Genomic DNA, 144,179 nt, shown 5'->3' with positions numbered 1-144,179 from the left:
GGGTTTATCCTGTATGGGACTGCACTTCTTGGACTTGATTGACTATTTCCTTTCCCATGTTGGGGAAGTTTTCAGCTATAATCTCCTCAAAAATTTTCTCAGTGCCTTTCTTCTTCTCTTTTCCCTCTAGGACTCCTATAACTCTAATGTTGGTGCATTTAATACTGTCCCAAAAGTCTCTGAAGCTGTCCTCAATACTTTTCATTCTTTTCCCTTTACTCTGCTCTTCAGCAGAATTCACCATTCTATCTTCCAGCTCACCTATCTGTTCTTCTGCCTCAGTTATTCTACTCTTGGTTCCTTCTAAAGTATTTTTAATTTCAGTAATTGTGTTATTCATCTCTGTTTATTCTTTACTTCTCTTATGTCATTGTAATTGTATTAATTGCTTCTTATATTTACTCCATTCTATTTTAGAGGCTTTGGAACATCTTCACTATCATTATTCTGAATTCTTTTTCAGGTAGTTTTCCTATTTCCTCTTTGTTTATTTGATCTTGTGAGTTTCTACTTTGTTTATTCCTTTGTGCTATATTTCTGTCTTTTCATTTTTTGTCCCCAGCTGACTCCATTTGAGATCTCCTTTTCCCAGGCTTTAGGGTCATGTTCCTTCTTCCTTTTGGTTTTTGCCCTCAATGGTTAAGGTTGGTTCATTTGTCTGTGTTGACTTCGTGTTAGGGGGGACTTGTGCCTGCATTCTAGTGGGGGGAGGTGAGTTGGGGTTTTTTTGTTGTTGTTTATTTTTTTTTTTTTCCTTCTGATAGGCAGGACAGTGTGAGGAGGTATATTTTGGTGTGTCTTTGGGAATCTTGTCAGTGATGATTGTTTTTGTGTTTTTGTCTTGCTTGTTGTTTGGGTGAGATGTCCTGCACTGGGTGCCTTGGCAATTGGGTGTGATACAGGCTTTGTGTACAGGTGTAGGACTTCATGGAAGTTCTCAATTATTAATATCTCCTGGGTTTAGGAGTTCTCTGGCAGTCTGGGTTCCTGGGCTGAGGGCTCCCACTTCAATGGTTCAGGCCAAATCCCTGGATAGGAGACTCCATAAGTCATTTTTTTATGGGATTAAAGAGGATTAAAACAAACATACCAAGACAAAAAGCAAAACATAACAAGAGATAAAAGATGAACCTACATAAATGGTAAATACAAGGTCAGGTAGATAATTACAAAAGCAATGGGACATATACACACCCTTCAGTTCGGTTCAGTTTGGTTGCTCAGTCATGTCCGACTCTTTGCAACCCCATGAACTGCAGCACGCCAGGCCTCCCTGTCCATCACCAACTCCCGGAGTTTACCCAAACTCATGCCCATCAAGTCAGTGATGCCATCCAGGCATCTCATCCTCTGTCATCCCCTTCTCCTCCTGCCCCCAATCCCTCCCAGCATCAGAGTCTTTTCCAATGAGTCAACTCTTCGCATGAGGTGGCCAAAGTACTAGACACTCTTACACACACACAAATATAACCAGAATATTCCAAAGAAAAGAAAGTACAAGAGATTGACTTGGTGAGCAAAGGAAACCAAAAATGATATTGACCAATTAAAAACAGGGTTAACTAAAACTCAGACTGGAAAATTGAGTCAGAGTAGAGTGTCAACTGGGGAATATAGCAAAGAAAACATAAATTAACATACCTGGTGAAAAAAGAAAGAGTGAAGGAAAAAAAAGAGAAGAAGGGAAATAAAAGAGAAAAGGTGGGGGCAGAAGAAAAGATAAAAGAAAAATAGAAAATCCAAGATAAAAAGATGTATGTGAAAAAGATTTGTATTTATTAAGGAATAGCTACAGCAGGAAAAACAATAAGAAAAACAGTCAAACAGAACAACAACAAAAAATTCCAAAAGAGGAAGAAACAATCTTTTTAAAAAGATTTTAAAAAGGAAAAGTCCACAGCACTGCAAAAGTCCGATGTAGAAGTAGAGTGTATAGGAAGAATAAAAAGTGTAATTTAAAAGAAGGAAATGAAAAAGTTCTCAAGGTCACAGTTCTTCCTAGTTGTGGACTCTGCTCCCTGTGGGTGTGGTTGGACGAGTGCCCTGTGATGGCTTCCTGGTTGGGGGGACTTGTGCCTGTGTTCTGGTCTGGAGTTATATCTTATCTCTCTGAAGGCAGCACCATGTCCAGTAGTAGGTTTTGAGGTGTCTATGGGTTCAGTATGGCTTTAGGCAGCCTGTCTGCTAATGTGCAGCATTGTGTTCCTGTCTCATTGAAGAATTGGTGTGGAGTATCTGGGTACTGGTGCTTGCTGGCTTTTGGGTGGGCTTGGTTTTGGTGTTGAGATGGAGGCCTTTGGGAAGGCTCTCATCTATTAATGTTCTCTGGGGTCAGGAGTTCTCCGGTGGTTCAAAGTCCTGGGCTTGAGTCTCTCACCTCAGGGGTTCAGGCTCGATGCCTACTGAAGTACCAAGACCTCACAAGCCACACAGCGCAAAAGACAAATTACCAATATTCTTGGTGAAGGCAACACTCAGCAGCCCAGAACATCCAGTGAGGCTTACACCAAAGGCCTCTAATGTTTCTAGAAAGGTCTCTGGACCTGCTGTGGGCCGTGTAGGGTGACTTCAGTGTCAGATCTGGCCTTATTCCAGGTTGTAGTTGCTCCCAATGTTTAGAGTTGCCACTTTGGTCCACTGTTCCTGCCTTGGACATGAGGGGGCAAAGGCCAAATCTCATTGGGGTTCACTTGCTCTCTTGGGCTGGGGAGAAGGGAGGATATGGCCACCACTTATGGGTTGTACCGGGAGTGCCTGTGGCAGTAGTGACCTATTGGAGTTGATACCATCTGAGGTAGGTCGTGAGTTCTCCCAGAGGAAAAGGATTCTTAGAAAGAGCTCAGCTGTTTAAGCTCCCAGCAAGATGCGAGCAGTAACCTGTGCCTGCTCACTGCCTTGTGGTAGCTGTAACCTATGGGATTAGGACCAGATCGGTGCTGTTTTGTCCACTGTCTCTGGCACCCCTCCTGGCTTTGGCAGTAATAGACAAGTCTGTTTCCGCACCACATTGAAGCATCTCAGCACATTCTCACTGCCAACAGCCCACTACCTCTCCCTGGGATCTTTGCCAGAGCTTCTGACCCTGATCCTACTCTTTGTTGCAGGTGGAGCTTGCTAGGGTGAGGCTCATGTGGTGCTTTTCTCAGCTTCTTGCCCCCTCCTTCTGGGCAGGGCTGGGGCTTGTTAGCCACTTCTCTTGGCTCCCCGCCTCCACCCTCTGGTCAGGGCTAAGACTTGTGATCTGCTTATGGGCCGAGAAGTGCAGCTTTCTCTGTATTTTGCCTTCTGGGCTCCCACTTTTGCATGCTCTCTGAGGTTCTGCAGCTCCCTCTTGGTCCCACCTGTGAGGGAGTTTCCCAGTGCATGGAAACTTTTCCTTCTTCATGACTCCCTCCCTCCCTTGGGGCACAGGCTCCTGTCCTGAAGTTCTCTTTCTCTCTCTTTTAATGTCTTTATCTTTAGTCCTACCTCATTCCAGGGAGCTTAGCTTGCCCCTTTGGAGATCTCAGGTCTTCAGCTGTCATTTAGAGGTTGCTTTGTACTTGTTTCATATCTTGATGAGTTTTTGATGTTTCTGGGGAGGCAGGTGATCTCCCCATCTTACTCCTCCATTATCTTTTTCTGCTCTAAACTTTAAATTTCTGAGATAAAATATCCAAGTCCCTTTTCTCCCTCTTACTCAAACCCTCAGGAAGCACCAAATTGAACAAATTAATCTCTTGCAAATTCTTCTAATAAAGTTTCCTAAGAAGCACAAGCTGGAATCAAGATTATTGGGAGAAATATCAGTAACCTCAGATATGCAGATGACACCACCCTTATGGCAGAAAGTGAAGAGGAACTAAAAAGCCTCTTGATGAAAGTAAAAGGGGAGAGTGAAAAAGTTGGCTTAAAGCTCAACATTCAGAAAACGAAGAGCATGGCATCTGGTCCCATCACTTCATGGGAAATAGATGGGGAAACTGTGGAAACAGTGTCAGACTTTATTTTTCTGGGCTCCAAAATCACTGCAGATGGTGACTGCAGCCATGAAATTAAAAGATGCTTACTCCTTGGAAGAAAAGTTATGACAAACCTAGATAGCATACTGAAAAGCAAAGACATTACTTTGCCAACAAAAGTCCGTCTAGTCAAGGCTATGGTTTTTCCAGTGGTCATGTATGGATGTGAGAGTTGGACTGTGAAGAAAGCTGAGCACAGAAGAATTGATGCTTTTGAACTGTGATGTTGGAGAAGACTCTTGAGAGTCCCTTGGACTGAAAGGAGATCCAATCAGTCCATTCTAAGGGAGATCAGCCCTGGGTGTTCTTTGGAAGGAATGATGCTAAAGCTGAAACTCCAGTACTTTGGCCACCTCATGCGAAGAGTTGACTCATTGGAAAAGACTCTGATGCTGGGAGGGATTGGGGGCAGGAGGAGAAGGGGATTACAGAGGATGAGATGCCTGGATGACATCACCGACTCGATGGACGTGAGTTTGAGTGAATTCCGGGAGTTGGTGATGGACAGGGAGGCCTGGCGTGCTGCGATTCATGGCGTCGCAGAGTCGGACACGACTGAGTGACTGAACTGAACTGAACTAAAGCTTTCTCAGCTCATGTGCATACTTAACAGGATATTCTACTTTCTTAGATTGTGTTTTAGATGATGAATGTGAAGATAGTTATAATACACTAGAAATTTGGACAATTATAGAAGATGATGGTGAAATCCTCTTCACAGAGTGTCTAAAGGACCACTGAGGCTCATGCTTCATCCTCATATCCCAAACCAAAAGAGGAGGAATCAATATTTGTTACAGTAAATGTATGAATTGTACTGTTTTATACAGTGTGTGAGTGGCTCCCCAGGTGGCCCAGTGGTAAAAGAATCCACATGCCAATGCAGGAGACACAAGAGACACAGGTTGAATCCCTGAGTCAGGAAGATCCCCTGGAGGAGGAAATGGCAACCCACTCCAGTACTCTTATCTGGGGAATCCCATGGACAGAGGAGCCTAGCAGGCTACAGTCCATAGGATCATAGAATTGGACACAACTGAAATGGCTGAGCATAAGCACAAGAGATTTTAGTAGGGAGAAAAATGGATAGACTGGAACAGCACTTCAACAGAGAAAAAGCAACTAGAGAAGACGTGACTTGTGTTTTGCTCACATACCTGCTCTGGAGGTTACCATGAGCAGCCCCATGGAACCATCGGCTATGCGTGTCTCTCTGCCCTGAAGTCTCATTTCTGCCCGCACTGGCCCACAGTGCAGGTCAGATGTGACTGAGTGTCAGTCCTACCAGAGCAAGTCTTTACCAATGAAAGGAGAGAACTGGCAATAAATACCCTGCATCCTCCTCCTTGGAAAGACAACTTAGTATTGCTCCCAGAAAGCCATCAGCATGACTGAGCTTCTGCTTGCCACAGCAATGGCCTCTTGAGGCAATCCTCCCTTTCACACTTCTTCCACTCAATCACAGCACTTTCTGGGGTGCCTCCCAAGGAAAGTAGTTCCTCACTTGTCTCAGGAGAAACCAAAACAAATACCAATCAAAAGAAATTCTGAGTAAAAGGATCAGACAAATGGCTTTTAAGACCATGAATAGATACCTTCTGTGTCAAGTAGGTAACTACAGCGAATTCAAACTTATTGAAGCTTTAGTGAAAGTCTGTTATACAACATTGTCTCATTGGAGTATGATGAGGGGAATTAAAGAAGCCCCTGTTCCCACATAGAGTTCTGTGTATAAAACAGATGGAATAGCCAAAAAAGCCAAGATATGAGTAACAGAGAGATTTCAGAGGATGCAAGAATTGGAGGAAGTGGTTAATGCAAAGGATAAAAGTCTCCGAACACCCTGAGACATAAAAGTGATTGATATGAGGTTTCTCCTCAGATGGGAAACAATTGCTCAGGCTATTTTTCTTTCTATTAAGGAAAATAAGGACTAAACCAGATCAAGGACTTAGGAGCATAAAGGTGGCTGCAATGTTGGCTTCCACTCGTCAAACTTTCAGAGCTTGTTGCTGAGGATGGAATCAGGAGATGGACACAGACGAGAATCCCCTTCTCATAAGGCAATGCCCCGTGCATTACTGGGGCAGAGGCCAAGTGCATGGCACTTAGAAAAAGGCATGGCTGCTTCAAATGGGCAACAGTGAACAAGGCGTTCGGGGTGTGTTGATGTTTAATCTAAATACTGAGTGCCTAAGTGACCTATATGCAGAACTGTTGAGTAAAGGCAATGCAGAAAAATGTATTGGTGTAAACCCAAGTCCCTATGTCCAGGGTCTCTACAGTAAAATAAATGTATAAACTTTATGCATGGGTTTATTCTCAGACCTCATTTCACAGAGGCCCTAATGACCATGAAAACAAAATACTGTTGGATATGTTAATTTTTAGTGGAAAAAAAATATGTACAATGTAGACAGAAAAGCAAAAACAATGAGTCAGAAAATGATCAACAATTCTACAATCTCAAATAACTAAATGTTAACAAATTATTCTTTCTAGATAACTATTACCACAATTGATGGCATAAAGAGATGGTAAAGGTGATTAACTGAAGTGATCTATTCTGGATTAAAGTCACAAGTCACATTTTTCTCCCTCTCTCTTAAGAGAAATGCTTCTTTCTTTAGTTTATTTGTCTGAAGGATTTCAATCTCCAGGGACAGCTTGTACACTTCCAGGGCCAATTTCACCTCCTCTGGCCTTGAGAGGCACTGCAAGAGTTTCCTTCCTGTGACTACTTGTTCACAGCCTTCAGGATACTCCTAAAGGAGAAACACATGATGAGTATGCTTGAAAGACTTCTCTCCTGATTGTTAGGGGGCACAGTTCATGTAGAAACAGGCAGGGTTACAGATTCAGGACCAAGACACACCCCAGGACTGGTGGGGGAGCAGGAAAACCAGAAACACCTTGCTTCCCACCATCATCTTCCTGAGAGGAATATAACTCTGCTCTGAGACAGCCTCCCAGAAAGCTTCTGTGGGAACAGACACTACTTCTGACCATCCAGAAATGGGAAAAGAGTATATCAAATCCTCTAGAAAAGTTGGGAGTCACTACTACCAGCTCTGAGACCCTCCACTCCAAAGGGGCTCAGTTTTCTCTGATCACAAGTGAGAGCAGGAAAACTTTGCATCTCCTATCGGACCAGAAGGCTCCAAAGCGAAAATGAGAGTTCCTTTGAATGAATGAATCTTGACAAGTCAGGTACCACCTTTGCTGGCAGGACAGTGCTTTGGGGTTTAATAAAACAAAAATTACCTCAAATTGTGTGACTTACCCACTCACACTTGGGCACCTCCGGGTACCAGGTTCTGTCCTCTGAGCAAGTGATATTTTCAGAACCAACCACACTATAGCCAGACTCACACTGGATAGTAATTATTTCAGGTTCAACATATCTAACCTTCTCCACAGATAACCTTCCATATTCTATCTCTGGTTTCAGACACAATGCTGCAATGGAAACATAACTTTAAGCAATACACAGATCTAAGAAAAAACATGCAAGCCTAGGGTATTAAGAATGAACTGTATTTAAGTGTTGCTAATTGTTTTACCTTTTTTTTAATCTTGAGAAGAAAAATAATATTCATTAGCATATTTATTGAGCATTGGGATAGTACTTTATCAGACTTTGGGGTAGATCTTTATGTGATCGTCTTATTTAAGTCTCACTATTTTATCTAAGGTTAAGTGACATACAGAGAGGTTAAGTGACTTGCTGAAGGACATAAAACTATTTTAAATAGCCTAACAATATAAAAAGGGCTGCTGCTGCTAAGTCGCTTCAGTCATGTCCGACTCTGTGCGACCCCATAGACAGCAGCCCACCAGGCTCCCCCGTCCCTGGGATTCTCCAGGCAAGAACACTGGAGTGGGTTGCCATTTCCTTCTCCAATGCATGAAAGTGAAAAGTGAAAGGGAAGTCGCTCAGTCGTGCCCGACTCTTAGCGACCCCATGGACTTCAGCCTACCAGGCTCCTCTGTCCATGGGATTTTCCAGGCAAGAGTACTGGAGTGGGTTGCCATTGCCTTCTCCAATAAAAAGGGCATGTGACCCCAAATCTTCAACTATCAAATCAGCTGTCTCTTGTATCTTGATTCCTGTAAGACAATAGATGAAAATTTTTCCCTCTTGCTTATTATTCTCCTGTGTGCAAAGGAGACGATGGTGGCAAATCATCCCCGAAGTTGTTGATGATGAAATGATATTAAACCTCTGTGCATGCAATAATCAGACCTCATTTTGACCTCATGTCCCCATAACAGCTGGAAAATTAGGAGTCCCTCACCACACAGCTACACTGTGAGCAGCTAGTGCCCTGCACTGGCACTGATAGAAATACTTGTGATTTCACAATGCTTGGCATTAGTCCACTAGGGCTTACATTCTAGACCAACTTTTCATGAAAAATTTCCTGCAAGCCACAGCTACATGCAGATAGAATGTACCATCTGTAGACTATTTCTGGAATTATACAAGAAACTGACAAATGGAGATGCCTCACAAAGGCTGAATTTTGTACCTGGAAAAGAAGGGGAAATTAATGTTCTGTGTGCCCTCTGTACTTTTTGCTTTGGATACCATCAGACCATAGTAATTATTTTCAATAAATCAAATCAAATGGTTTTTTTGCTGCCTCTCACAGGAAAGAAACTGTGCTCTCAATCCTTTGATGATAGTCCCACCCCCGCCCCCTTAAAATGAAGAGGGAGCCAGAGTTACCTTTACACTGAGGGACCGCAGGTGACCAGCCTGAAGATGTGCAGGAGAGTTCTTTTGCTCCAACCAGGATGTACCCTTTATCACATTCATATACAGCTTGGTGATCAAATGTAAAGAATTTAGAGACTACTTTATGTTGTCCATGGGCAATGACAGGAGGGGATTTACAATCTTGAGGTGAGACATAAAAGTAAAAGAAGGTCAGCATGTAGAATGCATATAACACGTCCTAGTATCTGTGTGGTTCAAAGGAGGCTTCCTCCTTCTGTCTTCCCTACCCATCCAATCACTCAGCCAAACGCAGGACTCGAGCTGCCTTCATGAAGGCCTGAGGCTGGGGAACCACAGAAAGGTTACAATGGACTGACAAGCACTTAGGATTGGCTTCATTTTTTTGAAAATTCACTAAACTTGACACTATTTAGGAGCCATTTTGACAGGAAGACGGAATTAAGTCAAAGTCACACTGTGCTGGTGTCACATTCCACTGCTTTTGTGCTAAATGCAGAGATGTATTTCTGGGAGAAACTAAAGATGCAAAATAAATCTGCAATCTCTGACTCATTTCTCCCAATAAGACCAGTCCATCTATCTTCCCAAGAATATACTCACTGTCCTCTAAAATAGTTCAGAAAGAGCTCATAGAAAGAATAAGAATGATGGCTTGCATGTTGGAACAATGGACACGACACAGTGCTGAGCACCTGTGTGAAAGAGAACAGTCAGGACCCACACACACTGCATGAGGAGTTTAAATAAAACAGGTCATTGGAAATGCCTTCTCTGGTGGTTCAGATGGTAAAGAATCTGCCTGCAGTGAGGGAGACCTGGGTTTGATCCCTGGATCAGGAAGATCCTCTGGGGAAGGGAATGGCAACCCACCCCAGTATTCTTGCCTGGAGAATCCATGGATAGAGAAGCCTGGTGGGCTGCCTGGTGGGGTTGCAGAGAGTCAGTCATGACTGAGCAACTAACACTTGACACTTTTGGAAATGTCAGTAAAATGTTAAACTGATGGACAATAGTATCTACAGTACTATCCTAAGATGCCTCCTTGAGGCATGGAAAATGTGATGCCAACAATGAGGTTCAAATGCTGGAGTTGCTGTGGCAAGTGGTAGAGAGAGTGATTAAGTGATTCAGAAGAGTGAGTATGCTGGAGTAGATGTGCCACACACATGCAGGAAACCCCACCAAGTGACCATGTTGTCTGGGAAGACCTGGAGGATACATTTACCAAGGACAGAAGGAATATCATAATGAGAGGAGCACTGTATCAGAGACCAGAGCTGATGATGGGAAGACTGTTAAAGAACAAGGTTCACTCTTAGCAGTCACAATCTGAGTGGTGCTCATAGGCTTTAGAAGCTAAGTAAATGTAATCATCATAAGGAGTGGCAAGTTAGAGATACAACCAGACTGAGATTAGGAAGATGGTTAATAGAACATGACATTCCTTAGGGTGAAAACAGATGAGCAGCCAACTAGATACTACTCAATCTGTACCATGGAAAGAAATAAAGGATGGATGATCAGGAGGCTGATGGCCTTTGGTCCATTAAAAATTACAATCTGTTGCTTAGTTTCTGGACCTGTACTATTAATAATCTCAGGTCTGGAGATCACTAACTGAAGAAAAAAGTTTCCATGACTAAGGAGACTACAACAACTTGAGACATATGCACAGTAATGAGTTCCCCAGTCTTCCAAGAGGACCTGTGTCCATTTACATAAGCAATTATGCACAGATGAGAAGTGCATAATAATCCAAGTATTATTGGACATAGAGTTTGAGTTGACATAGATACCTGGAACCATCAAGGCTCCCTTATTAAACCACTTGGTGGGCATTTCCGTTATCTTTGAAAGTGTGGGCCAGATAGACAAAATTGGTCACTGGCATAATCCCCATATTCATCCTTGGCCTATGGGTTAAGATTGTCCTATCCAAGAAAACCAAGTAGAAGTCATTGATATGACCTATATCTTCCCCTTAGAGGCAAAGAAGATAAGTTCTTTTAAATATCATTTACCAATGTGTAGAGGAAACGGAGAAATATGTGCCAGTCTTAAATAATTGAAGATGCAAGAGTGGTCATCGTATCCCCATGTATTTCATAAGTCTGTCTACTACAAAAAATTCGGATTCTGGAGAATTACAGTAGACTACTAAAAACGCAACAGCATTGCAGCCACTGTACCACATGTGGTATCTTTGCTAGAGCAGATTAACATGTCTTCTGGTAGATGAGGCCACTGATTCAGCAGAGGCCTTCTTTGCCATCCCTGTCAGAAAAGAACATCACAAGAAGTGTGCATACATATGGAAAGGTCAAGATCCTCCATCTGCATTTTTAGTCCTTGGCTGTGATAACACTTCTGTCCTTGTCATAAGAGAGTCTAAAAATATCATGGCCATGCAGGCACCCATAGAACAGCACATTGATACAGAACATCAATGGCATCAAGTTAACTCTACTGAATAAGCAAGACTAGGTGGCATGATGATGTTCCAGAGTAAGGAAGGTAGAGAAGGAAGAAAAGATGTAAACTCTGAAAGGCAGGTTCAAATAGATTTGAGCAGGTTTTATAATGTAGTAGGTAAAGGCACATGGACCAGAAAGAAAGGAAGAAAAAAGAATAAATACCAAGAAACAAAAGGTAATAATTGAAATGTCTAGCTTATCTATTAGATGTGGACCATTTTCATTGATTCAGAAAATGGAGGGAAACCAGCAAAGTCAAAGAATGGGAACAAATAATGGGGGATAAAAAGAAAGTTGGACTAATGAGCAGTATTTTTTAACAAACTTATCCACTTAAAAAACATTCAGTATATACACGTTTTTAACCTAATATGCTTTTTGTTGGTGTGTGTGTGTTTTGTTTCATTTTTCCAACTGAATGATGCTTCAGGAAAGGATTTTCACTGCAAGTTCATTTCCTTTGTTCAAATTGTACAAACGAAGCTAGGTAAAAAAAAATACAACACATAAAAACATCAGATCAGACAAATCACCACCGTTACACATTTCTTAAATTCTAAACTTACATTGTAAAAGCAAATTATGAAAAAGGCGTGCGTGGTAGGGAATGAACAATGGTATAGTTCCTCTCTCTTGATGGAAGTCACAACAGTTACTAATATTTATCCCCCTGTGAAGTTCATTGTTCTAATTTCCATTTTCCAAGGAGGAAATCTGTCCTTGAGGATATCTAAAACCCTATTATGCTATGATATTAGAAGCATCCTTGATATTGGGACAAAAGACAAGCTTGTTCTCTGACCAAGTGATTGATCCATAAGCAGCACAATAATAGGGTCATTTCACTAGTACCAAGTGTCCTGGGAGGGTGCCCAAATGTTTCAACCAGTGCGTCCTGAGATCAACATACTCACAACTGAGCAGTGGATGGGAACTTCTAGGTTAAAAAGTGCCAAAGTATAAGAGAAATTTCTAGTATTGGAAACTTTTCTCAGTTCACACACACTTCAGAAGAACTAAGTAGATTTCCAAGAGGAGAAATCAAAGTTAAATTTAATAATTTCATCTGCCTCTAGATTGTCCTTCTTTAGTAATGTTCCAACACTTAAACTGCAAAAATGTAAGGAGGGGAAAAATGACACTCATCTCAAGATCTGATTTTCTATCCTTTCATTCATTTAGCAGATAGAGACTGAAAGCTGATGGGTGCTGAGCTTTGTACCCCTCCCTATCTTTAAGAAGTCAGCAGTTGGCTTTAGTGAGAAGAAGTCAGGAGCTATAGAATTTGTGCCAGCTTTATTCAACATTTTCTTTTTTAAAGTGTGGATTTGGATCTGACCATATGAATGCACAGTTATAAGCATTTTTTTTCTTCTGCATGAAATTGATCAGGATCCTGTGGGGCTCCTGGGCACAGAAGCCCTTCTATCCCTGGTTTCTTGTAAGGAACACACCTTCAACCTCCATGACATTCCCCTAATTCCAAAGGGCAGATTCTAACAAATATTAATTTAGGAAAGGAAGGGATGAAAAGACAAGGGAGGGGCACCCAAGAAACAATAGAGCCTTGAGGCAGTCTTGGTCTGCCTCAAGGATACATAACAATGTCTTTAAACTATTTAAGATGTCAGCTTCCCACTGACATCTAATAGAAGCAGAAGATATTAAGAAGAGGTGGCAAGAATACACAGAACTATACAAAAAGATCTTCAAGACCCAGATAACCAAATAGTGTGATCACTCACCTAGAGCCAGATATCCTGGAATGTAAAGTCTAGTGGGTCTTAGGAACCATTGCTGCCAATAAAGCTAGCAGAGGTGATGGAATTCCAGCAGATATTTAAAATCCTTAAAGAAGATGCTATTAAAGTGCTGTACTCAATATGTCAGCAAAACTGGAAAACCTAGCAGTGGCCGCAGGACTAGAAAAGGTCAATATCATCCGACTTCCTAAGAAAGGCAGTACTGGATCTTCTGTTCAAACCACCAGACAATTGAACTCATCTCCCATGCTAGTAAGATTTTGCTCAAAATCCTCCAAGCTAGGCTTCAGCATTTGTGAACTGAGAACTTCAAGATTGCAAGTTGGGTTTAGAAAAGGCAGAGGAAACAAAGCCAAAAGCTGGTTCTTTGAAAGGATAAATAAAATTGCCAAACTATTAGCCAGACTCATCAAGAAACAAAGGGAGAAAAAGCAAATCAATAAAATTAGACATGAAAATGGAGAGATCACAACAGACAACACAGAAATACAAAGGATCATAAGAGACTATTATCAGCAATTATATGCCAATAAAATGGACAACGTGGAAGAAATGGACAAATTCTTAGAAAAGTACAACTTTCCAAAACTGAACCAGGAAGAAATAGAAAACCTTAACAGACCCATCACAAGCACGGAAATTGAAACTGTAATCAAAAATCTTCCGGCAAACAAAAGCCCAGGTCCAGACGGCTTCACAGCTGAATTCTACCAAAAATTTAGAGAAGAGCTAACACCTATCCTTCTCAAACTCTTCCAGAAAATTTCAGAGGAAGGTAAACTTCCAAACTCATTCTATGCGGCCACCATCACCCTAACACCAAAACCTGACAAAGATGCCACAAAAAAGAAAACTACAGGCCAATATCACTGATGAATATAGATGCAACCTTCTTAACAAAATTCTAGCAATCAGAATCCAACAACATGTTAAAAAGATCATACACCATGACCAAGTGGGCTTTAGCCCAAGGATGCAAGGATTCTTCAATATCTGCAAATCAATCAATGTAATACACCACATTAACAAATTGAAAAATAAAAGCCATATGATCATCTCAACAGATGCAGAGAAAGCCTTTGACAAAATTCAACATCCATTTATGATAAAAACTCTCCAGAAAGCAGAAATAGAAGGAACATACCTCAACATAATAAAAGCTATATATGACAAACCCATAGCAAACATTATCCTCAATGCTGAAAAGTTGAAAGCATTTCCCCTAAACTCAGGAACAAGACAAGGGTGCCCACTTTCACCATTACTATTCAACATAGTTTTGGAAGTTTTGGCCACAGCAATCAGAGCAGAAAAAGAAATAAAAGGAATCCAAATTGCAAAAGAAGAAGTAAAACTCTCACTGTTTGCAGATGACATGATCCTCTACATAGAAAACCCTAAAGACTCCATCAGAAAATTACTAGAGCTAATCAATGAATATAGTAAAGTTGCATGAAATAAAATCAACACACAGAAATCCCTTGCATTCCTAAACACTAATAATGAGAAAATAGAATGAAAAATTAAGGAAACAATTCCATTCACCATTGCAACGAAAAGAATAAGATACTTAGGCATATATCTACCTAAATATATAGAAAACTATAAAACAGTGGTGAAAGAAATCAAAGAGGATACTAATAGATGGAGAAATATACCATGTTTTTGGATCGAAAGAATCGATATAGTGAAAATGAGTATACTACCCAAAGCAATCTATAGATTCAATGCAATCCCTATCAAGCTACCAACGGTATTCTTCACAGAGCTAGAACAAATAATTTCACAATTTGTATGGAAATACAAAAAACCTCAAATAGCCAAAGCAATCTTGAGAAAGAAGAATGGAACTGGAGGAATCAACCTGCCTGACTTCAGGCTCTACTACAAAGCCACAGTCATCAAGACAGTATGGTGCTGGCATAAAGACAGAAACATAGATCAATGGAACAAAATAGAAAGCCCAGAGATAAATCCACGCACCTATGGACACCTTATCTTTGACAAAGGAGGCAAAACTAATACAATTATGTAAAGTTTAAAAATAAAATAAAATTAAAAAAAAATAAAGACAATATCTTTAACAAGTGGTGCTGGGAAAACTGGTCAACCACTTGTAAAAGAATGAAACTAGAACACTTTCTAACACCATACACAAAAATTAACTCAAAATGGATTAAAGATTTCAACGTAAGACCAGAAACTATAAAACTCCTAGAGGAGAACATAGGCAAAACACTCTCCGACATTCATCACAGCAGGATCCTCTATGACCCACCTCCCAGAATACTGGAAATAAAAGCAAAAATAAACAAATGGGACCTAATTAAAATTAAAAGCTTCTGCACAACAAAGGAAACTCTAAACAAGATGAAAAGGCAGCCTTCAGAATGGGAGAAAATAATAGCAAATGAAGCAACTGACAAACAACTAATCTCAAAAATATACAAGCAACTCCTACAGCTCAATTCCAGAAAAATAAATGACCCAATCAAAAAATGGGCCAAAGAACTAAATAGGCATTTCTCCAAAGAAGATATACAGATGGCTAACAAACACATGAAAAGATGCTCAACATCACTCATGATCAGAGAAATGCAAATCAAAACCACAATGAGGTACCATTTCACGCCAGTCAGAATGGCTGCGATCCAAAAGTCTACAAGCAATAAATGCTGGAGAGGGTGTGGAGAAAAGGGAACCCTCTTACACTGTTGGTGGGAATGCAAACTAGTACAGCCACTATGGAGAACAGTGTGGAGATTCCTTAAAAAACTGGAAATAGAACTGCCATATGACCCAGCAATCCCACTGCTGGGCATACACACTGAGGAAACCAGAATTGAAAGAGACACATGTACCCAATGTTCATTGCAGCACTGTTTATAATAGCCAGGACATGGAAGCAACCTAGATGTCCATCAGCAGATGAATGGATAAGAAAGCTGTGGTACATATACACAATGGAGTATTACTCAGCCATTAAAAAGAATACATTTGAATCAGTTCTAATGAGGTGGATGAAACTGGAGCCTATTATACAGAGTGAAGTAAGCCAGAAAGAAAAATACCAATACAGTATACTAAAACATATATATGGAATTTAGAAAGATGGTAACGATAACCCTGTATGCGAGACAGCAAAAGAGACACAGATGTATACAACAGTATTTTGGACTCTGTGGGAGAGGGAGAGGGTGGGATGATTTGGGAGAATGGCATTGAAACATGTATAATATCATATAAGAAATGAATCGCCAGTCCAGGTTTGATGCAGGATACGGGGTCCTTGGGGCTGGTGCATTGGGATGACCCAGAGTGATGGTACGGGGAAGGAGGTGGGAGGGGTTCAGGATGGGGAACACGTGTACACTCGTGGTGGATTCATGTTGATGTATGGCAAAACCAATACAATATTGTAAAGTAATTAGCCCCCAATTAAAATAAATAAATACATATTTTAAAATAAATAATAATTCAGAATAGGAAAAAAATAAAAAGCAGAGACATTACTTTGCCGACAAAGATCTGTCTAGTCAAAGCTATTGTTTTTCCAGTAGTCATGTACAGATATGAAATTTGCACCATGAAGAAGGCTGAGTTCTGAAGAACTGGTGCTTTCGAACTGTGGTGCTAGAGAAGACTTTTGAGAGCCCTTTGGACACCAAGGAGATCAAACCAGTCATTCCTAAAGAAAATCAATCCTGAATATTCATTGGAAGGACTGATGCTGAAGGTAAAACTCCAGTACTCTGGACACCTGATTCAAAGAGCTCACTCATTGGAAAAGACCCTGATGCTGGGAAAGATTGAGGTCAGGGAGAGAAGGGGGAAACAGAAGATGAGATGGTTGGATGGCATCACTGACATGAGTTTGATCAAACTCTGAGAGATAGTGAAGGACGGGGAAGTCTTGCATGCTGCAGTCCCTGGGGTCGCAAAGAGCCAGACATGACTGAGCAACTAAACAACAATGAGACAAAAGACCTCCACCCCCAAAACCATGCGATTCTGATGACAGAAATCAAAGAAGACACAACCAGATTAAAAAATACCATGTTTGTAGATGAAAAGAATCAATATGGCTAAAACGACTATACTACACAAAGCAGAGTCAATGCAATCCCTATCAAACTACCAATGGAATTTTTCACAGAACTTGAGCAAAAAGTCTTAAAATTTGTAATGGAGACACAAAGATCCTGATTAGCCAAAGCAATCTTAAGAAAAAAACAAAGCTGGAGGAATTAGCCTCCCTGACCTCAGACTATACTGAAAAGCTACAGTCATCAAGAAAGTATGATATTCATACAAAAGTAGAAATATAGATCAATGGAACCGGATAAAAAACCCAGATAAAACACATACACAAAGGGGGCAAGACTACACAATGTTGGAAAGGCAGTCTCTTCAAATGATGCTGGGAAAATCATATACAGCTACAAATTTAAAAAAATAAAATTAGACCATTCTTTAACACCATAGACAAAAAATAAGCTCGAAATGGATTAAAAACCTAAATGCGAGACCAGACTCTATAAAGCTCCTAGAGGAAAACATAGGCAGAACACTCTCTGACATAAATTCCACCAGCATCTTTTTCAATTCATCTCCCAGAATAATGGAAATAAAAACAAAAATAAACAAATGATATCTACTTAAACTCAAAAGCTTTTGCACAGCAAAAGAAACAATAAACAAATGAAAAGACAACAACAACAAAAGACAACCCACAGCTTGGAATATTTGTTAATGATGTAACTGAAAAGGGATTAGTCTCCAAAATTTATGAAAAGCCCATGATGTTTGCTGATGCTACTGCTGCTGCTGCTAAGTCGCTTCAGTCGTGTCCGACTCTGTGCGACCCCATAGATGGCAGCCCACCAGGCTCCACCGTGCCTGGGATTCTCCAAGCAAGAACAGTCACTGCTGCTGCTGCTGCCATGATGTTTAGCACTATCAAAACAAACAGCCTAACCAAAAATGGGCAGAAGTCCTAAATGTTGACGTTTCTCCAAAGAAGACATACAGATGGACAAGAGGCACATGGAAAGATGCTCAGTATCACCAATTATTAAAGAAATGCACATCAAAACTACAATAAGATATCACCTTACAGCAATCACAATGGCCATTATCAAAAACTCCACAAACAGTGAATGCTGTGGAGGATGTGGAGAGAAGGGAACCTTCCCACACTGTTGTGGGAATGTAAATTAGTACAGCCACTATGAAGAACAGTATGGAGGTTCCTTAAAATCTAAGAATAGAACTACAATATGACCCTGCTATCCCATTCCTGGGCATATATCTGGAGAAAAACATGGACTGAAAGGATGCATGCACCTCAATGTTCATTGCAGCACTGTTTACAATGGCCAAGAAATGGAAGCAACCTAAATGTCTATGAATGGATAAAGAAGATGTGGTACATAAATACAATGAAATAATACTCAGCCATTACAAAGAATGAAATAATGTCCTTTGCAGCAACATGGGTGGACCTAGAGATTGTCATGCTGAGTGAAGTAAGTCACACAGAGAAAGAGAAATATCACATAATATCACCTACATGTGAAACCTAAAAGGAAATGATACAAATGAACTTACAAAACAGAAACAGACCAACAGACTTAGAGAATGATCTTGCGGTTGCCAGGGGGAATCATGGGGGAAGAGATAGTTAAGTAGTTTGGGATGGACACATACACACTACTATATTCATAATGGATAACCAACAAGGACCTACTGCATAGCACATGGAATTCTGCTTAATGTTACGTGGCAGCCTGGATGGGAATTGTGTTTGGGGAGAATGGATATACAGACATGAGTCCCTTTGCTGTTCACCTGAAACTATCACTGCATTGTTAATTGGTTACACAGTTAACAAAATAAAAGTTTCAAAAAAAAACAAAAAACAAAAAAAAAGATTTTTAATATAGATAGAAAAACAAATATATTCACTAAAAACTTGGTAAATAAAATGCAAAGAATTATAATCTCCATCAATTTGACATGAAAAACTTCTTTTAAAAAATGTGTTTCCATAAGGTCTTACCTGGTCTGCATTCTGGTGTTCTAGGACTCCAAGTGCCATGTTTTGTACATAAAGCATCAAACATATATTTACTATGACATTCATATGAAATCTTATCTCCACTGATATAGGTACAGTGAGTACTAGTGCTAGGTCTTCTGTGTAGAGTGATGCTTCCATAATTATTCAGGTTTGGTTCTGGGCAACATACCTCTAAAAAAAAAATAAAAGAAGACTAATAGTAAAATCACTATGAGGAGGCTCCTATGGCTAAATCCCATTTCTACCTTTAGAAGATCTCATCACTGAAGAGAGATTGGGATAACAGGGACACCAAGTCTGTTCTCCCAGTCCCTGATTTGCTAAAGCACTCCAGCTCATTTGTTTCCAATACCTTATTTAAGTGGTGGTAAAAGATTTTATTAATGATATTTTAATTCCATGATATTAAGGTCTTTCTTTTTATTTCCACAAAATGAGTTTGAATGACTGCAATTAAACTTTAACTCCTAATGTGAAACAAATAATCTTTCAATATGTGAACTACCATTTTTCATTATTTATGAAAGTGAAAGGCACTTAGTCATGTCCAACTCTTTGCGATCCCATGGACTATATAGTCCATGGAATTCTCTAAGCCAGAATACTGGAGTGAGTAGCCTTTTCTTTCTCCAGGTAATCACTCCCAACCCAGGGATCAAACCCGGGTCTCCTGCATTGCAGGCGGATTCTTTACCAGCTGAGCCACAAGGGAAGCCCAAGAATATTGGAGTGGGTAGTCCATCCCTTCTCCAGCAGATCTTCCCAGCCCAGGAATTGAACTGGGGGTCTCCTGAATTGCAGGTGAATTCTTTACTAACTGAGCTATCATTATTTGTGCATTTCACATATTTTTTCAATTCCAATCTACAGAATAAAGTTCCCTGTATTCTGTGCCTCAGTGTCTTCACCTCTAAAATGGCAAGACTCCCATAGATAGGTATAAAAATGCATGTTGTCAATTGCAGAGTCCCATAAAATTGCATCCATATGTCTCTCAGTCCCTCACTTACTCTCAAGTGAGACTAGAGACAGTCTCCTTCCTGTCCTATTGAGGCAAAAACACTGAGTCAGGGATCAGAGTCTGTCTTTTAGAGGCAGGTCATTCAGCCCACAGTCCCATCACTCAAGAGACATGAGACACAAGTCACGCTGAAGTTGGTTGAGTTCATGACTACTTCACAGACTTTCCTCTGCAAAGCACCCCAGAGCCTATACTGGGGAGGAAAGGGCTGTTATGGAGGTCTGACTCAAGCAATGGTTGAGTTGTATTCTACATTCTACCTTTACCAATATTGGAGCTAATACTTAATCTGTGTAATATTTGACTTCTGTGCTTGTATCTCATTTGATTCTGAATCAGGATAAGATTATAATTTCTCAGCTCAAACTCCAAGAAATTTATGGTCCCTTCTGGTGATAATAGTTCATATACAGTTCAATTAATATAATGTCAAATTTATTTTGAGGGAAAAATTACATCCATTTAAGATGAAAAATCAAGCTCATACTGAATATTTAATATACAAAAAGATTTACAAAAAAAGAAACTCACCCTTACATTCTATGTATGGGCTCCACTCCAAATTGCTCTGACAAGTCACAGTTGTAGGTCCATCTGTCTCTGGCTTATAGCCAAAATGGCACTTGTAGCTCAATACAAACCCAATATCATACACTTGCTGTTCTGTTTGTGTCTGGTGGTCATATCTTTCCCACAAGGCATGAGGGATGTGTGGTAAGCCAAGACAACCATCTGCTCATAAAGAAACAAAAAGGGAAAAGTACACTCTCAATAGGGATGCAACAATGATCAATGAGCCTGTCATATAAAAGGGTGGCAAGTCCTCGTTCAGCCAGGAGCCAGCCTACCATGGCTGATGAATCAGCCATACCAGAAAACACACAGGACAGGCATCCAAATGTGGAAGGCATCAGAGAAGTTCTTACTAGGGGCACTGACAAGTGATTTCTGTGTGTTGTGCCAACTTTTTAAAATGTGAATTCTTTTTCATCTTCATTTTATATCACAAACTTTAGTCTCTGAATTGAAACATTGGGCTTGCTAGGTAGGTATGGCTGGAGAAATGTTTCAGGCAAACACATCAAACTTTCTTGTTTCCTGACTAATAGAAGAAAATAAACAAGAGCCATTCCTCTTATTCAGATGACATCAGGAGCTTTATCATTGAAGGGTTTGTCAAGAACAAATAAAATACCAAGTGACTTTTGAGCCTAAATCTGTGTCTTGTCATCTTCACTCTTTCCTGATAATACAGGTTCACAATATGGAAATATAATACAAACACGTCAATTTGGACATTTATTATATTTTCATCTTCAAGGGTAAAGGTCTTTTTAAACAGTTTTATTGAGAGACAAGTCACATAACATAAAATTCATCCATTTAAAGTATGCAATCCAGTGGTTTTCAGTATATTTACAGAGTTTTCCAACCATCACCACTATCCAATTTTTGGATATTTTTACCAACCCAAAAATAAATTCAGTACTTGTTAGCAGTTACCCCCTAGTCTTGTCTTCTCCCAGGTCCTAGAGACCACTAAAAGACTTTCTCTCTCTATGGATTTTCCTAACCTGGACATTTCAAATAATGGATGTCTGGTTCTTAAAATGAGGATAATACTAGTGCCCACAATTCTGGACAGAATCCATTGAATTAATTCTTGCTATAAACCTATACTAGCATCAAGTCATTATTATTACTATTAAGATAATTTTCAGGGATCCACATGAGTTTATAATTTCAGAGTATGAGAATTACATTGATAGTTAATCCATACAAAATTTTGTGTAAGTTAGAAAAAGACCTTTTTCCCTCAGGGCTCTTTACTGTTTATCTTTAAAACAATTATCATATGATCTTTGTTAGAACAAAGCAATTTTCTATCAAGTTCAAGAAAATTGTTGAAATAAACATACTATATTTTGAAATAAACATACAATAAACAGTTTATTGTAGAGCAACCTCTACAATGCTAAACTCTATCTTTAGGGGTGGAGTATGCACAACCTTTACAACTGTGTGTGACAGCTTTTTGTGATGTTATATGGTCTTGCACAGTATACTGTAATCCTTTTTTTCAACAAGAAAAAAAAGAGGGATTGATCTAAATTTAAACTTCTAGTGTGATTCAGATGTGCTTAGGCATGTAAGTATGCTCCCAATAATATTTCTGGATATCTTTATATGCCAAACATTGAAACTCTTTCATGGTCCATACTTACTGAGTTCACAAGTGGGAGGAGGAGGATTCCAGCTATTATCAGCTTCACAATGGATTAAACTATCGCCTTCAAGCCGAAAACCTTTATTACAGGCATATACAATAGACTGTTGATAAGTATAGATGGGTCCAAACCCAGAGGTTATTTTTCCATCTTTAACCACTGGTTGAACACAAATGACTTCTAAAAATCCACAAGAAAAGACAAATTTCAACTTTTAAAAGCTTCAGTAAAATGAGATTCCATCATATCAGTGCTATTTGTTACCACAAACTGGTACAGCATAAATATCAGTTTACCAAATTAACCACTGCGTCATTAAAATAATTAGTTTTTCTTTGAATAATTTCACCTCCCCCAATACCTTTCCCTTCCTTTTTCTTTTAAACTAAGAATTCAAACCAAAATTCATCATTATGACTTACTTTTACAAGAAGGAGGGCTTGGACTCCAAACACCTATTGTCTTATTTTCCACTCTGCAAGAAATGGAGGCTTTGCCTAACATTGAGAAGTCACGGTCACAGCTGTAGGTGACAGAAGAGCCATATGTGTAGAAGTCTTCATCGCCACCATTGTGTCTCCCATTACTAATGGTTGGAGGAGGTTCACACTTGGCAACTGAGATGAGTGAAGAGGAAGAAAAAATGAGGGAAGTCATCCTTAAAATCTAATATTCATGATGCAAATTCTAATGAAGTGTATAAGAAGCAACAATGAGGGACATGAGTTTTATTATTACCTAACATGTAATAAAGTTTAAGTTCATAGTCAAGTCAAAAAGAGTCTTTGCTTACTTATACATTGTGGGAGAGGATCACTCCAGACAACTCCTTTATCTTGTAGCTGACAATAACTGTTGGCTGAGCCAATTAAGACATACCTGAATAAGACAGGATTGAAGATTTTAATGAAATTATTCCTAGTATAAATTAAGTTGAATAAAGAAGTCTGAACAAATAGACTTACTATTCTATATTAAAAATGAAGAAATAATATTTTATCACATAATACTTTCCATTAAGAATGCCATTCTGTAAAATTTTATCACTGCAATGAGATGTGTATCTGTTCATTTGTTCTTTTATTCTATAATTTAATACTATCCTGGCAAATTAAACTTTAAACTTGATCTCATCAAATCTGGGTACTCAAGTAAATGAATAAACAGACAAAGAAGCATGTTACTTTCCTAAGTGAAATGATTAATCCTGATTAGCCATGGGACATTGGCTTGCTTAAAGCAAGAGTGGTGATGGTGTTTATATCTGAAAAGTAGGGAGATTTCCTGGGCACCACCTTGTACTATTTCCATGCCCTCTAATTAAAGCCAGTGAAAACTATAACAACCCAATACATGCAGGACTGCAAATTGTCCTTAAAGAATAAAGGTTCACACATCTTGGGTCAGAAATCAAGTCTCAGTAAATTTAAGAAAATTGAAATCATATCAAGTATCTTTTCCAGCCATAATACTATGAGACTAGATGTCGATTATGGGGGGAAAAACTGTAAAATAAATAAACACATGGAGATTAAATAATACATTCTAAGTAATGAACAAGTTACTGAAGAAATAAAAAGGGAAATGAAAAAAATCTTTAGAAACAAATGGCAATGAAAACACAACCCAAAACCAATGAGATGCATCAAAAGCAGTACTAAAGGGAAGTTTATAGCAAGACAACCTTACCACAAGAAACAAGAAAAAATCAAATAAAAAACCTATGTTAGGTAGTTAGAATAGAAAACAGGAGTCCAAAATCAGATCAGATAAGATCAGTCACTCAGTCGTGTCCGGCTCTTTGCGATCCCATGAATCACAGCACGCCAGGCCTCCCTGTCCATCACCAACTCCCAGAGTTCACTCAGACTCATGTCCATCGAGTCAGTGATGCCATCCAGCCACGTCATCCTCTGCCGTCCCCTTCTCCTCCTGCCCCCAATCCCTCCCAGCATCACAGTCTTTTCCAATGAGTCAACTCTTCACATGAGGTGGCCAAAGTACTGGAGTTTCAGCTTCAGCATCATTCCTTCCAAAGAAATCCCAGGGCTGATCTCATTCAGAATGGACTGGTTGGATCTCCTTGCAGTCCAAGGGACTCTCAAGAGTCTTCTCCAACACCACAGTTCAAAAGCATCAATTCTTCGGCGCTCAGCCTTCTTCACAGTCCAACTCTCACATCCATACATGACCACAGGAAAAACCATAGCCTTGACTAGACGGGCCTTTGTTGGCAAAGTAATGTCTCTGCTTTTGAATATGCTATCTAGGTTGGTCATAACTTTCCTTCCAAGGAGTAAACGTCTTTTAATTTCATGGCTGCAGTCACCATCTGCAGTGATTTTGGAGCCCAGAAAAATAAAGTCTGACACTGTTTCCACAGTTTCCCCATCTATTTCCCATGAAGTGATGGGACCAGATGCCATGATCTTCATTTTCTGAATGTTGAGCTTTAAGACAACTTTTTCACTCTGCACTTTCACTTTCATCAAGCAGCTTTTGAGTTCCTCTTCACTTTCTGCCATAAGGGTGGTGTCATCTGCATATCTGAGGTGATTGATATTTCTCCCGGCAATCTTGATTCCAGCTTGTGCTTCTTCCAGTCCAGCGTTTCTCATGATGTACTCTGCATATAAGTTAAATAAGCAGGGTGACAACATACAGCCTCAAGGTACTCCTTTTCCTATTTAGAACCAGTCTGTTTTTCCATGTCCAGTTCTAACTGTTGCTTCCTGACCTGCATACAAATTTCTCAAGAGGCAGATCGGATGGTCTGGTATTCCCATCTCTTTCAGAATTTTCCACAGTTTATTGTGATCCACACAGTCAAAGGCTTTGGCATAGTCAATAAAGCAGAAAGAGATGTGTTTCTGGAACTCTCTTGCTTTTTCCATGATCCAGCGGATGTTGGCAATTTGATCTCTGGTTCCTCTGCCTTTTCTAAAACCAGCTTGAACATCATGAAGTTCACGGTTCACATATTGCTGAGGCCTGGCTTGGAGAATTTTGAGCATTACTTCACTAGCATGTGAGATGAGTGCAATTGTGCGGTAGTTTGAGCATTCTTTGGCATTGCCTTTCTTTGGGATTGGAATGAAAACTGACCTTTTCCAGTCCTGTGGCAACTGCTGAGTTTTCCAAATTTGCTGGCATATTGAGTGCAGCAGAGTCCAAAATGGCGGTGGCTAAAAGACAAGGAGGCAGGCAGCTGCGACCAGCACACTAAGCGCGGCTGTGAGGAGCTACCCACAGCCGAGGTCGGGGCAGTGGCCGAGAGTGCCAGGCTGCAATGGTGCAGGAACAGCCGAGAGGAGCTATCCCGTGTCCGAGGTCGGGGGGGCGGCCAAGAGGAGCCACCCCGCGTCCGAGGTCGGGGGGCGGCCAAGAGGAGCCACCCCGCATCCGAGGTCAGGGGCGGCAACGAGAGCAGTTACCCCACGTCCGAGGTCAGGGGCAGTGGCCAGGAGGAGCTACCCTATGGCCCCACGCCCGAAGCCAGGGGCGGCGACCAGGAGGAGCAACCCCACACCCGAGGCCCGGGGTGGCAGCCGGGAGGACCAACCCCATGTTCAAGGAGCCGTGGCTGCGCAGGTGAAGGAGGGCCTAGAGGAGCTATCCCATGTTGAAGGTCAGGAACGGCGGCGGTGAACAGATACCCCTCATCCAAGGTAAGGAGCAGCGGCTGCGCTTTGCCGGAGCAGCCGTGAAGAGATAACCCACGCCCAAGGTAAGAGAAACCCAAGTAAGACAGTAGGTATTGCAAGAGGGCATCAGAGGGCAGACACACTGAAACCATACTCACAGAAAACTAGTCAATCTAATCACTCTAGGACCACAGCCTTGTCTAACTCAATGAAACTAAGCCATGCCCATGGGGCAACCCAAGATGGGCAGGTCGTGGTGGAGAGATCTGACAGAATGTGGTCCACTGGAGAAGAGAATGGCAAACCACTTCAGTATTCTTACCTTGAGAACCCCATGAACAGTTCAGTTCAGTTCAGTTCAGTCCCTCAGTCGTGTCCGACTCTTCGCAACCCCATGAACCACAGCACGCCAGGCCTCCCTGTCCATCACCAACTTCCGGAGTTCACTCAGACTCAAGTGCATCGAGTCAGTGATGCCATCCAGCCATCTCATCCTCTGTCATCCCCTTCTCTCCTCCTGCCCCCAATCCCTCCCAGCATCAGAGTATGAACAATATGAAAAGGCAAAATGATAGCATACTGAAAGAGGAACTCCCCAGGTCAGTAGGTGCCCAATATGCTACTGGAGATCAGTGGAAAAATAACTCCAGAAAGAATGAAGGGATGGAGCCAAAGCAAAAACAATACCCAGATGTGGATGTGACTGGTGATAGAGGCAAGGTCTGTTGCTGTAAAGAGCAATATTGCATAGGAACCTGGAATGTCAGGTCCATGAATCAAGGCAAATTGAAAGTGGTCAAACAAGAGGTGGCAAGAGTGAATGTCGACATTCTAGGAATCAGCGAACTGAAATGGACTCGAATGGGAGAATTTAACTCAGATGACCATTATATCTACTACTGTGGGCAGGAATCCCTTACAAGAAATGGAGTAGCCATAATGGTCAACAAAAGAGTCCAAAATGCAGTACCTGGATGCAATCTCAAAAACGACAGAATGATCTCTGTTTGTTTCCAAGGCAAACCATTCAATATCACAGTAATCCAAGTCTATGCCCCAACCAGTAACGCTGAAGAAGCTGAAGTTGAACGGTTCTATGAAGACCTAAAAAACCTTTTAGGACTAACACCCAAAAAAGATGTCCTTTTCATCACAGGGGACTGGAATGCAAAAGTAGGAAGTCAAGAAACACCTGGAGTAACAGGAAAATTTGGCCTTGGAATACGGAATGAAGCAGGGCAAAGACTAATAGAGTTTTGCCAAGAAAATGCACTGGTCATAACAAACACCCTCTTCCAACAACACAAGAGAAGACTCTATACATGGACATCACCAGATGGTCAACACTGAAATCAGACTGATTATATTCTTTGCAGCCAAAGATGGAGAAGCTCTATACAGTCAGCAAAAACAAGACCAGGAGCTGACTGTGGCTCAGATCATGAACTCCTTATTGCCAAATTCAGACTGAAATTGAAGAAAGTAGGGAAAACCACTAGCGCATTCAGGTATGACCTAAATCAAATCCCTTATGATTATACAGTGGAAGTGAGAAATAGACTTAAGGGCCTAGATCTGATAGATAGAGTGTCTGATGAACTATGGCCTGAGGTTCATGACATTGTACAGGAGACAGGGATCAAGACCATCCCCATGGAAAAGAAATGCAAAAAAGTAAAATGGCTGTCTGGGGAGGCCTTACAAATAGCTGTGAAAAGAAGAGAAGCTAAAAGCAAATGAGAAAAGGAAAGACATAAGCATCTGAATGCAGAGTTCCAAAGAATAGCAAGAAGAGATAAGAAAGCCTTCCTGAGTGATCAATGCAAAGAAATAGAGGAAAACAACAGAATGGGAAAGACTAGAGATCTCTTCAAGAATTTTAGAGATACTAAGGGAACATTTCATGCAAAGACGGGCTCAATAAAGGACAGAAAAGATATGGACCTAACAGAAGCAGAAGATATTAAGAAGAGATGGCAAGGATACACAGAAGACCTGTACAAAAAAGATCTTCACGACCCAGATAATCATGATGGTGTGATCACTCACCTAGAGCCAGACATCCTAGAATGTGAAGTCAAGTGGGCCTTAGAAAGCATCACTACAAACAAAGCTAGTGGAGGTGATGGAATTTCACTTGAGCTATTTCAAATCCTGAAAGATGATGCTGTGAAAGTGCTGCACTCAATATGCCAGCAAATGTGGAAAACTCAGCAGTGGCCACAGGACTGGAAAAGGTCAGTTTTCATTCCAATCCCAAAGAAAGGCAATGCCAAAGAATGCTTAAAATACCGCACAATTGCCCTCATCTCACATGCTAGTGAAGTAATGCTCAAAATTCTTCAAGCCAGGCCTCAGCAATATGTGAACCGTGAACTTCATGATGTTCAAGCTGGTTTTAGAAAAGGCAGAGGAAGCAGAGGTCAAATTGCCAACATCCACTGGATCATGGAAAAAGCAAGAGAATTCCAAAGAAACATCTATTTCTGCTTTATTGACTATGCCAAAGCCTTTGACTGTGTGGATCACAATAAACTGTGGAAAATTCTGAAAGAGATGGGAATACCAGACCACCCGATCTGCCTCTTGAGAAATTTGTATGCAGGTCAGGAAGCAACAGTTAGAACTGCACATGGAACAACAGACCGGTTCCAAATAGGAAAAGGAGTACCTCGAGGCTGTATGTTGTCACCCTGCTTATTTAACTTATATGCAGAGTACATCATAAGAACCCTGGACTGGAAGAAGCACAAGCTGGAATCAAGATTGCCGGGAGAAATATCAATCACCTCAGATATGCAGATGACACCACCCTTATGGCAGAAAGTGAAGAGGAACTCAAAAGCCGCTTGATGAAAGTGAAAGTGCAGAGTGAAAAAGTTGTCTTAAAGCTCAACATTCAGAAAATGAAGATCATGGCATCTGGTCCCATCACTTCATGGGAAATAGATGGGGAAACAGTGGAAACAGTGTCAGACTTTATTTTTCTGGGCTCCAAAATCACTGCAGATGGTGACTGCAGCCATGAAATTAAAAGACGCTTACTCCTTGGAAGGAAAGTTATGACCAACCTAGATAGCATATTCAAAAGCAGAGACATTACTTTGCCAACAAAGGCCCGTCTAGTCAAGGCTATGGTTTTTCCTGTGGTCATGTATGGATGTGAGAGTTGGACTATGAAGAAGGCTGAGCGCCGAAGAATTGATGCTTTTGAACTGTGGTGTTGGAGAAGACTCTTGAGAGTCCCTTGGACTGCAAGGAGATCCAACCAGTCCATTCTGAATGAGATCAGCCCTGGGATTTCTTTGGAAGGAATGATGCTGAAGCTGAAACTCCAGTACTTTGGCCACCTCATGTGAAGAGTTGACTCATTGGAAAAGACTGTGATGCTGGAAGGGATTGGGGGCAGGAGGAGAAGGGGACGACAGAGGATGAGATGGCTGGATGGCATCACTGACTCGATGGACATGAGTCTGAGTGAACTCTGGGAGTTGGTGATGGACATGGAGGCCTGGCGTGCTGCGATTCATGGGATCGCAAAGAGTCGGACACAACTGAGCAACTGAACTGAACTGAACTGAACTGAACCTAAGGAGAAACACTCCAGAATTTTCTTTCATGCATAATGCCAAGTTATTGTGGTCTGTAAGTGAATTAATAGCCAAGTTCTGTATATGCTTAAAAGATCAGATCACAGCATAAGATGTGCCTACAGTTAACACATATTATTACTTCTCTGCTCCATCACCTTGGTGCCATAACACACAGCCAGAATTACAGCAAACCCAGCTCCTGAAGGATGTCCTCCTTCATATAGTCCAACTTCTGATCCAAGTACATTAGCACTGCAGAGAAGGGCAACAACTTCTACAAGACATTCTCATCTTTGAAGTCGAAGGCTAAGAGGTAATGAAAGAACAATATGAACCCCAGTCTATACTCATGGGTATACTCTAGTGCATACTATGACTTCCAGTCTATATTCCACTCAGCCACGTGATTCTTCTTTTGGTTTTACATCTCCCACTTCAAATCCACCTTCCCTTTTTGACTGCCTGCCCTGCTGACCTCAGGTCACGGTAGCAAACATAAAAGAAACAGCCTCCTGTACACTTTCGCCAGCTGCCAGACTGTTATCAAGTCAGATTCCTATAGCAAATCCATATATATACACCTGAGTTAGTCCTAACTAATATAACTGATATAGAAAAAAAAAAGCTACAATTAAAAAAAGTATGAAAATGGAAATTAAGAAGTAAAATAATCATTCTTTGCAGAGGATATGATTGCAAACTGGGTAATCCCTAGAGAATTAAACTGAAAAACTAATATAAATAATAAAATAATTTAGAAAATTAGCTTAGACATTAAGTTTACATGCAGAAATCAAGCATATTTGTGTATAAATACACATATAATATTACAGTATTTAATGGAAGAAATGATCCATTTAAAGTAGCAAAACTAGGGGCTTCCTTGGTGGCTCAGTGGTAAAGAATCCACCTGCTAATGCAGGAGATATGAGTTTCATCCCTGATCCAGGAAGATTCCACATACTTCTGAGCAACTAAGCCTGTACGCCACAACAATTGAGCCTGTACTCTAAAGCCCAGGGGCCACAACTACTGAGCCCATGCATCAAACTACCGAAGCCCACACACCCTGTGCTCTGCAACAAGAGAAGCCACCACAGTGAGAGGCCAGTGCACCACAATTAGAGAGTAGCTCCACTTGCCACAACTCGACTAAAGCTCTTGCAGTAACAAAGATCCACCACAGCCAAAAATTAAATAAAATAAGTAAAAAATTAAAAATAAATAAATAAAATAGAAAAACTAAAATACCTAGGTTTAATCACTTCAAGAAGTGCAGAAAGAAAATATTGAAACACTTCTAAAGAAACGAGAAAAACACTAAAATAAATAGGGTATAGCACCCCAAAACAGGCCACTTTGGCATCAGTATTATTTTTAGCTAAAGGTACCCGAAAATTAGCAGATGCAAGAAACTTCTGACCTCCCCTTTTCTTCAAGAAAGCAGACCAAATTCCCATGTGAAAGATGACTTTTCTATACCAGGAGGAAAGAACATTTTTATCACCTAAAATAAGAGTACTGAGGCCAAGAGAAGTGTGTACTAAAAGATCATGTTAAAAATAATGCTTATCTCTCTTTAGCCACCATATATATTTTCATTGCTGTCATTGCTGTTTAGTCACTAAGTTGTGTCCAACTCTTTGTGACCCCATGGACTGTAGCCCACCAGGATCCTCTGTCCATGGGATTTTCCAGGAAGGAATACTGGAGTGGGTTACCATTTCCTTCTCCAGGTGATCCACAAATACTATTCTTTGCGCAATCTAATATATAAAGCGTGGGGTAGATGTGGCAGAGTAGGAGGACATGGAGCTCACATCTCCTCACGGCTAGGGCATCTACCAGGCACTGGCGGTGGACCTCAGACACCTAAGGATGGGAGGAACTCCTGTGTTACCAGGTAGGACATGGGGGGAAGGGAAGGGGGAGGAGAAGTGGAAGCGGGAGGAATTGGCACCCCTGCGGCTCAGCTTGGGGGAGAAAAGGGATTCCCAAGCTGGGAGAGGGCCACCCACAGTGGGGATGTGGAGAGACCTTGGGGAATCATAGGATCAAAAGTCAACACAGCCAGTATTTCCCCTGCCCACTCAAACCCTAGGAAGCCTACTGGGATCTCAGACCTGAACTTTCACCCTCTGAGGCCCCCTCTAGCTGCAGGGTTCCTGGGGGGAAGAGAGGGAAGGAGGAAGGAAAAGTAGACGCCAGTAGACCCAGTGCTCCTGAGATGCATGTGGGGGAGGGGAAGGGTTTCCACACTCAAGTGAGGACCATCCAGTGAGGGGCCCAGAAGAGATAAGGAGAAACATTCCAGGGATTGGATTGGAAGGGAATGGAACCATTGTTTCCCCCCTCCAGTTTCGACCCTGGAATGCCTGTTGGGGTCCTGTTGCCTGAACCTTGGAGCATTGAGGTACCCTCTAGCTCTGCTGAGCCCTAAGTCCTGCCTCCATCACCCCTCAGGACTGGTACTGAGCCCCCTCCCCACACCTGCCTAAGCCCCATTCTCTCCTAAGACCTGCCCCCCTACAGCCAAAGCCTTTTCCAGCATCTTTTTCCTTCTCTTTTCTTTTTTGCTGTTGTGCTTCTGTTTTGCTGTATTTTTGTTTCATTTATGTTTTTATTTTTTCTAATATATTTTTAATTTTCTAATTTAACCTTTTGTTCTTTGTTATTGTTATATTTTTTTTCTTTTACCTTTTTTTTTTTTTTTTTGCTCTGAGGGTCAGGAGTGAGCTCCTGTAGTGACAGAGTTGCATCCAAACCATTGGACTAACACAGAACCTCAGACCAAAGGGAATATTAATCAGAGTGAGTTATCCTGGAGGGCCTCATCTCAGCACCAAAACCTGGCTCTGCCCAACTGCCAGCAACTCCAGTGCTGGAAACCTCAGGCTAAACAAGTAAGACAGGGACACAGCCTCACCTACCAAAAAAAAAAAAAAAATAAGACCACAAAAACATATATTACAAGGTTAAAAACCTACAAGACCAAATAAATGAAGAGGAAATAGGCAACCTACCTGAAAACGAGTTCAGAATAATGACAGTAGAAATGATCCAAAATCTTGGAAAAAGAATGGAGGCATAGATCCAGAAAATACAACAAATATTTAACAAGGACCTAGAAGAACTAAAGGACTGAACAAACAGTGGTGAACAATACAATAAATGAAATGAAAAATACATTAGAAGGAATTAATAACAATAACAGAACCAGAAGAATCAATTTGTGAGCTGGAAAATAGAAGAGTGAAAATAACTGCCAAGGAACAGAATAAAGAAAAAAGAATGAAAGGAATTGAGGTCAGTCTCAGAGACCTCTGGGACAACATTAAATGCACCAACAATTCAAATTGTAGGAGTCCCAGAAGAGAAAGACAAAGGGTTTGAGAAAATATTTGAAGACATTATAGTTGAAAACTTCCCTAACATGGAAAAGTAAATATCCACTGATGTCCATGAAGCACAGAGAGTCTCATATAAGATAAACCCAAGAAAAAACACGTATCAATCAAGTGAACAAAAAGTAAATTCAAAGAAAAAATGTTAAAAGCAGAAAGGGAAAAGTAAGAAATAACATACAAGGGAATTCCCATAAAGTTGTCAGCTGATTTTTTAGCAGAAACTCTTCAAGCGAGAAGGGAATGGCAGGATATAAAGTGATGAAAGGGAAAAACCTACAACCAAGATTACACAGCACAGATCTCATTCAGATTTGGTGGAGAAAAGCAAAACTAAAAGAATTCAGCATCACCAAACTAGCTTTACAACAAATTCTCTAGGTATGAAATACAAGAGAAAAGAAAGAACAAAAACAAGCAAAAACAATTAAGAAAATGGTAATAGGAACATTAATAGGAACATACATGTCAATAATTACCTTGAAAGTAAATGGATTAAGTGCTCCAATCAAAAGGCACAGACTGGCTGAATGAATACAAAAACAAGACCCATATATATGCTGTCTACATGAAACCCAAGGGCTTCCCTGGTGGCTCAGAGATTAAAGCGTCTGCCTGCAATGTGGGAGACCTGGGTTCGATCCCTGGGTCGGGAAGATCCCCTGGAGAAGGAAATGGCAACCCACTCCAGTGTTCTTCCCTGGAGAATTCCATAGACGGGGGAGCCTGGTAGGCTACAGTCCACAGGGTCGCAAAAAGTAGGACACGACTGAGCGACTTCACTTCACTTCTTCACTCACAAGAAACCCACTTCAAACTTAGGGACATATACAGACATAAAGTGAGGGGGTGGAAAAAGATATTCCATGCAAATGGAAATAAAAAGAAAGTGGGAGTGGCAATTCTCATATAAATAAATAGAGTTACAAGAGATAAGGGAGGACACTACATATTGATCATGGGATCAATCAGAGAAGAAAATGTAACAATTATAAGTATTTATGCACCCAGCATAGGAACACCTCAATATATAAGGCAAATGCTAACTGCCATAAAAGGGCAAATTGATAGTAGCACAATAATAGTGGGTACATTGACACCCCACTTACACCAACAGGCAGATCATCCAGACACAAAGTAAATAAAGAAATACAGCTTTAAATGACATGATAGACTAGATAGGTTTGATGGATATTGATAGGACATTCACTTGAAAGTTGCAAAATACAATTTTTTCTTATGTACACATGGAACATTCTCCAGGATAGATCACATCTTTGGTCACAAACCAAGCCTTGGAACATTTAGGAAAATCGAAATTGTATCAAGCATCTTTTCTGACCACAACAGTACAAGATTAGAAATTAATTACAAGGAAAAAAACTAAAACATAAACACATGGAGGCTAAACAGTGCCCTACTTAATAACAAGAGATCATTAAAGAAATCAAAGGGAGAAAAAATTTATACGCAGAAACAAATGACAACAAAAACAGGACAATTCAAAACCTACGGAGTACAGCAAAAGTAATTCTAAAAGGGAAGTTATAGCAATTCAACCTCAACTCAAGAAACAAGAATAGTCTCAAACAAGCAATCTAACCTTACATCCAAAGAAACTAAAGAAAGAACAACAACAGAAAAAAAAAAAAAAAACAAAGTTGGTAAGAGGAAAGAAGAGGTCAGAGCAGAAATAAATGAAATAGAAATGAATAAAACAGTAACAAAAATCAATATAACTAAAAGTTGGTTCATAGAGAAGATAAATAAAATATATAAACCCTTATCCAGAATCATTAAGAAAAAAAGGGAGAAGACTCAAATCAATAAAATTAGAAATGAAAAAGGAGAAATTATAATTGATGCCATAGAAATACAAGGGACCATAAGAGACTGCTAGAAGCAACTATATGCCAACAAAATAGACAACCTGGAAGAAAAGGACAATTTTCCAAGACTGAATCAGGAGGAATTAGAAAATATAAACAGACCAATCACAAGTAACCAAATGGAAACTGTAATTAAAAATCTTCCAAGACCAGATGGCTTCACAGGCAAATTTTATCAAATATTTAGAAAGCATCTAATGCCTATCCTCAAACCTCCCCAAAAAAAATGCAGAAGGAGGAACACTCCCAAACTTGTTTTATGAGGCTACCATCACCCTGATATCAAAACCAGGCAAAGATCACAAAAAAAGATTGTGCACCAATATCACTGATACAAATAGACTCAAAAATCCTCAACAAAATATTAGCAAATAGAATCCAATAATATGCAAAAAGCTCATAAACCATGATCAAGTGAGATTTATCCCAAGGATACAAAGATTCTTCTATACATGCAAATCAACTTATGTGATACACTACATTAACAAAATGAAGAATGTAAACAGTATGATCATCTCAGTAGATGCAGAAAAAGTTTTTGACAAAATTCAACACCCATTTGTGGGAAAAAAAAAAAAAATACTCTCTGGAAAGTGGACATAGAGGGAATCTACCACAACATAATAAAGGCCATATATGACAAACTCATGGCAAACATCATTCTCAGTGACAAAAAAACTGGAAACACTTCCTCTAATCAGGACCAAGACTAAGAAGTCTACTCTCACCACTATTGTTCAACATAGTTTGGAAGTCCTAGTCATGGCAATCAGAGAAGAAAAAGAAAAAAAAAAAAAAAAAAAAGTGGAGTCCAGTTTGGAAAAAGAACCCAGAGAAGAAAAATGAAAAAAAAAAAAAAAGGAATCCAGGTTATCATTGTTTGCAGATGACATGATACTATACATAGAAAATCCTAAAGATGTCACCAGAAAAATACTAGAGTTAATCAATGAACTTGATACGGTTTCAGGATACAATATTAATGCAAAGAACTCTCTTGCATTCCTATACACTAACAGCAAAAGATTAGAAAGAGAAATTAAGTAAACAATCCCATTTAGAACAAAAAGAATAAAATACCTAGGAATAAATCTACCTAAGGAGAAAAAGAAAACTATAAAACACTGATGAAAGAAGTCAAAGATGACACAAACAGTTGGAGAGACAGACCATGTTCTTGGATGAGAAGAATCAATATCATGAAAATGAGTATGCTACCCAAAGCAATCTGCAGATTCAATGCAATCCCTATCAAATTAACAATGGCATTTATCACATAACTAGAACAAAAAAAAATTATGATTTGTAAGGAAATACAAAATATCCTGAATAGTCAAAGCAATCTTGAAAAAGAAAGAGAGCTGGAGATTCAGGCTCCCTGACTATATTACAAAGCTACAGTAATCAAGATAGTATAGTATTGGCACAAAAACAGAAATACAGATCAATAGAACAGGATAGAAAGCCCAGAGATAAACCCATATAGTCACCAAATCTATGGTAAAGGAGGCAAGAACATACATAGGAGAAAAGACAGTCACTTCAATAACTGGTGCTGGGAGAACTGGACAGCTATTGATATGTGCTAAAGAATGAAATTAGAACACTACCTAACTCCATACACAAAAATAAACTCAAAATGGATTAAAGACCTACTGCAAGACTGTACAGTTATTCTTAGAGGAAAACACAGGAAAAACACTTTTTTCCGACAGAAATCAAAGCAAGATCTTTTTGGACACACCTCTTAAAGTAATGAAAATAAAAACAAAAATAAACAAATGGAATTTAATTAAACTTAGAAAACTTTTTCATAGCAAAGGAAACCATAAACAAGACAAAAAGACAACCCTCAGAATGAGAAAAAATATTTGCAAACAAAGCAACAGACAAAAGATTAATCTCCAAATTATATAAACAGCCCACAGAGCTCAATATCAAAGAAAAAAAACCCAAAAGAAAATGGGCAGAAGACCTAAATAAACATTTCTTCAAGGAAGACACAGAGGGCCAAAAGGCACATGAAAATATACTTAACATCACTAATTATTAGAGAAATGTTAATCAAAATTACAATGAGGTATCACCTCACTCTGATGATAGTGGCCATCATCAAAAATCTACAAGCAATAAATGCTGGAGAGGGTGTGGGGAAATGGGAACCCTCTTGCACTGTTGCTGGGAATGTAAATTGATACAGCCACTATAGCGAACTGTGTGGAGGTTCCTTGAAAAAGTAAACATAGAACTACCTTATGACCTAGCAATCCCACTGCTGGGCATATGTCCTGAGAAAACCATAATTCAAAAAGACACAGGTACCCCAGTGTTCATTGTAGCACTGTTTACAGTAGCCAGGATATGGAAACAACCTAAGTGTCCATCAACAGATGAATAGATAAAGAAAATGTGGTACATACATACAATGGAATATTATTCACCATAAAAGGGAACAAAATTGGCCCATGTGGATGGACCTATAATCTGTCATACAGAGTGAAGGAAGTCAGAAAGAAAAAAACAAATATGGTATATTAATGCATGTATGTGGCATCTAGAAAAATGGTACAGATGGACCTAGTTTCAGGGCAGGAACAGAGGCACAGACATAGAGAATTGGCATATAACACAGCAGGAAAAGGAGAGTGGCATGATTAGGAGATTAGGTTTGACATATATACACTACCATGTGTAAAATAGCTAGCTAGTGGGAACCTATAGTAAAGCACAGGGGACTCAGCTCAGTGCTCTGGGATAACCTAGATGGGTGGGATGGTAGGGAGAGATCTCAAAAGGAGGCGATAGATGTATACATATAACTGATTCACTTTTTGTACAGCAGAAACTAGCACATGCATTAGTTGCTCAGTCATGTCAACTCTTTGCAACCCCATGGACATTAGCCTACTAGGCTCCTTTGTCCATGGAATTCTCCAGGCAAGAATACTGGAGTGGGTTGCCATTTCCTTCTCTAGGGGATCTTCCCGACCCAGGGATCAAACCTGGGTCTCCCACATTGCATTGCAAGTAGATTCTTTACCATCTAAGCTGCCAGGGAAGCCATAGGAAAGCAATTATATTCCAGTAAAAAAAAAAAAAAATTTAACATATAAGCACATAGGCCTAATCATTTTCCTGTGAAGGCTCCCTTCACTTTCCTGTGAAGGCTCCCATGTACATGCAAAAATAAGATTGGTATACATTTCTCCTATTAATATGTGTTATGTCAACTTAATTCTCAGGCCCAGTCAGAGACCCTAAGAGGGTAAAGGTAAAGTTTTGTCTTCCCTACAATAACATATTCGTGTCTAGAGAGACTCAGCATTTAAAAAAAAAAATCTATTCTCCTAAAATAAAGTTAAAAGCTAATCCAACATGATTTTAAAATATGCCTAACTTTAAAGTTCATGTAGAAAGATAAACAAGTATTGTTAGGAAAATCCTAGAAAAGAAAAGTAATTAGATAGCGCTACCCATATTACTATTAAAACATACTATAAAACATCAATAAGTAGAAGACTGTGCAATGTGTATATAAACATACAGACAAAACAATGATTGAATAGAAAGTCTAGAAATAGACCCAGATATATATGAGAATTCCATATAGTAGCCAAAAACAATCTCAAATCAGTAAGTTGAGTATGGACTTTTTAATAAACGGTGTTGAGATAACAGGAAAGTCATATGGAAAAATAAGGACTTGGATATGTACCTTATACTGTATCAGTTCAGTTCAATTCAGTTCAGTCGCTCAGTCATGTCCACTCTTTGCGACCCCATGAATCACAGCACGCCAGGTCTCCCTGTCCATCACCAACTCCCGGAGTTCACTGAGACTCACGTCCATCGAGTCAGTGATGCCATCCAGCCATCTCATCCTCTGTCGTCCCCTTCTCCTCCTGCCCCCAATCCCTCCCAGCATCACAGTCTTTTCCAATGAGTCAACTCTTCGCATGAGGTGGCCAAAGTACTGGAGTTTCAGCTTTAGCATCATTCCTTCCAAAGAAATCCCAGGGCTGATCTCCTTCAGAATGGACTGGTTGGATCTCCTTGCAGTCCAAGGGACTCTCAAGAGTCTTTTCAACACCACAGTTCAAAAGCATCAATTCTTCGGCACTCAGCCTTCTTCACAGTCCAACTCTCACATCCATACATGACCACAGGAAAAAACATAGCCTTGACTAGACGGACTTTTGTTGGCAAAGTAATGTCTCTGCTTTTGAATATGCTATCTAGGTTGGTCATAACTTTCCTTCCAAGGAGTAAGCGTCTTTTAATTTCATGGCTGCAGTCACCATCTGCAGTGATTTTGGAGCCCAGAAAAATAAAGTCTGACACTGTTTCCACTGTTTCCCCATCTATTTCCCATGAAGTGATGGGACCAGACGCCATGATCTTCGTTTTCTGAATGTTGAGCTTCAAGCCAACTTTTTCACCCTCCACTTTCACTTTCATCAAGAGGCTTTTTAGTTCCTCGTCACTTTCTGCCATAAGGGTGGTGTCATCTGCATATCTGAGGTGATTGATATTTCTCCTGGCAATCTTGATTCCAGCTTGTGCTTCTTCCAGCCCAGCGTTTCTCATGATGTACTCTGCATAGAAGTTAAATAAACAGGGTGACAATATACAGCCTTGATGTACTCCTTTTCCTATTTGGAACCAGTCTGTTGTTCCATGTCCAGTTCTAACTGTTGCTTCCTGACCTGCATACAGATTTCTCAAGAGGCTGGTCAGGTGGTCTGGTATTCCCATCTCTTTCAGAATTTTCCACAGTTTATTGTGATCCACACAGTCAAAGGCTTTGGCATAGTCAATAAAGCAGAAATAGATGTGTTTCTGGAACTCTCTTGCTTTTTTCCATCATCCAGCAGATGTTTGGCAATTTGATCTCTGGTTCCTCTGCCTTTTCTAAAGCCAGCTTGAACATCAGGAAGTTCACGGTTCACATATTACTGAAGCCTGGCTTGGAGAATTTTGAGCATTACTTTACTAGCATGTGAGATGAGTACAATTGTGTGGTAGTTTGAGCATTCTTTGGCATTGCCTTTCTTTGGGATTGGAATGAAAACTGACCTTTTCCAGTCCTGTGGCCACTGCTGAGTTTTCCACATTTGCTGGCATATTGAGTGCAGCACTTTCACAGCATCATCTTTCAGGATTTGAAATAGCTCAACTGGAATTCCATCACCTCCACTAGCTTTGTTCGTAGTGATGCTTTCTAAGGCCCACTTGACTTCACATTCCAGGATGTCTGGCTCTAGGTCAGTGATCACACCATCGTGATTATCTGGGTCATGAACAGCTTTTTTGTACAGTTCTTCTGTGTATTCTTGCCACCTCTTCTTAATATCTTCTGCTTCTGTTAGGTCCATACCATTTCTGTTCTTTATCAAGCCCATCTTTGCATGAAATGTTCCCTTGGTATCTCTAAAATTCTTGAAGAGATCTCTAGTCTTTCCCATTCTGTTGTATACTATATATTTACTACAAATGGATCAAAGCTTTTAACATTAAAAAATATGAAAACATAAAAGTATAGAAGAAAGCTAGGCAAATAGTTCAAAACCTTGTATTTGAGAAGGCCTTTTAAATTAAGACTTAAAATTCAGAAGCCATTTTAAAAGGAAGACTGATAAATTTGACAACATATACCAAAGCCAAGGGCTTCCCAGGTAGCTCAGTGGGTAAAGAATTTGCCTGCAACGCACAAGACACAAGAGACGCGGGTTCAATCCCTGGGTGGGGAAGATCCCCTGGAAGAGGAGATCCAGTCAGTATTCTTGCCTGGAGAATCCCATGGACAGAAGAACCTGGCGGGCTACAGTCCATAGCGTCAAAAAGAGTCAGACATGACTGAAGCAACTTAGCACACGTGCATGCATGCACCAAAGCCAAGTCAAAAGAAAAACTTTGAACGCAAAGTTGCAGCTCACATCAGAAGCAAGGTGTGAACCCTAACAGACACAAATCCATGTGAATATATATATCCATATACCGTAAAAATTAAGAATAAAATGCCCAACTAGTTAATAGTAAAAATAGGCAAAGGATATGCCAAATAATTCACAAATATTGAATAAATACAAACATCTCTTATTAAAACATGCTGAATTTTACTCATAATAAGAGAAATATACATTTAAACTATAGTAAGATTTCATTTTTACCTCTTAAATTGGGAAATTTTCAACATTTTTACAAGCATTGAAGGTTTGACAGCAAACTTAGTTGGAAAGTTTATGGTGAAATAAACATTTGTATATTCTGCAAAACCATGTAACTCCTACAGAGAGCAATTTGGAAATAGTTTTCAAATTTTCAAATATATGTACTCTTTGACCCAGGATTCCTACCATGGAAATTTACCCTACAGATATAATTTATATATACAAGGTAATGCATTAGAGCATAGTTCAGAACAGAAAAAGATTGGAAAATTCATGGATCTATCAAAGAGATTATCAGCCCACAATACATCACACAATAAAATCCTGTGCAGGCGTAAAAGGGAATTAATGAGAAACCTCTCTATGCACAAACATAGAGACACCTTCTGTTTATATTGATAAATAAAATATAAAGCGAGATTTAAGACTAATTTTCCTATCGGAAAGTTGTCAAATAGGAATACATAATAATTTCTTAACTTGTATTTATAAAAGTAAACACTAGAAAAATACATGAGAAGCCAATATAAGTGTATCCCTGTTTAAAGATGGAAAGGAATGTGGTGATGGAAATAGAATGAAAGTGAGAATTCTCAGTAGATACCTTTTATATCATGTTTGGTTTTGAAATAAAGATTATATTATACATTAGCTATTTTAAAATTTTAATTTAAAAGAAAAGTATCTCTAGATTGCCTCACACTCACCCTTCTGAACAGCTGAATTCTATTTCTGATCCAAAAGAGTAATCTGTCTTAACTATCACTTGCCCATTAAGTAATTCTCCTGGGTTTTCACATCGTTTTTCTGCGAGAAAAGTTAAAATGATGATTAGCGATTCCATGCACTCAAGGATATGGCATTAGAAAAGAGAGCTGATGGATCATTGTGGTAATGAAGTCTATGGTCCAGAATTTAACATACTGACCAGGGAACTCAGCTCCATTCTACATGTCCAGTGTGTACTTGGAACTTAAGCCACTCAAAATACATGTCCTTGGTCACAAAAGGTACAAAAAAAGTATAGATTGCTTGTGTATACCCATACTACTAGAAAAACATCACAGAATTTATTCTCAATTAAGAGTGAATAACAGCATCTTCTTCCAAACACAGTATTTGGGATGAGGTTTCAAAGAAAACTGTATCATCATTTTCTAGACACGTAATTTTGATAATTTTATACAGTGAATCTAGTTTTCAGTGTATTAAAATGAATTTGCAGTTCACTTCTGAAAAAAAGTACTTAGTGAATAGATTGTAAATGATAGATTTATTTTTCAGTGCAACTAGGTGGCTCCTAATTTGTTTGTTTTATTCATTTGTTTGTTTTTTCAAAAAGTGGCACACGTGTACATTGAAATCAGTAACTGACCAACTGGATTGTTCCTCAGTGATCAGAGATACTCATTTGCATTTATAAAGCTTAGTTCCTGAGGCAACTTTGCAAAGAAGGACAAAGCACAAATAAGAGAAATGAATGTTCATACTTACTGACACAAAACTCTTTGTATTTCCAATTGTCTGTTCCATCACAGATAAGAAAGTTCTTTCTTGAACTTATCCTGTAGCCAGGACGACAGGTGTATCTCAGAGTAGTTCCAGTTTCAAACCTTGTCTCATTCAACTCATTTATTGGAAAAGCAAAGTCTAAATAGGGTGGAATACCACAACTGCCTGAATAACAAAATGACAAAACACTCAAGTTAGAGCTTGAGACACAGCATCCTAAAGTTTCAGTAGCATTACTTTAGGGCAGGAACCATTCTTTTCTCCTCTAATCAAGAAAAGTAATAACTCCTATTATCCCCACTGTTCAATGAATCCAAAGAGTAATTCATAATACATGTTTGTTGATTAACGACAATGATAAAGATAAAAGGCATAAATTTTTCATTTCTTTTCTCCTATAAATGATTTATCTTAAAAGGATGGCAGACAGGATTTCATCAGCCTAGCAGATTGCCCATATCTGCTGACTCATATGCATCCATGCAAATCCCGAAGTCCAACAGTTTTCTTCAACAGAAGTATATGACCTCATTAATAATAACAGAAACTTACCATTTAATTAATAGTAACATTACATGAGTTTGGGTGAACTCCGGGGAGTTGGTGATGGACAGGGAGGCCTGGCATGCCACAATTCATGGGGTCGCAAAGAGTCAGACACAACTAATCAACTGAACTGAACAGAACTGAACATTACATAACATTGATTGTTTCAGAGAACAGAAACTTGGTGGCTAGGAGAAGGATGACTATAACATTCCTAATTTGTCCTTTTTGCATCCTTTGGATTTTGTGTTGTCTGAAGGAAGAAACATGGAGCCCTTGAAGCATAACAATCTTAATCCTGCTTTACTTGCAAGAACAAAATATAGGGCTGATTTACCCTTTAGGAGCCACTTTAGAAGTTTATACTTTTCCTGTCCATTCTGGATAAACCCACAGGCAGTGAAGATTGTTTAGTCAGGCTAATAGATAATACAGATTTGTTTCAAGTCATGGTTGGGGACAGATTGTTTTGGAAATCCCTGAAGAAGAAATTCTAGGAGGAAATGTCTACAAAACTGACTATGTGTAAAGCAAATGACCCCTACATTTCAAATTATTCCAAATCCCCTTAAGTTCCAAATTCCTCATCAAATAAACCCTTTGTTGCTAAAGCTGAATTTCTGCTAAAAGCTTAATCAGCTCTTTGTTAGTCTTGAAAGTGAAGGAGCAAATGATCTTGAAACTTTGCTGACAATTTGAACTTCTCTCCCTATTACTCACCAAGAACAGTGGCCAACAGAGTAGCAACCAAGGTCACTTGGAACAGAATTGGATCAGAGATACTCCACAGCCTAGAGAAGGGCCAGGATGCCATTGTCCCCTTGCTATGAAGGATCATAACTGGAACTCGCTGATGCTTCATTGACACTTTTCTGCTGAAAGAACTCAATTTGAAAAACAATCATTGAATTCCTACTTGTCATAAAGCACTAGGATCATGCTATGGGATCCATGTCTTGAAGAAATTACAGCCTAGAATTGGAAGAAAAGACACGAAACAGCAGGTGTTAGCCTCTGAAGAAGCACTCTGCTCATGAGAGAGATTCATTCCAAGTGGAGAGATGGGAGGTAGCTTAATCTGAGTTAGGTATTCTGCAAAAGTTAGAAAATGTAGGCAGGGCATATTGGGGAACAGTACATAGCGCTACAGTTTGGCTGGAAAGTAAGGTGTTACAGATGGTTGTTAAGCAGGAGGCAGCTCACAGGTGTGTCTGAATGGGACATAAGAGCCAAGGTTAGGAATTTATGGACGCTACTCTTTAGAGAGTAAAGAGCCAGTGTTTCTCGGTTTTGTTTTGATTTGGTTTTGTTTTTGGTGTGTTTGTTTTTAATATGTCCTTAGAGTGATACATCATTGTATCTTAATATCACTAGAGTGGATGTATTAAATATACATGATAGATTGAAATGAACAGAGGAGAAACAGGGAGATTGATTAAGAAGACTATTGTAGTTGGCCAGGTGAGCCACAGAGATGATCAGACCAAGGAAATGGCAAAGGAGTTAGAGAAAATGAAATAAATTTAAAACAAAACAAAAAGCAGGAAGATTATAAGATAGAGAAAAAAGAGTTGGATCATCATGTATAACATTGGCAGTTCCTCATGACAACTATCAACTGAAACAATAAACCAAGCAATTTGCAGTTTTGGGGGGAAAAGATGGTTTTATTTATAGATATATGTAGGGGCTTTCCAGGTGGATCAGCGGTAAAGAATCCACATGCCAAACAGGAGACACAGGTTCCATCTCTGGGTCGGGAAGATCCCCTGGAGAAGGAAATGGTAACCCATTCCAGTATTCTTGCCTGGAAAATCCCATGGGTAAAGAAGCCTGGCAGGCTACAGTCCATGGCGTCGCAAAGAGATGGTCATGACTTAGCAACTAAACAATAACAACATAGATATATGTAGATATATATATATAGGTATATAAATAAAAATATATGTGACAAATGTACTTTCATTATTTAATTAGACTATTTAAAGACTTATTTAAAGCTAAATCATGAAGAACATTTTCTCTTCACCACACTCCTGTTCCCATTGGCAAAAAAAAAAAAAGTGTATCTTAAATTTACATTAGAATTAGTCTTTGTCTTCAAAGGAACACACGAAGTTAAGCCCCAATGAAATACTGAATTTCATCTTTTATTCTGATTCTTCTGTTTGATCCATATGATTCTACTCTCTCCATGTGTCCATAATTCATATTAATTGCATATCCATTTAGATAAAAGGGGTCCCCTCAATATTTGCCTCAAAGATGTTTCTGTCCCACATTTAGGGGAAAAAAGTTCATAGTGGCCCTTCACATGACATGGAGGGCTCCAGTTTCTTCACTGAGCAAAGACTCGTCTAATCTTACCTTGGCAAACTCAGTTCTGACACTCAGGCCTCCACCTGCTATCAGCTGCAGGTAACTCCACCCCTACCCCATGAGCTCTGGGCTTGGCCACTAGGAAAATTCTGCAAAAAAAATACCTGTTGAAGAATTTATCAAATATCTTCAGTTATTTAAAATGTGCTTGCAGAATTTGTACTGGAAAAATTGAAAAGAGTCAGGACCAGAGTTCTGAGCCCCTGTTTTTCCTGTTTTCCCTTCTCTGTTTTCTTAATACCTCCCTCCTGATCTCTAGTCTCTACTCCTAGCAAGCTGATGAGACTGGAGACAATTGCGGGTACAGCAGGGTCCAAATGATGAAAACCAGTCTGCTAAATCATCTGCAAAATTTACAAAATATCACAAATTTCTCCCACCCAAAAACCATAAGAATCAGTTTCTTTCATTTTTGATGTCAGTAAATGTGTCATGTTTATTGAATTTCGGTGAAATTAAAGAGATTTAAAAATATCAATGTGTTGGCAAAATAGAATTTGACTGTAATCAAGAGGATAACAGTATAGAGTAAAATTTTTCCCACATGAATTGCTGTAGTTGTTACAATATTCACAAGAAAAATGTACACATAGAACATAATCAGAAAAATATTTGTGAGTATATTTATAAAGATATAGCCATAGATTGAATCCTTAGTTTCAGGAAATTGAACAATACTTAAAATGTTATTTCAAAGATAATATTCATTAGTTATGTTCAAACTATATATTTATAACCATTGAATACATTCAAAATGAATACTTCTTAGAATGATATTAACTAAACTGATAATGTGGTAAGTTCAGCAAATTGATTTCAGTGAACTGATCCTTCAGGAATGGGCATTCATCAAACTGGTTTCTGATGACTAACTTTTTAGTCATAAACCAGCTGATCTGGACAACCCAGATCCCTGACATTTCTAAACATGTTCTTACCTTCTACGCCTGCCCATATCATCTTCCCTCTCGCCATTTCCTCTTTAGTTCCTACTCATTCTAGCCGTCCCTTCTCTAGGGTCCCCTCCTGTCCTCCAGACCAGTCTCCAGCTTCCAGTTACAACTGAGTGTTTATAATTCTGATTCTGACTCGGCTTAACTGACAGCTGAGGTTTGTCTTCCCCACTGGACCACAAGTTCCTTGAAGTCAGAAGGTGGGCTGTTAGTCGTCTTGGCCCTCCAAGATACCTAGCCCTGTGCCTCACTCAAAGTGCTCAAAAAATGTTTGTTGCATTTACTTTCAAAAGTACCTAGTGCTAAAACTCTAAAAGTATGTTTTCAAGAAAAATAATACCATTCCATGTCTACTCTTACAGTGCTTGCTTTGTCAAGGTCAGACTTTAGCTGATTTTAAAACAAGGCACATCTGCTATCTTAATGACAGCAGATCCTAGTGATTTTACTCTAGGCTGTTCCCCATCCTTAACCCAAAGTTACCATATCGTCAACTATAAAACATAGGTTAGTAGTGAAGGAAAGAATAAACAAACTCCACAGTTTATGACAGGAGCTAAAAGGCAGCCACATACACGTACAGACCCCATACTGTGGTGAGATTAATGGCATGGCCACAGACACAGGGCTGGGGACTGTGACACAGTCACAGCTGTGACACAGCAAGACAGCATGTGGCCAGACCCTGGGGTATGAACACTGAAGTCAGACCTAGGCCATGTGGATTCAGTCCTGGTTCCCCCTATGCTCTCGATTTCCATATTTATAAATGGAAAATAACTATACATATCTCCCAAAATTGCTGGGAGGGTTTGGTTTGGTGCATGGACAGCACATAGTAAATATCCATGAGAAATGTTAAGGAAGAGGATAACAGCGTTGGTGTTGGAATGTGATTCTAACGGAACCAGAACTCCTAGAGTCAAAACATCATCACAAAAATGACATAAAATCATAATGGCTACAATTCCAGGAGACTTTAGCTAAGCCCTGATAATGAGGAAAACACTCTGGACTTGGGTCAGAAGTCTTGGTCAGGTTTCCACTGTGGCCCATGGTAATAGTAAGGCCCACTGCGTGCTACATGCTAGGTCGCTTCAGTCCTGCCCAACTCTGCAACGCTGTGGACCATACCCCACTAGGCTTCTCTGTCCATGGGACTCTCCAGGGAAGAATACTGGAGTGGGTTGTTATTTCCTTCTCCAGGGGATCTTCCCCACCCAGGGATCGAACTTTTGTCTATTTCCTGCATTGGCTGTCGGATTCTTTACCACTAGAGCCACCCGGGAAGTGAGACCCAGGACCACACCCAAAGCAATAACAATGGCATCCCCAGGGGTCCCTCCTAGACTTCTGCTTCCCTCATCTTAACTCTCTTCTTGGAAGGAACTCATTCACTCTATGACCATCACCTATGAATCACTCACAGACCTCTGGGCCCAACTGTCTCCTATGGGTACAAAAACTTATATGTACCATAAACTCAATTATTAATTTAAAAAAAATCTAACTCTGCACTGTTACTTACCACATGTCACGTCAATTTTGAGCCTTTCAGGCGTGCCTCCTTTATTCTTGTTGCTAACTATAAAATTCCTGTGCTGAGCCTTATGACTGGAGTTTTACAAAAGGCTGTGAAAAAAATCTCTGCAAAATAAGGAGGAATTATTTTTCTCTTCCCTTGAAATTACAGAATAGCAGATATCTACATCATAAATTGAGCTGCAAATGTTATATCTAACAAAGGGATGGTTTCCAACACTTGAACATAACTTTTAACCTTTTAAAGTCTAAAATTGTAACTGGTTATCTTAGAAAATTATTTTTTGTCTTAGATAATATTTAAATTAATTATTCTGGTTTTGAAAGTTATAAATACTTGTGAACTTCTTAGCAAGTCCAAAAATAAACTGTTACACTTTCTTCACTTGCAATCCTGAACATAAATTAACACTTTTGACTGTTGGATTTCTTTTCTTTAAATTTCAGCTTTATTGAGGCATAGGTGACTAAATTGTAAGATACTTAAAGTGTACATCGTGATATTTGACAAAGGTATACATTATGAAAGTATTTCTCCCTGCTCCCCTTCTAATTAATTAACACATCCATTATATCACATATTTGACTTTTCCCCACAGTGTAATTAAAAAATAATTGACATACATCGTTGCATAAGTTTAAGATATACAGCATGACGATTTGATTCACACAAATTGTGAAATAATTACCATACTACGTCCAGGTAACATTCATCTTCTCATATAGATACAATAAATAGAAAACAAAGAAAAAAAGACAAAATTTTTCCTAATGGTGAGAACTCATGATGAATCTTCAACAACTTTCCAGTACATCATGAAGCAGTTAAGTCATGGTCATCGTGCTGTACATTACATGCCTAGCACTTATTTATCTCATAAATAGAAGTTCACACCTTTTAATCACATTCTTCCAACTCCTCCCCCCAACCCAACTCATGCCCTCCACCTCTGGTAACCACAAATCTAATCTCTTTTTCTATAAATTTGTTTTGGACGGTTTTGGTTTTTTGTTTTGTTTTAGATTCCACAAAGAAGTCTACCTTTTCTTTCTAGGAATGACATTTAAGTTCTATTGTCTTGGCAAATTTCAATTGTATGTTACAGTATTACCACCATGTTTTACATTAAATCCTTAAACCTTCATCTTATAGCTGAAAATTTATACCCTTTTACCAAACTCTCCTTGTTTTTCCCATCCCCGAGCCCCTGGCAACCACTTCTTAGATTTCTTAAGAAAAAAAATGTTTTTAAAATTTGTTCTAATAAATCTCAAGGTTCAGCTCAGTATTTCCAACTGATTTATTTGTATCTCCCAGATATCTTGAATCTAACATATCCAAAACTAAACATACCATCTTCCTTCCAACACTGCTTGATCTTTGCTTTCTGTCTCAACTAAGATAATAATCACCACTCAGTGTTCCAAACTAGAAACCTGGGAAACCCAGCTTCCTCTCTCTTGTCACCTTTCCATATGCAAAGTCACCAAGTCTTGTCACATTGGCTGCAGAAACACTAAGAATCTGTCATTCTCTCTTCTACCTACTTCCATGGTCAGGGTTTATGTTCTCAGAGTTTCCTTCACTCCACCCTGTGTCATTGTTTTTTTTTGTTTTTTGTTTTTTTGAACTTCCTGTTTTGTTTTTTTTTTTTAATTTTATTTTATTTTTAAACTTTACAATATTGTATTAGTTTTGCCAAATATTGAAATGAATCCGCCACAGGTATACCTGCGTCCCCCATCCTGAACCCTCCTCCCTCCTCCCTCCCCATACCCTCCCTCTGGGTCGTCCCAGTGCACCAGCCCCAAGCATCCAGTATCGTGCATCGAACCTGGACTGGCGACTCATTTCATACATGATATTATACATGTTTCAATGCCATTCTCCCAAATCTCCCCACCCTCTCCCTCTCCCACAGAGTCCATAAGACTGATCTCTTTTGCTGTCTCGTACACAGGGTTATTGTTACCATCTTTCTAAATTCCATATATATGTGTTAGTATACTGTATTGGTGTTTTTCTTTCTGGCTTACTTCACTCTGTATAATAGGCTCCAGTTTCATCCATCTCATTAGAGCTGATTCAAATGTATTCTTTTTAATGGCTGAGTAATACTCCATTGTGTATATGTACCACAGCTTTCTTATCCATTCATCTGCTGATGGGCATCTAGGTTGCTTCCATGTCCTGGCTATTATAAACAGTGCTGCGATGAACATTGGGGTACATGTGTCTCTTTCCCTTCTGGTTTCCTCAGTGTGTATGCCCAGCAGTGGGATTGCTGGATCATAAGGCAATTCTATTTCCAGTTTTTTAAGGACTCTCCACACTGTTCTCCATAGTGGCTGTACTAGTTTGCATTCCCACCAGCAGTGTAAGAGGGTTCCCTTTTCTCCACACCCTCTCCAGCATTTATTGCTTGTAGACTTTTGGATGGCAGCCATTCTGACTGGTGTGAAATGGTACCTCATAGTGGTTTTGATTTGCATTTCTCTGATCATGAGTGATGTTGAGCATCTTTTCATGTGTTTGTTAGCCATCTGTATGTCTTCTTTGGAGAAATGTCTATTTAGTTCTTTGGCCCATTTTTTGATTGGGTCATTTATTTTTCTGGAGTTGAGCTGTAGGAGTTGCTTGTATATTTTTGAGATTAGTTGTTTGTCAGTTGCTTCATTTGCTATTATTTTCTCCCATTCTGAAGGCTGCCTTTTCACCTTGCTAATAGTTTCCTTTGTTGTGCAGAAGCTTTTTTTTTTTAATTTTTTTTAATTTTATTTTATTTTTAAACTTTACAATATTGTATTAGTTTTGCCAAATATCGAAATGAATCCGCCACAGGTATACCCGCGTTCCTTAATTAGGTCCCATTTGTTTATTTTTGCTTTTATTTCCAATATTCTGGGAGGTGGGTCATAGAGGATCCTGCTGTGATGTATGTCGGAGAGTGTTTTGCCTATGTTCTCCTCTAGGAGTTTTATAGTTTCTGGTCTTATGTTGAGATCTTTAATCCATTTTGAGTTAATTTTTGTGTATGGTGTTAGAAAGTGTTCTAGTTTCATTCTTTTACAAGTGGTTGACCAGTTTTCCCAGCACCACTTGTTAAAGAGATTGTCTTTAATCCATTGTATATTCTTGCCTCCTTTGTCAAAGATAAGGTGTCCATATGTGCGTGGATTTATCTCTGGGCTTTCTATTTTGTTCCATTGATCAATATTTCTGTCTTTGTGCCAGTACCACACTGTCTTGATAACTGTGGCTTATCCAGATCAAATGTCACCTCATTGGTGAAGAATTGCCCAACCCCTACACCCAAGAAATATCAATCTTTGCTATGCTTCCCTAATTACCTTGCTGATATGTTAATTGTAACACTATATTGTACTGTAACTATCTATTCGCGTTTGCCCCTTGACTGTAGGACCCTTGAAAGCAAAGGTGTTTACCCAGTTGCCGGTTGCCCAATCTTCCAGTTTCTAACCTAATATTAACTGGCATAATAATAGTTATCCGATAAATGTGAAACAAATGAAATGCGAATTAGTTTTGTCCTTAGAGTGAGAATGACTAAACACCTACTGAGGACCAAATGAAATAATCTGTGCGGAAGTGCTTTGTAAATTTTAAAGAGATGATTCAGTGATTCTTCTCCCCTTGCCGGTTCCCAGGGTGTGTGGTGGCTCACTGGGCCCGGCGGAGCACTTCCAGTTCATCACCATGACTCACTGTGGTCCCTCAGCAGAGCCTGCACAGGACTCAGCAAACCACAGAGTATGGAGATGGAGGCTCGGACTTACGAGCTGAGGAGACCTGATTTGAGTCCCAGCAGTGCCAGTCAATTTCTGTGATCTTGAAGAAGCTATATCAGCTGCCCAGTCTCAGTTTCTCATCCTTAAAATGATGACATTAAACTTAGATTTTCCTTATATTCCCTACAAACCCTAGAATTATGAATTACCCACTGAAAAGCTAAGACTTCCTTAGCAAATGCCCTGATATTTCACTATCACCTTTTAAATTCCTATAGAAATGAAACCAACTCAAGCACTATGGTCACCATGGAGGGTCTCGTGAAAAATACCATTGGCATTTGCAAGGCAGTACAGTTTGAGAGGCTCTGGGAAAATCCTCAGCCTCCAAATTTCCCCTCTCATTAGAGATTACTTTTTTAAGTTAACTAATTTTTTTATTATTAATGTATTTAAGTATTAAATATTAAATTTTATTTCTTTAAAATTCCCTTTTTAAAAATTCAGATACCTCTGGAAAAAATAACTTTTTTTCTCCAGTCTAAGTGAGTGTCTCCTACATTCCTTGCAGACTCCAGAAAGAACTTGCTTCCACAATTTTCTCTTTCCTAGAATTTCTTTAACTCTCATCAGCTCCTTCTTTCTGAGCCATATTATAATGTATCTCTAAACTTAATGTAAATCCTCTTTGATTTTTCTTCCCCTTTTGGGCACTCTACTTTGTATTCTCGTCTACTACTACATTTAGGGACAGAACAAGAGTCAGCAAACAGAAGGGTGGTTGAAGAATTAAAACTCAAACCAGAGGAGTACTATGTCTTGCCCAATGAAAAGAGAAGGGAATTTCAAGAAGGAAAGCTAATCAACAACCAGATTCAAAAACTGAGGGAGAGAAAAGAAATCGGGACAATTCAGACCTCTAGCTTCAGATACTAACTGGACGCTGACCAATATCCTCCTTCTGAGTAAATCTAAAGGTCTTTGCTGTCACTGGTGGAGGAGATAAGGGGATCATAAAATCTTTAAAGGAAATTGCACCAATTTTCAGAATGTAGACTTTGGAAACCGGTCTCCCATGTCTCTCTTTGGGACATCTGGCTTACCTCCTGTCTCAACTCCCCCATGCGGAGTGATGGTAAAGGCTTTATAAACCAACACTCTCAACTTTTAGGAGCAATAATAAGAATAACTTCTTACTTCTTTCTCTCTTCAGTCTATTAGTATGCATTATTATTCCCCCACTTATAATAGAAAATCAAGGCTCAGTAGGGATTACAAGTACTTTTCAAGTCACACTGTCTCCTAATGCAGTATCCCTAAAAAGATTTCTGTTGAAAACACTCCAAGTTTTGTCTCTATATTATCCATATAATCATGTTCTCTTTAAAGGGCCAAACCACCAGCCTTTCCCCCAAAATACCCCAAATAATCCACTGACCTGCAGACAGCCGAGGAAGAAGACTCTATCATTGTTCCTTGGGTAGTTTCTTAGGGAGGAAGACTGCTTTGATCTGAAATAGCATTAGTTCCTCCTCAGATAAGAGTTTACAAGAACACCCTGGAGTTGGCCTCACCAAAAATTCCCTCACTTCCAGCCATGTGGTTGGCTGTCCAGGGACGGCCAGGTAGAAATGGATGGGCAGACACTCTCTAGTGACCCAGTGAATGATTAACAGCATAAATAAAGCAGTAGTGTTTATCTAATCTCCTTCTTCTTCACTAGCCCTTTCTTGATAATATGTTGCAATTGTTTATTTTCTTCTCTGCCAACCATTTCCCCTAAGTAGACGGGTAATATAAATTTGATGCCAGAATTCTTTTTTTTTTTTTTTTCCCGTAAACAAAAGAGGGTTATACAACATGCAAATCAGCTATCCTGGAAATTTTGGATAGTGCAGGGTTCAAACTAGGTCCACAAAAGTGATACACTTTCCAAGATTCTAGGCCCAACAGGCTTTCCTGGGGCTCAGGGGATGGCTGGCCTTCCCCTGTACTAGTCTCCAACCCACTCCAAGAAAGTACAGAAGGTGAGGAGCTTAACACACTTACTGAGTTCCCGGCAATGTGCAGAGTTGCTTGTAACATAATTAGTACTTCAAAATTGCATGACCTCCAGAAGTTGGTCCACCATTGAGCACTGCTCAGAAGGATGCAATAAAGGGTCAGCCATGTTTGTTATCAAATGCGGTCCTAAGAAAGTACTCCAACCTTATCCATTTAAGCTCTTAATCCTCAGGATTAAGGTTTTGTGCTCAGGGGACTGCTATTAAGAGAAATTTCTCATGACCATTTCGCTTTTTCTCTGCATGCGTGCATGCTAAGTCACTTCAGTCATGTCTGACTCTTTGCAACCCTATGGACTATAGCCCCCATGCTTTTCTGTCTGTGGGATTCACCAGGCAACAATACTGGAGTAAGTTGCCATTTTCTCCTTCAGGGGAGCTTCCTGACACAGGGATCTGAACCTGAGTCTCTTAGGCCTCCTGCATTGGCAGGCAGGTTCTTTACCACTAGTGCCTAAAATCTCATAAAATTTTCAGAAAAGGAGTTGAACCATGGAAGAGGTTTTGACAAAATATAGGAAATCTGAGCAGGGCGTTGAATGAAAAGTGGAAATTATTAGATACTAGAAGTAAAGAGAGCATAAATGTGGAATTCCCCAGTGGTCCAGAGCTTAGCAGCAGTGGCAGCAGGGCTAGAAAAGGTCAATCCTCATCCCAATTCCCAAGAAGGGAAGTACTAAAGAATATGCTAGCCCTTGGACAGTTGCTCTCATCTCCCATGCTAGTAAGGTCATGCTTAAAATCTTGCATGCTAGGCTTCAGCATTATGTGAATCAAGAACTTCCAGATATCCAAGCTGGGTTTAGAAAAGGAAGAGGAACCAGAGACCAAATTGCCAACATTTGATGGATTATGGAGAAGGCAATGGCACCCCACTCCAGTACTTTTGCCTAGAAAATCCCATGGACGGAGGAGCCTGGTAGGCTGCAGTCCATGGGGTCAATAGAGTCGGACACGACTAAGTGACTTCACTTTCACTTTTCGCTTTCATGCAATGGAGAAGGAAATGGCAACCCACTCCAGTGTTCTTGCCTGGAGAATCCCAGGGACAAGAAGCCTGGTAGGCTACCATCTATGGGGTTGCACAGAGTCAGACATGACTAAAGTGACGCAGCAGCAGAGAAAGCAAGGGAATTTCAGAAGAACATCTATCTCTGTTTCATCGACTATGCCAACTCCTTTAACTCTGTGGATCATGACAAACTGCAGAAAGCTCTTAGAGAGGTGGGAATACCAGATCATCTTACCTGTCTCTGAGAAACCTATTTGTGGGTCAAGAAGCAACAGTTAGAACCCTGTATGGAACAACTGATTAGTTTAAGATCAAGAAAGGAGTAGGACAGGGCTGTCTGCTATCACCCTGTTTGTTTAATCTATACACTGAGCACATCAGGAGAAATGCGCACTGGCTGTTACAAGCCAGAATTAAGATAGGTGGGAGAATCATAAACAACCTGAGATATGCAGATGTTATCACTGTAATGGCAGAAAACAAAGAGGAACTAAAGAACCTCCTGATGAGGGTAAAGGAGAGTGAAAGAGCTGACTTAAGACTAAATATTTAAAAAAAAAACTAAGATCATAGCATCCAGCCCCATTAGATCAGATCAGATCAGATCAGTCGCTCAGTCATGTCCGACTCTTTGCAACCCCATGAATCACAGCACGCCAGGCCTCTCTGTCCATCACCAACTCCAGGAGTTCACTGAGACTCACGTCCATCGAGTCAGTGATGCCATCCAGCCATCTCATCCTCTGTTGTCCCCTTCTCCTCCTGCCCCCAATCCCTCCCAGCATCACAGTCTTTTCCAATGAGTTAACTCTTCGCATGAGGTGACCAAAGTATTGGAGTTTCAGCTTTAGCATCATTCCTTCCAAAGAAATCCCAGGGCTGATCTCATTCAGAATGGACTGGTTGGATCTCCTTGCAGTCCAAGGGACTCTCAAGAGTCTTTTCCAACACCACAGTTCAAAAGCATCAATTCTTCGGCTCTCAGTCTTCTTCACAGTCCAACTCTCACATCCATACATGACCACAGGAAAAACCATAACCTTGACTAGACAAACCTTTGTTGGCAAAGTAATGTCTCTGCTTTTGAATATGCTATCTAGGTTGGTCATAATTTCCTTCCAAGGAGTAAGCATCTTTTAATTTCATGGCTGCAGTCACCATCTGCAGAGATTTTGGAGCCCAGAAAAATAAAGTCTGACACTGTTTCCCCTGTTTCCCCATCTATTTCCCATGAAGTGGTGGGACCGGATGCCATGATCTTCGTTTTCTGAATATTGAGTTTAAGCCAACTTTTTCACTACCCTCTTTCACTTTCATCAAGAGGCTTTTGAGTTCCTCTTCACTTTCTGCCATAAGGGTGGTGTCATCTGCATATCTGAGGTGATTGATATTTCTCCCAGAAATCCTGACTCCAGCTTGTGCTTCCTCCAGTCCAGCGTTCCTCATGATGTACTCTGCATATAAGTTAAATAAGCAGGGTGACAATATACAGCCTTGATGAACTTCTTTTCCTATTTGGAACCAGTCTGTTGTTCCATGTCCAGTTCTAACTGTTGCTTCCTGACCTGCATACAGATTTCTCAAGAGGCAGATCAGGTGGTCTGGTATTCCCATCTCTTTCATAATTGTCCACAGTTTATTGTGATCCACACAGTCAAAGGCTTTGTCATAGTCAATAAAGCAGAAATAGATGCTTTTCTGGAACTCTCTTGCTTTTTCCATGATCCAGCCCCATTACTGCATGGCAAATAGAAGGGGAAAGTTGGAAGTAGTGACAGATTTCCTCTTCCTGGTCTCCAAAATCACTGTGGATGGTGACTCCAGCCATGAAATCAGAAGACAATTACTTCTTGGCAGGAAAATGATGATAAACCTAGACAGTGTGTTGAAAAGCAGAAACATTGCTGACAAAGGTCCATATAGTCAAGGCTATGGTCTTTCCAGTGGTCATGTATAGTTGTGAGAGTTGGACCATAAAGAAGACAGAGCACCAAAGAATTGATGTCTTTGAACTATGGTGCTGGAGAAGATTTCTAAAGTCTCCTGGACAGCAAGGAGATCGAAACAGTCAATCTGACAGAAGATCAACCGTGAATATTCACTGGAAAGACTAATGCTGAAGCTGAAGCTCCACTATTTAGGTCATTGGATGTGAATAGATGATTCATTGGAAAAGTCCCTGATGCTGGGAAAGATTGAGGGCAGAAGGAGAAGAAGGCATCAAAGGATGAGATGGCTGGGCGGCATCACCGATGCAATGAACATGAACTTGGGCAAACTCCCAGAGAAGGCAGGGAGGCCTGAGGGATAGGGAGGTTGAAGTCCATGAGGTTGTAAAGAGTCAGACACAACTGGGTGACTGAATAACAACAACCAGAGGTTAGGACTCAGCACTTTCACTGCCAGGGCCCAGGTTCAATCTTTAGTCAGAGAACTAAGATCCTGCAAGCCATGTTGTGGGGCCAAAAAAAGAAAGAGAGAGAGAGAACATGGGCCAAGTCACAAAAGTGAAGCTGATTTGGGGATTTAACAAAAATGAGCCTGGCATACTGTAGTCCATGGGATCGCAGAGTCAGCCATGACTGAGTGACTGATCTGAACTGAGAATAAAAGAAGATCCAAAATTATGCAGTCTTGACAATGAAGTTAGCGGAAATATAACCTTTAAAGCTGGGTCATCAAATTCCATTTCTCAGTCTGAGTTCTTTTCTTTACTTTCCATAGTGACTGTTCCAAATTTTTCTCTCCAGTTCACCAAACTGTCTTACTCTCAGCAAATAATCTTGCCTCCTACTTTACTAGGAAATCATTCCACGTTAGCTTCTCTCTTCCTCAAATTGTCTTCCCTATTTACTCTTGTGTCAGAAGAGATTTATTTTCTTTCCTTACTTATTTTCAATGTATGTCATCCTGAAATGTTCCCTCAGTCTTACCAAACCTCAAATTCAAGTTTTCTTCTGTTGTGAGATGTTGAACTTCTCAAAAGAATCTCCTATGTTTCAAGCCCACTTTTTCTCTACAGTCACTCTTCATCCCTCCCATTGTGGTCTTCAATCTGGCTTCCTCCCACTCTACTGACACACCTCTGTGACATGTGCCCTTGTCTCCAAATCCAAAATTTCTTTAACTCATCAATTTTGGCTTCTCAGCAGCCTCTAGCAATTGTGGATCACCTCCTTTCTGAAGCTTCTCCTTCGACTGCCATTACCCTAAACTTTCCTGTCCTTCCTTGTTTGTTATTACCTTCTCTTCCTACTTTTCAACCCCAAATGCAGATACATCCCAAGTTCTTCTTTTTAAAACTGTTTCTCTTTACATCTTTTTATCTCACCTGTTCTCATGGCTTTAACTGTTCCCTGTAGGGACTACCCCGTAATACACCTTTATCTTTCATTTCTCTTTAAAACTCAAACTGATTTTTTTTTATTGCCCATTAGAAATCTTATAAGCACCTTTATACACAATAAGGAAGAACTTCTCATTTCCTGCCCAGAAACTTCACCTTCTGACCACAAGATTAATTCAGGCTTCCTGGAATGGAATTTCAGACTCACCTTTAAACCTTTCCTCCCCTCATCTTCCAATGTTTTCATAAGTTGACAAGTTGTTTTGATTTCACAATGTCTCTCAAGTCTGCTGTTTCTTTTCTATTTCTCATGCCATCAAACTGGTTCGGGTTTTCATTGTCTCTTAGGTGGACTGTTGCTATGGCTTTTTCCTTGGTTTCTCTGTCCCAGTCCTTTTCCTCCTATACCTCTACAACATACTGTTGTGAGAGAAATCTATGTTCTGTCCTTATCACTTCCTTGCTTGAAAGTTTTCCATCTCTACTCACTGTCTACAAAATAAAGTTCAAATTTTCTAACTTGACATTTAAAATCCTCCATAAACTGACTTTAATATATCTTTCCTTCTCTCTCATCACCTTTCATGCTTTATCCAGGCTATGCGGGTTACCCTAAATATGCTCCACCCTTCTCTTGCCTCTTTGCACATTTTTTAAAAATTAATATTAAAAATACAATATAAAACATTAAAGAACTTGAAGAGAATTTCACCATTCTAAGACAACTGTTTTCATCTGCACCTATTATTGCCTGGTCCTTTTCTACAAGAATAAAGGTTTTATATAAATGCTATTATAAGTACTTGCTCTTCTGTACTTTATTTTTACTTAAGATTATAAGATTATATTTTTTAAATTTTCTGTCCATAATTATCACTGTGAAAGACTGCATTACATTTGATGTATCATAATTTATTAAAAATTTTCCTTAGATTGGACATTTCTAAAGCTCACAAGGTCTTGCTAGTTGCTATATAGACAATATAGGCAATAATATAATGAACAACTTTAAATTTAAAATCATTTTGGTCAAGTTAGATTAATCCTAGGAGTGGATTTACTTGGTTAAAAAGCTTATGACTTTCATTCGCAACAGTGTGGATGGACCTACAGGGTATTATGCTTTAGTGAAAGAAGTCAGGCAGAGAAAGACAAATCTTCTATGTCATCAATTGTATATGGAATCTAAAAACTAAAACAAATGAATGAGTACAATAAAGAGGAAATAAATTCACAGTTATAGACAACAAGCTAGTGGTTTCCAGCTCTCTTCTGTATTTTTTTTGTATCCTACCCAGAGTTCCTACATGTTTCCTACAGAGATCAGAGTGAGAGATGGAAAAAGCTGGTCATATCAGATAATATAAAATCTTGGCAAGAAAACCTTAGGATTCCTATTTCTTCCGCCCTCTGAAAAAAGGATAACATATTCATATGTGTTGCAGCATCTCAAATTGACCATATAGATCTAAGTTTCATCCAAAAGGCAGTAAGCAATGTTACTGCAGAAGATTTGGAAGCCTTGTTTTATAAACAGGATGTTGGGGAGACCCAAGTGAGAGTTTGTGTTCTAATTCTACTTTTGTTTTGATAAGATACAAATGTGCTGACCTATTTTCCTAAAATAAGACATTAATATTTGCCTCATAAGTTTTGGTTAATTTGAGGTTAATTTTTGCCTCATCATTTGCATTTCATATTGAAAAATGAGGTGGGAATTCCCTAGTAGTCCAGCAATTAGGACTCCACGCTTTCATTGTGGAGAGCTGGGGTTCAACCCTTATTCAAGGAACTAAGATCCCACAAGCCATGCAGTGCAGCCAAAAAAAAATAAATACCTTATACCTTAGCTGTGATCTAAGTTTCCCATCCTCTTTTAGACAGAAAATTAAACCCTTCCCTCTTCATTGAAGTGAAAGTGTCAGTCACTCAGTCGTGTCCAACTCTGCAATCCCAAGAACTGCACCTTACCAGGCTCCTCTGCCCATGGAATTCTCTGTCCATGGAAATCTCCAGGCAAGAATACTGGAGTGGGTAGCCATTCCCTTCTCCAAGGGATATTCCTGACCCAGGGATCACACCCAGGTCTCCTGCATTGCAGGCAGATTCTTTACCATATGAGCCACAAGGGAAGCCTTGTGGTTTCACACCCCATTCAGTTCAGTTCAGTTCAGTTCAGTCGCTCAGTCATGTCCAACTCTTTGCGACCCCATGAATCACAGCACACCAGGCCTCCCTGTCCATCACCAACTCCCGGAGTTCACCCAGACTCACGTCCATCAAGTCAGTGATGCCATCCAGCCGTCTCATCCTCTGTCGTCCCCTTCTCCTCCTGCCCCCAATCCCTCCCAGCATCAGAGTCTTTTCCAATGAGTCAGCTCTTCGCATGAAGTGGCCAAAGTACTGGAGTTTCAGCTTTAGCATCATTCCTTCCAAAGAAATCCCAGGGCTGATCTCCTTCAGAATGGACTGGTTGGATCTCCTTGCACTCCAGGGGACTCTCAAGAGTCTTTTCCAACACCACAGTTCAAAAGCATCAATTCTTCGGCGCTCAGCCTTCTTCACAGTCCAACTCTCACATCCATACATGACCACTGGAAAAACCATAGCCTTGACTAGACAGACCTTTGTTGCCAAAGTAATGTCTCTGCTTTTGAATATGCTATCTAGGTTGGTCATAACTTTTCTTCCAAGGAGTAAGTGTCTTTTAATTTCATGGCTGCAGTCACCATCTGCAGTGCTTTTGGAGCCCAAAAAATAAATTCTGACACTGTCTCCACTGTTTCCCCATCTATTTCCCATGAAGCGATGGGACCAGATGCCATGATCTTCATTTTCTGTATGTTGAGCTTTAAGCCAACTTTTTCACTGTCCACTTTCACTTTCATCAAGAGGCTTTTGAGTTCCTCGTCACTTTCTGCCATAAGGGTGGTGTCATCTGCATATCTGAGGTGATTGATATTTCTCCCGGCAATCTTGATTCCAGCTTGTGTTTCTTCCAGTCCAGCATTTCTCGTGATGTACTCTGCATAGAAGTTAAATAAGCAGGGTGACAATATACAGCCTTGAAGTACTCCTTTTCCTATTTGGAACCAGTCTGTTGTTCCATGTCCAGTTAATTCTGGTCTTAAACAATCACCACACTTGGTCATTCTACTTTCAACACACACACACACACACAAACACACACACACAGTGTATTATACAACGGCAGCTGGTTACTATGAAAATGCATTTCAGTCCAAAAAGAGAAAAATCTGAAACCAATTTCAGAACCAAGAGAAAATTTTATTCATGGGAGTATTTCTATTACCCAGTCTGCTCAGCTACAAGGTCAGAGCAACATTTTTGCCTTCAATTTAGCCTTCTTTCTTTCCAGAGAATATTTTACTTTCTCCATTGTTAAGTCACTTTTCTTTAACCTTTGTGTAAATTTCTTTATAGCTTTGCAAAGTTCCTTACTCTCCTGAAAGGCAAGCTGAAGAAAAACACCTTTTTAAATTACAGTTTAAGAACTGAGACCCAGTGCTACCCCTCAGAAGCTAATGAGTGGTGTTTAGGTCCCCAAATGAAGGCTTCAGTGGGAATCTGGGTCTTCAATATGATGAATCATCTAAATTTGCAGGATGGCTGTGGACTGCCTGAGCCCCTTCCAGGATGCTGCCAAGTGTCACTCTCCTCCCACAGGGGCACAGAGATATATATAAAACCTTGCAATTAGGTGTGTCTTGGGGGAAGGCATCACTGTCTGCCATTAGGGTCATTTTTTATTTGCAAAAAATAAAATCTAGAGATTTAAGTTTACTCATCATCCTAGTAATTAATATAGACTAAGAGAGGAGACAGGCTTCCCTGGTGTCTCAGTAGTAAAGAATCCACCTGCCCATAGGAGATGTGGGAAGAGGTGTGGGTTTGATCCCTGGATTGAGAAGATCCCCTGGAGAAGGAAATGGCAACCAACTCCAGTATTACTGTCTGGGAAATCCCATGGACAGAGGACCTTAGTGGGCTACATAGTCTGTGGGGTCTCAAAGAGTTGGATATGACTTGGCAACTAAACAACAACAAAAAGAGAGGAGTCTCAATGAAAACAGATCTTTCCGTGTTTTTGTGATTTTTATTAAAGTCTGGAAAAATTTTAGAGACTTTTCATAGCAATACTTCCAAGTCTAAGACATGAAATCATGTATCTTGCTCTTTAAAGCACATGAGACAACAGTTCTTACCAACAGAGCTTCATGAGACATTAATGGTGATGGTGGAGAATGGGAACTCATATACAAAAACATGAGTTAGTAGTTTATGAGTCCCACTCTACAAACAGGCCAAGATGAGCCCATTCAAAGGCATTGCAAATGAACAGCTATTTCCTGAGCATGTGCCAGCACCGAAATCAGGCCCTGGGGTCACCACTGTGAATAAGACAGAAAAGAGCCCACTACTTACAAATGCCTTCTCCAACTCTAATTCGGCTGGTTTGGGAGCTTCTTGGATCAACTCACAGATGGGAGGGGCACTGGTCCACTCCCCATCAATGCACTGTTGGTGCTGTGTGCCCACCAGGTGGTACCTGGGCACAAGGTAAAATGGAAACAACTTTTACCCTTCCATTTCTTGAACTGGGCAACTAAAGTTGGTTAATAGTATTTCACACTGTGAAATAGAAATACTAGAATCTACTTTCTTGCCCCAGAGCTCTAATGCATTCTTAAGTTATCTCAGTATCACACAACAATCATAAAGTAAAACCACTGTCCTGGGGATGGAGAGGACCCAAGAAATATATCAGCATGTAAGATATGGAGGAATGAAAAATTCTAAATATGTGTTTTTAAACACAGAGTTTGGGCTGGGGAAGGTAAGGGAGGAAACTCTTCATCATTCAGTAATTTTTAAAATCAACTGTCATCTATGTTCCAAAAAGCAGTAGAAACCTAGAGACAGCTTTCAAATAAATCAACTAGAAAAACAGGAGAGTTGATGGAAAAATCCACTGGAGATAGAAATGCCTGTGAGGCCTCATGACTATGGGTTAATAAGATTGAGGCCAGAAAAAGAAAAGGCTAGGATGGGCGACCAGGCAGTCTAAGTTAAGGTTAGGCTTTAATTATGATGTCCTAAGGATCTATGGGCTTCCCTGGTGGTTCAGCGGTAAAGAATCTGCCTGCCAATGCAGGAGACACGAGTTCAATCCTTGGTCTAGGAAGATCCCCTGAGAAGGAAATGGCAACCTACTCCAATATTCCTGCCTGGGAAGTCCCATGGAGAAAGGAGACTGGCAGTCTACAGACCATGGGGTCATGAAGTGTTGGACATGACTTAGAGACTAAACACTAACAGCAAGGATCTAAATAATTCTATTCCTATACTTTCATATATTCTGGGCGGGGGGCGGGGGTTGGTTTAGTTTTTTGTTCTGCTATTTTTTAGAAAAACTTTAAACATTCCATTTTGTCTTAGCTAAAAGAAAAGAAAGTGATACATAAGTTAGGATAAATAGGAGAGTTAGCCTGTCTTCTAGAACTTGGGGAGACCTGGCAGTGGGTAAAGCAGCTCTCAAAATCAGAATGTGCCTGATAACCAGCAGACAAGGCTGAGACAGACTGGGGCATTTCTAAAACAAGATTACCAGTCAATGGGCAAAGTCTTATGTTCAAAAGTCTGCAGTACACTTACCTTGCTTCACAGTAATAAGTGATGGTAGATCCTGACTTGAAATCTCTTCCTTCAAAATAGCCATGAGTTGGAGTCTCAGGAGGGCCACAGTCTCCTAGTAGACAGGATTATAAGAGTGACAGTTGTGAAGCACTCCTGGAATAATGCTCAGAGCACAACATCAGCCACCACAGTGCAATGGTCTAGGCCAGCACCCGCCATCTTCAGAGCAGCCCACGTGGGATCTCGGACATGTTCTCCATTTATTTCTTTCTGGTCAAAATCATATTTGCCCATGGGAAAGACTCCCCACCCTGGCTCATTGTCTGGGTCATTAGAGATCTGAAAGTACTTTCTGATTGACAGGAGTGTGAGGAAAGGAAGGTTAAGTTGTAGAGATGCTAGCTGTCAGTGTACAAGAAGAGAAAAATTAGATTTTAGGTAGAGATGGAAGAACTCTTGAAACAGTAGATAAATAGAGTGAGCTCTGATGGAGATTGACTGCCCCTGTGGGACAGTTGTACTATATGAGAGCTTCAGGGAAAAAGAGAACAGAACTGGGAGGAAAGAAAGTGAGTCTGTAAAATTGTGGAGAGAGAATCAGGCAAGGTACTAGATGTTATGTGTTTTGTTTTTGGCCCTTCCACTAACCATATGGCATGAAACAAGCCTTTTCACCTTTCTGGGCTTCCTCCTTAATCTATAAGATGAGCAGGCTAAATAATATTATCCCTAAGGTCACTTTCAGCTCTGAGGTTACATGAGTCTAAACATGTTGATCAAGATTAGTGGCTAAATTCATAGTAATTATGTAGGTATGTTTATTGAAAAATAAAGGTCTTCAAAACATAAAGATAACTAAAACACCAAGGCATAAAAAAGCATGTGTAATATAATACTATTTTTGTAAAACAGTCATATACCAACATTTATGAATAGAAAAAAAAAGTCTGAAAATTATATACGAAGTACTCTGTTATTCTAGAGTGATAGGTCTGTAGGTAATTAAATATTTTCTTCTTTTATCTTCTATATTTTTCTACAACAGAGGTGTATTGCTTGAGCAATTAGCAAATAAATTTTCAAAAGATCAAAACCTGAGTTCAAAGTTATGTGGAAGAAAGGAAGAAGAACTGCAATGAATTGACTGAGGAACTAGAGTGTTCTGAATGGACACCTCACCAAAGATGGACAGATGGCATATGAAAAGATGCTTTGCATTATATGTCAGGGAAATATAAATTAAAACAACAAGACACCATTGCACATCTATTAGAATGGTCAAATTCTGGAGCATTGACAACATCAAATGCTAGGAAAGATTTGGAGCAACATTATCTTTCATACACTGCTGATGGGAATGCAAAATGGTATTTTGCACTTTGGGGTCACTTTGGAAGATATTTTGGTGGTTTCTAAAAATACTAAATATATGCTGATCATACAATCCAACTCCCAAAGGAGGTGAAAACTTACATCCATACAAAAACTTTCACATGGATATTTTTAGCAGCTTTATTTCTAATTGCCCAAACTTGGAAGAAACCAAGACGTCCTTCAGAAAGTGAATGGACAAGTTAATGGTGGTACATCCAGAAATATTATTCAGCACTAAAAAGAAATGAGCTATCAGCCATGACAAGACATGGAGGAAACTTATATGGATGTTACTAAGTGAAAGAAGCCTATCTGAAAAGGCTACAAATGTATGATTCTAACTATATGACATTCTGAAATAGGCAAAAATAGAGAAACAACAAAAAGATCAGTGGCTGAGAAGGGTGGGGGAAGTTATAAATAAGCAGAGCACAGAGGATTTTTAGGGTGGTGAGACTACTCCACATGAGGTTATAACGATGTACATATGTCATTAAACATTGGTCCAAATCCATAGAATGTACAACACCAACAGTGAACTCAGGTAAACTCTGGATTTTGAATGATAATGATGTGTCAGTTATAACAAATGTACCACTCTGTGAGTGATGTTGATAATGGGAGGGAGGCTGTGCATGTGTGGGTGTGGGGGCAGCAGGGGGAATCTCTGTATCTTCCTCTCAATTTTATTAGAAACCTAATACTGCTCTAAAACATGAAGTGTTGAAATAAAGAATTAAAATTTTGCAGTGTCAGATATGTACCATTCCAAATGAGATTTTTTTAATTACTTTTTTTTATTTTTAAATTGAAAACTCTGGTTAGGATTACATTGTAATACTGAGTCTGTGTGTCTTGGATCTTTTCTTTCATTCATACCTTCTTTTCCACTCTTTGATGAATTTTGATAAAGGTCTCATGAATGGAATTATTTTTACATTTCAATATTCGTCTAATAACTATTACCAGGAAGTGAAACTGTTGATTTTTCAATATTTATTTTGTATCCAAGAATGAGTAATTAATAGAATTACTTGGATTTTTTATGTATATTTTTCAAATGATGATATCATGTGACTCACTCTAGGAATCTATCCTGTAAAAATAATAGCATAAAGTTGTATGTGTATACACATGTATATATATATATATATATATATATATACACACACACACACATTCATTTCATCACTGTAAAGCAAAACTATGGAAATAGAAATAAGATATAGAAATAAATGTTCATCAATATGAGAGATGGCATAGCCACATATACTTAAAAAGTAGGAGACAGAGCTTTACATACTGATCTGAAAAAGCTCTCATGTATATTGTTACATGAAAAAATAAAGCTAATTCAAAAATACAGATAGTAAAATCCCATCTTTGTAGGTAAATATGTGGTTCATAACACTGTACAAGAGGCAGTGATAAAAAACCATCCCCAAGAAAAAGAAATTCAAGAAAGCAAAATGGTTGTCTGAGGAGGCCTTACAAACAGCTAAAAAGAAGAGAAGTGAAAAGCAAAGGAAAAAAGGAAAGACACACCCATCTGAATTCAGAGTTCCAAAGAACAGCAAGGAGAAATAAGAAAGCCTTCCTCAGAGATCAATGCAAACAAATAGAGGAAAACAATAGAATGGAAAAGACTACAGATCTCTTCAAGAACTTTAGAGATACCAAGGGCTCACTTCATTCAAAGATGGGCAAAATAAAGGACAGAAATGGTATGGACCTAACAGACACAAAAGATATTAAGAAAAGGTGGCCAGAAAACAAAGAAGAACTATACAAAACAGATCTTCATGACTCAGATAACCACAATGGTATGATCACTCACCTAGAGCCAGACATCCTGGAATGTGAAGTCAAGTGGGCCTTAGAAAGCATCACTGCAAACAAAGCTAGTGGAGCTGAAGGAATTCCAGTTGAGCTGTTTCAAACCCTAAAAGATGATGCTGTGAAAGTGCTGCACTCAATATGCCAGCAAATTTGGAAAACTCAGCACTGGCTACAGAACTAGCAAAGGTCAGTTTTCATTTCAAGCCCAAAGAAGGGCAATGCCAAAAAATGTTCAAACTACCACACAATTGCACTCATTTCAGATGCTAGCAAAGCAATGCTCAAAATTAACCAAGCTAGGCTTCAACAATACATGAATAGAGAACTTCCGGATGTTCAAGCTGGATTTAGAACCGGCAGAGAAACCAGAAATCAAATTGCCAACATCCATGAAATCATAGAAAAAGCAGGAGAGTTCCAGAAAAACGTCTACTTCTTCTTCATTGACTATGCTAAAGCCTTTGACTATGTGTATCACAACAAACTGCAGAAAATTCTTAAAGAGATGGGAATACCAAGCCACCTTACCAACCTCCTGAGAAACCCATATGACATAGGTCAAGAAGCAACAGTTAGAACAAGACATGGAACAACTGACAGGTTCCAAATTGGGATAGGAGTACATCAAGGCTATATATTGTCACCCTGTTTATTTAACTTATATGCAGAGTACATCATGAGAAATGCCGGGCTGGATGAAGCATAAGCTGGAAACAAGATTGCCGTGAGAAATATCAGTTAACCTCAGATATGCAGATGACACCACCCTTATGGCAGAAAGCAAAGAAGAACTGAAGAGCCTCTTGATGAAAGTGAAAGAGGAGAGTAAAAAAGCTGGCTTAAAACTCAACATTCAAGAAACAAAGATCATGGCATCCAGTCCCATCACTTCATGGCAAATAGATGGGGAAACAATGGAAACAGTGACAGACTTCATTTTCTTAGGCTCCAAAATCACTCCAAAATCATTTAATGCAGCCATGAAATTAAAAGACACTTGTTCCTTGGAAGAAAAGATATGACCAACCTAGACAGCATATTAAAAAGCAGAGACATTACTTTGCCAACAAAGGTCCATCTAGTCAAAGCTATGGTTTTTCCAGTCGACGTGTATAGTTGTGAGAGTTGGACCACAAAGAAGGCTGAGCACCAAAGAACTGATGCTTTTGAACTTTGGTGTTGGAGAAGACTCTTGAGAGTCCCTTGGACTGCAAGGAGATCAAACCAGTCCACCCTAAAAGAAATTGGTCCTGAATATTCATTGGAAGGACTGATGCTGAAGTTGAAACTCCAGTACTTTGGCCACCTGATGAGAAGAATTGACTCATTGGAAAAGACCCTGATGCTGGGAAAGATTGAAGGTGGGAGAAGAAAGGAATGACAGAGGACAGATGGTTGGATGAAATCACTGACTCAATGGACATGAGTTTGAGCAAGCTCCAGGAGATGGTGAAGGACAGGGAAGGCTGGTGTGCTGCAGTCCATGGTGTCGCAAAGAGTTGGACACAAATGAGCGACTGAACAGCAACAAATGTCTGTTCATGTGTGTGTGCATTTATTTAAATATCTGTGTGAACAGAATAAAAGTCATTAAACACATCCAACCAATTACCTCTAAGAGCTATAATTTGTACTGACAACGAAAATATGCTCAATTTTTATTTTATGTAATTTTGCAATGAATTATGGTTTTTTCCCCTGTTTTGTGTATCTTTCAAGAAAAGTTACTGCTTAATCTTGAAATTTTAATAAAACATAGTCAGATGTCCCAAACTACCCTGTTTTAGACCTACTAGGAATCCTACTTCAGGAGGATTATTGTTAAGTACCAATCATTTCATTAGAATCCATTGCTTGAGTTGAGGCTTGACTCTTTCTTGACTGCCTGCTAGATCCTAAAACCCTCCCCCCAGATACAAGAAAGAGGACAGTGTTTTGGATTTGTGGCAAATGTCTAGATTTTCACTCCTGATCAGTGTCTTTGGGATTTTCACTCTTTTCTCTTATACTTACTGCTTTTGCTCACAGGAGAGTGAGTCACCCGGGTGTGGTTTTCTCGACACTGGCTCCAATTGCTGCCCTTAAAGATGCAATGCTCATTGCATTTAAACATGAAAGTGTCATTCACATTCACAGGCTCCAAGGAACTGAACTCATCAGTCACCAGCAAGGGGTCAGGACAGTGGCCCACTGAACAAGAAAACAGTCAGAGAGATGAAAGGGCGAAGTTGAAACCCACCACAGCAAAGGGTAGACTTCCTCAGGCTTCATCAAGAAGAGTGAAAACAAGAAGTAAAACTGCATCTTTTGTTTATTTATTTATTTGCTACACCACACAGCTTGTGGGATCTTAGTTCCCCAGCCAGGGATTGAACCTGGGCCCTCAGCAGTGAGAGTGCAGAGTCCTAACCACTGGACCACCAGGGAATTCCCAAAACTTCACCTTTTATTATGGACTGGTTGCTGCTACTGCTGCTGCTAAATCGCTTCAGTCATATCTGACTCTTTGCAACCCCATGGACTGTAGCCCACCAGGCTCCTCTGTCCATGGGATTCTCCAGGCAAGAATACTGGAGTTGTTGCCATTTCCTTCTCCAAAGGATCTTCCCTACCCAAGTATCAATGCCACATCTCTTACTTCTCCTGCATTGGCACTTTATCACTAGTTCCACCGGGGGAGCCCATTACGGACTGGTACCAGGAGCCAAACCATATCAGTGCAGGATAAGAAAAGACTGGGTTGCCCTAAGTAGGGAAACATCTAAGAGTGACAACTGACATTAGAACTTACTGAAATTAAGCATGTAACTGGAAATTACCAATAGCACGTTCATCATTCTCTTCTGTTAAGCATTGCTCAAAATTCTTGAGCCCACGTTTAAGGCAAGTGTCTCCTTCCCTTTCATCCTGTCAGATACACACATTAGTCATTATTTTTTTTTTACTTTTTGTTGTTGTTGTTGTTGTTCTCCCCAGGTGAAAAAACAAAAGAATACAGAGGGATGTGAATTTGGTAATATGAATAAAGGACAAATATACAGGTTTGCTTTACTCTATGTATAAAGGAGAAATTTTCACTCTAGGTAAGAAGCAAAACTAATCTAGCCATTCCTAAAAACAGTATTAATAAAGAGCATGTGGACTAGTTATTCTCCATCTTTATAGACATCACAAATGAGTTTTGTGAACCTAAGCAAATCACTCAGATTTCAGGTATCACATTTATAAATTGAGAACATAAATTTTTCCAATTCAAACAGTAAATGATGGATAAAATGGTATGATATATTTACTACAAAATAATAATGCAAAGCAGACTTGTAGATGAAAAAAGTCATGTATTGATAATACATATGAGTTCCCTTTTCTAATATTTAATTTATTTATTTATTTGGCTGCACTGGGTCTTAGTTGGAGCCTGGGGGGTTTAGCTACCTCACTTGCATTGGCAGCATACAGTCTTAGATACTGGATGACCTCAAAAGTCCCACAAATGAGTTCATTTTATACTTCTGTCTTTTGTATATGTTTAAATTTTTTCATAACATAAAAGTTTTAAAGCACTGTGATATTAAATAAACTAAAATTCCCCCACAAAAAAAAAGTAGTTTTAATACATAGAAATCCTTTCCTTCTTGTAGGGGTGACTGGGTCTACTAATTCAGCTAAGTTAATTCTGACTACAAGCTGATGGTTCATACAGTAAAGAATCTGCCTGCAATGCAGGAGACCCAGGTTTGATCCCTGGGTCAGGAAGATCCTCTGGAGAAGGAAATGGCAACGCACTCCAGTATCCTTGCCTGGGGAATTCCATGGACAAAGGAGTCTGGCAGGCTACAGTCCATGAGATCACAAAGAGTAGGGCAAGACTGAGCGACTAACACTCTTACTTTACTTTCAAGAGCTGAATGGGCTTCCAAGTGTCACAGTATTAAAGAATCCACCTGCCAATGAGGGAAACTTGGGTTCGATCCCTGGTTCTGGAAGGTCTCCTGTAGAAGGAAATGGCAACCCACTCCAGTATTCTTGCCTCGGAAATCCCATGAACAGAGGAGTCTGGCAGGGTACAGTCCATGGGGTTGCAAAGAGTTGGACATGACTGAGCACACACACACACAAGAGCTGACTGCTGCTGCTGCTGCTGCTGCTGCTAAGTTGCTTCAGTCATGTCCAACTCTCTGCAACTCCCTAGACCGCAGCCCACCAGGCTCCCCCGTCCCTGGGATTCTCCAGGCAAGAACACTGGAGTGGGCTGCCATTTCCTTCTCCAATGCATGAAAGTGAGAAGTGAAAGTGAAGTTGCTCAGTCGTGTCCAACTCTTCGAGATCCCATGGACTGCAGCCTACCAGGCTCCTCCATCCATGGGATTTTCCAGACAAGAGTACTGGAGTGGAGTGCCATTGCCTTCTCCGCAAGAGCTGACTACATACCTTCAAAGGAAAGACTGCCACTAGAGTACTTTAAAAATGGATTCCTAAAAGTTGAGAATTTTTTTCTTATAAAGTCTTACCATGGCCTACTGGAGGTATGATGTGAAAGTATACAGTGGGATGACAAGATGAACAAAGAAGCAGAAAGATCAAACTTACAGCAGCACTCAGGAGTGAGGGCATTCCATCCCTTAGAGGCATCGAAAAATCGTTACATAAGTTAAGTCCCCAGAATTTGTCCTTTTCCCTCATTTGCAATGAATATGCTATCATTCACTGGGGGAAGTTTTGGATAGCTCTTTGTTGGAAGGAAAAAAAAAAACAGATTCTCTTGACATGTCACACGCCTTGAGGAAGCACTTACTGGAGTCCCCATCATAGTGTCTTTTTGCTTGACTCCTTGTATTCTGACTCCTGGTATTCTCCCATGTCCATGGACATCCACATCCTTTCCTCCCCAAGGATTCCCAAAGTTTTGTTTTCAAAAGAAAAACAAGAGTTTGACTCAAATTCAGCCATTAGTTTTCCACTCCTAAAATTACAATCCCCTTTCCAAATAGTGGTACCAGAGTTTATCATAAATAAGACCTCTCAAGATTTTGAAATTGATACATTTTTTGTTTCCAGAACAAAAAGGGAAAGTAGCAAAAAATGACTCACTTCTTAGAGCCAAGTCATTAAATATTTACTGTTGAGTACAGAGCATAACACCAAGTAACCTGAGATTATTCAATAAAGGAAATTTATAAATTTCAATTTCATTAAAATCTTAGACAGAATGCCTCATAATCCACATGCTGATATAAAATGCCTTACAGTCTGAACTTAAGAAAAGCATACATACCATCTGAGGTAGAAATCAGCCACACATCCACAAGATAGCACATAAGCCAAAAAAACATCTTACAATCAATTGTTCGAACCGGGTTAGAAATAACCCAGCCTAAGCCCCTGGTTTGGATCAAAATAGGTCTTCTCACACCACTTAAGATCAGACCAATCACTCCTTTCTAGAGATGGGGTTGTATTGATTTTTTTCTTCCCTGAAAGGGAAAAGAAAAAAATTCTATGATAGGAAATAAGAATAGCTGTAAGGAAGTTCGTACAAGGAGAGACTTTGCAAAGACACAAGGGGGTGATAAAAAGAATTGCTAGTTTTAAAACTCAGTTTCAGAAATGGCCTGTGTTGTTTATGCAAATCCAGTTGACCATCCCTTTGAACTGCAAGCCAATCATTCCTCAACAGATTCAAGCTAAATGGTCCTACTGTGACCTTCACTTCTGTCAATATTTGCCAGTGTTTGAGTCCACCTTGTGCCGCTCTCTCCAGCACCGTGGGTGGAGGTGGGAAGTGAGGGGAGAAGTGCATTCCTGGTGATTTCCAGAGCACAACCTGACTCTGGGTGCTACCGCCCACCCTCCCGCTTCAAATACCAGGTATCCAAAGGCTGCAAGCAACACTGAAGCCCCAAAGCTCAAGGAAGTCAACTAACCTTGCCCGTCTCTGACAGCCTCCAGACCGTGTTGCCTCCCAGAAAGGAGCGGGTCCTGGAGGATTCCAAACTTGAGGAGGACTCCAGAGTCCTGCAGCGACAACACAGTCCTTGTTGGCCAGCTCCACACCAGATTTCCATTCCATGCTCTTTAGAGCAGGATTTGACCTGAGTCCAGAGTCAACCAAATGAAATGAGAAAGGAGGGGAACGCTTGGTCTTAGGAATGAAAGCATGTAAATTTGCTTTTGGTTTCCCATAGTTTCTTGTTCATGATGATTACAGCCATTAACTCGTTGTCTGTGCACCAATTATAAAACTGGGATAAAATTACTCAAAATTTTAGGTTTAAATAATATAAAACATCATAATAAATATAAAGCATAAAGATACAGTAAAGTCTCAAATGTGATTCTCATCCCCACCCTTTATCATATTCTGTTAATGATTTATTAATGTTTTTCTCCCACACTAGACTGTTAAAAAACAAAATTCACCTGAGTAAATTTCAAAACCTAGTTGGTTTTATCCAGCAATTCATGAATCAGGCAACACACTGTCTAGTAAACAGAAGGGCCCTCTGAGGAGTTGTACAAAATGCAGAGTTTTATTAAAGAAGAGTGGGGCAAGGAAGTTATTAACAAAAGAAAAGGAATAACTGTTTCAGGGTTGGTCACCTTCTTTGGGGGAAATGACGAGAATCTAATCATGCAGTTTATTTCAGTTGGGCTGACCAGAAAATTCCAAAGTGGTCCGATTACAATTATATTCCTGGGGAAGGTCAAAATTGCAATTAGGTCAAGTATTAAATCTAGGTTTGGCATCAGGACATTAACAGAGATGACGCCATTTGGGACCTGTGTTTCTCTCTTTAACAACCGTCAACAACTCTAGAACAGGAGTGTGGCCTCATCTGTGTTTGCAATCCCTTCCTCTGCATTGCTTAATACAAAGTAGAATCAGCTGCTAAATGAAGTAAAAGCAACGCAGGGTAAATAAAAAGAACAGTCACCCAGAAACTCTACCACAGCTCCTCAAATCCATACTGATAGCTCATCATTGATTATATGTTGCTTTTGTAGTGTTTCCATATCTTTGGTCAACTAATATGTAAGATCTTATAGTGCAAGCATCTTTTAAAGTATAATTTTCAAAAAATTAATACATGTCATTCATGTAATTATTGGAGAAGGCAATGGCACCCCGCTCCAGCACTTTTGCCTGGAAAATCCCATGGGCGGAGGAGCCTGGTAGGCTGCAGTCCATGGGGTCGCTAAGAGTCAGACACGACTGAGCAATTTCACTTTCACTTTTCACTTTCATGCGTTGGAGAAGGGAATGGCAACCCACTCCAGTGTTCTTGCCTGGACAATCCCAGGGACGGGGAAGCCTGGTGGGCTGCTGTCTATGGGGTCGCACAGAGTCGGACACGACTGAAGCGACTTAGCAGCAGCAGCAGCAGCAGCAGCATGTAATTATAAAAATGAACATGTGTCAAAGATTTTACTTTATTCATTATTTAATGAGGGCATTATTAAGATGCTACAACTAATTTAAAGAATTTGAGGAACAGAGATACGAAATATATAGTCAGTCAGTCAAAGGCATTCCAAAATGACTTTTCTACTAGAGGCAAAACTGGTTAATATGCTGAGCAGCAACTTGTAATATTTGAAATCAGCTTTTCTAACTGATGGAAATTAGCTGAATCTCTACTGGACAAAATTCATTTGCTTTCTGTGATCAGGAATCACTTGTATAGTTCTCTGAAAGGAATCATTTTCACTCCCATCCATTTTCTACAAATTAACTCTACTCTTATACAGTTGTAAAAAAGCCTAATCTAAAAAAAAAAAAAAAAAAGACAATCAAAATTACACACTCTATGGAATCAATAATTCCTAGAGAGTGTCTGCTACAGAATACTCAGTAAGCCATCAGAAAATGTCTCCACTGATTTCTTTTTCCCTAGTTCCAGGTTTTCAGTAATTTTTAAAATTAATTTAATTTTTATTGAAGGATAATTGCTTTATAGAATTTTGTTGTTTTCTGTCAAGCCTCAACATGAATCACCCATAGATACACACATACATCTCCTCCCTTTTGAAACTCCCTCCCATCTCCCTCCCCATCCCACCCCTCTAGATTGATACAGAGCCCCTGTTTGTGTTTCCTGAGCCATACAGCAAATTCCCATCGGCTATCTATTTACATATGGTAATGTAAGTTTCCATGTTACTCTTTCCATAAATCTCACCCTCTCCTCCCCTCTCCCCATGTCCATAAGTCTACTTTCTATGTCTGTTTCTCCATTTTTACCCTGTAAATAAATTCTTCAGTGCCATTTTTCTAGATTCTGTATGTATATGTTAGAATATGGAATTTATCTTTCTCTTTCTTATAAACTTCACTCTGTAAAATAGGTTCTAGGTTCATCCACCTCATTAGAACTGACTCAAATGTGTTTCTTTTTATGGCTGAGTAATATTCCATTGTGTATATGTACTATAACTTCTTTATACATGCATCTGTCGATTCATCTAGGTTGTTTCCATGTTCTAGATATTGTAAATAGTGTTGAAATGAACAATGGGATGCATGTGTCTCTTTCAATTTTGGTTTCCTCAGGGTATATGCCTAGGAGTAGGATTGCTGGGTCATATTGTGCTTTTGTTTCTAGTTTCTTAAGGAATCTCCACCTCATGCGAAGAGTTGACTCATTGGAAAAGACTCTGATGCTGGGAGGGATTGGAGGCAAGAGAAGAAGGGGATGACAGAGGATGAGATGGCTGGATGGCATCACTGACTCGATGGACGTGAGTTTGAGCGAACTCCGGGAGTTGATGATGGACGGGGAGGCCTGGCATGCTGCAGTTCATGGGGTTGAAAAGAGTCGGACACGACTGAGCGACTGATCTGATCTGAAGGAATCTCCATACCATCTTCCATAGTGACTGTATCAATTTACATTCCCACCAACAGTGCAAGAGTGTTCCCTTTTCTCCACACCCTCTCCAGCATTTATGGTTTGTAGACTTTTTGATAACAGCCATTCTGACCTGTGTGAGGTGATATCTCATTGTAGTTTTGATTTGCATTTCTCTAATAATGAGCAATGTTGAGCATCTTTTCATGTGTTTGTTAGCCATCTGTATGTCTTCTTTGGAGAAACGTCTGTTTAGATCTTTTTCCCACTTTTTGATTGGGTTGTTTGTTTTTCTGGTATTGAGTTGTATGAGTTGGTTGTATATTTTGAAAATTAATCCTTTGTCAGTTGCTTCATTTGCTATTATTTTCTCCCATTCTGATATTCATAAGCATTTCACCTTGCTTATAGTTTTCTTTGTTGTGCAAAAGCTTTTAAGTTTAATCGGGTCCCACTTGTTTATTTTTGTTTTTATTTCCATTACTCTAGGACGTGCGTCATAGAGGATCTTGCTTTGATTTATGTCATCAAGTGTTCTGCCTATGTTTTCCTCTAAGAGTTTTATGGTTTCTGATCTTACATTTAGGTCTTTAATTCATTTTGAGTTTATCTTTTGTATGGTGTTAGGAAGTGTTCTAATTTCATTCTTTCACATGTAGCTGCCCAGTTTTCCCAGCACCATTTATTGAAGAGGCTTTCTTGGCCCCATTGTATATTCTTGCCTCCTTTGTCAAAAATAAGGTACCCATAGGTGCATGGGTTTATTTCTGGGCTTTCTGTCTTGTTCCATTGGTCTTTGCTTCTGTTTTTGTGCCAGTACCATACTGTCTTGATGACTGTAGCTTTGTAGTATAACCTGAAGTCAGGAAGCTTGATTCCTCCAGCTCCATTCTTCTTTCTCAAAACCACTTTAGCTATTCGGGGTCTTTTGTGTTTCCATATGAATTGTGAAATTTTTTGTTCTAGTTCTGTGAAAAATGCCATTGGTAATTTGATAGGGATTACATTGAATCTCTAAATTGCATTTGGTAGTATAGTCGTTTTCACCATATTGATTCTTCCTACCCAAGAACATGGATTATCCCTCCATCTGTTTATGTCATATTTGATTTCCTTTAATAGTGTCTTATAATTTTCTGTGTACAGTTCTTTCATCTCCTTAGGTAAGTTTATTCCTAGATATTTAATTATTTTTGTTGCAATGGTGAATAGGATTGATTCCTTAATTGCTCTTTCTGATTTTTCATTGTTAGTATATAGAAATGTAAGTGATTTCTGTGCATTGATTTTGTATCCTGTAACTTTGCTAAATTCACTGATTATCTCTAGTAATTTTCTGATACTATCTTTAGGGTTTTTCTGTGTACAGTATCATGTCATCTGCAAACAGTGAGAGCTTTACTTATTTTTTGATCTGGATTCCTTTTATTTCTTTTTCTTCTCTGATTGCTGCAGCTAGGACTTCCAGAATTATTTTGAATAATAGTGGTGAAAGTGGACACCCTTGTCTTGTTCCTGATCTTAGTGGGAATGCTTTCAGTTTTTCACCATTGAGAATAATGTTTGCTGTAGGCTTACCATATATTGCCTTTACTATGTTGAGGTAGATTCCTTCTATGCCCATTTTTTGAGGAGTTTTCATCATAAATGGGTGCTGAATTTTGTCAAAAGCTTTTTCTGCATCTATTGAGATGATCATATGGTTTTTATCTTTCAATTTGTAAATATGGTGTATCACATTGATTGATTTTCATATATTGAAGAATCCTTGCATCCCTGGAATAAACCCAACTTGATCATGGTGTATGAGCTTTTTGATGTGTTGCTGAATTCCATTTGCTAAAATTTCGTTGAGGATTTTTGCATCTATATTCATTAGTGATATTGACCTGTAGTTTTCTTTTCATGTGTTGTCTTTGTCTGGTTTTGGTATCAGGGTGATGATGGCCTTGTAGAATGAATTTGGAAGTGTTCTTTCCTCTGCAATTTTTTGAAAGAGTTTTAGAAGTATAGAAGTTTTGCTACAAAAGCATGGGTATAAAATAGAGTATTATTAAGGAAATAATTGCAAATAAATCTTCATCTCAATGGCTTATTTCAGATTCAGAATGATTAAGACTTCAGAAAGGTACTATATTGCTTATAATATTGTCTTCCTAATATTTCCCCATGAAATGTAAAAATATTTACATTGAGTAGGATATGTAGAGACTATAAATATCCTCACAAAGTTCAGGTCAGGTTTTATGGTCAATAAGTTAAAAAAAAAAAAGTCATCAAAGCATATTAAATATTGTAATTCCATATAAAGGATTACATGTTTTATGATGAGAGTCCAAGTTTGAATAAACTAATAAATGAGCATTAACAGACTCTTCTAGACTGTTGAACAATTTGATTTAATCCAGATTGTTTTCTGGAAACTGGAGTAATAAACCAGGTGCAGAAGTTGTACTCCTACTGGTTTGATTAATTTACAAAGGGATGGTGGCCAATAATTAATGGAAGAGATTAGGAGATATGGGTCGAGGTGTAGAAAAACAAAAGTCCTCAATGCCTAGGCTGTGGGAAGAGTTATGGGAAGCTAAACAAGAGGAATACACCCTATGGGTGTGTGTGAGTGAGAAACAGATTTTAAGAGAACTGGGAAAAGATTTTTTTCTACACTATGTTATGAATGGATTCCCTTTGGTCTTTGTCGAGACAATTCAGAAAATATCTGAATTGCTTCAAATTATTTTTTGTTTATTGAGCTGATACTTCTTGAATGCCTCTCCAAGAAAAACCTCGGTCAGTAAAGCATCCTTTATGCACATGAGAATAAAATACATAAATTTTAAAAAGTAAACAGTTCATGAAACACTGTTGAATAAGCTTTGCTTGTGAGTCATGATAAATATGCACTACGGCAAGATCAAACTTCATGAATGACAAATAATGTGTCTTTAGTGATGGCAGTATAACTCTTCAAAGACTACTGTTCACCTTGTTTTGTCCCTTCAGACGTGCCACAAAGTCCCTGTTACCTACTCAAGCAGATTGCTGTGCTTAGTCGCTCAGTTGTGTCCAACTCTTTGCACCCCCATGGACCGTAGGCTCCTCTGTCCTTGGGGATTCTCCAGGCAAGAATACTGGAGTGTGTTGTCATGCCCTCCTCCAGGGGATCTTCACAACCCAGAGATCGAACCCAGGTCTCCCTCATTGCAGGCAGATTCTTTACTGACTGGGCCACCAGGGAAGCCCAAAGCAGATTGTTATTCATTCCTAAAATCTATTCCATCTTTCTTCTTTAGTAATTAGACCCCAGTTATAGCTGGCATAAGGTCACATGAAATTAAAAAAAAAAAATACAATTCACTCTACTTGCAATCACATATAGCCATGAGCTATGAGAGGGAGTTATGCTCCCTTTTTGCTGATCTGAATGTAGACATGATTCTGGCAGTTGAGTAGCTATACTGTACTATGAGATAGAATTCAGGACACTGGAGGTGAGAGTAACCTTCTACATATGTAAGGTGCTATTATTTTGGATTTGGTGACACCTTCAGTTAAAACCAACTCTAATATGAAATACTGATGAATACAAGAAAATAAGGATCAACTGGTGTTTGAATGAAATGACCTAGAATTTAAATTGGGGGGGGTGGGGATCATTATAATAAACTTTACCAAATTGTGCCCAGGGCTTCCCTGGTAGCTGAGTTGGTAAATAATCTGCCTGCAATGCAGGAGATGTGGGTTCTATCACTGGGTTGGGAAGATCCTCTGCAGAAGGGAATGGCAACCCACCCTAGTATTCTTACCTGGGAAACCTCATGGACAGAGAAGCCTGGCAGGCTCCAAGGGTTTGCCAGAGTTGGACACAACTTAGTGACTAAGTCAACACCACCAAATTGTGCCCAGAGACTGTTTTCCATCCCATGCCTAAATTCTAAAAAGGCAATGTGTGAAAGAAAAAACCTAGGAAGTGAAAGATGGGCAGGTCATGGTGGAGAAGTCTGACAGAATGTGGTCCACTGGAGAAGGGAATGGCAAACCACTTCAGTATTCTTGCCTTGAGAACCCCATGAACAGTATGAAAAGGCAAAATGATAGGATACTGAAAGAGGAACTCCCCAGGTCAGTAGGTGCCCAATATGCTACTGGAGATCAGTGGAGAAATAACTCCAGAAAGAATGAAGGGATGGAGCCAAAGCAAAAACAATACCCAGTTGTGGGTGTGACTGGTGATAGAAGCAAAGTCCGATGCTGTAAAGAGCAATATTGCATAGGAACCTGGAATGTCAGGTCCATGAATCAAGGCAAATTGGAAGTGGTCAAACAGGAGATGGCAAGAGTGAATGTCGACATTCTAGGAATCAGTGAACTGAAATGGACTGGAATGGGAGAATTTAACTCAGATGACCATTATATCTACTACTGCGGGCAGGAATCCCTCAGAAGAAATGGAGTGGCCATCATGGTCAACAAAAGCGTCCGAAATGCAGTACTTGGGTGCAATCTCAAAAACGACAGAATGATCTCTGTTTGTTTCCAAGGCAAACCATTCAATATCACAGTAATCCAAGTCTATGCCCCAACCAGTAACGCCGAAGAAGCTGAAGTTGAACGGTTCTATGAAGACCTACAAGACCTTTCAGGACTAATACCCAAAAAAGATGTCCTTTTCATTATAGGGGACTGGAATGCAAAAGTAGGAAGTCAAGAAACACCTGGAGTAACAGGCAAATTTGGCCTTGGAATACGGAATGAAGCAGGGCAAAGGGCAAGAGAACGCACTGGTCATAGCAAACACCCTCTTCCAACAACACAAGAGAAGACTCTGCACATGGACATCACCAGATGGTCAACACCGAAATCAGACTGATTATACTCTTTGCAGCCAAAGATGGAGAAGCTCTATAAAGTCAGCAAAAACAAGACCGGGAGCTGACTGTGGCTCAGATCATGAACTCCTTATTGCCAAATTCAGACTTAAATTGAAGAAAGTAGGGAAAACCACTAGCCCATTCAGGTATGACCTAAATCAAATCCCTTATGATTACACAGTGGAAGTGAGAAATAGATTTAAGGGACTAGATCTGATAGATAGAGTGCCTGATGAACTATGGCCTGAGGTTTGTGACATTGTACAGGAGACAGAGATCATGGCCATCCCCATGGAAAAGAAATGCAAAAAAGCAAAATGGCTGTCTAGGGAGGCCTTACAAATAGCTGTGAAAAGAAGAGAAGTGAAAAGCAAAGGGGAAAGGAAAGATATAAGCATCTGAATGCAGAGTTCCAAAGAATAGCAAGGAGAGATAAGAAAGCCTTCTTCAGCGATCAATGAAAAGAAATAGAGGAAAACAACAGAATGGGAAAGACTAGAGATCTCAAGAAAATTAGAGATACCAAGGGAACATTTCATGCAAAGATGGGCTTGATTAAGGACAGAAATGATATGGACCTAACAAAAGCAGAAGATATTAAGAAGAGGTGGCAAGAATACACAGAAGAACTGTACAAAAAAGATCCTCATGACCAAGATAATCATGATGGTATGATCACTCACCTAGAGCCAGATATCCTGGAATGTGAAGTCAAGTGGGCTTTAGAAAGCATCACTGCAAACAAAGCTAGTGGAGGTGTTGGAATTCCAGTGGAGCTATTTCAAATCCTGAAAGATGATGCTGTGAAAGTGCTGCACTCAATATGCCAGCAAATTTGGAAAACTCAGCAGTGGCCACAGGACTGGAAAAGGTCAGTTTTCATTCCAATCCCAAAGAAAGGCAATGCCAAAGAATGCTCAAACTACCACACAACTGCACTCATCTCACATGCTAGTAAAGTAATGCTCAAAATTGTCCAAGCCAGGCTTCAGCAATACGTGAACTGTGAACTTCTAAATGTTCAAGCTGGATTTAGAAAAGGCAGAGGAACCAGAGATCAAATTGCCAACATCTGCTGGATCATGGAAAAAGCAAGAGAGTTCCAGAAAAGCATCGATTTCTGCTTTATTGACTATGCCAAAGCCTTTGACTGTGTGGATCACAATAAACTGTGGAAAATTCTGAAAGAGATGGGAATACCAGACTACCTGACCTGCCTCTTGAGAAACCTATGTGCAGGTCAGGAAGCAACAGTTAGAACTGGACATGGAACAACAGACTGGTTCCAAATAGAAAAAGGAGTACGTCAAGCTGTATATCGGTACCCTGCTTATTTAACTTATATGCAGAGTACATCATGAGAAATGCTGGGCTGGAAGAAGCACAAGCTGGAATCAAGATTGCCAGGAGAAATATCAATAACCTCAGATATGCAGATGACACCACCCTTATGGCAGAAAGTGAAGAAGAACTCAAAAGCCTCTTAATGAAAGTGAAAGTGGAGAGTTAAAAAGTTGGCTTAAAGCTCAACATTCAGAAAACAAAGATCATGGCGTCTGGTCCCATCACTTCATGGGAAATAGATGGGGAAACTGTGGAAACAGTGTCAGACTTTATTTTGGGGGGGCTCCAAAATCACTGCAGATGGTGACTGCAGCCATGAAATTAAAAGACGCTTACTCCTTGGAAGGAAAGTTATGACCAACCTAGATGGCATATTCAAAAGCAGAGACATTACTTTGCCAACAAATGTCTGTCTAGTCAAGGCTATGGTTTTTCCGGTGGTCACATATGGATGTGAGAGTTGGACTGTGAAGAAAACTGAGTGCCGAAGAATTGATGCTTTTGAACTGTGGTGTTGGAGAAAACTCCTGAGAACCCCTTGGACTGCAAGGAGATTCAACCAGTCCATTCTGAAGGAGATCAGACCTGGGTGTTCTTTGGAAGGAATGATGCTAAAGCTGAAGCTCCAGTACTTTGGCCACCTCATGCGAAGAGTTGACTCATTGGAAAAGACTGATGCTGGGAGGGATTGGGGGCAGGAGAAAAAGGAGACAACAGAGGATGAGATGGCTGGATGGCATCACCAACTCGATGGACGTGAGTTTGAGTGAACCCCAGGAGTTGGTGATGGACAGAGAGGCCTGGCGTGCTGCAATTCATGGGGTCACAAAGAGTTGGACACGACTGAGCAACTGAACTGAACTGAACTGATATATAAATAGTATTTATTATATATATATATATACTTTAGAAAACTTTTAAATTGTTGCCTAGCTAAAAAATTTATAACATTTTGATTCTACTTGTTTCATTTAGGATGAATAGAATGCCAAATTTTAATTTTAAAAAAATAGATACACAACAAGCAACAAAGATTTACTGTATATATAGCACAGGGAACTACAGTCAATATTTTGTAATAAAAAATAAAAAATAATCTGAAAAATAATATATGTGTACATACATGTACAACTAAATCACCTTGCTGTGCACCTGAAAATTGTAAATCAACTATACTTCAATAAATATATATATATTAAGGAAAAAGAAAAGAAAAACAATAAGGTAAGTGGATTACTAATGAAGAAAACCCAAATGGATAAACAAGCTATTCCCTGAAAGCGGGTTAGGTACTTGGTGAAGGGCATTACACTTTTTGAGGCAAGGCCCCATTAGATCTGGAATGCTCTTCCCAAGAGTACCTGTGCCTCTGAAATTATTTCACTTAATTGCAAGAAGAAACTCACCTATAGAATATAACCTAGTTTTCAAATGTAAGGTATCACATATATAACCAAAAATGGTACTTAAGTGTCTTTAGTAATTCAGAAGGGAATTCTGAAGGGAGTTATTCTGCCCATAATGCAATTGGCTTGATGAAAATAAAAGAAGACTTTGTTTCTTGAAGTTTTTAGGAAAAAGAAAATATTACTTTCCATGAAGAGCAATGTTATATTATTACTGCTACTGCTAAGTCACTTCAGTCGTGTCCGACTCTGTGTGACCCCAGAGACGGCAGCCCACCAGGCTCCCCCATCCCTGGGGTTCTCCAGGCAAGAACACTGGAGTGGGTTGCCATTTCCTTCTCCAATGCATCAAAGTGAAAAGTGAAAGTGGAGTCGATCAGTCGTGTCCGACTCCTAGCGACCCCATGGACTGCAGCCCACCAGGCTCCTCCGTTCATGGGATTTTCCAGGCAAGAGTACTGGAGTGGGTTGCCATTGCCTTCTCCGGTTATATTATTACAGTCTACTCAAATTCCACAAAGGCCAGTTAAAGAAAATAAAAGCAAGCATAATACCAAGTAGATGTCTCTTTTTTTATGTCAAAGAAAGGAAAATGGGGTTATGAGTAAGTGTGGAGATTATCACCTACCTCCTAGTTTCCTACTCTGAGGTCCAAGAATAGGTTTCGGGAGGTCACGACCACCCCTAAACTGTATGCACAACTTATGTGTGTGAACATTTTTCTGTGGAGAGACTCCTTAGCTTATATCAAGTTGTCAAATGATCTAGACAATGACTGTAGGTTGTTGGTGCAGAATACTTTGAGATCATATGGCATGGTAACAGTCTATTGCCAGACTGCCAGAAGTGCCAGTAGGGTCGTCAGCAGCAAGGACAAGCTAGTGAACCAAACGCTGCCCCTCCTCACGGCAAGTCCCCAGGGAAGACTTGGAGAGATTCAAAACATGTAGTAGTTACAGCTACAGAAATAAAGCGAACGATGACCATTACCCAACACTTGGAGTACTCTACAATCAGTCATTTTCTCATCCTGATAATCTTTGAAGTTTCTACCTATTTTTAAAAGTAGTATGTCTGTGTTTATTGGGCCCTCACCATCACAAATCTTGTAATTTGACAAAAACTCCACCAGTATTGAGGTGAGCCACTCAGTAAGGGTGTTCATTCACCTGTTTGTAAAACAAGAAGGATCACGGACACTGCCAGCCCTCTACAATGGCTTGACTGCTGAGTAAGAGACACTTACAACAGAGCTTCCCTGGCTCAGACAAAAAAATCCACCTGCAACGCAGGAGATGCGGGTTCGACCCCTGGGTCTGGAAGATCCGCTGGAGGAGGAAATGGCAATCCACTCCAGTATCCTTGCTTGGGCAATCCCATGGACAGAGGAGCCTGGCGGGCTACAGTCCACGGGGTCGCACAGAGTCGGACACGACTGAGTGACTAACACTAGCACAGAAGGGCTTGGAGAGTTTTCCAAGGAAATTATACCCTTGACGCTGTTGTCACTGTTTCTCCTCCAGATACACTGCTAAACTCTATATAGTTAGCCCCTCCCCTCAATATCAAACTAGGAGAATTCGTAAGTAATTTTAATGCTATCGGAGCTCTTGGGTTTATAGAGTTTATAATTGCTTTACTGTTATTATGAACGTTTCCATTTATATCATTGCTAACGGCCCTAGAGAGTGTTCCAAGTTCCTTTATCATTAATATTTGCTATTATAAACACAACTATTATGTAAAAGTGGCCTTGGTCAAGGTCATTCACAAGCGGGAAGGCATTCCCAGCAAGAAGGTACGGGTTACAGACCTGCTGTTAACTGTTTCCTTTCCAATAATAAACTCTAGAAAGAGGACAGAGACTTTCTTTTAGACAGCATGGCAATTCAAAGGTGGTCATTAAATAAAGTTAATAAATAAAGCTCTAGAATGTTGATAATGCATGGTAGTAATGATCTATCATTTTGAAATGCTAATTGAACTTGATAAAATGAGTTGCCAGTTAAAACCAATTGGAAATATATACACAGTCTAACAATTTGAGAATAGTTTTAAAGAAGCTAGCTTCGAATACATTTTGCATGATGTTACTATTTTGAGTATGTATTATGTGCCATATACTACCCTGCTTTGTGTGTGATTTTAAAACTTAGCTGTATTTTTTAATAAAAAATAACTTTTATTGTATTTATTATAAAAGCAATACATATTACTCAAAAATTTTAGCATGATTTTATTTATCCAGGAGATAAACTTTTCTCCAGAGAAATGCATCTCTTGGTTTATACTTATAATAAAAATCAATGAAAAAAAAGTATTCAAAAGAAACCCACTGTGCCTTAACATATTTATTATCCTTTTCCAGAAGACAGACACTACATTCTGAAATTTTAATTAAAGGTAATACTATGGACATTAAACTTAAATACTCAAACTACCTAAATTTCTACCAAAAAAAACCCCACAAATAACTGTACATACAAGCAGACATTAATATAGGGATTTGAAATAGCTTATGTGGATGAATAAATAACTAAACAATATTATCAGATCATCAAAAGACAATATATTTAGATGCAGAAAGAAACCTGCATCACAGAACAAAATCATTACAGTACAACATGCTATGAGCAGACAGATAAAAATTACCTGCTACAGAGCAGTCAGGAGACCTTTCTGAAGGCAGCCTTGTGCATTAAGTCCTAGTTGCTGGTTGCTGAACTGCCAGCAGCCCAGCGCATCACACCTTAGATAACAGAGCCCTGTATCATCCACAATATTAAAGAACCATTTGGGAAAAGCTGCATTGCATTACTTTTTTTGCTACTCACCCTCTTGCCCAGCAAGTGGGCCATCTGAATGAAAAGGGGGGAAAAGTTTTAAAAGCTAGAAACCTACTATTCTTACCAAAAAAAAATTTTTTTTGTTTGTTTGTATGATATAGTATCCTTGGGAGCTTTCATATCCTCTTTCAGGAGCAGTGGCATATTAAAATCTCATCTACAGAGACATATTTGTACATCTGACAATCACTGATCTAGGCAATAATTACTTGGTTTATCTTCAAGGGAAACCACATGATTAATGCACTGAGATGGGGGAGCGGGCAACCAAGGTTCTACATGAGAGACCAGTAGACTACAGTGGTGACAACTAGCCAGGAGGAAGGGATTAGAAGACCAGATGCTCTTCAAGTCACAGCCACAGCTTTCTTAGATACAGTATCACGGCAGCAGACCTCACAAAAGGGCAGGTCTCCCAGCCCCTGTCTTGACACCAAAAGAACTCCCTGGGAGAGCTGATTGCCAAGAAACTTCATTTACTTCTTCAGGTGATCCAAATGGCACCCTACTTTTCTCTCCGTCCCTCATTCCCAACCACCAGAGATGACTTCAGCCCTCTTACACTCTGAGAGGCACACAGAGTCAGTATCTATGTGAGATATCTCTCAGCAGAGAGCACAGCTGCTCGGAACAGAACTCAGAAGAAGGGCACCCATTTCGGGGAGTCTTGCAGTCAGATCCTGCCCTCAAGGGGCCTGGAACAACTTCTCTAAATGAAAAGGTGGCTACTGATGCTGCTCTTCCATCGCAGCAAAAGAGACATTCCGGGGACTAAATTTCTCAGACACCCTCCATCCACCTGGTGAATTTGCCTCTTGCTTCTGATGTGACGGAATAAGCGACCTATTACACTCTAGCCTGTGCACCTGGAGTGGATGCAGAGCCCAGCTCTTATAGCACAGAAAAGGTTTGCGGGACAGTTCTGCCCTCTCAGGCGGCAACAACTTAATCTGAAGCGCTGCATCTCTACATTAGGCAAAGAATATCCAGCCCTGAGGACAGTCACTGGTCAGATGTTAAACTGCTGAAACAGAACAGGATTGGCCATTGTGGGCCAAACCCAGCAGAGAGGTGATCAAAACGTATCAGCTCAGGCTGTGAAACGTTTGCAGGCACAGGGAAGCCGAGCTTTTCACGGTTTTCATTAGGCATGAGGGGAAGAAATGGAGGGCAGCTTTTCCAGGCTCACTCGGGTGGCCCCGAATGTCCGAGCCCCACGGGACTTCCTGCTCCAGCCCCAGTGGAGCTGACACGCCCAGGTCTTCAGCAGACCCCAGTCTCCGGGGGAGCGTTCTGGCCTCAGCCTCCACGCCATCAGGAGGGCGACGTGGGGGGCGCTGGAGACGGGAGCCTGTGTGCAGCCCGCGAGGTCTCTGCCTAGGAGCCGGAGAGGAAGAGAGACACCGCTGTTACACCACCGCCCAGGCACTAACGTAGGAAGTCGAGCAGAACCCCTCCCTTGCCCTGCCAGTGCCTCCCAGCACTCACACACACCCCCACACCCACACACACGCTGGACACGCTGACGCGCCTGCACACATCTCTCTCCTCTTGGGAATCAGACTCGCAACGGACTCGTCCAGGGCTGCTTTCCCTGAGGAAGCTGACCCTTGGGACCACATCAGACCAGCACTCCTTCCAGACCCAGGGCAGGAGGTGAAGGCGGTCAGGGCCCCGTGGTTAAAGTACACAGAGCTACATCTGCGAAAAGCCCAGGCCTAAGAAGCGATTCTGCGACAGGAAGCGGCAGCTTGGCTTCTGAGGGTCCCTACTGCTGTAGGTCTCCCAGTCCATCCTGAAATCGGTCAGCAGAGCAGAAACCAAGTTTCTCCCATAAACTGAGATCCAATATTCGACCTTGTGAGAAATTCCTCCTCCTAGAACAGTGTTTCCCAAGTGTTACATGTGCATCTGAATTGCCTGGCCATCCAGGAAGATTCTGATTCAACAGGCCTGGGGTGGGATCCAAGAGCCTACATGTCTAACGAGCTCTTTCCTTGTTAACATAACAAGGGATAAAGCATGAGAACAGTGGCACACTCCCATCTGTTTTTCCTATCCCAGAAGCGGTTAAATGTCATTTTATTCCGCTGGCTGTAATCTGTTTTAAAGAACTTTTAATCTCTTTTAAACAGGGAGCTCATATTTTAGAAGGAACAGTCCACTAAATTCTAAGTGATCTCCAAAGTTTGTTTGTTTTTTCCCCAACAATGAGTTCCATGTTGCTAGTGTGACTCACAGCACAGAGTCCTTTTATGATTTGAAAACAATCAAAGGTAATTTTCCCTTAATTCTTGTAGAGGTGCCAAAACACAAAGTTCTGGTGCCTTCTATAACATCCTTCTTATATTCCCCAGAAGGTGGTGCAAGAGAGCTATGCCTCCACCACTCCAGTCCACCACTCCAGTCACTCTGTGGACTGGCTTTTGCTTGGCTGAGGCTCAATCATCAAGCAGTTTGAGGCAGTTTTGGGGGTGGGGGAGTGGGTGGAGAACACAACCCAAACTACAAAACAAAAAACCCAGAAGGCTTCTGAGATATTCAAGTTACTCAACAATTTTATTAACCCATTCTACACACACACACACACAAAAAAAAACACATTTCAAATACATTTATACACCTTATAAGGATCTGAGTGCCATATTTTGACATCAATGTCACCAGATTAAATTAGAATGCTGCTAAGGATTTACATTCCTTCTTTCAACAGAGCTGTGCCTGGGAAACCTGGAGGGCAGCTCTACTGGGTGCGGTTCCCAATTCAGTCCATTCCCGGCCCATAACCCAGGGAGCATCGTAACCCGGGGGTGCTCAGCCCGTTCCCAGCCCCTCCGAGGGCGCAGCTGGTGACCTATCCTTTGATTTTGCCACAGGAAAACTACCACCATATCAGAATGAATTGATCTTGTTACTTCTTGTTACACAAGAAAAAAATATATATACACAAACAATTCAGGTACAAAGATCAATGAGTCATGGATCCCCAGTGAAAGGCTTACTGAAAAAAAATACTTTTGCCAAAATTTCCTTTAAATTGTTATTAATTAGACTATGATTTAGAGCCAAGCAGATAGCAGACTAAAAACAGAAGCATTATCCAATGGAATGCTACAGCCCATGGCAAGGAGGCTGAGGACACAGAAAGTTCAGAAAGTGAGATCCTGCTTAGAAATGGGGGAATGGATAGGATGACTTCAAGCAAAGGCAGTGATATCAGGCTCTGGGCTTGCATCTCCTTAGCTGAGTTTACAAAATACCTTACAAGTGATGTTCAACATTCACTTTCTACAAAATGACTAGAGTTTGGCTGCTACTCTAAAAGAAAACACCTACTGAAAATCATAGTGTACAGAACTTCCCCCTGAAGAAACTTCCTTTCTTTGTAGGACATGTGCAATAGACAGAGAATTACAGTAACATGCATACAGTGTGAACCTGTACAATTAGAAAACAGTCAGACTCAGTTTACAGATCTTAGCAGAGCCTGTCGGTTAGTCAGCATAGGGACCCTACCACAGTCTATCAGGCAGTCAGCATATAAATACTTCTAGATACAGTGTTCTGAACATGAGTCTAAATTAAACCCCTGGACATACTTCTGATATTTGTGTCACCTCGATCGCAAGTCAGAGCTCAACCCTGCCAATGCTGTAATCTGATTCAATTGTAAACCAAATTAAAATTAAAATAATTCCAAGAAAATTAAAATATCTAATTCAAATTAAAATATTTTAAAATGTATACTGAAAACCTGTGTAAAGTTATGAAATTACTGGAAAAGGAACACGACATGGCCTCTGGGCTTAGCAAAGACAATGGAACGAATGTGCACAAGACTACACAACCCAGACAGAGTTCCCTCAGTTATTAGACACGTGTTCCCCTGTCCCTGGGCTATACCAAGCATCAGTGAGTTTCTCTGCTATGCAGAACTCCTACTCAGAGAGACACCGTAAGGTGGATTTATTTCCAAACAGCTATATCCTGTTTCTTCAAACTGCCAGTGCCTTTGAAGAGCAAATGCGGGTTGTAAAGAGGAACACCCAGAACCTCACAGGAAACACTCAACCGTTTAGATAGGATACAAATATCTTGTTCTCCTAACCCTAACTTCTTGAGGGTTGGCGGAAAGTGAAGTCACTCACTCGTGTCCGACTCTTTGCAACCCCATGGACTACAGCCCACCAGGCTCCTCCGTTTCTGGGATTTCCCAGGCAAGAGTGCCAGAGTGGGTTGCCATTGCCTTCTCCGGGGGGGGGGGGGGGGCTCTTCCCAACCAGGGAGGGAAGACAAAAAAACACACAATACCAAACACCAGAGACACAAAGCAGACACCTAGCACAGTGCATCTTTTAAAGGGTCTTCTTATTGTACTTTGTGACTGAATGCGAAACAACCTCCTTACTAAAGCAAAGACAATACAAATAATAAATAAGAGCTAAATTCCATTTAAGGATTAAGATACAGGGGAAAAAAAGCTAGCTCTCTAATCTGCTTTAGATTCTTCTTCAAATCTGTCACAGAACTCCTCATTCAGTTTTAAAGCAGAAAAAAGATAATTGAATAGACAGTGATTTTTCCTTTCTCCATTTTCTAACAATAGATTGAATGTTAAAGACTTCACCTATTTCTCCCATAACAAAACTGAAGTGAAAGTCACTCAGTCGTGTCCGACTCTTTGCGACCCCATGGACTGACTACACGGTCCACGGAATTCTCCAGGCCAGAATACTGGAATAGGGAGCCTTTCCCTTCTCCAGGGGATCTTCCCAACCCAGGGACTGAACCCAGGTCTCCCACACTGCAGGCAGATTCTTTATCATCTGAGCCACCAGGGAAGCCCAGCCTAACTGAAAGCCTCAACAAAAGGTGCTCTGGAGTTTGTCCTTTCTTATTAGGATTTGTGATAGAGACATAATCATAGTAAAGTGTATATATTACCAATACATGGGCACGTGGGCTTCCCTGGTGGCTCAGGCGGTAAAGAATCCACCGGCAATGTGGGCGATCTGGGTTCGATCCCTGGGATGGAACGATCCCCTGGAGGAAGGCATGGCAACCCACTCCAGTGTTCTTGCCTGGAGAATCCCCATGGACAGAGGAGCCTGGCGAGCTACAGTCCACGGGGTCGCAAAGAGTTGGACATGACTGAGCGAGTAAGCACAGCATAGCACAGCACACACTCAGGTAAGAAGGAGAGGGAAGGACAGGAAAGAAAAGATAGGGAACAGAATTTCCCTTAATATGTGGAGTAAAAGCTCTATTCCATTCTACGCTCTCCTGACTTCTTCCTGCTGAAGCTTCTCTGGAGGGATCTTGCTCTAAAAACCAAAGGATGCTGACATCCTTGCCATTGTCAAGTTCTAATTTCTGGTGTCCATTATGAGATTGAGCCCACCTCTGGCTTCTCTTCTTGGGAAAGCAAACTGGCACATGGTGGGGAGTGGCGAAATATCAGCAGGCCGAGGGCCCCAGTGAACGCCCCAGTGCCCTGCGTCTAACGCAGGGGTTTATAACAGGGAAATAATGATGTGGTTTGTTAGAGAATTCTCTTCTCACTAAGAGTACACAGTCCAAAGCCAGCTTGGGATCAAAATGCTCTTTCTCATGCTGTAGCTCTGAATCACTCTCACCTCACAGCATCAGAAAAGACCGAATGCCCATTTGGGCTAAAGATGCCACCAGCCAAGCAAAGCTAGACAAGGCAGCCTTGCAAAAGTGCCACACGCATCTCCCAGACCACATCATCCTGGGGGACAGTCCCACCTCCCGACCCTTTGTCTCATAAGCAGAGGACAAGAGAAAAGGCAGAAGGAACTCTCTACTCCACTGCGACACCCACATTCATAGACTCAGTGTGTTGCTCTTCCACAACTGTTCATTTATTATAAGTTACATGCCCGTTCTCTAAAATAACCTTCAGGGCAAGGACTTTTTCTCCTGTTTCTGTGTCTCCTTCCTCTACCACCAGCCACCCAGCCCCCAAACTCCACAAACATGGACACCAAGTACACATTATATAATGCCTCAACAGGAAGAGCAGGTTACCTTATGTCCGGAAGGCAATTTCGAGCAGAATCTAGGCAAGTGGCCTTTGAAAACTGGCTGTGATGTCCGACCAACTTAGGATGTAGGAATAAAGGACTCGAGGTCACAAGCCAGCTGCCTGTGATAACCCTTATCATCCCACAAGTTTCACCTCAGTACTTCTCTCTAGTGTGCTTAAAACTCTCAGCTGCTATCACAGGTCATCTATATGATGTAGGGATCTGTTCCACATTGCCCTGCGATGTAAAGGGTAAAAGCTGAACAGGCTACTGCCTGAAGTAACAGCAAAGGGATGACTTCATTTAATACTGTGGTCAGCTCACACAGCTAACTCCAGGGAACTGTTCTTTCAGAACTATGAGAAATTCAGAATTCCTCGGTTGACGCTTTGTCCAAGGAACTATTGCCCCAGTGTTTCTCCAACCGACATCATAAAATGGAGTGTGATTCAGAATCATCAGAGAAGCTATTTAAAGACCCTAGTCCTTGAGACAGAGTCAGAATTAAGCCTAGAGTGGATCCAGGCATGAGTATGTTTCACAGGTTCTATAGGGGGTTCTCATGAATACTCCTAGATAAGAAGCACGACAAAAGGTCTCCTGCTGGTCAGACGCTCAGTCATGTCCGACTACAACCCCAGGGACTGCAGCACACCAGGCTTCCCTGTCCTCCCGTGTCCTGGAGTTTGCTCAAATTCACGTCCATTGAGTCGGTGATGCTATCAAAGGTCTCCTATTACCAAATAAGAACATCCCTGGCAAATAGCTAACTATCTGTCACTGGTCACCTGTAAGAGACAGATTGATAACTTTGAGGTGGGGAGTCCTCTCTCTCTTTTAAAAATCTCATGAGAAACCTAGACTTGCCTTTCAGATAAATACACATACATGTATTCACATATTTTATATTCAAAATTGGTGGGGGGTATGCCATTGCAGGCCACCAAGGAGCTCAGAATCACTAGTCTAAGCATTTCCAGTTTAACTCTGCAGAGAAAATAAAATGATACAGGTCAATAGTAAGAACTAGATCCCACTGGATTCCAAGACTCCTCTGGACATCAAGATGAAATAAAACAGTACCTTTAGTGAAGGAGATTAAATTTAACACTAGGTTTTCCCAACATTTAGGGGAAATTTTGTTCATATAAAAAATTTTTTTAACTTAAAAACCGATATTCAATATTGAATATTCCTTTTTAAGTTAAATAAAGGAATAGTGTTGAATATTACTAAAAAACAGCAAGCAGCTCTAGTGAATCCTTCTCTGCCTTTCCCTTGAGCAATTCAAACCTCAGCAACGACTCCTGAATCTAACTCTGTCCTTCTGAACAGTCCCATTCAGAGGTCACTGGCTTTGGCAGGTAAGTTCCTGTGGTTGGCAAAGAAGCTGGGAGCCACTGGAGAAAAGGAATACCTGCAGTCCAAGGGCCGTACAAGAGCTAGAGACCAGTCTACTCTCCTAAACCTCACCCCGCTGCAGCCTAGAGACCTACGTCTGAAAAGGACAAACCAAGGTATTTCCCACAGACCGAGAGCCAGCTTCCCTCAGGGCACTGGAGTCTTCGGGATTGTTTCTCATGAAAGGGGACAAGAATTCTCATCCTATGACTCCCTTCAGGCTTCAGAGCATCTGTGGATGTTCTGTAGCCTGGGCTGACCCCTGCAGGACCTGACTTCAAAGGAAGGCAGAAGGAAAAGAAAGGCTCCCCCAGGCCAGATCCACCAAGGCCCACTGCAGAGAAAAGCAACAGAGGCCATACTCTCCTCCCACCCACCGCCCTTCCCGTACTCAACAGACACACAACGAGGCCACGCGTCACACCGGACAACCCAAAGGGGACGTGAGAGGAGGGAAGAGGGCAGGCAGGCATGGACGGTGAGGGGAGCACACCTCGGGGAGACGAAGGTGGAGGGGAAAGGGGCTTCCGGGGCCCCCTCCACCCTGCCCCCACTTTACCAACACAAGGACGAGACTGAGTTTATAGACACCGTGGATGGACAGGAACATGGCACGCTCAGCCTCAGCCCCAGCTGCGCCAGTCACCCCAGGAGAGGGGAGCCCTTCTCCTCCTCCTCCAAACTGCCCCAACCTGTCCAGAAACACCCAGCTCGCCAGCTTGCCCCCGGGCAGGGAGACGGCTCACACCGCAGACTAGCTAAGGTTGGTCTGGAAACACGTGACCTCACATTCTTTGCTGAGATTCACGGTGTGGGGCCCGGAGGGGGTGTGGGGGCTGGAGGTGACACGACTCCTCGGTGATTAGTGACAAGGGCAGGGGGCCAGGATGGGAGGGAGACACACGGTTACACCACCGGAATGCTGACTTGGGTCTTCGGCTGGTCGGCCCCTTCTTGCGTGTCCAGGGCACGGAGCGGGCTGAGGGGCTGGAGGGGCCGGCTCCCAACACTGTAATTTCTTGGACGCCTGATTGTATTCGAACTGGACAGAGGCGTAAAGCTGTTCCTTCTCATCCTTACAGGGGTTTGGCTCTTGGGAAAGTTGTTCTGATTGGAAACGAGGGACACCACACAAATGAAAGCCAAGCCAAAAGCTCACTCATCAAGGTTAAACAACGCTTGTAACCACAACAGACTCCTCCTCTCCTGCTCCTCTGCAGACAGGCTCTCTCGTAAGACCTGGGCCATGGCCTAGTCCCCCAGCCCCAGGTTGTAAACCCCAGCTAAAGGGTTGTAGGGGAGAGAAGTTCCTTGAGCATCACACTTCGAAGCTAGAGAGAGGCTCAAAGAAAGGAAGGGGCTTATTTAAGATCACTCAGATTACCAGGGCAGACCTAGGAACTAATGTATACTTCCTGACCCCACCTTCCAGGAACCTACTTTCCAAAAGAAGCGCTTTCGGGGGAGTGGTGTGTGTCGGGGGAGGTGGGGGCAGATTTGCATTCCACTTCTGCTAAACACTTTCCGTTTTTCATTGGATTTCCAAGAGCCAATTGTCAAGGTTAAGACTCATGAAAGAGATACTAATTTTCAAAAATAGTAATTCCAACATCTCTTCCTCTTGGAAGTAAGCAGACTATGTAGGACATGAGTTCTGGATCTGTTTTTCCTTCTGGACATAAAAGAAACCCCAGTCTCTCGATGTCAAAGGTTCAAGACTCAAGGTGGCGGGGAACCTGCGTGTCATCCATGGAAAAATACTTACAGTTGGCTTGTCACGGTGCGTGTTCACAGCCTCCACATTGAGTTTAATTGTTTCCACTTTGCACCCTGAGAAAACAGAGAGGACTTCAGGAAAAAAAAAAGCTTCAAGAAAAAGCCCTTAATTTCAGTTTGGTAATAAAAGAACATAGATATTCCCAAATACATACAGACATCCTTTCAAACATGGGAGGCACTGAGGGAACCTCTGGCATACAGGAGTGATAACATTGAACTGCTAGGCAAACTTCAGAGAAAATTTAAAAATCCTGACCTTCCCCAATCCCCACTTCCTGCCCAGTTCCCAGGCTCATCGTTACCGTAGGCCACAGGAGTAAGTTTGAAGATGGTATGGAGAGGGCACCTCAGGTATGGTAGCTCATCTGAAAGCAGAAAGTCCAGGTGGAGGAAATCTCAATATTATGAAACAAGGTCAAGTTAGTGGAAGAGAGAACCCAAGGGGCTCATGAGTTTTCTTTATCCTGATCTGGAGTTGGACAACTCCTCCTCTAAACCCCAGACAATTATCAACACGGCCTCCAAGAAAGCCACCCAGACTACTGAGTGGCTCAGAAAGGAAATAAGCCCACTTCAGATCCTTCCTTGCAGGCAAAACAGGAGTTAAGTGCTGTGGCCAGGGGACCCACGAAGGGAAGACTGGGCTTCAGGTGGGGACACCAGAGGTCAGTGTGCAGGCTTCTCAGCAGTACAGGAAGATCAGGAAGGGAAGGAAGGGACATATCAAAGATACAGGAGCACTTCCTTACTGCTGCCCCAGAAACCTGTCTACCCTGAATCCCAAGGATGAAGATGCTTCCAAGACACCACCCTCCCTGGAGCTCAAGTAACACGCCAGGAACGTTCAACCACTTTTCTACTGCTGCCAGGCATGTGAGCTCAACGCTGCCCCTCCAGCTAAGCAGGACCAAGAGCCCCAGCAGCAGCCGCTCTCCACTGGGGGCTTTTGCACCAGCGGAGGAGTTGGCCCCGAGGCTGCTGGGAGCCCCGCACTGCTGACTGAAGAATGCACTCCAGTCTGAGTGGAAGAAGGGGAGGTCTGGTTGCCAGGCAACTCGGTACCACCCCAAATCCGGCCCCCTCCCCCCACCCCATGGCACCTGCACCCTTGTCCAAGAAGTAGGCCAGGAGGCAGCGCATGACAGCCTGGTGGGAGATAACGAGGACATTGCCCTGGCGCTCCAGCTCCATGATGACTGGCTCCAACCGCTGCACGAGGTCCTGGTATGACTGTGGGGAAAATGGGGCGGGCTGGTCAGAGGCCAGGCGAGAGCTGGCAGCCAAGTCAGTGGCCGTGTCCAGAGTTCAGAGGCCGCTTCTTTCTCCCCAGATGGCTTTCTTCCTGGAGGTTCAGCAGCTTCATGTCGCCTGCTAACCACCCCCATCCCTGGTATCTCCTGAGAATCTTCAGACCCTTCAAGAGCTATATGCAGACCAAGAAAACTTCACGTCAAGAAAAGAAAATCTGAACGCAACCTGTGTTTTGTATTTTTTTTCTCCCTACAGAGTAGGCAGAGTGTAAGGCAACAGAGGCTCCTAGGGATTTCCTAGACCCTGTAGGTTTATTTTGTTTCCCTTTGCCTCACAAATCCCTAGACTATAAAGCCACTTAGACCAGCAAGCCATCGTAAACACTGCAGATGACAGGAAAATCCTCATATCCCATATATTTATTTGGTGTCTATACCTGCTTGGGTAGGGATGGAATAAAAAAAGAACAAGTTATGGGGATTTCACTGGTGGTTCAGTGGTTAAGAATTAGCCTTCCAATGTAGGGGATGCAGGTTTGATCGCTGGTCATTGAAGTGAAATAAGATCACACATGCCACGGGAAGCTTAAGCTCATGGCCACAACTAGAGAGAAGCCTGTGCACCCAACGCTTGCCGCAATGTGAGATCCCACGTGCAGCAACTGAGACCAAACGCAGTCAAATAAATAATAAAGAAGTATTAAAAAAAAAAAGTCAAAAAAGACTCTGCTGATTCTAAAATATACTAAACAACAGAGGCTATCTTGTCATCCCTTACCTGGGGATCTTAACAAATTGACTGCCCGAGCTGAATTAAACACAGCAGAACCCAAAGATAGGAAGGAAAACCAAGAGATACCTTAAGTACCCCTGGAAGGTCCCCAAACTCACATTCAGTCCTTCCCCCAAATTAAAGCTAAACCCCAAGCAAAGGATGGGACAGTCACCCCACAGGAAGGGAATCTCACCTCCCCTCCAGGATATCGGTACAGATATTTCTCTTCATCTCGAAGCGCAAACTCATCCGGATACTGCTCCTGAATCTCCGCGTAAGTCATCTCCTCGCACACGCCCTGCAGGAACCACAAAACTCGGGGAGGCGAACGGACACATACAGCCCCCCACATGAAGAGGTGACCCTGAGGAATATCAGTGCCAGGCACTGGGCTGGCTCCCTTCGCACACTGTAACTGACCGATTCAGAACGAGGGCTCAAGCTCAAACTGCCACTATCTCCTGTGGCTAGGGAGCTAAGAGGTCAAGAAAAGTCAGCAGGAAAAAGGAGGGGAAACAGGGAAGGAGGCCCTGGGGAATTCTTATAGGAGGCATAAAAGTATACAGAGGAAGGAAAGAAAAGGAAGTATCTACTTCTGACCTCAAGGACAGAGAAACACAAAAACAAATTTAGAAAGGACGTTCCTAGAAGAGCTGACCAAGTGACCTAAGCAGAAATTAGACAAGACGTGAGTTGTCAGGTATTTCCTTTTCCTCGGAGGAAAATATATGAAGGAACCAACTGGAGCTTCACTCTCCCCAGGTGCCAGGGGCCATGTCAAAACCTGGTTCGGGTGTTGGCACAGGCACATCAGGCAGGCAGGAAGCCCCGACTGGGGACACAGCTGTTCTCACTTCCTCCTCGGACCGGCCACAGATTCAGCTTCCTCAACGTCTCTACTTGGCAATCCTAGTTTTCTAGATAGCACAGCCCACGTGGTGACTTCTGAGCATTCCAGCCTGAACAGGAGACCTTAACTGGCACTTTAGCCATCAGATCCTTCCTACTCACAGCATCAATCTCGTTCAGAATCTTCCACTGCTCGTAGGTCACCCCCAGAGATTCTGCGGTCTGGATAGTCCTTTTCAACTGGCTCGTCCACACTTTGAGGTCTGCTATCTCCTGTTCCTCCAGAAACTTCCTTAGAGCCTGGGCAAACTGGGCCATGAAACAAAACATGTAAAAGAAAACACAGAAGCAGACTTCCCTGGTGGTCAGTGGTAAGGACTGCATGCTTCCACTGCAGGGGGCACCGGTTTGATCCCTGGCTGAGGAACTAAGATCCTGCACGCCAGGCATGGTGAAGTCGAAAAGCACACACACACACACACACACACACATACAAGACTGCCAATTCAGCCTAAAAGGGACAATGTGCGTGACCCCAATCAAACTCTGAAAGGTGCTACATAGTTATAATAAACCCAGGAGGAAATGAACTTCAACCAGAGCAGCCTGTACTGTGCTGGGCACACAAGTTGAGCCCAATAAATGTCTGATAGCCGAATGATCACAGTAGAAATGGTTCCAAGTTATGCACCCTCCAGTGCAGAGCTAGAATCCATGAACAAGAAAATGCCTCTTCACTGAAATCGCAACTTAAGCCTAATAGGATTCAGTAAGAAGTTAAGGGGATCGAAGAGATGACCTTCTCCACCACGTCCTTCTCACCCTAAGCCGGGGAAATCCAGCCTGCTTGGCTAACTACTCACCTGTTTTCCTCGCACTGAGAGGCCTGAGTCACCCCCAATCTTCCCCAAGAGGTTGAACTCGCTCTCTCCATGCCGGCAAAGGTAGATGGTGCGAGGGTGGACGTGGATATTCATGAGGTAGTAGACGATCTTGCTCTGGATGTAGTCCTGGACTTTGTTCACGAGAAATCGCTGGCCCACGTTTATCACCTTGATGAAAGAAAGATCCCTGGGACAAAGCAGGGAAAAAAAAATCCCTTGGGTATGAAAATCTGAGCATAACAGGAGGGGAAAGGATCTGCAGAGTGACTTGAGGCTCCTAGAGGCTCTTCCGTCTCTCCCGTGATACCCCCACCCACGTGGAAGGAGCCAAGTGGAAAGAGATGGGTCACTCACTCCTCAGAACCAAGGTGCAGCAAAATGCCCTGAACGTCTCGTCGGGCAGCACCACATCCTCAGTGCCCGCCCTGTGCCAGGCACTGTGGCTAAGTGTGGTGAGCAGAAATCAGGCTTCCCCTCAGGGGAATGACTAGATGACCCGGTGATTTTGGTAACCCTGAAGTTTGCTGAGAAGCACAGTGTCCAACTCAGGTGGTCGAGTCAGAGTACGGCACCCCCTGAGGGGAGGGGCAGGGAGGAGGGAGCAGAACCACAGACAGACGTCTCTGCGCATTCCCTGTCTATGTATCAGTCAGGCTTTTCTCAAAGGCACTCACAAAGCCTGCTCTGGGGCCATCATGGAATTCGTCTCACTATAAAAATAACAAGTGTTGGGCTCAGTGGTAAAGAACTCACCTGCCAGTACAGGAGACATGGGTTTGATCCCTGGTCTGGGAAGATCTCACAAGCTACAGAGCAATGAAACCCGTGTGCCACAACCACTGAGCCCTCACACCACAACCACTGAAGCCTGCGTACCCCAGAGCCCATGCTCAGCAATGAGAGAAGCCACCACAGTGAGAAGCCCACACACCTAAACTAGAGAGTAGCCCCCACTTGCCACAACCAGAAAAGAGCCTGCACAGCAACGAAGACCCAGCACAGCCGAAAATAAGTAAAACTACTTAAGAAATAGTAACTGCTTATTCCAAAAGAAATTTTTTTAAAGAAAGATGCAAATAAAAATCACCCATAACCCTACCACCAGAGGTAACATCTATAAACACACACACCCACACACACACATATTCTTCTTGAATATTTTTCAATGTAGGACTTTGGGCTAACTAAAGAATATACTATTACCCCATATCTAGAGCAGCAGTTTTCAATTTCTGTATTAAGTAACATCTCCAAACACTGACATTGTGGGCAACACACTCGAAGGAACTGAAAGACTAAAAGCATGAAGCAGACCGCTGAAGCAATTTAACAATGGGCTATGCACTCTTACCATTTGCTTGGCTGCAGAGCTGTATTCTTATCTCAATAGAGCTGCTCTGACTACATGCTTTTATGAAGACCACCTTTTCATGGGTCTCCCTGTGCACATATCATTCAACATGGACTTGGCATTTTGCTACAACTCTTATTGCTCTCACACATCAACTTAACCTGCATTCCAGGCCACATTGCCAATAGGTACTGCCATACTAAGTAATATATAAAAGCCATATACATATATATGTGTATATACGTGTGTGTGTGTGTGTGTGTGTGTATATATATATGTGTGTCTGTGTGTATGTATATGTATATATATGTATGGCCTTCCCCGGTGGCTCAGCTGGTAAAGAATCCACCTATGATGCAGGCGACCCCGGTTTGATTTCTGGGTTGGGAAGATCCCCTGGAGAAGGGATAGGCTACCCACTCCAGTATTCTTGGATTTCCCTGGTGGCTCAGATGGTAAAGTATCTGCCTGCAATGCAGGAGACCTGTGTTCCATCCCTGGGTTGGGACGATCCCCTGGAGGAGGGTATGGAAACCCACTTCAGTATTCTCGCCTGGAGAATCCCCATGGACAGAGGAGCCTGATGGGTTACAGTCCATGGGGTCACAAAGGGTCGGAAACAACTGAGCAGCTAAACAACAGCAACATGCATGTGTGTGTGTGTGGCGGGGGAGGTTGGTGCTTAGTCGCTCAGCCGTGTCCGACTCTTTGTGACCCCATGGATTGTAGCCTGCCAGGCTCCTCTGTCCGTGGGATTCTCCAGGCAAGAAAATTGAAGTGGGTTGCCATGCCCTCCTCCAGGGGATCTTCCAAACCCAGGGAACGAACCCAGGTCTCCTGCATTGGCTGGAGGATTCTTTACCACTGAGACACCAGGGAAGCCTCCTACACATGTATAATACATTATGTTTTATGCAAAATAAATTGACATATTATGTTATTTACATATGTAATACATGTGCACATATACATATATATATATACACACACACACACATACACAATAAACGTTAAAAACTGATCAAAAACTGATTACACACCTTAAAGGGGTGCCCTACAACACCCCAACTCAAAACTACTGATCTAGAGCAGTGGCTCTCAACCAGGGGTGAGTTAGCTCCCCAGGGGACATTTGGTTAAGTCTGGAAACCTTTTTGATTGCCACAGCTTGGGACAGCTATGGGTATCTAGTGGCAGAGGGCAGGGGTGCTGCGAAAGCTCCTACAGTGCCCAAAACAGCTCCCCATGGTACAGATTATCCAGTTCAAAATGTCCATCACGCTGAGGTTGAGAAATCATAGTCTAGAGCACATGACTGAAGAACTTATGATAAAAAAAACATTCCGTCGTTCAAGGGTAAGATTCAATCCATTCAGAGGCCACAGAGCCGTATCTTTTCTCCCTGGAATGATGTAAACACAGGTCTGCATGGTCAGAGGAAGACTACAGACGGGGTGAGAAAGGCTCCTTTCTCACATGCAACCCCTGCCTCGGCCCTGAGACCTCGGCCTCAAACCTTACTTGTCATGGCTGTCTGGGTCAAGGGGTTGATAGGTGACTTTGTAGCACTCAATCCTCTTTAGGAAGTCATCCATCACATTCTCCCTGTTCCTTTCAGGGTAGTCGGGGCTCGACACCTTTACCTCCTGGAATCACAGGGAGAGCAGGGCCCGGTCACAGGTCTGCTCTCAACAGCACTCCCGCAAACAGCCACTGCTGAATAAAGCACAGCAAGGCCAGAGAAGAGGCCTTTCATGGGAGTGCTGGCGACCCCATTCACTGAGCAGCGCCCGCCCCCCGTCCTGTGACCCTGGCAACCAAGAAGGGAAAGACAACTGGGGAGTCACGCGCCTGCCCTTGGCTGCAGGACAGAGGCAGTCACACAGCTGAAGCAGCTCGCAGGCCCCGATCCTTCATGGACCTTCCTGGGAAAACAGAATGGGATTCAATTTCTCCCCAGGGACACTTAGAATAAAGTGCACTATCTGACAACTGGCTGACTCGGACCAGACACCTCCACGGCGAGGCCCCACACTGCTGGGAGAATACTACTGTGACACAATGCATGGATGTCCATTAGCACAGCACGGTACAGCCATCAGATGGGCACAGGTATGAGCTGTGACCACACACAGCAAGGTGCCCAGAATGCTGACCCGAACGTTAGACCTCTGGTGAGCAGACGGCCTTCCTGAAAGGTGGCCCAGACAGATAATGAAGAGTCTGATCCATTCTAAGAACATACCTAGGTTTCAGCACTTAGCTAATACCCAGAATACAGAGCCAGGACTCCTACAGTTTAAGCTGAGCCTCTATATTCAACAGCTAATTCTTACTTTATTCCTCAAAGCCTGCTTCTTCTCCCAAGGAAAGTGTCGAGAAGTATAAAATGGGGTTGTGGCAGATCTAAGAGCTCACCCTGCGCTGCTAAACACATCTACCTCTCACTTTCATTACCAAGCTGACTCTCCACCCACCCCCACCAACACACACACACGCAAGGCATAGAGACGTGTGTGCAGGGGGCTCACCTACCAGGATGTTGGCAGCAATGACATCAGGATCATCGCACACAGACTCCACAAAGAACACCTGCCCAGGGGGAGAAGGCAGCGATCGGTGAGTCAAAAATGGCCAGGCTGCCAATTAAGAGCACACGTTCACACTTGCCCCACCCCAGCCACCACATCCCCCAGAGATTTTCTTTCATGAAAGTGGCCTTCGAGGGCTCTTCATTTAAAAATAGCTCTTACCATATCCCCAGGGCCTCATACATACATGCTAAGGATCTGAGAAAGGACCTGAAAGAAAACACTCAAGTTTTGGGGGTAAGACACCAAGACAAGAGAATCGGGTGTCCGGTCCTGTCCTTACCCACCAGAGTCAAGCAGGTCCACACATGCCTCCTAACTCCCCACCTCCACCGACCCTCCTCTTCCTCCAGCTTGGAGGCAGACCCTGCTGCTGCTGCTAAGTTGCTTCAGTCGTGTCCGACTCTGTGCGACCCCACAGACGGCAACCCACCAGGCTCCCTCTCCCCTGGGATTCTCCAGACAAGAACACTGGACTGGGTTACCATTTCCTTCTCCAACGCATGAAAGCAAAAAGTGGAAATGAAGTCTACCTTGAAAGAATTCTCCTCGGCAAAGTTCAAAATCAAGTCCCTCCTCTCTCGAGTGGTATTGGTAGCATCAAACACCTGGGAAGAGAGCCCACGAGGCAGAGGAATGGGGACCAAGAAACACAATCCCACCGAGGTGGACCCCAGCGGAGCGGTGCAGCTAGGCTGCTGCAGGGGTGGAGACAGGGAAGAGGCAGTAAGGCTTACCGCAATCTGCCCGCTCTCCTCCGTGAGATACGCCTTCACGTCTTTCAGTGCCACCAGGGCACACTGTCTGCCAAGACAGCAGAGGAAATCAGCCAGGGGACTGAGCCAAGGCCAAGTTCAGGCACAGTCAGAGACGTGAACCGCTGGGGTGCCGCAGGGGTCGAGTCCCTTCTGTTCAGCTTCCCCACGGATCAAAAATTTTCCCCAACTGGACCTTTCAACTTCCCCGTTATTCTTCTACCTTCCTGGATCTTTCATGTTCCCCTACCCCAAGTACATATCTCCCCCTCTGGAGACTTAGCCTACAGCAACACTCACAACTTTCTGAGTCCTGTTCTTCTACCCACCCAAGTCCACAGTGATCCGCCCAGTGGGTAACTTACACTTAAAATTCCCACCAAGTGTTTACTAAAAAGGAAACCAAGCCCCGTGACATCCAGTCTCACGATGGCCAAGGAAGGGCTGGCCTGGCGGTCAGGCCTAGAAGACTCACTTGCGAATCTTCATGGCCTCCTCGTTGTCATGCCGGAAGAAGTCATAGGACTTATAGGACTTGACTGCTTGCCGCCGATACACCCCAAGATTAAACACTGCAGAAGACACCCACACCCTTTAGCAGCGAAACAATACAATGTCCCAAAGCGGCCTTCTCGGTCTAATGTCAGAATGGCCAAGGGGATTGAAAAAAGCACCATGGTATGCTGGCAACAATACAAGATTAAGAATCAGGTTAAGTTCAAGCTCTGACTTAACAGACTCTGGACAAGTCTTAAATTATCTGACTTTCAATTTTCTCAGCCACTTTGGGTATTCCACAGGGATACTGCTAAATAATGCAGATGTAAGGGCTCTGGAAATGTAAAGCCCTATACTCATTTAATTCTTAATACTCCTATCAAAGGCATTTCCCCAAAATTAAGCCAATCCAGCCAAGGACAGGAGGAACAAATGGATAGCCAGAGAATAAAGCCGGTAAACCAGGAAAAACTACAACTGCTGCCAGGAGCACCCTGTAACCTTGATGCCAGGGACAGAAAGTCTCCCAGAGGCCTGGGAGGCCCAGAACTGATCATTTCCTCTTCCAAAGAATGTACAGCTGCACCTACCTTTGGTGGGCACCCCAATCCAGTTGAGGTAGCGTGTAAGTTTCTTGGACACGTAGGTTTTGCCACGGGCTGGCAAGCCAATCATAACGATGAGGGTTGGAGAGTTTGTCATGTAAGATGCCCATGCTAAAGGGAAATGGAATGGAACAGAAATAAATAATGAGAGACCAAGTAAAGAGTGTGCAGGCGCCTAAGCCTTCATGATCAGAACCTGGTTTGATTCTCATACACCTCAGTGAGGCCAGGGTCCAAGAGGACTGGAAAGGCAAACTGAGGTAAACCTCCTAAGAGACAAAGTACCCAGACTAAGAGGTGTCTTTCCCACTTGCCCAAGGTCTTCACAGAGGTACAAAAGGTGAAAGAGATAAAAAAAAAAAAAAAAGTGGCCAGGAACAGAAAGACAGTAGCCACACCATCTTCCTCAGCATTGAGAATATTTAGTAACACGCAGTGACGGCGCCATGAAGGAAGGCCTTTGGCCTGGAGACTCTACCAGTGCAGCACTGAGCTGGTTCCAGTAACACATCCAACAAACTGTCTCTCCTAAGGATCCCATCCACCCCTTCAGAGCCACAGGCAAGAGTTATCTTGAGGATCAAAAAAAAAAAAAATCCTGCCCTCAACCTGTTTGGGCCTTTGTGCTCAGGCCACACGAGTTTAAGCCAGAACTTCTAAATGATTTAGATGGTGTCAAAGCCTACCTGGGTGGCTCAGATGGTAAAGACCTGCCTGTAGACACAGGAGACCCAGATTCGACCCCTGGGTCAGGAAGATCCTTTGGAGAAGGTAGTGGCAACCCACTCCAGTATTCCTGCCTGGAGAATCCCATGGACAGAGGATCCTGGCAGGCTATGGTCCACAGGGTCACAAGGAGACACGACTGTAGCAACTCAGCATGCACAGCACACAGCCTACATGACATGGGATCTGACTAGACCTCAGGAATATCGTGGTAAAGCTGGCACACAAGGGCATTATGGCCAGCCTGCCTCAAAGGCCCAGACAGAAGCAAGACAGTTTAGAAGCAGAACAGCCACTGGTCTGCCCTTCCTTAGAAAACGGATTTCAAGAATGCTCACTTACACAGACAGCTCTCCCTGGGCAAGCAGGGGCAAACCAGATGCTCAGAGGCCAGGTGACACACCTGAGAACATACACTGAGTCACTGGGATCCGCTTTTCTCCATAAAAAGAGCCTCTGATGAGGATCGACTTACTCACAGCTCCTCCCTACCCACCCTGCCAGGAAGGAGTGTGGAAGAGGGCCCTGCACGCTGCCAGTCACAGCCCCGGGGCCAAGACCCAAACGCAGGTTATTGGGAGGGACTCGGGCTCTGCGTCTCCCACAAGTGAGGCCCTGGGCACAGACCGCATAGGATAGAGTCACGTGCACCTTCATCTTCCAGAAGGCGTCCAGCAGGTAGCTGCTGCTTCTCTTCCCTGGGACAAGGCGACCCTGGAAGGCTAAGAAACAATTCAGCAAACTGGTGGTACCTGGATGGGAATGTCATCTTTCATTTTTAGAGAAGGGAAGGTAAAAAGGTCTCAGTGGAGAAGTGGGCAGAGGGGCGTGGGTAGAGAGCAGACCTTGGAAGGAAGAGAGTTTCCTAGGAGTGTTTGGCAAGAAGTACCCAGTACCCAAACAGGGCCCTGGCAGTAAGCGAGGGGTGGGTGCCCAGACTTGGGGTCAGAGGGGTTGGCTTTTAGCCCTTCACCCACTGGGGACATGGAAAACTCCTGGGCCTGAGCAGGAGCCCCTCCAAGGTAGGGGATGAGCAACAGAAGTGATTTTCGTCTCTTGTCCCAACAGGGAGCACAAAGGCAAGCAAATGCCCTGCTGCAGCCTCATTGATGTTTATCCCTGACCTCTTGACCCCCAACAGGCAGATGGCTGCCTCAGGTTTCAGGAGTGAAATCCTCCCGAGTCTTCACTTTCTCCAGCTCGGCGCCGCTCCCTTTCCAATCCCCGTGGCTTGGCTCATTACCTGCACCTCCAGTGCTGCTCGGCCCACACCTTCCAGCCCATTACGCACTTCCCCTAAACGTCCTCTTACCCTCCCTGAAGCTGAAAATGAACTGATGATCCCTGGGAGATGCTCTGAAGCCAGCCAGGGAACCAGCTGCTCCATGTTTACCAAACAGGACACAGAGTGCTAAGAACAAAAGGAAGCATAGGGCATTAAGGACTCCGCTTGGCAGTCCCCCAGCGCAGCTCCCCCTCTGCCGACGACACACCCACACATACCTGCTGCGACAGGGCTGCTCATTTACCGGAGGACAAAACAAAACCATACTTTCTATCTCAAAGTACCACATCAGCAATACTAGGACACTCAGTCTTGCCTGTTAAAACACAAAACTATCACCACCTTAATCTGAATAGTAGACACTTCACGCTGATTAATTTCAGACACAATATAATTATAACATGTGCTGTGCTGTACTTAGTCACTGAGTCATGTCCGACTCTTTTCGACCCCAGGGACTGTAGCTCACCAGGCCCCTCTGTCCATGGGGACTCTCCAGGCAAGAATACTGCAGTCGGTTGCCATACCCTCCCCTAGGGGATCTTCCCAACCCAGGGATCAAACCCAGGTCTCCTGCATTGCAGGCGGATTCTTTACCAACTGAGCCACCAGGGAAGCCCACAAATACTGGAGTGGGTAGCCTATCCCTTCTCCAGGGGAACTTCCGACCCAGGAATCAAACTGGGGTCGCCTGCATTACAGGTAGATTCTTTACCAGCTGAGCTACCAGGGAAGCCCATATTATAACATATCCGTTGACAAAGTTTGGAAAGCTGTTTCAAAGCTGAAATTCTCTTCTGCCTTCTTTATGCAAGGTTGAACTCACTTTCTCAATCTTAGACTTACTTTCCTTCACAAACCCACTTAGAGGAAATGAGCATGTGAAAGCTTGCCTCCTGTAGACAGAAAACCTGAGGCCCAGAAAAGGGAAGAGCTTGGCCCACAGTCCTGCAATAGAAAGTCAAGGTCAGGGCCCTGACCAGACTCCCAGTTTCATGACTGTCCAATTAGTCCCAGTCACTAGCTCTTGTCAGCACCTGACAAAGGGAACCAAGTGGCCAGCACAACTCTGATCTCTAACCTAAACCTGAAGGGTAGTCTAGAAGGCCCAACAGTTCCCAGCTTTCTCATGACCAAGGTCATCTTCCACTTTTTGTTCTCAACAGCCCCAATATTTTGAAATATACTGCCCTATGTGATTCATTAGTAATACCTTCTCCGTATTCATCAGAAGTCATAAACTGCCAATTATGTCCTGCCGTTTTACTGATATAAGCCTAATATATCCAAGTTCTGCAGCCAAACACTAAGAAAGTTAATGTTTTAGTTAACCAGTGTAGCTATAGTTTAATGCCCAATTTCTATCAAGTACCTTGGAATATTAAAAACTGCTAACAATACAGACCTTTTGAGGAATGCTGTGAGTGTTTCAAAGTGTCTATCTTCCCTCCAAGTATTTCTACAGGAAAGCTGCCGGCACAAACATGGAAAGGTATGTATGCAAGGATACTTATTACATTGTTGTTGGTGACGGTGAAAAACTGGAAACAATGTAAATGTCCATCAGGGAGAGGCAATGTCCATACAAGGCTGATTGAAGAATGAAGTAAATTTGAACTTATCAACCCACAAAAAATGTCCAGAATATAGTTTTAAAAAGGAGCAGGGGAGAGATGGCGGCAGAACAAAAAATGTATGGTGTGAATCCATTTTCAGTAACAGGATACACCAGAATAAGATTTTAGAAAGGATCAAACTTAATAGGCACAGGCAAAATCATGAGAAATTTCTTGCTTTTCACTTTCTTTCTGTGTTGTAATTAGGGGAAGATTCATATGAATCTGTCTCATGAAGATTCATGAGAACCTGTCTGCTCCAGACCTATTCAAAATATCAAAGAATAAAAGCAACAAAGAAAGAACCAAGTGGATCTCCCCGGCTACCCCTAATTCCTGCTTTCACTGAGCCCTGAAACCAGCTGTCTCAGCACCTTAAGGGCACCTCAGCCAGCACCACCCCCATTCTCCCCCATCCCGGGAGCAGCTGAAATTTCAGTAATGCTCTTTTGGAGGCTTTGGCTCTCTAAAGACATTCTACAGTCCTGCAGTTCAGGTACTTCCCAGAGGCAAAGTCAGCCAACAAACAGGTGTAATTAGCAGTAATGGGATAATGGGCGAGCTATTAATAAAGCAGCTGCTGGGTATGAACACTAAGCAGACTGGGAAACCTGTTGCAAGTAACAGGCAAGTAACAGAGAAAAGGGAAATAAACACATACTCTCATAACTGTATTTCTCCTTGGACTGTGGCTTTCAAAATCTCACAGTCCAAACGTGAAAGGAGAACAAAGTGGGGTAAATGAATGACAGAGGTTCAGGAGAACCCAGATGCCTCCAATGGGGAAGACAAGGGTAGAATTTGGAAAGGGGAGACCGAGAATTAGAGTCTAGAGGATGGAAAGAGACCTGGGATTATTGCTTCCTTGACTAATCAAAAGACCTCAAGACAAAAAGGCTGCAAAAAAGTTAGAAAGGCATGTAGGAGAGTCCTTTGGAGAAAAAAAGCAGAGCCAGAAGGGCTGATGCTGGGCACTGGGCAGGGTCCATGACTTCCACAGTTATCAATTCCCCACCCCCAACTACCACCACCTGTTCTCTGCTCTTATTGGACTCAAGTGTCCTAGTAACATGAGGGCACCTCTCTTTAAGATATGCATTCCATACCCCCAAATCTGGGCTACCATATTGTCAAACAAGAGGAGAAAACACTTTTTACTGAAAATATGATTCTTTACAGGGCTCTTTTAAATACTAAGATTCCAGCACAGCATTTACCACATAACTCTATATATAATGCTTCAGGAACACACACAACATGCAAATTGTCACCAGTGAAAAATAACACAGTTTAGTCACAGGCCCAACATTCTTCTAAGAGCTCTCCTATATATACACATTCAATTCTCATATCACTCAGAGAGATACTATTAGTATCCCCATTATATCAAAAAGTAAACTGAGGCATGGGGCAGACAAGCAACTTGGTTTTTAACCAAGCACCTAGCTAGGAAGTAGTAACAAGAAGATTTGGACCCAAGCAGGCTGACTCCAGAGGCTACACCCAAATATCATGCTATAGTAGCTATCTTCCACAGGGTGCTCGCCCTTGGTACCTGGCTTCCTGCCCTGGCAGAGAAAGAAGACATTGATCACACAGGTGCACCAACCCCAGGATCACACCCAAACAAGCCGCCTCTGCTGCAGCCAAACCCCAACAAGCTTCATCAGTGATAGGTGAAAAAAGATGATCATCATTAATCATGAGACTGACAAGGGCGTGACATCAAGGTTGAGACTCTGGGGAAAGTTTGGAACATGAGATGATCCCAAGTCTCATGCTGGTCGACTATTTCCACCTGCTGATAAATATAACCACTGAAATGAGAAGGACTGCCTGGTAGGTTTCCAAGGGAACTTGGAAGCAGGGACAGAGTGAGCTTTCCTTGAGTTTCCCCAAAACATCTAGGGACCAAATGCCCAGGACCTTTTGACCTGGGCAATACAGTCTTGCAGTCTTAAGGGTGCTTAGGCACGCACATCATGGGGACAAGAAATACCACTTCATCTCTCTGCAAACCCATCTGTTGTCTCTGTCTAAAAGATGGGCATGGAAATGCTCCTGTGAAATCCATCCCCAGAGGAAAATAGTTTGCAAACTATAAAGACTAAACTTGTAAGACAGTAAAGTGCCCCAGACATGGCAAGAAGTGAAATGTCATGGTCAATTTCCCTTAGGCCTGTAGAAATGAGCAACTGGTTCCTACCTGCAATTTCTGTTGCGAGCAGCACTCTCACAAAACTTAGCCCAAGAGATTAAGAGAAACTCTTAACAGTATCAGCCCCAAGGAATTCCTGCACCCTGCCACTCTGCCTTACTTATTACAAGTATAATACTTACTCTAACTTTCTTCATCAATTGACTAGGCAAATACTCCCAGGATGGAGAAGATAAAGATTCAGTTAAAGAAAGCAGGAAGGAAATGCTGGGCTACACCAGGAGTCTAGCCCCAAGGACAGACATTTCAGAGTCTACTTGTTTCAGAAAGGAAATTCCCCTGGTAGACTTTGTTTTAAATTCCCGTGTCAAAGAATTATTTCTCACTCCCACTCAGCAGCAAAGTCTAGAATTACAACAATATTCCCAAAATAAAATCCTGGAAACAGAGCAGCCCCTCCTCTTTCCCAACACTCACAACATTTCTTCTCTGACATTCGGAGACTTGCTTTGGTTTCATAGCTATTGTTGTTCTGTTCTGAGGAAGAGGCAGGATTCCCGGACATGGCAACTCTTCAGGAGATGTCTGGAAGGGACAAAAGGAATGTAAAGAAGGGAAGGAAGGAAAGAACCCTTAGAACACCCAAAAGAGGACCACTGAGGTACAAGTGAAAGAACCCTGGGCCAAGTGTCAAATCCAGCCCTCCTTCTCCCAGTTAATAGTTGCATGCCCTAGGACAAGTCATGAATATCTCCAGCCCTCTGTTTCCTTATCTATGAACAGTTGCATTTATAATGCTGACTTAGCAGTTTACATTCACATAAATTATCTCCTTCAATCCTTCCAATAATCCTGTAATAAAACAGATTTTGCTACCATTGCTGCTTCTCCCCATTTTAGATCGCAAAACTGAGGTTAATAAATTAAATGCTTTATCCAAGTTCCTTCCTAACCTCAGATTCCAGGTTAAGAATCTGAGGAGAGTAGTGGCATCAGGTGGGGATGGGGTGGGTTGTGCCTAGATCAAGTTTATTATCATAAAGCAACTGCAGTCCAATGGTAGGATTCAGTTCTGGGGGGTAAAAAAAAAATAAAAAAAATTAAAAAATGAGAAGCGGGAACATCACAAACATGTCCCCTAAAAGAAAAACCGCAGCTGGACCCGGGTACAGCCCCCGGACGTCACCACTTTCCCTTGTGGTGTTACTCTCAACCCCTGGTCCGCACTTCCTCCCCATACATCTCCTGGGAAGCAGTCGATGGTGTTATCACCCTGCAACTAGATGCGGTAAATAACTTTCCCAAGGTCACTTGCAGCATAAGGGGTAAGTCCTGAGTCTTAACTGGAGTGGGAGAGCCCCGAGTTCACTCCGCAACCCCAGACAAGGGACTCGTGAGAAAGACCTCCAGCGCTTCAGGGACCCTGCAGTTCTTCCACTGACCACGCACATCCTCTGAACTCACCCATCAGCTGCGGCTCTGGGTCCCTAAACTTACGCACTCCAGGTAATGCCTGGGGTGGGGGCGGGGGGAACCCGGACTTGCCCCGAACAGCGAGGCTTCATCTTCCCGCACCTCATCAAGGTCCAGGCAGCCCCCCTCCTGTCGCCTGTCAAACCCCTTCAAAGTGCCGCACAGCCGCCGTCCACCCTAAGACCCCTCCCGCCTGCGGCCCCGGTACTTACCGGTTGAGGCTAACAGGCGGGAGCTGACTCTGGGGCCGGGGTCTGGAGCACCAGCTCCCGGCGGGTCACGTGCCCCGCAAGGCCCCGCCCACCCCGGCCTCAGCCCTCACCTGGAGAGGTTCCTCGGCCAATCGAGCGCCCGCGGGCTCCGGGGGGCGGGGCTCGCGGACGCTCGCTCGGGCAGGAGGAGGGACCTGTGAAGGTGAACTAGCGCGAGCTCGCGAGTCTCCCGGCGTCTTGGCGGTTGGCTACACCGTTGCTTGGCAACTAGCACGGCTGGGGGCGGGGTTAATAAAAAGCCGGACCTTTTTTCCCTTAGTATCGCGAGAGTCTTGAGGGGCTGTGGCTTTTTGGTGACTGGAAAAAAAAATGTTGTGAAGATTAACGCTCTCCTCCCTGAATCCCGGCGGGATCTCGTTAAATCCAAGCACTGGAGCACACACTTTAGAAGGTACTTTGCTTCAGGTCACAGAGAGTCGGACACAACTGAGCGACTAATACGTGCTACAGTAAAACACCAAAGGACTTAAGAGGATCCCATCTTAGGATGTTGGCATAGTCCCTTCGGTCAAACACTGTAAACTAAGAAAATTAACTACTCTCCTCGCCGAACCAGGGACTTCCCGGAACCCATGCTCGTACTCCAGCGGACTTACCCACCTTATTTATTCTCTCGTTTACCACCCACGCTGTACCAGTTGTTTTGACCATCTTGAAGAACCAAAGAGGAAAACTGTTCCAGGAGAAAATTGGGTCCTGAAAGGTTTGAAAAGATGTGTTGTTTCCATATAACTTAATCAGAGGCAGAAACTTTCACAGTGTTAGTGAGTTTGCACATTTCAAGTGCACAGTTGCCCCCGGGGGCATTCGATGCTTGACTGTGGTAATAAATCCCCTCTACGCAGTGTAGGCTTTGCTGCTCTGCGTCCAGGATGGACAAAGAACAATGCGTACGTATTTCTTAGAAGAGAGGTAAATTCAGAGATGTTTTTATTCCTCTTTCACCTTGGGGATTAAATTCATCCTTCAAAACAACTCAAATAGTATCTCCTCTTTGAAACTTTTTACAGCTCCCAGCTGCCCTCTCTGTGCCTATACAGCTCCGTTTTATACATTCAGCAAGTATTTACTGAGCACTTATTTGCGAGGCACCGTGCTTTGTTCTCGGGATATAGGTTTGGAAAAAGCCACATAATCTAGCATTATCACGTTGCTATGAAATTCCGTGGTTATGTGTCCTTTACACCCCACCCTCTCTCCTGATTACGTGAGTACTTTGCTATTTTGAAGGCAGGAATGGAGTCCTTTTGGTATGTGTATGTCTAGGGCCTGAACTGGAATCTGAATGACACACGTTGGTCTTCATTCCTCCTCCTTATACCGCCACCACCTCCTGCAGGTAGCAATTGCCCTGTGCCCAGATGCTGACCTCATACTGCGCTTTCTGATGTGGCCAATGGACTTTTCAAGTTACAGTCTCTTGGAGATGGAAAGGCCAGTCGTTCGGCCCCTTAACCTCAATGAGTCAATGTTTGCAGCAGCCGAGTCTATAGTCACGAGTACTTAATTGTCTTTAACTGGTTATTTGACTCACAGACCATTCTTGGCATTCGTCTGCATTCCGAACTATGATTCTTGTTTCTCCCGGCGTAGTTTGAAAGCCCCAATTTAATAATTTCCTAACTAAGTGCAAGGCTACATTCCAACGGCTTTGATTCAGGAACTCCTTCCCCCACCCTCTTCCCTTGAGCATATATGCTTCCGACGCGGAGGGTACCTCACTAGCTCTACAGGTAGCAAGACCAGTCGTACTTTCGGAATACGGATAAACCCTCATCCTTTGCCTCCTGACGCGGAAGTGGCAGGAGTTAGTTGTCTCTTTAAGAGCGTACTAGAACAGAAGCCGAAGAGTATCGCGAGAACCGTAAAACCAGCGACTTCTCGCGATGTTTGGACCGGCAAAGGGTGGCCATTTTGGAGTCCACCCGGCGGCTGGTTGCCCCGGCGGCGTTAGCCAGCCTGCTGCCGGGACCAAAGCTGGCCCCGCCGGTGTCTGCCCTGTGGGCGGCCGCACCAACGCTATGTGGCGGCTCCGCTGCAAGGCCAAGGAGGGCACCCATGTTTTGCAGGGGTTGTCCAGCCGGACCCGGGTGCGGGAACTCCAGGGCCAGATTGCCGCCATCACTGGGATCTCCCCTGGCTGTCAGCGAATCCTCGTCGGATACCCGCCCGAGTGCCTGGATCTCAGCAACGGGGATACCATTCTGGAGGATTTGCCCATCCAGTCAGGTACGGGAATCGAGGCTGGGCCAGGCGAGGTCCTGGGAGGACGTAGAGGGGCAGAAAAGAGAACAGACGGTGTCAGGGCCAGGTCTATGTGTCAGTTTGGAGGACGAGAATAGGAGAAATTAAAGAACAGAGAATTCTGACGGAGGCCAGGGCGAGTGTCCAGCAACTCCTTGACTTCACATATAGTTTGAAAGAGACAGGGAGAGCCTGATCTCTGTGAGAAGCTCAAAAGCCGTGGAGTCCTCTTTCCTGGCTGCTTTCTGGTCTGTCTTGAAAACATCTCATTCATTTTGTTTCCCTCTGTGTCCACAGAAGTATTTTTAAAATGCGATGTTTTCTCTGTCCTGATTGCTCTTTTTCCCTGTATCACTGAAAGAAGACAGTATGTCTGAAGGATGTAGGATACTTTTTTTTTTGCTGTCCTGGTTAATTTTTACAATCGCCTTCATTTATACTTTCTCTGACAATTGTATTCATTTTAGAGTTTGCTTTGACACATCCACTGAAGGCGCTTTCAAGTTCTAGACAAAAGCAGTTATTTCTGTCCAGTATTAAAACTTGAACAGCAATATTGGTATTTAAAAGCTTTTCTCTGTAGTCTCAAGGATCCTGTAAACACTTGAACAGGGTAGATATGATATTTCAGATCGAGAGCACCCCCTAGTGGCCGAGTCTTTCGTAAACACCTTTTGGAAGTGCTTTTAAACTGCAGAGAGCAAGGATAAGAAAATTTTGTTCTTGAAATGTTATCTTTTTAGGTAGGTATAAAAGTGTGTAACTCGGGTCCCTTTACTAAATGAAATACAATGTCTTTCTCTTTGTTCCGTTTTCATCTATATGAAGATTCAGGGAACAAGAATTATTACTAGTCACATGTTTGCAAAGCTGTATTCTCCCTAGTAACCCCAGTTTATACTTTAACTCCTCCTGTTTGTAATTTACAGACTTGCTTAGTGAACACCCAATTTCATCTATACTTTCTCTGAAGTTCTGAATTTGTTTTGTTTTTGACAGGTGACATGCTGATCGTTGAAGAAGACCAAAATAGGCCCAAAACGTCACCTGCATTTACAAAATATGGTGCTCCTAGTTACGTCAGGGAAACTTTGCCTGTGCTTGCCAGGATGGCAGTCCCAGCAGACAACTCCTGTCTCTTTACCAGTGTGTACTATGTTGTTGAAGGAGGAGTCTTGAATCCAGCTTGCGCCCCTGAGATGAGACGCTTCATAGCACAAATTGTAGCAAGTGATCCAGACTTCTATAGTGAGGCAATACTGGGAAAAACAAATGAAGAGTACTGTGACTGGATCAAAAGGGACGATACTTGGGGCGGAGCTATTGAGATATCCATTTTGTCTAAATTTTACCAATGTGAAATATGTGTAGTGGATACACAGACCGTACGAATTGATCGTTTTGGGGAAGATGCAGGATATACCAAAAGAGTCCTTCTCATTTATGATGGCATCCACTATGATCCACTTCATCTTGTCTTCCCTGACCCAGACACCCCTCCTCTGACTATTTTCTCCTCTTATGATGATATTGTTCTTGTGCAAGCACTGGAATTAGCAGATGAAGCTAGAAAGAAGAGACAGTTTACAGATGTAAACCGCTTCACCCTGAGATGCATGGTATGTCAGAAGGGATTAACTGGACAAGCAGAAGCAAGGGACCATGCCAAGGAGACAGGCCATACCAACTTTGGAGAAGTGTGATCCATGCATGATGAGGATTGAAGCCTACTACCTCACAGATCCAGAAGGCTCTGGGTTTTCCAATAAGCTATTTGTTACCCTTAAGAACAAAAGAACACAATGCTTGAACCATCCTTTTAACCTTAAACCACTAAGACACTGAATTCCTTGTTAAGATTAAAATTAGTGTGCAAGTTTACAGATGTGTGTCTACAGCAGTGATACAGCCCTCTTTCTGCTTGGGTGACAGAATAGGTGGTCCTTGCCACCTACTGACACTGACCTGAAGATTGAGTATTAGTATTATAAACTAGCACCCAGCAGCATTAACTTGTAGAAGAAAACAACTTCCTATTTGGGGTAATGCGAAAGGCTTCAGGTGAGGCCACTGGACATAATCCACAGTGTCACCAGTAATTGGGTCTTTTTAAAAACTCTGAGTGGGTTAATCGTTTCTATGTTATGAATTGATTCCTCAAATGAAGATACTCAGAATTGTCGAAACTGATTTCATATTGCAATTTGGTAGACTTTATAAATGTGTACTTCACCAGTTGTTACAAGTAGATAACATGCAATTTTTACAGAGATGAGTCTACTCCTTGAGAATATTACCTAAAAACAAGAACTTATAGTGCCCAGTGAAGAATTTCTAGTCTATAAAAGAGAATGTATGAGGGAAGAGGTGCCTGAGCAGCTTACTGAAGCTTTAAAAGACCGTGGGCCTCATGTTTTAATGCAACTCATTTACTCATCTGTCGCGTTGGATAAAACGTTAAAATTAAGCAGGATTTTTTTTTTTTTTTAATTGAAGTTCCTTGAAACTTGAGTGATCAGTTTTTGCCTTTTTAACTAAAGATTTGGAGGGATTTGATTTCCTCAGCTTTTTGTTAAGAGCACTTCCTCCAACTCCTAAAATAACTTTTCGTCTAAAATTATAACACCATGCTTTCATTTGGTTTTGAGAGATCTTTTGCTTACCTAAACAGTATTTGTTTTCATGCTAGCCTTGTCAAGCCACTCTTAAATGATTTCATGTTTCTGAAAATTAATACTTTGTTTATCTACCATCTATTACCTTGACTTTTGAAGAGTTTTAAAGTAATTGGGATAATAACATTGAATGAATTTGACTTACAAAATATGATAGTTTTTAAATCTTTGCCTTATTCAACCTTCTCAGAATCCTGCTTCTTACTAGTATTAGATGTGTAGCCATTTGCTTGGTGGGCTAATCCACGAGGCATACCCTCTAAAACTTAGCTTCACTATGAGATCTTCCAGTTAAAAGTGTTCTACCTCTTAATTCTTCTGAAGATCAGGGATGCTAAATTTTAATCTGTTATGCATTATCTTACATAATGTAAAGAGGCTTAATGTTGTGAAGTTTTATTATCTTGGTCTTGTTTTCTATTATCTTACTTAGAAAACCAATGGTATGGGAATTCCCTGGCAGTCCAGTGGTTAGAACTCTACCCTTTCATTGCCAAGGGTGCAGGTTCAATCCCTTGTTGGGGAACGAAGTCCCACAAGCTTCATGGAGTGACCAAAAAAAAAAAAAAAAAAACCAATGGTATACCTTAAAGCACTTATATTTCTTTTAGCATGTCTTCTTGGCAAATGTTTCAGAATTGAGATTTACTCAGCACTTTTACTTGGTAGAAGTGATCGTATAAAATTAAGGAGTATGTAAACAATTTAGGAGAAAAGTATCTTTAAGGAGCAATTCAAAAAATATGCTTTAAATCGTTAGATGACCTTTCTTGAATACCTTTTGTGTGAATAGGACTTTTAGGCATTATAAGTTATTATCGTCAGTTTAACTGAAAAGTGTTTCATTTTCTATTTTACTGAGCCTTAAAATAGCACTTGGAGCTTGTGAAATTCGATGTTTGGCAGTCATGTGTGCAAATGAATATGACTGAAAATCTCTTTGTACCTGTATGTCATCTGGTCTAAAAGGATTTTGTATCTCTTCATTCCCCCAGAAAAATTTAAAGCTGTAAGTTAAGAGTATACCACTGGGTAACACCAATCCAGTTGAGCTTTATGCATTATTATTCATAAACCTTGTCTTCCTTTCCTAAGTATTTCAAGGGCCAAACTTGATACTTGCTTACTGGAATTTTAGAGAAGTTTATTCATCCAACAAATATTTATTGAGTAATTTATTATATACCAGGCATATATTGATGTTTCTGAACATAAATTTTGTTGTTTTAAAATTAAGTATACTTTATCTACATTTGATTTTAGTTTTAACAAGTGGAGGGATATAGAACTGGATATTTTATAAAATTAAGCTTATTTTAAGTGTTTTTGTTTGCATATTTAAGCTTTTATAACAAGTGTCAACTATTTATTTAGGGGATCTTATTCTGTTATACCTGTTAACTAGGTTGTGCATTCCTCAGTTGGACACTGATAGGTCACTCTCAGTAACGACTTTTTAAAATTAATCAGCTGCTGAAATTCAGCAATAGGACTTTTTTAAGTAATGTTCTGATCATGGGATATTCAAGATGAAGCACTGTTTGCAGACCATTTTAATTGTGGAGGATTAAAAACCAAAACTTGTGCTTACTCAGAACTCAAGCTTGTAAGCCTCACAGAAGTTAAAAGATTTTTTTTAATTGCACTTATACTCTTGAATGGAGAAGGGAATGGCAACCCATTTCAGTATTCTTGCCTGAAGAATCCCATGGACAGAGGAGCCTGGCAGGCTCCCATGGGGTCACAGTCAGACATGACTGAGCGCCTAACACTATATACTTGAAGTTAGTTAACATAAGTAAATTCTTATGTTACGCAGAAATTTAAAACATTGCACCAAGATAAAAAGAAACTTTTTCTTACATTTGCACTTGAGCAGAGCGAAACCTTTCTTCCTATTCATTCAGGTTTTGACTGCCTTGCAAGAATTTTTTTTTGTTGTTAAAATGAGGTTAATTTATATTAGTAGCAAAATGAATCAAGATTGTGCTTTCCTATCCCCTACTCCTCCTTTCCTTAACTCTTCTTTCCCTTACTCTTCTTTGGATTTAAAGATTAGATGTAGGGCTATGAATGCACTTCTGGATAGATTGATTTCAGAAATTAAAATTAATGTCTCGGGAATTTTGTGATGTGGTAGCCATATGAAGATATCAGTGTGGTACAACTACTGTTAGTAGTTCGTGGTTGATTTCTTGTTTCTCATGAATGGATCATGGGCACAGTCAAGTGAGACCCTTGCAAGTTTGGGGGCTGGTCATCTTGACCCTGTTGGCAAAAACTAATATTGACATACTACTTGATTATTCCATGAAGTTCAAGTCCCAGTGAAATCTTTATCAGGAATGAATGAACATATTTATACATTCCCGTAAATGCCCATGCCTAATTTGCATGTTCAGCTTACTCTATCTTGTATAGGCATTAAAACAGGAATGTTGTAAGTTCCCCTCTAGCTGAACATAGTTTTCTATGTCTTTTGTGAAAAAAATTGAATGGGGAATATATAAGATTAGCAGCAGAGTGATTTTTTTTTTTTTTCCTCTTTATGTGTCAGGCGGCCTTCCTAAACTTTCAAATATTAGGATTTTCATGTTTTTTCATGTATTGAGAACACAAATCTATTATTTGCAGCACTTTAAAAATATGAAGTAAAAGTTTACAGGTTAGCCCTCTCTGACGATCTTGTCAGACATTAAAATATAGTTCTTGAGCTGCCAACAATCAGCTCTTCTTAATTAAAAGTTACCATCAGTGAATAGTGTATCCAATGGTACAACATTCTGGTAATTCTCTAACAGTAAAACTCCGTTTCAGTAACTATTAGGAGCATGCTCTGTGCCCTAGCATTCAAAATGTTACTTATTTCTATAATGTGATTGTTCTTTATTCATTGTACAATGCAGTATTCAAATTTGTCCTTGTAGCTCAAAGATGACTACTGCAACTTTGAAAATGTTAGATTCTTAAAACCCTTCATTTGTTTCTAAGCAGGCTTATGATTTTGAGCTGATTTTTGAGTCAGAGGCCTTAAAAGTCATACATAAGCAACATCACTAAGTCTAAAGTGAAACACTTGATTTGAATAAGCTAGTTTATTAACTAAGGATGTTTTCTTACTAGGAGTTACGATATTTAACATTTAGCACATTTCATCCAACTTAAAAAGATTATAAAACTTCGCTGATTGGGGAAAAAAGTTTCTTTAATTTTCCATCTCCAAAACTTAGCTTGCATTTTGTTTACAGTGCTTTAAATATTTGACTTTGAAAAAATCACATTGATACTGGATTGTGGAATGATGATTTAAGTCTTGGTTGGTAGAATTTAGAGGAGATTAATAACCCTCCCATGCTGCTTTAGAATAAAGGAAGAAAGGGGCAGGAAGATAAAGTGCCACATAAACACAACAGCTTCTCAAATGAATGCATTCCTATTCTTGAATTATGCTTTTCAGAAAATGTTTCAGGCAATGCCTTTGTGTCATCTTAACCCGTTCACATTTCTTGGCATTGACTATAGCAAGGCCATAACAGAAAGGCTTGTCAGTAAAGTATTAAAACATGACTATAAACATTTTGCTATGATGCCTTTTTATACTTGTTTTTTAAAATGCATACCTACATCTAAAGAGTTTGGGGATAGTGAAAATATGATTTAGTTACACTGTAGGCAAACAGGTTAACCTAAGAAAGGTTTACAATTTCCTCTCAGATTACATGAGCCTGACTGGTATAGGATATGTAGTTAGTTGTCTCCCATAAGTTACTTAAAGGACCAGGGCACCTGATTCTTGTTTGTTTTCCAGTTCACCTTGGTGCCATTTATCACATAAACTGTTTACAGGAAATAGAATTTCCTTAGCAAAAAGTAACGTTTTTCCTTTAAAAGTATTAAGTTTAAAGAATAAATATAATTTGTCAAAAGGAATAGAGAATGGCAGTAGTCCTATATTTCCTGTATTAATGCAATAGAGGTTGAAATTCCTGAAGCAATGAGAAACCTACAAAACTCAAATTTAGAGCTTTAAAATATGACTTGAAAAGTAATAGAGAAGGACAAATAGAACAAAGTTCTGTTTCTCTTGACACAAAATATTTTTTGCTAATAAAGATGGACAGTGCTTCCTTGGTTTAAAAACATTTTGTTGATTTGCCAGCATTTTTTAAAGTTAATGCACTACTGCTACTACCTGAAAGATGCCTAATTTTGTTTTATATAACTTATGTGATTTTACCATTGTCATTAAGATGCATTAATTTTATTTGTGAGGTGTATGATTTTAAATACCTAAATGCTGTGTGAAATGACTTATTTTGAAGAAATAAATGAAGTGAAAATATTGTTGTCTGAGCATGGTTTGGGAGGAAAGAGGGCTAGTGAACAGCTGCTGCACTCAAGTTACATATTTATCACTGCTTTGACTTCTGTACCAATATCTGCCAAATCTCAGTCTGTAGGTGGAGTCTTAATAAATCAGCTCCAAATTTAATATCTGGGGAAAGGCTGAATGTTCCTTTTCATTTGTAACAGACTGAGCTCTATGTGAACTTAGATCCATGTGGAAACTGCAGCATCTCTTGGGGAGAACTTATTTAATCTTTGATAATGTCGGCATTCAGTTCAGTCACTCAGTCGTGTCCGACTCTGCGACCCCATGAATCACAGCACACCACGCCTCCCTGTCCATCACCAACTCCGGAGTTCACTCAAACTCATGTCCATCGAGTTGGTGATGCCATCCAAACATTTCATCCTCTGTCGTCCCCTTCTCCTCCTGCCCCCAATCCCTCCCAGCATCAGAGTCTTTTCCAGTGAGTCAACTCTTCGCATGATGTAGCCAAAGTACTGGAGTTTCAGCTTTAGCATCAGTCCTTCCAATGAACACCGAGGACTGATCTTTAGAATGGACTGGTTGGATCTCCTTGCAGTCCAAGGGACTCTCAAGAGTCTTCTCCAACACCACAGTTCAAAAGCATCAGTTCTTCCGTGCTCAGCTTTCTTCACAGTCCAACTCTCACATCCATACATGACCACTGGAAAAACCATAGCCTTGACTAGACGGGCCTTTGTTGGCAAAGTAATGTCTCTGCTTTTCAATATGCTATCTAGGTTGGTCATAACTTTCCTTCCAAGGAGTAAGCATCTTTTAATTTCATGGCTGCAGTCACCATCTGAAGTGATTTGGGAGCCCCCAAAAATAAAGTCTGACACTGTTTCCACTGTTTCCCCATCTATTTCCCATGAAGTGATGGGACCAGACGCCATGATCTTCATTTTCTGAATGTTGAGCTTTAAGCCAACTTTTTCATTCTCTTTCACTCTTATCAAGAGGCTTTTTAGTTCCTCTTCACTTTCTGCCATAAGGGTGGTGTCATATGCATATCTGAGGTTATTGATATTTCTCCCGGCAATTTTGATTCCAGCTTCTGCTTCTTCCAGCCCAGCGTTTCTCAACAACACAAGAGAAGACTCTACACATGGACATCACCAGATGGTCAACACTGAATCAGATTGATTAAATTCTTTGCAGAAAAAGATGGAGAAGCTCTATACAGTGAGCAAAAACAAGACCGGGAGCTGACTGTGGCTCAGATCAAGAGCACCTTATTGCCAAATTCAGACTTAAATTGAAGAAAGTAGGGAAAACCACTAGACCATTCAGGTATGACCTAAATTAAATCCCTTATGATTATACAGTGGAAGTGAGAAATAGATATAAGGGACTAGATCTGATAGAGTGCCTGATGAACTATGGACGGAGATTCGTGACATTGTGTACAGGACACAGGGATCAAGACCATCCCCATGGAAAAGAAATGCAAAAAAGCAAAATGGCTGGCTGGGGAGGCCTTACAAATAGCTGTGAAAAGAAGACAAGCGAAAAGCAAAGGAGAAGAGGAAAGATATAAGCATCTGAATGCAGAGTTCCAAAGAATAGCAAGGAGAGATAAGAAAGCCTTCCTCAGCGATCAATGTCAGCATTCTGAAAAGGCAAAATGATAGGATACTGAAAGGGGAACTCCCCAGGTCAGTAGGTGCCCAATATGCTACTGGAGATCAGTAGAGAAATAACTCCAGAAAGAATGAAGGGATGGAGCCAAAGCAAAATTAATACCCAGTTGTGGACGTGACTGGTGATAGAAGCAAGGTCCGATGCTGTAAAGAGCAATATTGCATAGGAACCTGGAATGTTAAGTCCATGAATCGGCAAATTGGAAGTGGTCAAACACGGAGATGGCAAGAGTGAACGTTGACATTCTAGGAATCAGCAAATTAAAATGGACTGGAATGGGTGAATTTAACTCAGATGACCATTATATCTACTACTGCAGGCAGGAATCCCTCAGAAGAAATGGAGTAGCCATCATGGTCAACAAAAGAGTCCGAAATGCAGTACTTGGATGCAATCTCAAAAACAACAGAATGATCTCTGTTCGTTTCCAAGGCAAACCATTCAGTATCATGGTAATCCAAGCCTATGCCCCAACCAGTAATGCTGAAGAAGCTGAAGTTGAATGGTTCTAAGAAGACCTACAACACCTTATAGAACTAACACCCAAAAAAGATGTCCTTTTCATTATAGGGGACTGGAATGCAAACGTAGGAAGTCAAGAATCACCTGGGGTAACAGGCAAATTTGGCCTTGGAATATGGAATGAACCAGGGCAAAGGCTAATAGAGTTTTGCCAAGATAACGCACTGGTCATAGCAAACACCCACTTCCAACAACACAAGAGAAGACTCTACACATGGACATCACCAGATGGTCAACACTGAAATCAGATTGATTAAATTCTTTGCAGCCAAAGATGGAGAAGCTCTATACAGTCAGCAAAAACAAGACCAGGAGCTGACTGTGGCTCATATCACAAACACCTTATTGCCAAATTCAGACTTAAATTGAAGAAAGCAGGGGAAACCACTAGAGCATTCAGATATGACCTAAGTCAAATCCCTTATGATTATACAGTGGAAGTGAGAAATAGATTTAAGGGACTAGATCTGATAGAAGAGTACCTGATGAGCTATGGATGGAGGTTCATGACATTGTACAGGAGACAGGGATCAAGACCATCCCCATGGAAAAGAAATGCAAAAAAAGCAAAATGGCTGGCTGGGGAGGCCTTACAAATAGCTGTGAAAAGGAGAGAAGCAGAAAGCAAAGGGGAAAGGAAAGATATAAGCATCTGAATGCAGCGTTCCAAAGAATAGCAAGGAGAGATAAGTAAGCCTTCCTCAGCGATCAATGCAAAGAAATAGAGAAAAACAACAGAATGGGAAAGACTAGAGATCTCTTCAAGAAAATTAGAGATACCAAGGGAACAGTTCATGCAAAGATGGGCTCAATAAAGGACAGAAATGGTATGGACCTAACAGAAGCAGAAGATATTAAGAAGAGATGGCAAGAATACACAGAAGAACTGTACAAAAAAAGATCTTCACGACCAAGATAATCACGATGGTGTGATCACTCACCTAGAGCCAGACATCCTAGAATGTGAAGTCAAGTGGGCCTTAGAAAGCATCACTACGAACAAAGCTAGTGGAGGTGATGGAATTCCAGTTGAGCTATTCCAAACCCTGAAAGATGATGCTGTGAAAGTGCTGCACTCAATATGCCAGCAAATTTGGAAAACTCAGCAGTGGCCACAGGACTGGAAAAGGTCAGTTTTCATTCCAATCCCAAAGAAAGGCAATGCCAAAGAATGCTCAAACTACCACACAATTGCACTCATCTCACACGCTAGTAAAGTAATGCTCAAAATTCTCCAAGCCAGGCTTCAGCAATACGTGAATCATGAACTTGCAGATGTTCACGCTGGTTTTTAGAAAAGGCAGAGGAACCAGAGATCAAATTGCCATCATCTTCTGGATCATGGAAAAAGCAAGAGAGTTCCCGAAAAACATCTATTTCTGCTTTATTGACTATGCCAAAGCCTTTGACTGTGTGAATCACAATAAACTGTGGAAAATTCTGAAAGAGATGGGAATACCAGACCACTTGACCAGCCTCTTGAGAAATCTGTATGCAGGTCAGGAAGCAACAGTTAGAACTGGACTTGAAACAACAGACTGGTTCCAAATAGGAAAAGGAGTACGTCAAGGCTGTATATTGCCACCCTGCTTATTTAACTTATATGCAGAGTACATCATGGGAAACGCTGGGCTGGAGGAAGCACAAGCTGAAATCAAGATTGCCAGGAGAAATATCAATCACCTCAGATATGCAGATGACACCACCCTTATGGCAGAAAGTGAAGAGGAACTAAAAAGCCTCTTGATGAAAGTGAAAGAGGAGAGTGAAAAAGTTGGCTTAAAGCTCAATATTCAGGAAACTAAGATCATGGCATCTGGTCCCATGACTTCATGGGAAATAGATGGGGAAACAGAGGAAACTGTGTCAGACTTTATTTTGGGGAGCTCCAAAATCACTTCAGATGGTGACTGCAGCCATGAAATTAAAAGACGCTATTCCTTGGAAGGAAAGTTATGACCAACCTAGATAGCATATTCAAAAGCAGAGACATTACTTTGCCAACAAAGGTCTGTCTAGTTAAGGCTATGGTTTTTCCAGTGGTCATGTATGGATGTGAGACTTGAACTGTGAAGAAAGCTGAGCTCAGAAGAATTGATGCTTTTGAACTGTGGTGTTGGAGAAGACTCTTGAGAGTCCCTTGGACTGCAAAGAGATCCAACCAGTCCATTCTAAAGGAGATCAGTCCTGGGTGTTCTTTGGAAAGACTGATGCTAAAGCTGAAACTCCAATACTTTGGCCACCTCATGCGACGAGTTGACTCATTGGAAAAGACCCTGATGCTGGGAGGGATTGGAGGCAGGAGGAGAAGGGGACGACAGAGGATGAGATGGCAGATGCCATCACCGACTCGATGGACGTGAGTGAACTCTGGGAGTTGGTGATGGACAGGGAGGCCTGGCGTGCTGCAGTTCATGGGGTCACAAAGAGTCGTAAATGACTGAGTGACTGAACTGAACTGGACTGAAGGAGACAATAGACCTGTACTCTGAAAACTATAAGATGCTTTTGAAAGAAATCAAACAAGACATAAACAGATGGAAAGATATACCATGTTCATGGATTGGAAGAATCAATATTGTCATAATGACTATAGTACACAAGGCAACCTACATATTTAACACAATCCCTGTCAAATTACCAATGGCATTTTTCATGGAACCAGAACAAAAAAATCTCAAAATTTGTGTGGAAACACAAAAGACCTGAATATCCAAAGCAATCTTGGGAAAGAAAACTGATACTGGAGAAATCAGGCACCCTGTCTTCAGACTATACTACAAAGCTACAATCATCAAAACAGTATGGTACTGGCACAAAAATAGAAATATAGATCAATGGAACAGGATAGAAAACCCAGAAATAAGTCCATGCACCTATAGTCACTTAATCTATGACAAGGAAGGCAAGACTATACCTTGTTGGAAAGGCAGTCTCTTCAAAAAATTGTGCTGGGAAAACTGGACAGCCACATGTAAAAGAATGAAATTAGATCATTCCTTAACTCCATACACAAAATAAGCTCAAAATGGTTTAAAGACCTAAATATTAGACCAGACATTATAAAATTTTCTCTGAGAGGAAAACAGGCAGAACAATCTCTAACATAAATCACAGCAAAATCTTTTTTTATTCCATCTGCCAGAATAATGAAAGTAAAAGCAAAAATAAACAAATGGGACCTACTTAAACTCAAAAGTTTTTGCACAGCAAAGGAAACAATAAACAAAACAACAACAACAAAAACTCCACAGAATGGGAGAAAATGTTTGCAAATTATGTGAGTGATAAAGGATTACTCTTCAAAATTTACATTTTATGACACTTAATAGCAATGGCACCCCACTCCATTACTCTTGCCTGGAAAATCCCATGGACAGAGGAGCCTGGTAGGCTGCGGTCCATGGGGTCGTGAAGAGTCGGACACGACTGAGCGACTTGACTTTCACTTTTCACTTTCATGCATTGGATGAGGAAATGGCAACCCACTCCAGTGTTCTTGCCTGGAGAATCCCAGGGACGGGGGAGCCTGGTGGGCTACCATCTCTGGGGTCACACAGAGTCGACACGACTGAAGCGACTTAGCAGCAGCAGCAGCAGCATCAAAACGAACAATCTACTCAAGAAATGGGCAGAAGACCAGAAAAGACATTTCATCAAAAGGACATACAGATGGCCAATAGGCACATGGAAAGATGTTCAAAATCACTAGTTATTAGAGAAATGCAAATCAAAACCATAATGAGATATCACCTCACACCAGTCAGAATGGCTATCAAAAAATCCACTAACGACAAATGCTCAAGAGGGTGTGGAGAAATGGAAACCCTTCTGCCCTGTTGGTGTGAATGTAAATTGGTACAACCACTATGGAGAACAGTATGGATGTTCCCTAAAAAACTAAAAATAGAGCTACCCCATGACCCTGCAATCCCACTGCTGGGTGTATATTCAGACAGAAATATGGCCCAAAAAGATACATGCTCCCCAATGTTCATTGCAGCACTGTTTACAATGGCCAAGACATGGAAACAACCTAAATCTCCATTGACAGAGGAATGAATAGAGAAGATGTAGTATATATATTTACACACACACACACACACACACACACACACACACACACACAATGGAATATTACTCAGCCATTAAAAAGAATGAAATGAGGCCATTTTCCAACAACATGGATGGACCTCAGTTCAGTTCAGTTCAGTCGCTCAGTGGTGTCCGACTCTTTGTGACCCCATGAATCCCAGCACACCAGGCCTCCCTGTCCATCACCAACTCCCAGAGTTCACTCAGACTCATGTCCATCGAGTCAGTGATGCCATCCAGACATCTCATCCTCTGTCGTCCCCTTCTCCTCCTGCCCCCAATCCCTCCCAACATCAGAGTCTTTCCCAATGAGTCAACTCTTCGCATGAGGTGGCCAAAGTACTAGAGTTTCAGCTTTAGCATCATTCCTTCCAAAGAAATCCCAGGGCTGATCTCCTTCAGAATGGACTGGTTGGATCTCCTTGCAGTCTTAGAGAGCATCATACTGAGTGAAGTAAGCCAGACAGAGAAAGAGAAATATCATATGACATTCCTTATATGTTGAATCTAAAAAGAAATTATACAAATGAACTTACTTACAAAACAGAAGGAGACTCACGGACTTAGAAAACAAACTCATGGTTGCCAGGGGGAAGGGATAGTTGAAGACTTTGGGAAGGTCATGTACACACTGCTATATTTAAAATGGATAACCAACAAAAACCTATTGTATAGCACATGGAACTCTGCTCAGTGTTATGTGCCATCCTGGATGGCAGTGGGGTTTGGGAGAGAATGTAAACATGTATATGTATGGCTATGTCCCTTCACTGTTCACTGAAACTATCACAACATTGTTAATTGGCTATACTCCAATACAAAGTGTTTTTGCTGTTAAAAAAAAATGAAATAAGAGTAATGAAGTAGGAGAATCTAATTTAGAAGTGATTAATCTGGGAAAGTCTTTCTGAGGAAGTGACATTTAAGCTAAAACCAAAAGCATGAACAGGAGCTTAAGTCAGTTGATGGGTAAGAACATTGTTCCAAGCAGGGGTTATAACATTTGCAAACACTGGAGAAAATGAAAAATTTTCCAGACCAGTCTGGCCATAGTGTTGTAAACAGGGAAAGAGGAACATGAAATCAAGTTTTAGAAGCAAGCACTGTGATTTGCAGTATCTATAAGCTACATTAAGCATTACTCTAATTCATATTTACATTTTATTTGCTTATTTTATATTTGTGTCCCCAAATAGCTTGTCCACGAGGGCAGAGAGCAGTTCTTTCATATTACCATTGTATTCTCACCACCTAATAAGGTTCTGGATTTATAGTAGACATTCAATATTTATTTGAATGAATGAACATATCAATGAATTATGTTAATGTGTTATTTAGGAATATGCTAAGAGCATTGGGAGCACTTTAGGAAAGGGATCAGATTTATGTTTATCCAAGTTATTTTAATTGTTCTGTAGGGAATGGATTAAGGGGGCAAGATTGGAAGTGGAAGACCAGTTAGGAGGAAGCTACTGCCATAACCTATATAAGTGATGATGATAGTGGTAATAATTATAATAGCATATGTTGAGTGCTTACAATGTACAGAGCATTTTCATGTATTATCTCATGTACAATAACTCTATGAGACAGATATTTTTATTCTGTGTTTTGTAGGTATGATTCCTGAGGATCAGAGAGGCTTGAAAACTTCTTCAAGAATCAAAAGCTAATAAATGGATGATAGCTTGGATCAGGTAAATGTCAATAGAAGAGGATTGTTTTAAGATTTATTTTAGAGATAGGATCTCTCCAGGACTTGGTGACATGCAGAATAGTAGGAAAGCATCTAGAATGTTTCTCAAGGCTTTTACTCAAGTATCTGGTAGATGAAAGTGACATTTATTGGCCCATGGAAGATGGAAGGGAAGAATATTTGGAGGAATAGAAAAAATAAGACTTTGGACATGTTAGGTTTAAGATGTTTGTGCATCCTCTGAAAGGAGATGTCATATAGGCAACTATAGGACTGAAGTTCAAAAAATTTGTCCAAAAATCAAAATATAAATTTTGGATTTCTTGACCTATAGTTAGAAGATATAAGAATAGAAGAGATAAAATAAAGAGTCTGTAAAATTTGGCAATCTATGACTCATTGATGAACTTCACAAGAGCTATTTCAGATAAATAGAGAAAGAAGGCAGACGGATGTGGCTTAGAGTAAACAGGATGTCTGCTTAAAGAAAGCAGGTTGAACGTATTTATTGATTGTCTATTCTCTCAAAACAGCATTAAATGATAATTATGGGGTTTCAAAAGACATAAACTCTCAAGGACAAAGAGATGGTAAATATATAGCAACAAAATTATGGAAGCCAGCCAGAGGTTGGATAAGTTATAACTGACCTGTTGCTGTTCAGTCATGAAGTTGTGTCCAAATGTCCATGACCCAATGGACTGCAGCACACCAGGCCTCCCTATCCCTCACTCTCCCGAAGTTTGCCCAAGTTCACATCCATTGAGTCAGTGATGCTATCTAACCATCTCATCCTCTGCTGCCTCCTTCTCCTTTTGCCTTCAGTCTTTCCCAGCATCTGGGTCTTATCCAGTGAGTAGGCTGTTTGCATCAAGTAGCCAAGGTATTGGAGCTTCAGCTTCATCATCAGTCCTTCCAATGAGTGTTCAGGGTTGATTTCCTTTAGGATGAACTGGCTTGATCTCCTTGCTGACCAAGGGACTCTCAAGAATCTTCTCCAGCACCACAGTTCAAAAGCATCAATTTCTTCAGCACTCAGCCTTCTTTATGGTCCAACTTTACCTCTGTATCTGACTACTGGAAAGACCATAGCTTTGGCTAGATGGACCTTTGTCAGCAAAGTGATGTCCTTGCTTTTTCATATGCTGTCAAGGTTTGTCATAGCTTTCCATCCAGGAAGCAAATGTCTTCTAATTTCACCGCTGCAATCACCGTCTGCAGTGATTTTGGTGCCCAAAAAGAGAAAAACCTGTCACTGCTTCTACTTTTTCCCCTTCTATTTGTCATAAAGTGATAGGACCAGATGCCATGATCTTAGCTTTTGAATGTTGAGTTTTAAACCAGCTTTTCACTCTCCTCTTTCACTGTCATCAAGAGGCTCTTTAGTTCCTCTTTGCTTTCTGCCATTAGAGTGGTATCATCTGCACACCTGAGGTTGTTGATGTTTCTCCCAGAAATCTTGATTCCAGTATGTGACTCATACAGCCTGGTGTTTCTCATGATGTACTTTGCACATAAGTTAAATAAACAGGGTGACAATATACAGCCTTGTTGTACTCTTTTCCCAACTTTGAACTAGTCAGTTGTTCCATGGCTGGTTCTAACTGTAGCTTCTTGACCCGTCCATGTACAGGTTTCTCAGGAGACAGGTAAGATGGTCTGGCATTCCCATCTCTTTAAGAATTTTTCACAGTTTATTGTGATCCACGTAATCAAAGGCTTTTGCATAGTCAATGAAGCAGATGTTTTTCTGGAATTCCTTTGCTTTCTCTATGATCCAACTAATGTTGGCAATTTGATCTCTGGTTCCTCTGCCTTTCCTAAACTCAGCTTGTACATGTGGAAGTTCTCTGCTCAAGTACTGTTGAAGCCTAGCTTGAAGGATTTTGAGCATACCCTTACTAGCATGGGAAATGAGTGCAAATTGTCCAATAGTTTGAACATTCTTTGAACAAAACTGACATAGCAGATTTGAAAAACTTGCATGTTAAGCCAGCAATTCTATTTTTCCCATAGAGCCCCCCCCCCACCACCACCAGTTCAAAAACTGGTGGTACTAACACTGCTAGACATAGGAGTAATGGGAAAAATCGTGAAAATGGAGAATCTGGTTTAAAAATAGACCTTTCAGGTCTCTTGCACTCTGAGCAACTAAGAGCTTGCTATTTCCCCTCCGATGCTGGGGTGATGTGAAGTTGCTCAGTCGTGTCTGACTCCTTGCAACCCCATGGACTGTAGCCTGCCAGGCTCCTCTTTCCATGGGATTCTCCAGGCAAGAATACTGGAGTGGGTTACCATAATGGGTGGGGTGGACAGACAAAAGAGATGTATAGAAAAGAAAGAGTAAACATAGTATATTTCAAGGCATTAACTCTCCATGGCATTTATTTAATGCAAAAGAAGGGAAGAAAATTAGGCAGTTGGGCTTCAGAGATACTATACTACAGTATTGTATACTTGAATGCTCACAGGTATTATATTAGTAGGAAGGTCAAAATGATGATGTATAAGATAGAATCATAGGGAGGGAGTTCATAAGATGAGATCCAGACTACATGATGGGATTCTATAGGAATAATACTTCTTTGGTTGTAACAAAAAAGAAGAAAACAGTTGCAAAGGAAGGTAAGTTCACAAATTTGGTGATAGAAATATGGAGTTCCTGCCCATTGGCTGCTGTTTTCTTACCAAATTTTTCTAATTTTCTGGCAAAGTTATCTGAAAATAAAAGAAACAAAGAATAGAAAGTGTGAGGAAAGAAGAAAGAGTGGCCTTGGAAAAATGGGAAATCAAGCTTCCTAGATAGCTTCCTATCTCTTTCTGATAGTCCGCTGTTAGGGTATAGAAGTGCAACAGATTTCTGTATATTAATTTTGTATCCTGAAACAAATTATCCTGAATTCATTTGTTAATTCTAATAGTTTGTGTGTGTGTGAATTCTTTAAAGTTTTCTACGTATAGTATCAGTTCAGTTCAATCATTCAGTCATGTCCAACTCTTTGTGACCCCATAGACTGCAGCACACTAGACATCCCGATTGTCCATCACCAACTCCCAGAGATTGCTCAAACTCATGTTCACTGACTCAGTGAGGCCATCCAACCATTTCATCCTCTGCCGTCCCCTTCTCCTTCCACTTTCAATCTTTGCCAGCAGCAGGGTCTTTTCCAAGGAGTCACTTCTTCGTATCATAGCTTTTCTTCCAAGGAACAAGCGTCTTTTAATTTCATGGCTGCAGTCACCATCTGCAGTGATTTTGGAGTCCAAGAAAATAAAGTCTGTCACTGTTTCTATTGTTGCCCCATCTATTTGCCATGAAGTGATGGGACCAGATGCCATGATCTTAGTTTTCTGAATGTTGAGTTTTAAGCCAGCTTTTTCACTCTCCTCTTTCACTTTCATGAAGAGGCTCTTTAGTTCCTTTGTGCTTTCTGCTATAGGGTGGCATCATCTACAGATCTGAGGTTATTGATATTTCTCCCTGCAATCTTGATTCCAGCTTGTGCTTCATCCAGTTCAGCATTTTGCATGATGTACTGTGCACATAAGTTAAACAAGCAAGGTGGCAATATACAGCCTTTACATACTCCTTTCCCAATTTGGAACCAGTCTGTTGTTCCACGTCTGGTTCTAACTGTTGCTTCTTAACCTGCCTACAGATTTCTCAGGAGGCAGGTAAGGTGGTCTGGTATTTCCATCTGTTTAAGAATTTTCCACAGTATGTTGTGATCCACACATTCAAAGGCTTTAGCATAATCAATGAAGCAAAAGTCTGTGGTCTTCTGGAATTCTCTTTCTTCTTCTATGATCCAATGGATGTTGGCAATTTGATCTCTGGTCCCTCTGCCTTTTCTAAATCCAGTTTGAATATCTGGAAGTTCTTGGTTCACATACTGTTGAAGCCTCACTGGGAGAATTTTGAGCATTACTTTGCTAGTGTGTGAGATGAGTACAATTGTGCAGTAGTTTGAGCATTCTTTGGCATTGACTTTCTCTGGAATTTGAATGAAAGCTGACCTTTTCCATACCTGTGGCCACTGCTGAGTTTTCCAAATTTGCTGGCATAATAAGTGCAGCACTTTCACAGCATCATCTTCTAGGATTTGAAATAGCTCAACAGGAATTCCATCACCTCCACTAGCTTTGTTCATAGTGACACTTTCTAAGGCCCACTTGACTTTGCACTCCAGAATGTCTGGCTCTAGGTGAGTGATCACACCATCATAGTTATCTGTGTCATGAAGATCTTTTTTGTACAGTTCTGCTGTGTATTCTTGCCACCTCTTCTTAGTATCTTCTGCCTCTGTTAGGTCCATACCATTTCTGTCCTTTATTGTGCCCATCTTTGCATGAAATTGTTCCCTTGGTATCTCGAATTTTCTTGAAGAGACCTCCAGTCTTTCCCATTCTATTGTTTTCCTATATTTCTTTGCACTAACCACTGAGAAAGGCTTTCTTATCTCTCCTTGCTATTCTTTGGAACTCTGCATTCAGATGGGCATATCTTTCCTTTTCTCCTTTGCCTTTTGCTTCTCTTCTTTTCTCAGCTATTTGTAAGACCTCCTCAGACAGCCATTTTGCCTTTTTGCATTTCTTCTTCTTGGGGATGGTTTTGATCACTGTGACCTGTACAATGTTATGAACCTCCATCCATAGTTCTTCAGGCATTCTGTCTGTCAGATCTAATTTCTTGAATCTATTTCTCACTTCCACTGTATAATCATAAGGGATTTGATTTAGGTCATACCTGTGATCTAGTGATTTTCCCTACTTTCTTCAACTTAAGTCTGAATTTGGCAATAAGGAGTTCATGATCTGAGCCACAGTCAGCTCCTAGTCTTGTTTTCATTGACTGTATAGTGCTTCTCCATCTTTGGCTGCAAAGAATATAATCAATCTGATTTCGGTATTGATCATCTGGTGATGTCCATGTGTAGAGTCGTCTCTTGTGTCATTGAACAAGGATGTTTGCTGTGACCAGTGCATTCTCTTGGCAAAACTCTGTTAGCCTTTGCCCTGCTTCATTTTGTATTCCAAGGCCAAACTTGCCTGTTACTCCAGGTATCTCTTGACATCCTACTTTTGCATTCCAATCCCCTATGATGAAAAGACATCTTTTTTGGGTGTTAGTTCTAGGAGGTCTTGTAGGTCTTCACAGAACTGTTCAAACATAGAGTATCATGCCACCAGCAAATAGTGGCAGTGTTGTTTCTTCCCTCCCAGTTTGGATTCCTTTTATTTCTTTTTATTATCTAATTTCTGTGGCTAGGACTTCCAATAAAAGTGGTGAGAATGGGGATCTTTTTTTCGTTCCTGAATGTAGAAGAAAATCTGTCGACTTTTCACCATTGAATATGGTGTTAGATGTTGAGCTATATTCCCTCTATATCAACTTTGATGAGCATTTTTATCATTAATGGGTGTTGACTTTTGTCAAATGTTTTATCTGCATTTATTGAGATGATCATGTGATTTTTATTCTTCCTTTTGTTAATAGCATGAATTACATTCATTGATTTGTGAATATTGTCCATTCTTGTGACCCTGGAATAAATCCCAGTTGATCAGGATGTATGATCCTTTCATATATCGTTGGAATTGGTTTTCTAATATTTTGATGATGATTTCAGCATCTATATTCATCAGAGATATTGGCCTGTAATTTTCTTTTTTGTACTGTCTTTGCCTGGTTTTGGTATCAGAAACCAGATTCTGATGGTCTCATGGAATGAATTTGGGAGTGATTCATTCTCCTCAATTTTTTTGGAATAGTTTGAGAAGGATAGGTATTAACTCTTCTTTAAATATTTGGTAGAATTCCCCCTGTGAAGTCATTTAGTCCAGGACTTTTGTTTACTGGGAGTTTTTTGGTTACAAATTCAATTTTACTACTAGTAATCAGTCTGTTCAAATTGTCTTTCTTCTTGACTCAGTCTTGGCAGGTTATTTGTTTCTAGACATTTGTCCATTTCTTCTAGGTTGTCCAGTTCATTGGTATATAACAATTCATATCATTCTCTTCCAGCATTTCTGATTTTGAGTCTTCTCTCTTTTTTCTTGATGAGTCTGGCTAGAGGTTTATCAATTGTATCTTTAAAAAATATATAACTCAATTTCACTGATCTTTTCTATTGTTTGGGGATCTCTATTTTATTAATTTCTTCTCTAATCTGTATTATTTCTTTTCTTCTGTTGACTCTGGGCTTTTTCTTCTTTTTCTAATTCCTTTAGATGGTAGGTTTCTTTGAGATTTTCTCTCGTTTCTTGAGAAAGGCCTGTATCACCATAAACCTCCCTTTTAGAATGCTTTTGCTGCATCTCATGGATTTTGGAAAGCTTTGCTTCCATTTTCACTTATCTTAAATGATTCTGATTCCTCTTTGATATATTCATTGATCCACTAGTTTTTAAGTAACAAGTTATTTAGTATCCATGTGTTTGTGCTTTTCTTATTTTCTTTCTGTGATTGTGCCAAGCTGCAACTTGGAGTAAACAGGACTGAACCACTTACTTGGCGCAAGCTGGGGCACATGCTAAAGTGGTCAGGGGAAACCTAGCAGTCACTAGGACAGTCTTCATTCCATCCTATTAACTCTGCCTTGAGGACAAGCCAGCATGCATGCACTCCTCAAGAGCAGAGTTCAGGCTTTCCTCAGCTCTCCTGTTAGTCCCATTATTCCTATGACCAGCTAAGGGGTCTCATCTCCCCTGGGTAGAACCCCAGGACTGGGGTGCCCAATATGTGGCCCAAACTGCTTACTCCCCAGGGTGGGTCTCTGCCTGCATAATCTCTCTTTCCCCCTGAGTCCCCTTCCAGGGGCACGGGTTCCGACATGATCACTTTTCTTTCCTTCTGTGAAAAGTATTCCAAGAAATAATAAGTTTGAGAAAGAAAATAAATTCTGAAACTGACAATTTCAACAAATGATTTTGTGTAGAGCTATTAAGAGCTTGCTGGGAGATCCAAATATTATCCATTTATGCTCCCCAGCATTTTCCGGGGTTAAATATGGCTATAACCACAGTTCTTTGTAAATACTGTTAAACTTGATATTTCTTATTTATTAAACAATTTTTCAGTATAGATATCTATAATAATAAATAAAGAACATAAAGAATATTAGAAGCATTTTAAGAAAGATAATGGAAATCAATCAGCCCATTGCCAGATGTTTTAAATTACTGCAGTGTAAAATATCATCAATTCAAATTTTTCATGGAGAGAAAGAGGACAATTACATCCTAGTGGGTTAAATCAAGAGATAATGTTCATTTTGTTAACAGATTACAATGAAGCAGCACCCAACATTCCAACATTCTATTCCAAAAGGTGGTGCTTTGGCTGAACCTTGAAGGAAGGCTGAGAATAAACCAGGAGGACAGGGTGGGAATGGGTCCAAGCAAGGGGTGCAGGCCAGTAGCGTGACAGGATGACAGTTTCAGAAAAATTAGATGTGACTGTAATAAAGAAAGTGGACGAATATGTGTTGGGAAAAGCATGTAGGCCCAGCTTATGAAGGTCTTTTTATGCCACACAAGGGACCTTGAATTTCATTCTGAACCCTATGAAAATAGCCCCAAAGTATTTTAATCAGAGGAATGACAATTCAAATGTGCCTTTATAAAATGAGAGACAGGAAACAAGGAACTTCTGTAGTTCCATCTTTAGTGGTCTGTGATCCTACAAATAGCGAAGTCCTGATCAGAGTGGAGAACAGTTATGAGAGTGATCTCACAGGAGATAGGGGGGGATGGTTTGAAGTACTGAGTCCGGGTGAGGTAATTAGCTGGCGTGGGGATAGAGCAGAGAGGCCAGGGCTAAGACAGGTTCCATTTCAAACATGTTAAGATTTGGCATTCCTTACAAAACTCACTGATGCTACTAGATGATCTCAGCCCCCAAACTTTTATTAATCCTGGGAAGAAAAGGACTACTGAATCCTCTAAGTTCTCATGGTAGGTGGGCCAAGTGGGGGAAAAAGTTACTATGAGCAGTTACTTAACAACAAAGTCATTTCAAAACTTCATCCAAATCCACTTAATTATGCCTTTTAGCTCCTATCTAATTATTTCAGGCTTAACACTAATATCAGTTTGGTGAGAACTTGGTGATCTACTTGATCCCTGAATTCCACATGGAATTCCCTATTAATTCCTTGGCTTATAGCCAAATTATAATCATCCTCATCTGAATCCTTTCCCAACTATTTTCTCTTGAAAGCAAGTTCTAGCTACTACTTGAGGAATAAAACCTTCCCTCTCCCTGATAGAAGTACTTTCAGAGACCTAACATGGAGTACCCTGCCCTATACTATGAACATAGTGGGCACCCAGTGTTCCCTAGGGCTGATGATAATACATGTTCAGAGTGACTTCATTTTTTTTTTCCCCTTTGGAGAGGAAAAGGAGAAAAAAGGCACTGCTAGGATGTGACTGTAATGTGAATGAGTAAGTATCATGAATGGTTAGATGGAGGTCCACTGTGTTTTACAGAGTCCAACTTTATAATGAGCCCAAAGAGGAAAGAGTGAGTTTCCTCAATGAGGAGGCTGTACTGAAAAAGGAAATAAACTAGTTTCTGACATTGGAGAAGATGACTGTACCGCAGCAGCACGCAAGGATGGAGAAGTGAGGAGACGGATGAGTCAGGGGAGCAGGACTGTAATTAGACTCCACAGTCAGGTCATAAAATAGGAATTCACATACAAAGAAACAACATACACTCCTATCAAGTGATGACCTACATCAACCACAGAGCTTTAGTCTCTCAGGTGCTTCTAACTTTGGAAATCCTCTTTCCCATAGTCCAGGCCTCCTTCCCAATTCTCTTGGAAACTCAGAGACCTGATAATTCTCCTGCACCAAAGTAAAGAAAGCAAAGAAAAACCAAGCAAGATCCCAAGGAAAACATTTAAAGATATGGAGAGTGAAAAACACCACATTCAGAATAGCAATTTGTTTCAGCTGGACTGTGTGTCTGTTTTGAGGAGGCAGGAAGGAATGGAGGTGCAAAGTTTTTAAACAACCTCTACTGTAATGTTAATGTTCTATTAGGTATAGTGCTGTTTGTTATGCCAAAGTATCTGAAATATATCATCATTTTCAAAAAAAAGAATTTTTTTGAAAAAAGGAAAGAGAGCAATAGTAAGATCATTTTGTCTATGTCCCTACTTCTACCTGGGAAAAAATAGGGGCCCTTCCTAATTATTCTAATTTTACTATAAACTGAAAAACTGTTCACAAACAAGACTATGCCTCCTCTCATCTTTGAGGTTAATGCTCATAGGTCAATTCATTTTTTTTAAGCAAGTATTCAAATCGCACACCTATGAAGCTGGATCAGCTTCAGTGACTGAATCCTTGGGTGTAATTCTAGTTGCATTGAACTGATTTGGAGATGCCCTTCCTGTTTTGTTAGTATCATGACATCATACATATTTGAATGACACATTAGGAAGAGAGATCATCAGTCAGCTGACTAAATGCTCAGGCAGCTCTGTTATCCACATGCACTGATAGGTGCTAGTTATTCCAGGCTTCCTCAAACCTCCTTTCTCCTCACTAGTCCTGCCCTGCCTCTTCTGTACTTTAGCCCCATGATCAGTGCCCTTCTGCAATGATCACAACTGCAGAGATTACACAGGGAAAAGATGAAAGTCATGTGTCATTCTTGTTCTAAAGGACAGAAACAGCTACAGGACAGAAATGAGGCAAGAAGGGTGAGTCTAGTTATTGGAATTAGACCTGCACATTATCTGTGTACTTCACGTTTCCTACTTAGGATTTTTCTCCAAAATAGAGAATGATTGGTATCATATTAATACAAGGCAAACTTAGCATCATACTGCCTGAGTTGAAATCCGTGCTCTGACACGTCCTAGCTACATGATCTTGAGCAAGTCATTTCTCCTTTTTGTAAAAATTTGTATAATAATAGTGCCTACTTTTCAAATAAAGAATAAATGAAATGATGTATGAAAATGCTTAGCACAGCACAATTCCCAGTGCATAGCAAGAGTTTTAACAAAATGTTGGCAATTACTATGTGCATTGATTTTAATTTTTCTTCCTGCCCTTTGGTATCGAGGATACCATATATCCAGGAAAATCCAGTTTCCAAGCAAAAGGTATATCTGGTGAAAGTGATTGCCATTCCTAGAGGAAGACTCCTTCCTGAAAGCTTTGGATTCTCTCACCTACTATCTTCGCCCTACTTTCTTCCAGATCTTTTAACTACAGGTACCAGAAATCTGCCATTGGAAGGAGATAGGAGTTGCAGAACTGATTGGTAGCTTCTTTCGTTTTTATTTCTTCATATTCATTGCTACCTTCCACACACAGCTAAAAGACCAGAGACCCAAACGACGGCGTACATGTTCTCTCCTTCAAGGCTGTCCAGTCCGTTTTTTCATCAGAATAGGGATCTCCTGAGAGAGAAAACAGTTTTATTTCCCCCCGAAGATCTTTGTCACGGTGTCTCAGGGCCAGCGTCCCTGTCCTTAGACGCCTTCATCCGTGGTCCTGAGTGGAGCTGCTAGGATTATGAGCTGCTGGGAAAACACTTAAGGACGACAGTGTCTCTGAAAGACTGGAAAAGCGACTAGCAAAACTGGTCACAAAGGATTTTTACCTTGAATAATTCAGGGGAATACTTCGAGAAGAAGAAGGTAGTTACAGATAGAAATTCAAGCTTCATACAGGCGCACGGAAAAGCACACTGCCCAGTGGACTGCGTGTCTCTGTATCAACTGTATCAAGATTTTTTAAAGGGATAACAGGCCATCTCTTGTCCAAGCCTCAGCCCAAACCAGCGGCTCCTCCTCCCGGCCCTTGGCTGTGGTTAAAGGCTCTCTATTGGCTCTCAGCGAGGAAGGAGGGCCGGAGGCGATTGGCCAAGTGAGCCGACCCCGCCCGCGCCCTCCCCGGGGAAACAGCTGGAAGCAGACGAGGGGAGGGAGGCCTGGGATTGGCTGGGAGTCGGGCTGGGTGGGGTGAGGCCGCGCGGATGAAGCCCTTACCTGTCCAGGTGAGTCAGGAAGAGGTCAGAAGACGAAAGCAGTAGGAGACTGGGCACGCTGCCTCTGTCTCCGTCTCCGTCTTCGCCCTTTGTAATACGAGGGTATTCTCTTCTTTTCCTCTCTTCAGTCACCCGCCCATTGAAGGTGAGTTAATTACTAACCAACTATTGCTTACTCTGCAGCAAGAGTCGGGGTCTTCGTGGGAAGTCAGAACTACAGAGTTGAGCCCTTTATAACTTTCCTCTCTCTTCCTCAACTCTCTGAGTCCAGTAGGGCACCAGAGTAGGTTGATAGCTGGAGACAGGAGTGCTTTTCTGGAGACTAGGGCTGAGACGCGTTTGTTTATTTTTTTATTTCTTTTTTTTTTTTCATCTGCCTGTTTAGGTTGGATAAAGCATATTATGCAGGCAACAAGAAAAGAATACAGGTTTGCTTTAGAAATTTCCAACTCTGCGCAATTGAAATTGAGTTGTGATTTTGGAAGAGAATATTTGGAGTAGGTGGAGTAGAAATGGAAAATCGCCCAGGGGAGGAAAAGTGCTTTGTTTTTCCATTGCATTTCTAACAGGAAATTTTCCCATAGCTTTGTCAACTCAATGTCTATCTTTATTTAAATAAAAAGTGCGGTGTGTGTGTGTTCAGTGTGTGTGTGTGTGTGTGCACGCGCGCGTGCGATAATGGAGCTCCTTGTGGAAGGGTGTGGAAGGTGTGAGCCATGCTAGGTTGTTTGTAAGGCTATGTGAGGTTTGGTTACATTGGAAAAACTCCAAGTCAGGTTACCAGCTCATCTTTGGAAACCCACGGATAATCTGGTTGCAAAGTCAAGCCTATTTGAGTTCAACCTCATTAAATTTCTTACTTTGCCTGTTAATAGACACAAGGACTGGCAAACTGGAAGCTACTCAACTGTGCCAGGGCCCCACCCACATTAATACTTCACCAGAGCATGTCAAATCTAGTAGGAATTCCTATTAGAATGCACTGTGGCAAGGTCCAGAGAGGAGAACCAGACCAGTGCTGTGGTTTTCTTCACGTTCTTTCAGGTGTCCCAATTGGCAGTATGTGTGGCAGTCTCCCCGCACATGGACACTGGGTGTAGAAGTCAAGTCAGAGTAATAAGTCAGCTCTCTGTCATCTAGCTTGTGGGGGTTAACATTCTCTTCCTTAACTTCATGCCTTTTCCTCCTGCTTCCAGAAAAAAGGAAGTGGGAAGATCTAGTGTCAGGATCCCAGAGCGTGGCACACAAGCCCTGAATGAATATATTGGGTTTCTTCCTGGCACCTGAACCTTTAGGCTCTAGTTCAGCCCACACCCCAGAACCAGCCCGCCAAGCTCACTGACTGAAGGCTGCCACAGATGGTGACCTTGTCAACAATAAAGATGAGCTGTGATATCAAGCAAAGCTCTTCTGCACAGGGGATGTTTCCACCCCACTCTCTCTAACTCCACTGGTGAAAGAGGCAACTATATAATTGCCTAAACTTACATGGAAACCTGCCCATGTGCTTGTGGAGAGGGATACACATACAGTGCAACTTTTAGTCTTCTTGGCCTTCTTAGGATGTTCTCCAGCCCAAGGCACATTTGACTGGTCAGCAGGAGAACTGGAGACCTGGAGACAGGAAATCTCTTTGACCACTGGGGAGAGAGATGAGTTCTTAGACGATTTTGGGTGGTTTCATGGGAGGAGGGTGGCAAGAGGGCCTTCAGATTGTTCAGGAGGTACAGAGAAGCCAAATAGGAGTGAGGCTGAAGCCCTCTTCCCACCCCACCCCGTCCAGACACCAGAATGCCACATGCCATTTTTTTACTCTCCTCCAAGGCTTGGCTGGCTTCAGGGAGTAGTTAATATTTAATATGCCTTTGCACGGGTGACCCTGATACAGGCTGTGCACATCTCTTAATCCATTCCTTTCTCCCCTCAAGCTGCCCGAAGAGGTCAGTATTGAAAGATACCAAACTCTCACCTTGAGTGTTTTGCCTGTTGCTCCACTTATCAAGTAGAAATACCACAGATTTCAATGGCCGCCCTGAAACAACCCCCAAGTTTCAAGGTTGTAAAGTTGGTGGAAGGAAATGCAGCATCCAGGTCAGGTCAGCCTGGTGAGGGAAGGAGAGAGAGTAGGAAGAAGAGAAGGCGTCTTCACAGTTCAGACTTTGGGGATCAGAACACTGGGTGTGGAGAGGAGGTGGAAGCACATTGAGGCTCATTCGGCTTTGGGTTCAGCTTCAGGTTAATCTCTGTGGTGATTCTGTCATGCTTACTTGAGCGTCAGCGGCATTTAATGTCATTTCTTTACTCTGGAAATATGTGTTGTTGGGACAAAAAGCTGAATTTTCAAAAGAGGATGTTCCTGGGGTTTTCCGTGTTTAATCAAGGGTGGCCAATGGTCCTTTTTTAGGTACATGGCCCTCTTGCGTGTGGAAAGCCTTTGTGATACCCTCTAGAAGGGCTGGGAGCCACAGGCTGTCCCATACATGCAGTTACATAGATCGTTTCATACTTCCCATAGGAAGGGGTTAGAAAGAACCCCAGATTTCTTAGCTGTCAAATGGAGAAAATATCACATCCTGCCTAAGCTAGCAGTTTAAAAAAAAAAAAAAAAAACTCAATTAGCATATCTGAAAGCACTTTATAGACTATACCCTACTGTGTTTTTTGAAGCAGTGCTGTTCATATTGTTTCTATCTCTTCCAGCTGCTTCAAGCCATCCTTGGTTCCAAAGTGAGAGTGTAATAGGCTTCCCTTGGAGGAAGGAGAGGCTAGCAAACCCCTGTAAAGTCTGATGCATGCTTGAAAGAACAAGGCAGTCATTTTTCTCTGAAAGGAAAAGGCAGCATCTGCTCATCTGTTCACAGAGAACATTCCATTAATTACAGTGAGTCACTTTTAGCAGTTACTGCCCCAATGTTACAGATAGGAAAGCTAGAGCCAATAAAACAGACCCTTGGACCTACACTGACTTCTTGGAAACAATACCTTTGTTTTAATAAAGTTTTGCATGCCCTGGGCCTACTGGGGCTGATAAATGTTACTGTAACTGAAGGTGTTTCCCAAAACTCCATTAAGGCACATATTTTCTGGGAAATAAAATATTTGGAAAAGAGCTTGCAGTAATAGTGTATAAGCCAAAAGAGAGACCTTCTAACAGTGCAACTCAGTAGACTCTAGAATGAACGACAAGTGTCTTCATCTAGCATTTTTTGAGTGCCTTCTGTGTGCCTAGGCTAATGGATGAGAGATGAGGGATGGATCCTCTTTGTTGGTCTCAACCCTACAGAATGTTAGAA

The 144,179-nt window shown here is 41.4% G+C and overlaps 5 protein-coding genes and 1 non-coding gene across 26 annotated transcripts in view; 2 read left to right on the top strand and 4 right to left on the bottom strand.

Annotated features, from left to right (window-relative positions):
* Positions 1–6,299: 6,299 nt before the first annotated feature.
* On the bottom strand, positions 6,300–53,364 carry C4BPA (complement component 4 binding protein alpha). 11 transcript variants are annotated; one of them, XM_070767866.1, is made up of 14 exons: positions 53,134–53,357; positions 47,932–48,050; positions 45,439–45,539; positions 43,792–43,955; positions 42,508–42,690; positions 41,721–41,820; positions 23,107–23,192; positions 22,736–22,930; positions 22,311–22,493; positions 20,617–20,817; positions 19,044–19,235; positions 8,734–8,904; positions 7,285–7,460; positions 6,300–6,766 (listed from the first exon to the last, which is right to left on the bottom strand). In XM_070767866.1, the coding sequence occupies exons 4-14, from the start codon at positions 43,931–43,933 to the stop codon at positions 6,563–6,565; spliced, it is 1,833 nt and encodes a 610-aa protein (XP_070623967.1). In that variant the 5' UTR covers positions 43,934–43,955; positions 45,439–45,539; positions 47,932–48,050; positions 53,134–53,357; the 3' UTR covers positions 6,300–6,562. The 11 variants fall into 11 exon arrangements, with proteins under 11 accessions (XP_070623967.1, XP_070623970.1, XP_070623968.1 ...); XM_070767869.1 differs by having other exon boundaries at positions 43,792–43,943; XM_070767867.1 differs by lacking the exon at positions 45,439–45,539 and having other exon boundaries at positions 43,792–44,043.
* Positions 53,365–61,383: 8,019 nt separating this feature from the next.
* Positions 61,384–72,607, bottom strand: C4BPB (complement component 4 binding protein beta). Of its 5 annotated transcripts, none has more exons than XM_070767873.1 (6): positions 72,263–72,607; positions 71,783–71,866; positions 69,001–69,177; positions 63,793–63,886; positions 62,563–62,686; positions 61,384–61,594 (listed from the first exon to the last, which is right to left on the bottom strand). In XM_070767873.1, the coding sequence occupies exons 1-6, from the start codon at positions 72,318–72,320 to the stop codon at positions 61,451–61,453; spliced, it is 681 nt and encodes a 226-aa protein (XP_070623974.1). In that variant the 5' UTR covers positions 72,321–72,607; the 3' UTR covers positions 61,384–61,450. The 5 variants fall into 5 exon arrangements, with proteins under 5 accessions (XP_070623974.1, XP_070623975.1, XP_070623978.1 ...); XM_070767874.1 differs by lacking the exon at positions 71,783–71,866 and adding an exon at positions 69,807–69,894 and having other exon boundaries at positions 72,263–72,606; XM_070767877.1 differs by lacking the exon at positions 71,783–71,866 and adding an exon at positions 69,779–69,894 and having other exon boundaries at positions 72,263–72,604.
* Positions 69,342–69,414, bottom strand: TRNAE-CUC (transfer RNA glutamic acid (anticodon CUC)). The gene has a single exon. It is a non-coding gene; the product is annotated as a tRNA-Glu (tRNA).
* A 13,062-nt stretch (positions 72,608–85,669) lies between the features above and the next one.
* PFKFB2 (6-phosphofructo-2-kinase/fructose-2,6-biphosphatase 2) lies at positions 85,670–113,369 on the bottom strand. Of its 6 annotated transcripts, XM_070767858.1 has the most exons (17): positions 113,222–113,369; positions 112,672–112,918; positions 111,354–111,461; positions 105,077–105,202; positions 104,464–104,560; positions 103,971–104,037; positions 103,767–103,841; positions 103,178–103,234; positions 102,164–102,288; positions 99,271–99,478; positions 98,570–98,716; positions 97,752–97,856; positions 96,634–96,763; positions 95,836–95,898; positions 95,520–95,584; positions 94,670–94,861; positions 85,670–87,680 (listed from the first exon to the last, which is right to left on the bottom strand). In XM_070767858.1, exons 3-17 carry the CDS (start codon positions 111,439–111,441, stop codon positions 87,618–87,620), a joined length of 1,608 nt encoding a protein of 535 aa, XP_070623959.1. In that variant the 5' UTR covers positions 111,442–111,461; positions 112,672–112,918; positions 113,222–113,369; the 3' UTR covers positions 85,670–87,617. The 6 variants fall into 6 exon arrangements, with proteins under 6 accessions (XP_070623959.1, XP_019831974.1, XP_019831976.1 ...); XM_019976415.2 differs by lacking the exon at positions 113,222–113,369 and having other exon boundaries at positions 112,562–112,682; XM_019976417.2 differs by lacking the exon at positions 113,222–113,369 and having other exon boundaries at positions 94,682–94,861; positions 112,562–112,682.
* A 1,062-nt stretch (positions 113,370–114,431) lies between these two features.
* On the top strand, positions 114,432–121,882 carry YOD1 (YOD1 deubiquitinase). Its single transcript, XM_019976744.2, has 2 exons — positions 114,432–114,850; positions 115,865–121,882. The coding sequence occupies exons 1-2, from the start codon at positions 114,508–114,510 to the stop codon at positions 116,566–116,568; spliced, it is 1,047 nt and encodes a 348-aa protein (XP_019832303.1). The 5' UTR covers positions 114,432–114,507; the 3' UTR covers positions 116,569–121,882.
* An 18,978-nt stretch (positions 121,883–140,860) lies between these two features.
* C16H1orf116 (chromosome 16 C1orf116 homolog) overlaps positions 140,861–144,179 on the top strand; it is a 12,012-nt gene continuing 8,693 nt past the window's right edge. The window contains exon 1 of one of the 2 annotated variants that reach the window (XM_019975909.2): positions 140,861–141,031. The gene's annotated coding sequence lies outside the window, so the exon portion shown is untranslated. The remainder of the gene's footprint in view (positions 141,032–144,179) is intronic. The other variant, XM_070767857.1, reaches the window with a different exon arrangement.

This window comes from Bos indicus, chromosome 16 (assembly GCF_029378745.1).
Source record: "Bos indicus isolate NIAB-ARS_2022 breed Sahiwal x Tharparkar chromosome 16, NIAB-ARS_B.indTharparkar_mat_pri_1.0, whole genome shotgun sequence".
NCBI classification, from domain to species: Eukaryota; Metazoa; Chordata; class Mammalia; order Artiodactyla; family Bovidae; genus Bos; species Bos indicus.
Note: the sequence above shows the minus strand (reverse complement) of the source record. Positions and strands in the feature narration are given on the sequence as shown.

Coding starts and splice junctions, on each gene's coding strand:
- PFKFB2 (XM_070767858.1), bottom strand. CDS start 111,441: ATGTCCGGGAATCCTGCCTCTTCCTCAGAACAGAACAACAATAGCTAT. Junction 104,561..105,076: donor GATTGGGGTGCCCACCAAAG/GTAGGTGCAGCT, acceptor TGTCTTCTGCAG/TGTTTAATCTTGGGGTGTAT. Junction 103,842..103,970: donor AGGAGAGCGGGCAGATTGCG/GTAAGCCTTACT, acceptor CTCTCTTCCCAG/GTGTTTGATGCTACCAATAC.
- YOD1 (XM_019976744.2), top strand. CDS start 114,508: ATGTTTGGACCGGCAAAGGGTGGCCATTTTGGAGTCCACCCGGCGGCT. Junction 114,851..115,864: donor GGATTTGCCCATCCAGTCAG/GTACGGGAATCG, acceptor TGTTTTTGACAG/GTGACATGCTGATCGTTGAA.
- C4BPB (XM_070767873.1), bottom strand. CDS start 72,320: ATGTTTTTTTGGCTTATGTGCTATCTTGTGGATGTGTGGCTGATTTCT. Junction 69,178..71,782: donor ACACTATGATGGGGACTCCA/GTAAGTGCTTCC, acceptor TTTCTTGTTCAG/TGGGCCACTGTCCTGACCCC. Junction 62,687..63,792: donor ACTTATTACTGTGAAGCAAG/GTAAGTGTACTG, acceptor CCTTGTGCCCAG/GTACCACCTGGTGGGCACAC.
- C4BPA (XM_070767861.1), bottom strand. CDS start 53,165: ATGATAGAGTCTTCTTCCTCGGCTGTCTGCAG. Junction 43,956..53,133: donor TCTTCCTCGGCTGTCTGCAG/GTCAGTGGATTA, acceptor TTTCAAATTGAG/TTCTTTCAGCAGAAAAGTGT. Junction 42,691..43,791: donor TCTGTTGGCCACTGTTCTTG/GTGAGTAATAGG, acceptor TTTGTTATTCAG/GCAGTTGTGGTATTCCACCC.